Here is a 144179-nt window from a genome sequence, read left to right as displayed (position 1 = left end):
CTGCTCCATTTTCTGTGGGGTTTGTTTTGACTCAGTTATCTAATTGGCTTAAGAACTGAAATTTAAAGTTAGAACCTTTTTATTTGCTGTTGCTGGATTATCCAAATAGAAATGTGGCTTAGCAATTGAGCCAGATCTTATCATACAGTTTTGGATGGTGCATTCCCTCACGTCCAAGTGGAATTTGCTCATTGAGTCAAAAGGAAACTTTGTTTCCCCTTTGTTTTTCATCTCCAGAATTGACTGAATGAACTACAGGGACGATTTTAAGTTCCTGAAGAAATGGCACTGTTAAGCATTGCATCTAATTGTATTTTCATCTAGACCTGTCAGTCACAAGAGTGATTTACACAGTCTTGGACAAAAATACAAAAAGACAGCAATTGTCACAGATTCACCCTGTTAACCCTCATCTTCATCACCGTCACTCATGAAGGACACTATTTAACCTGCATTCACACTCACACTCATAGTCTGGGCTTGCTTTCGTATGCAGTCATCGTCAGACTCTCTACTCACCTGTTTGGATTTACCAGATTGGACTTCGATCATTGTTCTCTTCATTGTATGAGTACTCTTTGTGTTCTCTCCATGCTACCTGTGACCACAGACTGCTAGTTATTCCACACACATACCATCACTGTTTATTTATCATTGACGCATCAGTTCTCACCATTCTTCTGTTATGATCACCATTTGTGTTGAATAAACCCTGTATTTGAGTTCACCACCTGTCTTCCTGAGTTCATCAGTTACAGTGATATTCTGAGTGAGGTGTTATTACAATATAATATAGCTGTGTTCTGTTTTAATGCTTTTTAAATGTAATTTATTTCTGTATTGGCAAAGCTACATTTTCAGCAGCCATTACTCCAATCTTCAGTGCTCAAAAAATAGCTGTGCTGCTAAATATCTTTTTGGAAACCATGCTACATTTTTCTTTTCCAGGACTCTTTGATGAATAGAAAATTTAAAAGATAGCATTTATTTTGAAATATATACATATTTTCTAATATCATTAATGCCATTACTGTCACTTTTGATTAATTTAATGTATTCATCCTGAATAAACATATAGATTTCTCTTCCAAAAAAGAGAAATCTATTTCCTTGTATACTCTATTATACTGTATACTGTATTTATATATCAAGCCCAAAATGATTGATTTGATTATATGAATATGTGAACCTGAGAGTCAGTTTTGCTTCATATATCTAACTATTTCAACACCAAAATTTGGCTCTGTATGTGTTAATGTGCAATGTAGAGCTCAAAAACACCCTCTCAGTTTTGACAATCAAATGAAAACTTTAGATCTAAGCCAAGATGTGCTTGCTACATTCTATGCTTTCCAGTAATATCAAGTCCTGTGAGTGTTGACCGTAACCTGCATATGGCATTGAGAAACATGACATATTGCACAGATAATTTAGATTTGAAATTGTGTTCATTGAGTAGTTTGCTAATTTCTGCACGTTGCACAGTATGAATGGACATATTGCTCAGATCAGGATATTCATAAGGTAAACATACACATTTCATCATGTCCTGCAGAGTGATTTCTCATGAAAGTAGCTTAAAAATCAAGAACTCACTAGTGATGTCACAATAGAGAGATGGGTCTGTCACATTGTTAGAATGCATACTACTCTAGTAAGATCCGGCATTGTGGTTGAATTTGGAAGATTGCACAATTGGAGTAATTACGGCTTTTCAGTAAGTGGATGAGAAGTGGGCAGTGTTTTGAACTTGTGTACCATTGGGTGTGGATGAAGGTGGCTTTTCTACATCAGCACTGATGAAAGCTGAGGGAAGTTCCCTATTAACAGACAAAATGTTTCTGTAATTTCCTGAAAATTAATAAATGATCACATATTTGTCAGATACGTTAAGCGAAGTCACCTTTATTTTTATAGCACTTATATGTGCCACAGTATTTAACAAGAAAGTAACAGAATCAGTGACACAAACTTCAAAGATGAGAAAGATCCAAGTTCCGCTAGAAAGCAGCTGTGGCAAGACAAAAGTTCGAGATTCAGCTCCAGTCAGTTCAATGTATGTACAGTACAGGTGCATCTCAATAAATTTGAATGTTGTGGAAATGTTCATTTCAGTAATTCAACTCAAATTGTGAAACTCGTGTAGGCTATTAAATAAATTCAGTGCACACAGAATGAAGTAGTTTAAGTCTTTGGTTATTTTAATTGTGATGATTTTGGCTCACAGTTAACAAAAAAAAAAAAAACACCAATTCACCATCTCAACAAATTAGAATTCTTCATAAGACCAATAAGAAGCCTTCTGTAAAGTATGTTCATTTACTGTACATGTACTCAATACTTGGTAGGGGCTCCTTCTGCTTTAATTACTGCCTCAGTTCAGCGTGGCATGGAGGTGATCAGTTTGTGTCACTGCTGAGGTGGCCTGGAAGCCCAGGTTTCTTTGACAGTGACCTTCAGCTCATCTGCATTGTTTGGTCTCTTGTTTCTCAGTGTCCTCTTGACAACAGCCCATAGATTCTCTACAGGGTTCAGGAGTCTGCTGGCCAGTTAAGCACACCAACAACACCATCATTTAACCAATTTTTGGTGCTTTTGGCAGTGTGGGCAGGTGCCAAAACCTGCCGGAAAATGAAATCAGCATCTTCAAAAAGCTGTCAGCAGAAGGAAGCATGAAGCACTTCAGTCTGTGTGCATTGAATTTATTTAATACACGAGTTTCGCAATTTGAGTTGAATTACTAAATAAATTAACTTTTCCAAGACTTTCTTATTTATTAAGATGCACCTGTATGTTCTTGATGACAGTAAATGTGCACTGAAAAAATTATTCATCATTAAATTTACTTTTTTTATGGTAAGTGGTTACAATCAATTTATTTTAGCTACATTTAAATAAACAATTTTTGCTGAATGTTAATCAACTAAATTAGTTTATTTAAATATAGCTAAAATAAATTGATTGCAGCCAATCACCATAAAAATATTTAGTAAATTCAATGAATAATTGTATATGATTGTGTATTTGCTATATTACATATTTAGTAGGACAAAGCTCTTCACAGACTCTTAAATGAAGTCAGCGGTACATGTGTTTTTGTATATCTGTTTAGGTAACCAGACTATGCAGATGCCATCTACCGCTGAGGGTCTGTGGTCTCTGTTACCTTGTCATCACACCACATGCACACAGACACAAACAGTCACACACACACACACACACACACACACACACACACACACACGCACACACACACACACACGCACAAATAAAATACTCAGCTTCCCGGCAGTCTCACCCCTCTCTTCCCTTCTTCTGGTAAGTTTCCTCTTTCTCCCCCCTTTCATGTTCTTTGTATAGCACTGTCCATCTGTAGAGAGGAAGGACAGCACGTTTCTGAAATGCTTTATCAGTCGCACACATACGGATCTGACATCACTAAAAGGAGACCTGCTTGTACTATGTGTTCTGGAGAAAACAGGATTTCACTGATGTCTTTCGAAATCCTTAAAACTAAGACTGAAATGAGGAAGACCTCTTATGTGAGCAAGTGTAGCTTGATGAGCAGTAATGATAGTGTATGCTCTAATAACTGCACTTCGGAAATATTACCACATATATATTGCCATTTATTAATTTGTGAAAATCTGAAACTGGAAGCTTGATGTTACTGATGTTACAAAATGGTTATTTGATAATTGAATATTATTCAGTTTTAGTAAAATAACTGCAAAAAGTTATTAATGTACAAATATAATAAAATAAGTAACTAAATTCTTAAAATTTAAATAACGTTGTTCATTCGGGTAACAATATATTTTTATTGTCTAATTAATTACATGATGTGGTGATTAATTAATATAATTAATCGCACATCATATTTAGAGAAATTACTCTGAAAAGATAATTTATTGTCATTGTTTTCAAGGCATCAAACAGAGATTACAAAAGTAGGTTCAGCAAGAAATATTTAGTTTGATAAAATTGATTAGCTACAATCAGAGTTAATGATGACAGAATTGTCAATTTTGGTTGGGTGAACTATAACTTTAGGATTTTTTTTTCTTAATTTTATTAGGCTATTATTACTATGAAAATATTAAATTATTTCTTTAATGAAATGATACTCTAAAGAATAAACTAAAACTGCCAGTAAGTGCTGGTAAAAGTCTTAAAGGGGGGGGTGAAATGCTCGTTTTCACTCAATATCCTGTTAATCTTGAGTACTTATAGAGTAGTACTGCATCCTAAATAAATCCAAAAAGTCTTTAGTTTTATTATATTCATAAGAGAAAGATAGTCTGTACCGATTTTTCCCCGAAAAACACGACCGGCTGGAGGCGTGACGTGTGGGCGGAGCTAAAGAATCACGAGCGCCAGTAGGCTTTTGCGTTGAGAGCATGTGGAAGCTGTGACATTACCGTGAGGGAAAAACCATCATCCAAAACAAACCATGGCTTACAGTCAGATTCAGCCGTTTATGTATGATCCAGAATGAGATCCCGAGGCTGAAACTGAATGAAAGCAGCAGCAGCAACGACTCGCTCCGAGCGGGGCTCGAACCCGGGTCTCTGGCATGGGAGGGGAGGCACTAACAAGGAGGCAGAGATATTTGAAGCAGTTTTACTCACCGCATGCGGTTCCAACACATGATCGTGACACTTTTTCCTTGGGATTGCATCATCCTTAAGAAATAAACGATACGCAAATCCGTCGTCCAACTGGGCCTTGTGAACAAGCATCTTCGAAATGCAGGGAACAAACAAAAACACTTGCACAACTCCGTTGATGCTCTGTAAAAATAAATTCCATCCACTGGTCCCTTAATGCTGTTTTTTTTTTTGGTAATCTGTGCAGGGTTGTCTTGCCCTGGCAACCAAAAACACACTTCTTTTGTGACTTTTCGCGACTCTCTCGCTCTGATCAGTGAATCGCTCTGATCAGTGAAATGTCTGTGCTGCTCAGCCTCGCTATACGGGAGCGCGCGCTCTTCCGGCAGAAGTGCCTTAGGACCCATATAAGGAAATTCCGCTCCATCTAACGTCACACAGAGCCATACTCGAAAAAAACTTTCTGAAACTTGTGACAAACCGGAAGGAGTATTTTGGGAACAAAAATACTCCTTCAAACGTACAACTTTATTTTTTTAACTTTGTCCATGTTTAGCATGGGAATCCAACTCTTTAAAAGTGTAAAAAACTCAGTATGCATGAAATAGCATTTCACCCCCCCTTTAATGATTAAGTTATCGAGTCATTTAATCATTCATTTGATTGGTTCAAATGGCTGATTCATTCAGGAGTGAAGTAGATGGTTCTTTATGAATGGTTCATTAAATCATTAGACTTGTTCCACTTGAAGCGGATCATCACCATCAGACCGATCAGTGTGTGAAATCAAAAGAACTGCAAGAGCTTTAAAGAGATGACGACTCCTTGTGCTTCTGAATCGCTCTTGCAGTACTCTGATGTCAAACACCGATCAGTCTGTGCAGCACCACTTCAAAGCCAACGTGATTACGACCAATGGTTCAACGCGCCTAATGGTTCACCCAGTTCTCAAAATGTGGATTAAGAAATGAAATGGGTTGCTCGGATATTATGTGCCCATGTGGAACACCAATTAGTCCTGCCACTTTAAGAAGATACTGCTAATGTCAGCTCGTTAGATGTACTGTATAAGACACATGTCCATCCAATCTGTATTTTCCATTTCAATCTCTCCCACCACCATGGGCGAGACCAAAGAGCTGTCAAAGGATGTCAGAGCCAAGATTGTAGATCTGCACAAGGCTTGAATGGGCTACAAGACTGTCAGCAAGAAGCTTGGTAAGAAGGAGACAACTGTTGGTGCGATTATTCTAATGGAAGAAATATAAAACAACAATGATTCAGTCTGGTGCTAAAGACGATCATGAGAAATGAGAAGGATCAGCCTCAAACTACATGGGAGGAGCTTGTTGATGATCTTAAGGCAGTTGGGACCACAGTGACCATGCAAACCATTGGTAACACACTACTCGATAATGCACTGAAATCCTGTATCGCTCACAATGTCCCCTGCTCAAGAAGGCACATGTACAAGCCCGTTTAAAGTTTGCCAATGAACATCTAAGTGATTCAGAGAAGGCTTGGGAGAAAGTGCTGTGGTCAGATGAGACCAAAATTTAGCTCTATGGCACTAACTCAACTCTGTGTTTGAAGGGAGAGAAATACTGAAGATGACCCCAAGAACACCATCCCTACAGTCAAGCGCAGAGGTGGAAACATTATGCTTTGGGGCTTTTTTTCTGCTAAGGGTACAGGATCACTTCACTGCATTGAGGGGCAAATGGATGGGGGCAGGTACTGTAAAAAATCTTGGACAAGAACCTCATTGCCTCAGCCAGAATACTGAAGATGGGTCATAAGCACTATTCGGACGGGACTAGTTTTCTAAACTACGTTTGAGTTTCGATTCTTACCACCTGACGTCTGTGATTTTCTTGTACCAATTCGGATGGGACTAACATCTCCGTGTTTCTGGCAGAGGTGGGAGGGTCTGATTTGTGCATCTGGGCGTCACAGAGATCACGCGCTCTGTATGCGTGCATTGAATTCATTCAGAATGATTGCCATTAGAATTATTACACAATAAATACTAAATGGCTAGTATAGCAAAACCATGTTAATGTGTGGTTCCTTTAGTTTAACTTGTTTTCCTTTTTTTATTTTATTAAATTTAATTAAAACATTATGTAACTGAGTACATAAATGAACGTGAGTAATCTTACCTGATGCTGATATTAAAATAGCCGGTATTAACAGTTTATGCGATCTTGCTTTTGATTTTATTATTTGTAGTATTTTTTTATTATTATTTATTTGCCGCTAAGCAAATATATCAAACATATATAAAGGTTGTGAGTTCGAGTCCCGGGCCGGCAGGAATTGTAGATGGGGGGAGTGCATGTACAGTTCTCTCTCCACCTTCAATACCACGACTTAGGTGCCCTTGAGCAAGGCATCGAACCCCCAACTGCTCCCAGGGCGCCGCAGCATAAATGGCTGCCCACTGCTCCGGGTGTGTGCTCACAGTGTGTGTGTGTGTGTGTTCACTGCTCTGTGTGTGTGCACTTCGGATGGGTTAAATGCAGAGCACAAATTCTGAGTATGGGTCACCATACTTGGCTGAATGTCACGTCACTTAAATATCACCGGCAATCATAGACATTCGCATTCGGACGGGATTAGTTTTCTCAGAGGATCACTGAGTTTGCTCTGGAATTATCACAGAGGTTGTGTGAGAAAAACACAGACGTGGCAGATTCGGACGGGATTAAAATCACCAAGTACGTCTGTGAAACACAGATTTCTCTAACAACCCCCTGTAAAACTAGTCCCGTCCGAATAGGGCTATAGATAGGTCTTCCACCATTACACTGACCCGAAACATACTGCCAAGAGAGTAGCTCAAGAAGAAGCACATTAAGGTCATGGAGTAGCCTAGCCAGTCTCCAGAACTCTTAAAGAAAATCTGTGGAGGGAGCTGAAACTCTGAGTCGCCAAATGACAGCCAAGAAACCTTGAAGAGAGGAGTGGACCAAAATCCCTCTCCCAACAAGGCAAAGGTTTCTGCACCAAGAATCAAGTCATGTTTTGCATGGGGATCAAATACTTATTTCACTCACTGAAATGCAAATCAATTTCTAACCTTTATATAAGTTATTTTTTTTATCTCTGGATTATTTGGTTAGTATTCTGTCTCTATACGTTAAAATAAAACAACCATAAAAATGACGGACCCTTCATTTGTATATATATATATATATATATATATATATATATATATATATATATATATATATATATATATATATATATATATATATATATATATATATATTTGCTGAATCTTAATCCAGGATTATTATATATCAATAGCTATCTGTCACAGAAATGGTGAAAAGTGTCCCACCAATTTACACATATTTAAAAGTGTGTGTTTGTAATCTCTCTCTTACCTGCACACACAAAGACTGATTCTTTTATCAGACTTAAACTTGTTTCAGTTGTTATGCTATAATTAGGCTACCCTCTTGGTCTTTTCTTCTTTGAAAATCCTCTGTTTATTTGCTGCCACTTTTGTATAGATAAAATGATTACAAAGCTTTGTATTTGTACAAATATTGGTATTAAAGTTAATAATTTCTTTAAAAATTCCATTTCTACTGTTCTAAAATTGTATAATTAAGAACACAGCATTAAAACTAGAGGATTACACTACACAGCTGGAAAACCTTCTGCCAGTAGTTACCTTTAGACTATCTTTATATTTACAGAAATAGGTGATTTTCAATAGCAATATCAGGGTTACTGAATAAATCACCAGACAATGCATGCACTAACAAAATGTATAATTGAATGTACTGTTAATTACTTTTGATAAAAATACTGCATTAATGCATAAATGTAGATGTGAATTCATATATCCACTCAACATATTCTGTATCCACGTACATGCTAGTGCAAGTTAGAACATAGTAGTAGAACAATTAATTTTTGGAGAGGAGACGGTCAGTTGTCCATCTGTGATGAGTCAGAGCAGATTTGCAGCCGCGCCTGCAGTGCAGAGCCCAGTGCTGCCTCTCCCTTCAGGCAGAAAAGGGAAGCGAAAAGGGCTGACGGCTGCTGCAGGCCTCTTTTCAGTCTTCCTGTTGGGTTTAATTTAAGGACAAGAGAGAGAACTCCTGTCCATTTCTCCTCATCTCCAATCTCTCCATCCATCCACATATATCACATGGTCCTAACGCCTCAACAACACCGTGACCAACTTCTGTTTTTTTCTGACAGTGTGAATGCGTGCAAATGGGTTTCATTCTGTGTGCACGCAAACATAGGGGTTTAGCTTCTATTAATTCAGCCTCTCAAGCACTAGTTTTATGGTGCAGTTTGTCACTGATTAGAGAAAAAATATGAAAATCATTTGTGTCTGTTTTCAAAGAAGTCAATTTAAAGCTGAAATTAAAAATGGTCCTGCATTATTGCAGTTTATATAGCTATTGCTAATTTTTTCTTCACAAGAGTCATTTTTTATTTTAACGCAGAACATCTTTACAAACAGATCAAACCAGAGACGTTTCAGCGCCATGCACAAGTCACACGATTGCAGGAACGGTAACATCCTTTCATATTAAAGCGTGGAATAAACTATGTGCATGCATTATCGTAGTTATGTCATCAGTAATGTTATGAAGTAACCAAAAAGGCAATTAAAGCTGCCTTAAAACTGTACGTTTATGTATTTAGTATATAAGTCACATTTAAGAACATGTTTCTGAAATGCAGTGGTTTTCCAAACTGTCCTGGAGAAGCCCCAGTGGCGTAGCATCAGGGCATGCAGGGTATGCAGGTGCTTATGGGCCCTTGGCAGTCTGGGGGCCCGCCGAGCTGGAGGGAACTTTTAATTGAAACAAGGGAATGAATTGAGCCCTGATGGGCCCGGCCCTTGTCCAACAGCTTATGCAAATTCTCAGCCTGAGTCCAACTGGAAACCGTGTCTTTTTTCTCTCTCTTCCCCATTACACAGCTATTAAAATAGTTACATTTTGTTTGTTTGATTGTTTGGTCATATTTCTTTTTGTTTCTTTATTAACTTAATTCAGAAATATGTTTGGAACGTCATGTTTGTAAAATATTTTGCCTAAAATAAACAGACATAAAATACTTCATGCATTTCACAGTATTAATAAAAATAAAAATCCTAGATAAATAAGCACTGTTAGGTGCATATCCAACCATTTGTGAAGAGTGGATGCTAAAGCGCGGTGTACATCATGACATGGAGGCGTCAGCGTGATCACTTGCATTTTTTTACAGTTCTGCGGGCAATCAGATTTGTGTGTTTAGACGTAGTTTGGATGTCCAGATATCGGATATGTAACCGATTTAAAACCACATTTGGAAACGGTTGAGATCAGATGTGAAAAAAAATGGTCTCTTGTGGATTTTTGTGTTTATACCAAGCATCAATTTTATAACTTAAATGGATGAGATATTAAAAAATTCACCCCCCAAAATTAACTATAAAGACCAAAATCATTTTTTTAACCAGGTTGTGAACATGTTTTGTTCTGCTGTAAAGTTGGGCATTTTAACATGGGGAGTCTATGGGATTGACTCCCTTTTCCAGCCATTCTTTAGCGGCCAGTTGACGAATTATAGTTTAAGTCACTTCCGTATGGGCTTCACGAGAGAGCGGGAGGTTGCTGCTTGGTTTAATCACAAAAATCCACACGAGGTCACATTTTTTGGCATCCGATCTGAACCGTTTCCAAATGTGGTTTTAAATCGGATACATATCCGATATCTGGACATCCAAACTACGTCTAAACACACAAATCTGATCGACCACAGAATTGCCAATGCGAGGGTGACACGTTTGCCCATAGCGTTGTAATGGGGTGTGCTTTGTGCATTGCCATTTTATTGGGATGGAAACTTTGCACATTCAGGAGCTGGTTTTCAACCTCTGCTCCGTGAATTTTATAAATACATCAGCTACGCTACTGAAAGCTACATTGTATTTCTTAGCAATGAGGTGAAACCTTTCACTTATTTGCAAGCTTCACACTCGCGTGGTCTCTCTCTCTCATTAATTCATTTGAATTCATTTAATAAATAAAATATTGGCGCTATTTTATTTCACTAAAGAATTCTACCTCTAACGAGCTGTATAAAATAGCATACTAAATGAAAATGACTGTTATTTTCTGTCATTTATCCGATCAGTGAGATTTCGAGCTGCAAAACATTCATGACAGCCATTGTCCATGCTGGCAAATAATAATCAAATGGCCACTCAACGTGAATTATATAAATATTTTTAATAGCACGGCCATACAAAACCTAAGGATCTACCATGTGTGATTACTCACAATCATTTTGGGTGGGAATTATGTAAACACAGGTATCGGATACCAGTCGTGTCTATTGAATGTAAACAGATGGGGCAAAAAAAACGGATATGGTCAAAAGATCGGATCTGTGCATTAAAACAGGCAGTGTAAATGCACTGGTTTTATCTGTTGTTTGTCTTTTACGGGCGTTTTCGCGATCGGCACTCCAGTCAATCTACTCCACAGCCAATCAGGGGTCTCCTCCCTGCTTGTGCCCTGGTGCTTCAGCCCCGCCTCGCCCTATTGTTAACCCGGCCCTGCCCAGCAGATATAAAAAGCTGTTAGAGTTGATAGGAGAATTGTTTATTTTTTGTTTTTTCATGTTTGCTATTTTTGCTTCCCACAGAGAAATGTGCTTCCAAGTGTAAAGCTCAGGAAGGATTTAGCTGACATGCACCTTATGTTAAGTTTGTCAAAAAAAAATATTGGCTCACATTCTGAAGTCTTAAGGCCTCTCTCCCTGTGGGAGTTTGAGTTTGTGTGGATGCATGTTTGCAACAGTAACATACGTTTTGATGAACATTTCTCTTGCAAAATGTCTTGCACATGTTGAATCCAGGTCAACATAAACCTCTCGCAGGACTCATAAGCAATTTTACTGATTGTTTTGGTATTCCTGGTGATGATGAAAGTCATGTCAAAACTTTCTTTCAGTGTTTCGTAAGCAAAGTTGTGTAGAAACTGAAACATAGCTTGTGTTTATATGATATTACTTTTGCTTTCTGTTAGTGTTACAGTAGCCTGAGGAGTCAACTGAACTGAATCTCTGTGAAGTTAAACGTCTGAAACTGTTTCACAATTCAAAATCTCAGCTGAGTCAAAGACTGTGTTCAAACCCAGTTCTCGGCAAGCTTCAATGCATTCTCTACAGCATCCGCCAAGAACCGTTGTTTTAAAAAGTGTTTGTTTCAAAAAACCTTTTAAGATCTATTGTAAGATTTGGTGGGCTGATATTTTAGTTAATGGTATAAAACAGTCCAGGGAACTGCAGAGAGGTAGATGAATAGTTTACAATAGAATAGTTCATATTAAAGAAAAATAAATTAGAGATATGCATAAGAACAAAGTATGTGTTACTGTATATGTGTAATAAGTTATATGTGAATCTCTATTGGAATTAAAATACAGTGATGGGGGATTCAACTGGGACTGCAGTAGTATGAATATACATATCGCTTGTGAAAAAATTCAAAAGACTTCATAATGCTTTTGAATATTTTAGAAATATTTCACCAGCATCGTTTTATTTAGCCTCCTGTTCATAAAAAGGGGATGTACTACGACCCAGACAATAATACTTTACTGCAGAAATGTTGGTACATGATGTATATTTGTGCTCGTGTGAAAGCTTGAGGAGAAGGTTAGTGACCGCAGAGTTATGTTGGATATGTAGCTGCTTCACATATGGACTCTCTCTGCCTTTAAGATGTTCTCCTGTCTCATAAACAGTAACATATTCCAGTGTATTCACACACAACATTACTACAGATAAACTAGGCCTTTGAGAACCTGAGGAAGAACAAACATAGACAGAATCATGAATTAAACATGAAAGTGTGAACACAGATCTGGCTATTGTGGGCCTCATCCATCTATATTGGTGACTTTTCACCTTTAGAGGCTCCTTGTGCAAACTTCAGGGAAAATGCCCTCTCTTTACAACCCTCTTCACAATGAACCTTGGACTGGGTGAGTACTGCAGGGCAGGAGCTGTGTGCTTATGAGTGAGTGTGTGTGTGTGTGTGTGTGTGTGTGTGTGTGTGTGTGTGTGTGTGTGTGTGTGTGCGTGTGTGTGTGTGCGTGTGCGCGTGTGACTATACTTGTGAGATCCAAAAAATGTTCTTACTAATGTAATGCAACCTGTTGAAGACCAGATAGTTAAATTTGAGTTAAAAGTCTTATAAATCAGCCAAATCATATTTCTATTTAAATCTAGTATTTTGATTGTTATGTTTAGGTTTATCAAACAGCAGGATGAAAATGTATATTTTTTTTTATATTTAATAATAATAATATTATGAATTATATTTATGAAACACCAAACATGAAGTATCGAAATCTGAATATATAAATGTAAATCAGAATATATATATTTAGAAATCTGAATATATAAATGTAAATCCAAATATAGTTATAATCTGACTATATAAATGTAAATCAGAATATGTAGTTGTAAGTCTGAATGTATAAATACAAATTGTAATATAAAAACATAAATCATGAATAAATAGAAGTAAGTCTGAATATATAGTTTCAACTCTGAAACTAAATTTAAATCATGAATATGTACTTATAATTCTGAATATATGCGTGAAAGTTGCGATATATAGATATAAATCTGAATATGGAGTATAAAAATTATTTTATAAATGAAAATCATGAATTTGTGTATAGAAGTTAATCTAAATAAAATTAAATCTGAAAATATAGCTGTAAGTTTGAATATATAAAAATAAAATTTCAATATATAGTTATTATTCTGACTATATGATTGTAAATTAGAAGGTATATTTATTGAGAATATAAATGCAAATCTGAACATATAAGTCCAGATTTATTAGGCATGTCAACAGAGGCAGATGGCCTTATTAGTTTTTTAATGATAATATTATGCCTATGTATCCGGTAGGTGAGCATTATTTCACCAAGTACAACATGTTCCTGTTGATCCTGGAACAACTTTCCAATCAACCAATCAGAATTGAGGGATAACTTTTCAGGAAATGTCAGTATCTGGCTTACAATCAGGGTTAGGTTCTTCTACACTCTTGTTAATCAACTATCATTTCCCACTGATTTTAGGAATAAATTATGGGTAGGGTTAGGTTTGGGTTAAATCTATATTTTTGGTTAATAATGTTGATCCAGGATCATCAAAAGATGTTGATCCAGGAACATATCTTACTTGGCAAAATCACGACGACAGTATCCGGTACTTTTGGTACTCACCCTTTTTTAAAGTAGAGGGAATACACCTTTTGGTTTAGATTGTGTGTGTGTGTGTGTGTGTGTGTGTGTGTGTGAGAGAGAGAGAGAGAGAGAGAGAGAGAGAGAGAGAGAGAGAGAGAGAGAGAGAGAGAGAGAGAGAGAGAGAGAGAGAGAGAGAGAGAGAGAGAGAGAGAGAGAGAGAGAGAGAGAGAGAGAGAGAGGTTGAGCTCATTTTATGATTTGGAAAATTCCATAACAATTATTAACCTGTGTTGGTGATGTCCTTGTGTTTGTGTGAGTCACTGTGTGTGATTGTGCGTGTGCTGACTATAAACACACACATGCATTAAGTCAGTGTGTGTGAGTGTGTATCTTTATGTGTGTATTGCAAATCTGTCATGCTGCAGTTCAAATATAATGGTTTATGAAAAATATCTTAAGTAAATCAATTGTAATTGTAAAGTTGCTAGAAATAACTTTACACACTATTCAGTCTCGGTGGAGTGAAATCAGCTCATATGGATTTGTGTGCTTTCCTACATGACAAATATAACGTAGGGTTCAGCATGTTTATTTAAGAAATATTTACTGGAACATTTTCTTCGAAAAAACTGAAATCATAATTGTTTACAGTGACCCAATGATACCATTTTCATAGTTTCATTTTACCGTAAGAGTATATTTTGAGCATATTGATCAATGCTTTGATTTCATTTAACTGTATAAATAAAGTACTGCCGTTTCTGTAAATATTCATGTCGGCAATAAATATTTTTTGCTCATGACAGCAGTGGAGGTTTTGATGATAGTATGAACCTAAATAAATGTAAGTAAATAAGGATCAAATATATAATAATAAAAGAATACAAACAAACAGAAATCTTTAATTACTTCTAAACTGTCTGGGAAGTTGAGGCTCAATGGTGACCCAGCTCAGTTAAGATTTTATGGTTAGCTTAATTAAGAAAATGTGTGTAATTATGTAGGTATTATTTTTCTCTGTGTCAGGTTTGTGTCATGTGACTTTAGCAGCAGGCCCAGTTAGACCTAACCTAGTGCTCAGCCACTCTCTCACAGAGCTTTCTCTAGCCAGAAGTTCCCACTTTCAGACTGATGACAGAACAGAGCAGAACACAAATGACACAGTAACACAGTATTAAATTGCTCAAGAAATGAATACCTTCAAAGCTCTTCTTCATTTAGAAAAAAAAAAAAAAGTAGAAGAAGAAGAAAAAAGAACTCAATGTTCAGGTTGGTTGAATTATGGCTTCGTGTTCACTAATGATTTACAGAACTCACCAGGTTCACCCTGTTGACTAAAAGAAAAAAAATGCAAAATATGAGTCTTAACCTTTCTGTTGAGGTCACTTCACTAGCGCAGGAGCAAAGGTTAAACTCTGGATAGCACAAATGAGCCACAGGTCTTATTGTGAGTTTAAAAGCTGACGGATATGACAGGACAGATTACAGAGAGAGAACTAGAGAAGGGTGGGATGTGAGAGTGTGAGTAGACAAAGAAAAGGGGAAAGAGAGATGTGTGTATTATCACTCATTTAGTGTTTAGCAAAGATCTCAGAATTACTCTGCATGACTGACAAGTTAGAGAAAATTACTTGGATTTCCAAGAGCAAATATCTCTTATTATTTGGAATGTGACAGTATGCTAAAAAACTTGAAACACTGACTACAAGACAGGTCTTATTATAACCAATTGAATATTTCACATTGCAGTGTGCTCACTTTTTTATATACACCCCCTCAGAAAACATTCAGTTTGCATCATATCTGTTTTGCGCTGTAATGTAACACATGTTGTTCTATATACTGATTCTGAATATGTATAAAAAGTACATAACATGTTGTTAGATATTAGGACCTGTTATTTGTTATTGTGTTGAGTGGGATTGTTCACATACTGTGTTTCTGTAGGTTTGGGAGTGCTCTGCTATCTCATGCTCGGTCATGTCTGTGTGAAAGCTTCTTTACCTCAGAGATCTGATAGATTAAACTCGTCATTGCTGCAGGCTGCAGTCTTCTGGCTTGACTTTCACTCTCATTAAATCTGAAGAGAGATTCTGGCATTAAATGTGCCTTTAGTTTACATTTTGAACACATCAATTATCTCACATTAGTGAGAACTGAGTCAGTTTGTATAATCTAGAATGTGAAATATTTTTTCAGTATATGTTATCTTCTGTTTAATGATGATGATGCCTAAAATACCCCCCCCCCCATAAAGTCTTGTTACAAGTGGTTAAAATATAAGACTATATGAACTATGTTATCCTATTTGTTTGTTTGTTTCTTTTCAAAATTTCAATTTTAGTTTGATTTTAATTAGTGACAATGGAATACTACACGTTTCAACTTGGTAATTATTTCAGTATTTATTTATATTCCTCAAAGGATATTTCACCCCAAAATGAAAAATTGTCATCATTATGCCCATGTTGTTCAAAAACTTTCTTACTGTGGATATTTTAAATCTTTAAATACACTGACTTTCACTGTGTGTGTGTATATATATATATATATATATATATATATATATATATATATATATATATATATATATATATATATATATATATATATATATATATATATATATATATATATATACACATAAACCGAAAATCTCCTTTTGTGTTCCACATACTGTGACACAGGTTTTTGATCAACATGAACCATAAATCATGAGAGATTTTATATTTTGGGTGAATAGTGCCTTTAATTTTTCTGGGTCAAAATGTTTATGTACATTGATTATATGTGATATTACATGTTGATTATAAGTTTTTAAACAGTCAAGCCTCAATAATTATTCAGGCCTTTCTTTGTTACCGGTGTGTACTGATATAGTGATATTTCAGTACTAGCTAAATAGTTCAAAAGCTAACCTTATGTATCAGGGATGTTAATTATTGAAGTCTGTCTGTGTATGTGTATGTGTGTGTGTGTGTGTGTGTGTGTGTGTTTATGTGACCTTCCCAATCAATATGGGTCTTTATGTGTATGACCCGACTTATCAAAGTGTGTGTGTGCTCTGGGCTTATCAAAAGTCCCTCTGTCTGCCAAGTAGTATCTCATCTGCGTGTTAAGAGCAGGTCTTATCTTACTCAGCTCTACCTTTGCACCTAGTGTTACTGTGTCCTGTCTGCTCATATCTGCCTTCACAGTCATCTCTCTCTCTCTCTCCCCACACACAAACACATTCACTATCTCTCTCTGTCTGTCTGGATTCTGGATTCAAGTGATACCGTCTGCTTGCTATTGATCAGGAGCTTGTTTTTTAATTGACTAAATGGACTGAGAATTGGTCACTGCAGATGGAAGTAAAAAACAAAAAACAAAAAAACTTGAGACTGGCTGGTTTATATTTTTACATAATTGGTAAAGGATCACAGATGTATGAATGGCCACCTTGTTGCATTGTTTTGTGCTTACTGCTGTGAATTTATCCAGCGTCATTATTAATTCACATCAAACTCTTTAACAGTGCAGACTTTAAAGGCACAAACAGAGCCATTGAGGTGTGCCAGTGTTGTGCTTTAGGGGGAGCAAAAGGTCCAAAGTGTGGATGTCCGGAACAAGGCGCTTTCTTTCTAAAAACAACATTTCCGTTTGGTGTTAGTATGGGTATGACATAAACACGCTGGTGGGAAATTAAAAGCATTTATGAAAAAGTAACTGAAAAAAAGCATGGTAGAGAGGATAAAGTTGAGATCAAGGGCCTCAGCAAAGTGTGTTAGCCAAAAAAAATTAAAATAAAACCTTGAGATATTTTGAATGAGAGACTTTTCATGCATTGACTCCTTTTTAATTCAAAATCACTCAATTTAAACAACACAATTAGCTGATATTTGAATGAATACTATATGGCTGGATCACATCTGCTCAAAATGAACATTTATGAGTTCATGATTTGTAAATATGTGTGAGTCCAAGACAGTGGGCTTTTCCAGCAGTCTCGGTTCCTCTAACAGTTCTTCTTTATCTACTTTAACATCTTCAAGTTTGTCCTCGCTACTTTCACATGGAAGAAAAATGGGGTTGTAAAGGTTTTTTTTTTTTTTTTTTCTGGTTTAGCTCTCTGGGACCAATATGATTTGAAAAGTTCTATTCAAAATAAAATGTATTTGAAATTTGCTTGGGACTGGACAATCCAAACGGTTTAAATATGACTCATATTCCATTCATTTAAAATAATGTCAAAGTTCTAAACAAGATATTGCACAAATCTGTTTACATTGTAAATGCATATTCTGTGTTTAGCAATAGAGTCAGACACAGAATTATTAAACTTCTCTACAAGAGGGAATGTTATGTATTGTTCTTTTTTCCTGTACAAAAGACAGAGAGATGTTCAGTACACTGCATCCTGCCAACACTAATATTTCATCTCTCTCCCCTGACTTTACCTGTCAGCACAGATCTTTCAGATCTATCTTTAATTTTACACACACACTGTATTATATCAGTTAAATGTCTAATTTACGTGTAGTATAGCCAGCTGAGCCAACAATCTTCTCCAGGTTTTGTTCTGTTTCCCCCTGTGGAGACATGCTCAGAATTTAGGACTATATATTTTTATCCTTTGGCTGGAGCACAGAATGTACTCTTTGATTTTAGTCATTGTATACTTTGGCAGAAGTCCATTACAAATATTGAAGTATTGGATAAATAAGCATGACTCCTTAAAATGGTAGTTTTATCACTGTGAAAAAAGAACAGGCCTATACATAACATACCATCAATAGTTTAAGAGGGTAGTAGATATATTTAAATATATATATTTATATATATATATATATATAGTGTATGTGTGAACATAGGTTGTATGTATACATATCTATTTAGGTGGTTTTGGTCCAAAAAACTTTCAACTGTAACCATTTGCCTTTTTTTTTTTAAGCACTTTCCCCTGTTTATTCTTGTGGTAAATGAGTGCAACAGCGATTCCAAGACTAATGTTGCTTGAAAAATTTAATGGATAATATTACAAAAGACGCAAAACTTTTTTTAAATGATATGAAAAAATAGTATTATTATTACTTTTAATATTTTTAGAAGGATTTATAGAATTCTGATGGTTAAACTGAATGAAATGTAGAACAGCAGAGTCAGATGATGGATTGAAGTCTGTGATCAGTGTATGTAAACTCCCGTGGATGAGTGTGTGGTCTCGTCTGGGAAATGTTTGTCAACCGTGAGTAGAGAGGGTTCAGTGGAACGCTAAACTATAGTGCATGGATGGATTGTACTAGAGAGGCTAGTGATGTAACAGGACAAACAAGTCAGAGCACAGTAAGAGAGAAACATTTATTCATTTTTTAAAGACAGAATGATGAAATAAGAGCCATTATTCTCCTCATTGTTATTCTCCCACCGAAGTGATGACATGAAAACAGAACACCTTCATACACCCCGAACATCTGCCAATCTCCTACATCAATTCATGCTCTTTCCTTTCTTTACCAGTCTTACAGGTCTAAAATGAAATTAACTCTTGCAGAAAGACATACAGACCCTCCTTTCAGCACACAAACACTATATTAATAAAAAACATCTAAGAATCAAAGACATCTTTGTACCAACTTTATCTAAAGTACAGTTACATGCATAAACCTGATGAGAAATATTTTCATTTCAATTCAGTTCTTTCTATTTTTCACTGCTTTTCACTATAAATGTTTTAGTTGTACATGCGTGTATGTATGATTTGATTGATTGATTGATTATGTATGGTGGCCGAGAGAGATCAACATGCTGCAACTAAAGAAAACACTTGCAAACTGAAAAAACACCAGCAAATAAAAAAAAAACCATCTTCATCAATTTGACAACACAAGTGTTGCAAATCATCAAAACACATGCATCAACACAACACATGCATATAACGAAACGTGCTGCTAAATTATCACAACACATGTATATAACGAAACGCACTGCAAAATCTCACAACACATGTATATAACGAAACGCGCTGCAAATCATCACAACACATGCATATAACAAAACGTGCTGCAAATCATCACAACACATGTATATAACGAAACGTGCTGCTAAATTATCACAACACATGTATATAACGAAACGCAATGCAAAATCTCACAACACATGTATATAACGAAACGCGCTGCAAATCCTTCACAACACATGCATATAACAAAACGTGCTGCAAATCATCACAACACATGTATATAACGAAACGTGCTGCTAAATTATCACAACACATGTATATAACGAAACGCGCTGCAAATCATCACAACACATGCATATAACAAAACGTGCTGCAAATCATCACAACACATGCATATAACGAAACGTGCTGCTAAATTATCACAACACATGTATATAACGAAACGCAATGCAAAATCTCACAACACATGTATATAACGAAACGCGCTGCAAATCCTTCACAACACATGCATATAACAAAACGTGCTGCAAATCATCACAACACATGTATATAACGAAACGCTCTGCAAATCATCACAACACATGCATATGACGAAACGTGCTGCTAAATTATCACAACATGTATATAATGAAACGCACTGCAAAATCTCACAACGCATGCATATAACGAAACGCACTGCAAATCATCACAACACATGCATATAATGAAACGCGCTGCAAATCCTTCACAACACATGCATATGACGAAACGTGCTGCTAAATCATCACAACACATGCATATGACGAAACGTGCTGCTAAATCATCACAACACATGCATATGACGAAACGTGCTGCTAAATCATCACAACACATGCATATGACGAAACGTGCTGCTAAATCATCACAACACATGCATATGACGAAACGTGCTGCTAAATCATCACACCACATGCATATAACGAAACGCACTGCAAAATCTCACAACACATGCATATAATGAAACGCGCTGCAAAATCTCACAACACATGCATATAACGAAATGCGCTTCAAATCCTTCGCAACACATGCATACAACGAAACACACTGCAAAATCTCACAACACATGCATATAACGAAACGCTCTGCAAATCCTTCACAACACATGCATATAACGAAACACGCTGCAAATCATCACAACACATGCATATAATGAAATACGCTGCAAATCCTTCACAACACATGCATATAACGAAACGCGCTGCAAAATCTCACAACACATGCATATAACGAAACACGCTACAAAATCATCACAACACATGCATATAACGAAACGCGCTGCAAATCCTTCACAACACATGCATATAACAAAACGCGCTGCAAAACTCACAACACATGCATATAACAAAACGAGCTGCAAATCCTTCACAACACATGCATATAACGAAACGAGCTGCAAATCATCACAATATATACATGTGTTATATACATGTGTTGAGGGTTTGCTGTGCATTTCGTTATATGCATGTGTTGCGATGATTTGCAGTGCATTTCGTTATATGCATGTGTTGTGATGATTTGCAGCGCGTTTGATATATGCATGTGTTGTAATGATTTGCAACACTTGTGTTGTCAAACTAATGAAGATGTTTTCTTCATTTGCTGGTGTTTTTTCATGTTGCATGTGTTTTCTTAAGTTGCAGCGTGTTGAGCTCTCTCAGCCACCATAATTATGGCAGTGGATAATGGCTATATTTAATACATTAACATATCTCTACTCAATATTTGAAACTAAAATGACATACTTAACAATATGAGCAGGAGTTTCTAGAAGTCAGTAGCACATGTGGCAGTGACCCCTTAGTCCACTGAGCATTTGTTAGCACAGCTTGCAACTCAAATGTGCAAATTTTAAAGGTACAGAAGCCAAAAAAGCAATGTGTTTAATTATAATGGTGTGAACGTTATTAAAACATAATAATATAAATAAAAATAAAAACAAATCATAAATTAGAGGAGCTCAGGGGAAAATAATAATAATAAAGTTTAAGAAACCTCAAGGTTAACTGTGCTTTAGTCTCCATAACTGCAAACTCAGAACTTTTAATATTTAATCCAACTTATTCCCAGTGATGGGAATAACGGCGTTATAAATAACGGCGTTACTAACGGCATTACTTTTTCCAGTAACGAGTAATCTAATTGATTACTCTTCTCATCTTAATAACGCCGTTACCGTTACTGCCAAAAAATGCGGCGCGTTACTATAACTGATGATGAAGCTGTTTTTTTTTTCATCAGACCAACTAGATCTCTGAGCGAGAGGCAAATACTTTTTTTTACTGTTCTTCCTTGGTTAGTGGGCAGAGCACGAGACAAGCGCATAAATGCTGACGATTGGCTGAGGTAGAGTAAAATTTCATTGTAAGCCAATCAGAGGTAGAGTTGGGCGGGTTTTCGAAAGCACGCATAGTAGTGATGGGAATTCGGCTCTTTTGACTCAGCTCACTGAAAAGAGCCGGCTCTTTGGCTCACAAACGGCTCTTTAAATGACTTTGACTATAATATTTCAATTTTTATTACATAATTATTTAATTTCTATAGGCTAAATTTGAAAAAATAGAGTTGGCTCTTCAGATATGCGAGCCAGCTCCCGAAGTTCAACTAAAAAAGCCGGCTCTTAGAGTCGGCTCATTCGCGAATCGCGAACGACTCATCAAAAGCTCATTCGCGAACGAGTCGATCCATCATCACTAACGCTCATTCGCGAACGACCCATCATCGGACAGGACAGGACACACAACGAACAACACATGCCAGTCAGTCAACGAGAGACAGGTATGGCGACGAGCCCAAATAATCCAAAAGTAGCCTTCTCTAAATAGAAGTAGGTATATACATTACTTTTTCCTTCAAGAAATTAAAGAAACAATAAAAGGAAATATCAAAAGTTCCCAAAAATCTATCGTGTTATTTGCATTGATCCACTATATAAACATAATATCTACATACATGCCATTTGATTGGAGGCTAGTCTCACTTTGTCCCACAGCAACTTTTTTTTTTTAGATGTGTGTACAATGTTTCATGTTTCTGTTAATAATGTATTGTATTAAGTGTCCATTTCATTATAATATTCAGATTTATCATAAATAATTGAACATGCACATGTATTTTAAGTTCCTTTAAAGAGGGGTAGAGGTGGGGTCACGTTTGAGCATTTAAAATTTAATTTTACTTGAAAGTAACGCAATAGTTACTTTCTTAAGTAACTAGTTACTTTAAAAATTTGTAACTGAGTTACTAATTTAGTTACTTTTTGGAAGAAGTAACTAGTAACTGTAACTAATTACTTTTTAAAAGTAACTTGCCCAACACTGCTTATTCCAGCCTACACCTTATCCATAACTGTAGCTTATTCAATTTGTCCAAATTTGCACCTCAGTTTTGATGAGACCTGTCTGTTTTTCATAATAGTATTTAGTATGCAGTATTCCACATATAGTGGAGATCTCAACAAATTTTGCTTTGTAATCCCTAAATAAATATGCACAGTCGACAGTCCCTTATGAAAGCTAAACGTATGTATGTGCTCACACACACACACACACACACACACACACACATAAATAAATGAGTCCAATGTTACACTGAACTCATTCAATAATTCTTCTGAAATAGTCCAGAAAGAAAAGAAAGAACTTTTTGCACTATACATCATTGACAGCTGTGAAATCTCTTAATGGGTTACACTAATTTGATTGCTACCAGCACATTCCCCAGAGATGCAGGGGGAACAGGAATGATTTGTTGCTTTTCTGCATTCTGGAGCTCAGATAATAATTCTGTCCGAAAACCATAACTCAAACTATAAGTGGGGTGGGGGCAGAAAGAGGTAAAGAGAAAGAGAGAGAGAAAAAGACTAAAATTAAGTGAAAAATATGTACATAGAAAGAAACGGAAGTGGGGATGTGGAGGAGTATGTTAACCGAAGGGAGTTTTCTTTCAACACTGTTTCTTAATGTTGAGTTTTGAACCTTGAGAGAATAAACAATGAACCTCATCCATCCCCCAGCACTTCCCTACCAGCACATCTTTCTTTCTTTCTTTCTTTCTTTCGCTCTTTTTTCTTTTTGTTGCTTTGTCTTCTAGAAAGCAATAAAAGTGAATTAATTATAATTAGGAAGAAGGTAAAGTCCATAAATGTCCATAAATGTTCATAGATTAGAACCATGAGCACTTGTACATTAAAAATTACAGTGAGAGCACTGCAAATGGTCAAAAAATTAAAACAAACATGCAAATAGAAAAAAACAGCAGCAAAAAACATCTTTATCAGTTTGACAACACATGCGTTGCAAATACTTATAACACAACCAAATACAGAAACACGCTGCAAATACAGAAATGCACTGCAAAAACTCACAACACAACAAAAATATAGAAACACACTCCAAAGATTTAAATCACAACAAAAATACAGAAACACACTGCGAAGACTCACAACACAACAAAAAAACAGAAACACACTGCAAATACAGAATCACACTGCAAAGAATCACAGTACAACCAAATACAGAAACACACTGCAGACTCACAATACAACAAAATGCAGAAACACACTGCAAAGACTGAAACACACTACAAAGACTCACAGTACAACAAAATACAGAAACACCCTGCAAATACAGAATCACACTGCAAAGAGTCACAACACAAACAAATACAGAAACACATTGCAAATACAGAATCAAACTGCAAAGACTCACAGTACAACCAAATACAGAAACACAATGCAAATACAGAAATACTGCAAAGACATCAAAACACAACCAAATACAGAAATGGGCTGCAAAGACTCACAATACAATCCAATACAGAAAGCGCTGCAAAGAATCACAACACAACCAAATACAGAAACTTGCTTCAAAGTCTCACAACACAACAAAATAGGGAAAGTGCTGCAAAAACTCAAAACACAACCAAATACAGAAATGCGCTGCAATGCAGAAAAACACGGCAAAGGCTCACAACACAAACAAATTGAGAAAGTCACTTCAAATACAGAAAGCACTGCAAAGACTCACAACACAACCAAATACAGAAATGGGCTGCAAAGACTCACAATACAATCCAATACAGAAAGCGCTGCAAAGAATCAAAACATAACCAAATAAAGAAACTTGCTTCAAGAAATGCGCTGCAAATACTTACAACACAACCAAATTGAGAAACTCACTTCAAATACAAAAATGCGCTGCAAAGACTCACAACACAACCAAATACAGAAATGAGCTGCAAAGACTCACAATACAATACAATACAGAAAGTGCTGCAAAGAATCAAAACATAACCAAATAAAGAAACTTGCTTCAAGAAATGCGCTGCAAATACTTACAACACAACCAAATTGAGAAACTCACTTCAAATACAAAAATGCGCTGCAAAGACTCACAACACAACCAAATACAGAAATGAGCTGCAAAGACTCACAATACAATACAATACAGAAAGCGCTGCAAAGACTCACAACACAACAAAATACAGAAACTTGCTTCAAATACAGAAATGCGCTGCAAATACTTACAACACAACCAAATACAGAAACGTACTGCAAATACTGAAATGCACTACAAAGACTCACAACAAAACCAAATACAGAAATGCGCTGCAAAAAATTGCGACAAAACCAAATAGAGAAACGTGTTGCAAAGACTGACGACACAACCAAATACAGAAACACGCTGCAAATACAGAAACGTGCTGCAAAAACTCACAACACAATTAAATACAGAAACTAGCTACAGATAGGGAACAAGTTACAAAACTGTCTGGGACACGCTTCATTGTCTTTTCTGAAAGGTGTGATTGTTGTTTTTACATCCTGATCATGTGATTCCTTATATATATATATATATATATATATATATATATATATATATATATATATATATATATATATATATATATATATATATATATATATATATATATATATTATTAGCCTAAATTAAATGCTCAATTACTGTAACTGATAAACATTATGTAAGCTGGCTAACTTACTTTTACAACTTCCCCTTTCGCATTGTGAGTATTTGCAGCAACTGATGAAGATGTTTTCTTAATTAGCTTGTGCTTTTTTCTATTTGTATGTGTTTTCTTAAGTTGCAGCACATTGAGTTCTCTCGGCCACCATAAAAAAATTGACTGTTTAAATTAGCATGGCAGATAAAGCAACCTGACATGATCAATGTCACAAAGACAGACATCAATCCAACATTTTAACAATGTTAACTCGTACACAAATGCCATTATATATATATATATAAAAAAACTTACCTCAAAGAGTTTTAAATGTGTATGGCTTGTGTTAAATTGTTATATAATTATTTGATTATAGCCGCTTTGTCATTTTGATTTGCCATGTTGTAGTTTTAGTTGTCAAGCCTGTAGTGTGAAACATATTTTAATCAGATTTAATGCAGAATTAATGAAGATCTTGTTGAAATAGAATGGAAGTGTTCATAGCAGTTTCACAATCTTCGATGTTTATGCCATCATGAAGGGATTTCGATCAGAACTGATTATTTGTGCTGCAATTTGTATTACAACAGCAGATTTTACCGTACTTCTTCTTTATGCAATTAAGTCTGTCAATAGCAGCACCTGTCAACTGGCATTTTGGAATCAAGGCTATGACTGCAGGTTCATCATATTGCTCCATGAATAATTACACTTTTGGAATGACAACATAATTCAAGCATCTAAGCAAGGGGTGCCCAAACTCAGTCCTGGAGGGCCGGTGTCCTGCAGAGTTTATCTCCAGCTTGCCTCAACTCATCTGCTGGGATGTTTCTAGCATGATAAGTAAGAGCTTGATTAGCTGGTTCAGGTGTGTTTGATTAGGTCTGGAGCTAAACTCTGCAGGACTCTGGCCCTCCAGGACCCAGTTTAGGCTCCCCTGATCTAAGCGATCTAGGATGGCACAAAGTTAGCACATTTGACTCTGGGTGTTCAGTTTTCATCTGGCGTACAAGAATGTTTATTTAAATAAGCTAAACTGTGTTCGCACTGAAACAAAGAGTTTCATTTCATGAAGCTGTACTTGCAACACAATTTCAATTTTTGTTGTATTGAGAAACATGGGGTTTGGCACCTGCGACTCCCACATGGTTTTTAGTCACTGAATTGCCAAACTTAGTTTAAAGATTTATAGATTTGACCATCTCCCAGACCTGTGTCTAAACTTCATTTTATATTGGTCTTTCAAAAGGAGTAATTAAATAATGCAATATATGTCGTGCTGCAGCACAGTACGATTCAAACAAATATACTTAGAAATGCTGTTAAAAGGGTGTCACATTTTTTATTTACTTGATTTTTTTTTTCTCTCTCAGGATTCAGTCATAATGTTAGCAAAATAATTACAATTAAAATAATGATTTTGACATCATATCATTTGCCACATGACCTCATCATATTGCATGTTTTATTCAATTAACATTTTCTGATTACTATCGTGTTCATAGCCCGTATTTTCAGATGAAAAAGAACAGTTTTCTGTTTAGTAGAGACATTATCTGTATTATGTTATTTTTAAAAATTGGTTGTACTGGGAATTTAAAGGTAGTTTTCAGAATTTGTATGTGTCGTTCATACTTTCTCTTAAAGTAATGAGAAATAATTTCCTGTTCTGCAGAAAAGCATCTATTCTGATCATGTTTACACTAATTTGGGGTAAACTAGGTATTTTTTGAATCAATTAAGTATTAATTCCCCTATTAAAGTATTTATTAATTTGTATATTGGGCAGCCTGTAGCACATTATCTGAGCAAGAAGGAGTGCTCATCATTTAAAGTTTTATAATAGTTACAATGTGCTGACATCATTGATTTTCAGAGCCGTAACAGTGCATTATAGAGTGACTCGCCCAGCTGATTTTTTATTGTGTGCAATTTAATTTTTATAAACATATTGTCTCATAATCATGTGTGAGGGTGTATGAGAGTAAGCAGTGTGTTCTGCTCTATGTTTGAGACGTGACTCTCTGTGTGCTCTGATGCCTGGTGTGAGCATGCATAGGCTTTATGTGTTGGGCAATGTTTGTGTATTTGATGCCAAAGGCTAGGAGTATTTGTAGATTTCCAGGAAAAGATGAAATGCTGATATCATTGGCAGATATTACAGGGTGACAGTGAAATGCTGTGAGTGAGATTGACATTAAGTATAAAAGCTGTCCATTGTGGTTGTGCATTTGTTGCATGTGACAGCTGATGATGTTAATTTGTTAATTTGCCACAGATAAATACTCTTTATACTCTGGTCTGAACCTTGGAACATTTTTCATATTGAAAAATAACATTGGTCCCACGTTATTTTGTATCCCTAATACCTGTGTACTTACATAGTAACCACAGTGTTAGTACACATTGGTACATAGTATCTACAGCTGTAATATTTCTGTAACTACACACGTAACAAACCTCAGGATGGTTTGTGTAAGTACAAATGTGTAATAAGACATTGGTAACAACACTTTTTTTACTTCACTAAGTACTTGTGTAACAGGAATCATATAATCATATAACAGGAATTTGTAACAACAATATGTATAAGAGTAATTTGATCCAAGTGGTGGAGATGGGTAGGTTTAGGGGTTGGAAATGGGATCCGGAGGAATGATATAATCATATAACTGGAATTTGTAACAACAATATGTGGAGATGGGTAGGTTTAGGGGTTGGAAATGGGATCCGGAGGAAAGATATAATCATATAACTGGAATTTGTAACAACAATATGTGGAGATGGGTAGGTTTAGGGATATGTAAAGTGGTAGGAGTTGGATGTTGGTGCACCAATGTAATATACTTAATACTGTCCACTTAATATAAAATCTAACATTCTGGAAACCAACCACCATATATATGTAAAGCCGAACTTGCTGGCCGCTGCTGTGTAACATTAAATGATAAAGCTAATATAAAGTGTAACACTTTCTTTACCAAAAAGTGCTGTTAGTCACATTTGTGCTTTCATTAGCAAAAAGTGTTGTTACCAATGTCCTGTTACACATTTGTACTTACTAGACAAACCATTCAGTGGGTTGTTACACATGTGTAGTTACACAAACATTAGAGCTGTAGATACTATGTACCAATGTATGTACTTACACTGTGGTTACATACTATGTACAAATCTAATTACTATGCAAGTACACAGGTATTAGGGTCACAATATAAACTGGGATCATTGAGACAGTTTGTAAGAATGTTTAGCGTCCATGGTATGAGAATAACCACTGCTTGAGTTGTGAGGTCACGGGCGCAGCCTCCATGTTGCCAGATTCAGTAATTATTAGCATCTTTGGACTTGTCTTTTCCACTTAATTTGACACTTTAGAAAGTTAATAATAAATAATAAAGTGGGAAGTTACCGTTTGGGATTAGTAATATATATATTTTATCTTCTTTTTTTTTTTTAAAGATCTGAACTAACATCGATTAATTTATTATTATTATTATTATTATTGTATGTTTTCATAGTAATATCTAGCAACACTGCATCATCGTCACTTAAACTGACAGTAATAAAAAAAGCCCATGGACAGGTTATTGCTGCCATTCAGCAAAGGAAAATGCAAAACATATCATGATATTATCTGTGAGAAACATTATCAATGCTATCAGTAGCATTTAACACTAGTACACGGATCTTTAGAACAAGTAGGCCTAGGTTACAGAATGAAGTGAAATATGCAAACGCTAGCCAAGTAGAAGTATATGCTAATATTTCATTCATTATAGGCTAGTAGTTACATTTTCACAAAGTTCTGGTAAAAAAAAAATAAAATAAAATAATCCAACTACAACAGTAATATGTATTGTTGCATGTATAATAAACAACTAATCAAAATTATCCACCTCTAATCTATGGTAAAGTATTAACAAATTTTGATACAATAAATTTGGTATAATTTAAAAAATAGTCATCCCTTCAAAACAGAGAAAACATTTTTTTTTTACAAACATCTACATGTATATTTCTTTTAAAGTGTTTGGTGTATGTAATGAGTTGCATTTATAGGTTTTTTTCTAGAACAATTCTCAACCCCACATTCATTTTTAAACTCTGGTTATGGCCATGCACACGTGCTCACAAAATCACACACACACACACACACACACACACACACACACACACACACACACACACACACACACACACACACACACACACAAATAGTCAATAAGAACCCACACTAAAGCCTATTTGACTTTAATCACACCAGCTGTATTTCCAAAATGGCCATTTTCTCTGAGGAGCCTATGGAACAATTGGATGGAAAAATGATCAACAGTACAAAATACTGCAAAACAAATATTCTGAAATATGAGGTTCTAGGCAAACCACTAAATTTTTCTGAATGAACATTGTTCAGCTGTGGATAGAGGTTCAGAAGGGCGCAGTGTTTTTTTTTTTTCCTTGTATACAATCTCATTATGTTTTCACTGAGCTCCTAAATTGTGGAGAAATCGTAAGGGAAAAGTCAACCTAGCACTTTACAGATGATGCTGTGGAAATCAATTACAGAGTTAAAACTCACCAACTCAAAACTATGCTTGTTGTTAGTTTAAGTGGGTCCTTTAACTCAGGAACTGTGTAAACATCAAATACAGCAGGAATTTACTCTAGACAAAAAAAAAAAAAATATATATATATATATATAAAGCCAATGAGTGCATTTAGCTTCCTCATTTCAGAAGACCACTACACACCCCTGTTTCATCTGCATGCTGTAAACCTAAGGACTGAAGAACAACTGTCCCAGCATCTTGTGGAGACCATTTACAGTCCAATCACAGCTCATCAAGTGCAGTTAGCTTCTAGTCTGGAGTCCTGAGTGAGTTTGAGACTCGAGTGAGAACATGCTGTGTCACAATGGAAACAAACTGTTATGATCAAACACCATATGGGTGATAGGAAGTCATCTGATACCAAAATATCCTCTGACACAGATGCTCATGTATTCATCACGCAAACTCTTCTTTACAGTTTGTCGGAGATAACAGGGTGAATATGTCGATTCTTAATGATTTGAACCTTTCAAATATACAGAAACAAGCTGAAGACAAAAGTCTAAATTCAGTAATGAATCTCTCTTCAATTACAGGCACATTTGGCCCAGTAAACTTTTAGAAAGTAACACTCTTCACACGTTCACTGGTTCTCCACAAACAGTGTCCAACTGTGTATATGCATCCATCACCGACAAATTTCACTATGTATTGTTTAATTGGATTCTAATGGGAAATGACATGTAAACATTGTTGGGTAAAAATGACTGACACATTTGTGTAGCATTTTATTGTATAGCTAGCATTTTAAGTATCCTACATACACATAATTAAACAATATTTTCATATACAGTAATTCGAGACTGATTGAACATGGCACTGTAAACAGAAAGTGTTCTGTTCACTGGTAATGAGTGTCTTAATTAATTTATTAATTTCTTTACACATCACACATCTCATTACTAAGCTCACATTTTAAGTGTGGCAGAATTTAGGTCAAAACTAAGTAATAATTATAAAGTAATTATTAAAATGAGATTTGTTTATTTTGAATTTTTGTTTAGATAATCATAGTTTTGAAAACTAAGGAGCAATAAAAATAATAATAATAATACACTTCTGTGTTTCTTTTCTCTCTTTTAATGACAAAAAAGCTTTATAAATCTTTCTTTTTTTCTTCAGCCTGTGTTTGTTTGTTTGATAAAACTTCTGCTTTTCTAAACAAATGGGTGTTACATACAGTACGTGTTAAGGCTTCATTCAAATAAGAAAGCTTGATTTATTTTGTGTATTCTTGTAGCCTAAAGATTAGGTTCAGCATTGGATCAGCTCATAACAGATATGATGCCCCCGCAGTATCATACTCAGATATTGAGCTTCAGTGTATAAACAGTAGACCTTGTGTCATCAGATGTCATCAGGACAGAATGTGTCATGGTCATGAGGCTGTCATCAACAGCAGAGTGTGTTTTATAGCTGCTTGACTGTTGCTTATTTTACAAAATAACTGTATCTCTAATCACATAATCACATCAGAGTGAACAAACCTAATCCCAATCCTTCTGCCTCCTAATTTATACATCTTATCTTTTTTTTCTGTTTGATGAATGTTGCTGGTTAAGACATAGATATCTATAAACTCCTCCCTTATGGTTCTGGACTTCATCTTCCATGAAAACATAGCTATGAAAAGAGAGATATTTACAATTCCTATTAGATAAGGTACAGAGAAATGCTGAAACATTTTCAAACACAAAACCATATATATATTTGGCAGATAATTACTTAGGAGAAACAGGAGTTCATCGACAGTCATGATTGTGTTGACCTGTGAGACACCTAAGAAAGAAATCTCTGCGTGAGATATGCAGTCTTGCACTGAATCAGAACAACAGTATTAATTTAACAGTATTAATGAATTCAGATTAATGTTAATTTATAAACACATGTCTGCTTTTGTGTTTCACATAAAAAAGAAAGGCTTATAGGTTTGAAACACAAGTAAGCATATTTTTAATATATGTGTGTGTGAACTATCTCTTTAAGGCATGAGTTATTGACCCCTCTGGGAACTGCACTAAGAAGTATGCACTGTGTTTTGGTGTTTTCAGCATTTCTGGTGCACTGCTCTATAATCAAGAGCTTGTTTGCACAGATGCCACAGCTTTCTAATAACAAAAAAGTCAGAGCTGAAGTGTTTCCTCTAGATATGCTGGTTTAATACATGTTTGTGTGTGTGTGTGTGCTCATTATGTGATTCACTTTCTTTCAATTGAAGAGTTAATCAAAGTTAAGCAAATGCATGTTAACAGTCTGCCTTAATCAGTTCTGCATTACTGCACACACACACACACACAAACACACACTCATGATTGTTTTTGTGAAAAGTGGGGACATCCCATAGGTGTAATGGTTTTTATACTGTACAAACTATATTCTATGGCCCTACACCAACCCTACACCTAACCCTAACCCTCACAGGAATCTTTGTGCATTTTTACTTTCTCAAAAAAACTGATTCTGTATGATTTATAAGCGTTTTGAAAAATGGGGACATGGGTTATGTCCTCATAAGTCACTCTCTCCTTGTAATACCTGTGTCATACCCATGTCATTATACAGAGTTGAGTCCTGATATGTCACAAAAACAACAGCACACACACACACACACACACACACACACACACACACACACTAGTGGATATATGACTACTATAAAAATTAATGGCAGCCTTTGCTGCCAAGTTTATCATTGTATCAGTCTGTCAGAACGCGTCTGTTTTTCCTCATGTCATTTATCCTCAAGGAAAGCTTGTGTACTTCATTTGCATGACAGAGGCTTTTGATCACTGCAAACAATCGGATTTGGATTGGACTGGATTTTTCCATTGGTTGACAAGAAGGGGAGGGGAAAGGCAAAGTTCTTTCTTCGATTGCGCCTCGACCCGCTTACAGTATGTGCTGACCCGATCTGGTGCCAGGCCTTTCTGTGCCTGCACATGGCACATAGTCAGTGTTGTACAGTGGGTACGCACAGATGCTAACAGTCTCATGTGCTTGGTGATGGAGATTTAAAGGGCACCTCGATGCACTACACAGTGACATAACTAAACCTAGTTTACTGGATTGTTTAATAGACCACAATTTCCCATTTGTTCAGGGTTTGTAGTGTGCTGCTGTTAGCAGAGAAGTTCTTTGAGATATCTTTTTAAACAGTTTCAACATGGAAAAAGGCAGATGTTAAAATAAAAATCTAAATAAAAATAATAGTCTAATTATATTAAAATATAAAAGCATTTCTCATTTTCCTTTAGTTTACTTTAACTAACTGAAATGAGAAATCATTTAAAAAAAGATATACTCATATTTGAAAACCTAACAAAATTGACAAAAACACAACAAAATTGCTTAAACTTAAAAATTAAAATTAAAACATAAATTATAAAAACTAATTCAAAAATATTGATAAAACCTACAGTATTTTAATGATAGTACATTAAAGCTGTTTCCTGCTGATGTCTGTTTATGATTTCTGTAAATTATAAGGGCCCTAACATCAAGTATTGATAATCCATTGGCAGTTTCTACACTTTCAAAATCACCTTACACAGGCTGAGTGACAACATGCCAATGTTTCAAAACCCAAGTCAGTTGTATATGTCCCTGGACTGAATGTTGCAAGGCATTATTGCTTCGGTTTGGCAGTAAACCAAGACAATCACTAACATATATTACATACATTTATCACTTAAGAAGTGACTGCATTTTAACTGAATGAAAAAGTGAAATAAATTATAACGTAAGGCCAAAAAAAAAAAAAAAAAGTTTAGAAAACCATTAGAATGCAGTTACAAATAAAAGAAGATTACTATAATGTCACCATATTGTAATCCACTATCAATCATTTTTAATTGGAAAGCATGTGATGCACCTGTTTGTTTTTGTTTTGTTTTTTTGACTGTGGGATCTGTTAAAAAAACACAAGCATTTGACAACATGCCTAGTGACGCCACAGTTTGTGTAAGCAGGGTTTGCTGTCGTAGAAATGATGCATAAACTTTGATACCATGGTTTGAGTGCTCAAACCAAGCTTTTAATTAATATAGCAAAGCATCACTAACTGCCATTCATCTTTATGTCTTGACAGCAGAATAAGAGGAAATGACCTTTGTGTCTACCATCAGTGTGCTTCTGGTTTCATTATAAGTATGGTGGATCATACACTATGCTGTGTTTTTATTAATTACGTCACTCCAAAAGAGATTAAACATTTTGATTTGAGCACTGAGGCGTACTCTGGGGTTATTTGTTTTCAAACAGACTCAAATGGATAATTATGGTTCAACCCAAGTATTTCTGTTATGCACATCATGTAAACCAAGAGATTATTACAAACCAAACCACAGATCTGTAATGTGATGGTTTATCCGACATGTAGCAGTAGGAAAACACGTTAGTTATGATGTGTGAAAAAGAGATGGCACATGAACATTTGAGTTAGTGACAGCCTTCATTTACGTTTCAAAGCAAAGCCTTTAACAGATTTGGGTGGCTGTAATTGTTGTCAAAGAGTTGCAGCAACAGCTCTGGACACAAGCATATGCTTCAAGTTGCGAGCGGTTTGGGGATTTTACTGTATTTCATGTCAGTCTCATAGCAGGAATGAAGTGAAGTACAGCTCTGGACCTCATCAGGGCCAAGTTGGCGAAACGGTTCTCTAAGCTTTTAAACTCATGGGAATACACACTGCCATCCATTAAACTTCTTATCAAAGGTTGAAAACCACAGGCTTCTATGTGATATGCTATAAGATTTCCCACAGGGTTTTGCAATGTTGTAAATAACTTCTTTAGCTCTTTTATACCTTGTTGAAAAGTAACTCAAGAATTAGTTTGTAATTTTAGATGTATAAACAAAACACTAGAAGCATGAGCTGTACTGTCAAATTGAATAATTACCACACTGTTAGCATCACCAAACAAGCTTTCAAACAAGTTTTCAGAAGATTATCTCCCTCTGGCATTGGTTAGCAAAATTGTTAGTCCCGCCCCCAGACTCAACTCACTGGTTGAGCCAGTGTAGCTCTGTTTGGATGATCGGGATGTTCGGTAAAATAAATGACTTTCCTGTTTTCAGAAGTAAAACAGACACGTGAAGTATATGTCTGAAAACTGAACTCGGTATCCATTTACTGTTGGCGACATCTGCCTCTTTACCTAAACTCACCACAAAATAAAAATTCACGCTATCTTTTTTCGAAAGGTCTGTTGTAGGTTTTATTCTAAACTTCAATAAACCCGGCCCCTGCAAGCTCACGCTCATCTGCCTCCACTTTTGAGTGCAATGCTCACATTTCAACATCCAATCAACAACCGATACATAGAAACAAGTCCCTGTCCCACATTTGATTATTTTTTTAATAATCTGGATATAATTCGATTATATCATATTCTATATTCTATATTATATTATATAATTCCAATAACATTTATTTGATGTGCTTTCTGGGAAACTATAAGGATAACTGTCCAGTCAAATCAAATGAACATTATACTTCAGGGAATACAATTATACTAGATCTTATTTGATGGGAACAGTGGGGTGCTGGGGTGCTGCCCATAAAAATGTAAGAACCACTACTGTTGTTCACTAACATTTCTGTTCACAGTGGTTGTTTAAATAAATGCTTTCTGTTTTTTGTATTTGAATAATTAAGACGTTTCGTCACAGTTTGTGGATGGAAAATTTTTGGTTTCTTAGTGGACTCGTGAATCAGCACAACCCTGCATGCTACACCGGGAAGTGGTCTCTGCACTTCCTCTTTCAGTCAGAGAAAGACAGGAGAGAAAGAGAGAGACAGACAGCATGGATAGTCTCATGATTTGGGGGTGGAGGGGTTGTTTGTAGGGAGACTGTCTTCATATTGTCCAGACGCATACAAAAAAAGACTTATTGCTTGTGTGCTAGTGTTTATTTGTCTCTACAGGAAGTAAATCCTCTTACGGAGCATGTGCTTCTGCATCATCACTTCGTTGTGTGCAACATTTGATGCTGATCTTATTTCAGTCACAGTTCTATAAACCCTCAGAGAACAGCTCCATATAATCACTTCTTCAGTCTCAGTGTGGCATTTCTGCTGATTCTGTCTGAAGTGCATGGGGCAGCTGCTCGTCAGGGTGAAAGGTGACATGAGAAACATTGAGAATGCTGTGCAAAAGTTAGCTTACTCATATTTATGACCGTAGACCTGATTCGAAATAGATTTGAATGGCTTTCAGTTCTCTGAGAGAAAGTAATCCTTACTGCATTTTACAGCTGGTTCAAGATAATTAAAACACTTTACAGTTAATACATGGAAGTGCTCAGATATTCACAGGCCTGTTTCCATTAAGATTTATTGAAATATCAATTTTACATTATAACTTCTTAATGGAAACACCAATGTGCAAATCAAATTTCTAAAATGCACATATAAAAAAACTTTACTATCTTAAAAAATAAGGCGGGAAATATAACTTATTTAATTATTTGATTATATAAACTTAAATTAATGTAAATGTAAACTACATGTAATTACAGGAATAAGACACCATTTAAAAAAAATACAAAAATAATTACTATTATAAAAATGTATTCAAATAAATTGTTTATGTTCATATAAAATTACAACTTTGATTACAAATTCATCCCATTCCCTAACATGCAGTTGTATCCGCTGTTACTACGACAGCAGTGAAGGGAGGATACTGTATCCCTAACACCCCTCACCGTCCTACATTGGAGAAGTGATAAGATCCATTAGGGACTTATGATGGGATCCTCCTACAACAGCAAACTCTGTGTGGGACGTGCAGTATGGCCTTATGAACCAGAGCATGTGAGAACCAGGCTCAGTTTTTGGCAGGGGACGTTAACACAGAGCGCTGATTCAGCAAACATGCCATACACTCAAGCTCATTACACATATCTGCACTCATTCATTGATAATAAGCACATTCTGGACTGGATCTTTACTGATCTATAGGAATTTCCGTTCTACTTGATTTAAAGCAATTGAGTATGTTCAATGGTCAGCTCTGTTAGAAAAAAACAACAAACAAAAAACCTGACCTGTGTACTTTTTATGATTACAGCTTTGGAATGGCGATGGAATTGGTTTGTTTATCCCCTCAGAATACCAAAAACAGAGCCTGAACTGTTTTGTATATGTTCAGTGTTTTTCTCAATAAAAAAAAAGAGGAGAAAATAATTATTTGAGGAAAGTTCTTCAAACGTCTCTGATCATGATGTTGGTTTTATCTCCTAAACACATGTCCAAAATAGCCATTGGGGCCAGTACGGGTCATCTGGCTTTGCTCATGTCAATATTTATCCTTTGAAGTTCAATGAAGGATCAGTCCAAAGAACATTAGTAATTATTGAGATGGATTCCCCACATCCCAACTTTGATTAATAAAAAGACAAATGGAAACAGTCTGTATTCGATACAGAAAAAAAATGAAGTTTTTGAATTAATTCTTGAAAATATTAAATGAAGACCAATCAATGTTTGATAACAATGTGTGCACAAGACTTTTTCATTTAATGTTAGCGCCAATGCCAGTCACCTGATTTTGCCCTTTAGAAGATGTGAAGATTTTTTGCCTTAATTCAGCAGAGGTCAGTGAACTCTCATGTTTTTTTTGTTTTTTTTTGCTGCAGTGAGATGAAATAAATCAGTGTCATCTGCAGAGTGATTTTGGAAAGCAGTGTTTGGAATATTCCTCTAACAACCCCAACTAGCTCTCAGAAAACAAAGGGACTGTAAAAATGTCTCCCTCTGAATTACTGCATGTTTTAGAGAATGAAGCATTGAGGGTTTAGGCATCCTAATAAAAATCATTAGGACCATAATGCATATAGATGCGGACTTTTATAAGTGATAATATTTAGAATGATGCTTTGAATACTGCCAACAGCTTAAACTGTAAGAAGCTGGACCGGGTCAGAGAGAGCTTTAATGAATATATGACGGAATGTAATTCAGATCAGATCTGGCTCACAGCTCAGATACATATGGTCCGAAGTACTGTACTGTGGAGGCACAGCTGAGGAAAAATGTGCTTCATGTGGTAACATTTAAATCAATTGATTTTAATCTAATCCAAAATATTGTATTAGCATCACTGAATCAACCTAAGTACACTGTTCCCAAACAATAGTACATTTAAAGGTTACATCAGGTAGACATAGCGTCTTAGGGTTTCATTTACAGTACATTTATTCATATCCAACCAAAGATTTACATTACAAGGACAAACAGCTATAACATTGTGTCCAGATCTAAAGAAGTCTTGTGCACCAACTCTGAGTGTATAAAGTCCTGCTGAGCTTCTGCCAGAGAATGTCGAGCTCACGCCCTCCAGGCCAAACACTGGATAACCGCCTGGAGAGATCACACGATAGGCTCGCTGACTGTGGCCCTTCCAGCCAATGATTACGCTTGTGAAGCTGACACCCCTCCCTCTCTTAACCCTCAACTCACTGGGCACCTGGGGAGAGATCAGGAGGTCTCTGGGTAGCAGGGTCTAACATAGTCTTTTGCTGTGGCATTTGACGCTCACTCTGACACATCAATTGTTATATTTAATAATTATTAATTATTAATTATTATAATTAATATAGTATGCAAGTCAAAGATCCATCATTTGGGAGTTAAAAATTAAAACAAAACTTTTCGCCCCGGTGAGATTTTTCCATTATATTACAGCCTTTCACCCAAGCAATTTCAACTTATGCTCTTTATGCACAATAAATTAAATGCGTGTGACATCTGAGTCCAATCAGTTAAATGTTTGAATAGTATGCTTTCATTTAGGCCTATACTCCTAAACCCAAAAAGTACAGAGACCAAGATGCAGTTTTTCACAGACTTGTGCAAATGCAGTATCTTGGATGTGACATCAAAGGCACAGTGTGGGTGACTTATGGTGTATGAATATTCACCACAGGGTACCACTGTCTGAAATTCGATACATTGATTTGATCCAGTTATTCATGTTTCAGCCATGTGACTTTTCCGCTTGTCCTTTATATTTATGACCATCTTCAGGGCAAAGTAATGGGTGGTCAATACAAAAACACATCATCCGTAAGCAACATGCCGGTTTCCGTGTGAAGTGATTGGAGGGGAAGCATTTGTTGTCGTAGTTCAAGCTACCAGAACACAAGAACAATACGAACAAGACTTTCTCAGGTGTAGGTTCACCAGGTTCATCACGTGGTACAAGAACAATTTTTTTTTTTTTTGCCTTTTTTTTCATACATATGCAATATGCATAACGGAATTGCATATTGTTATGTAGTGCTTGACATAATATTAAGCATAAGCAATGAAAAGCCCAGCAGCACAACTGTCACTATAGAGGTATTAGCACTTCCTAGAGATTCTTATTCCACTGACTGATCCAAAGATATGGTACAAAGCCAACATTATGTGTCTGTCATCACAGTGTTACTGTTGGAAGAGTATGCAAGTGTTTCATATCTCATGCTCACTGAAGCATCATACTCTCAGACCGTGACTCATGACACCTCTAACTGCTAGTTATATTAAAGATTTGCTTTGTTTCTAAAGCTGCAAGTATGCAAATACATTTTAGATGCTGTCAGGTCCATGTTGTAAGTTTCAGCTGCCAATAATATTAGAAAATATATACTGCATATTTGAATACATAATGAGATGTGCTTTTAATCTGTTACAGTGCTTGTGTGGGCACGATGGTGTAGATGTTGCTCAGACCCAAAAACAGTTCAAAGTTTTGGATGTTCAGGTATAGAGAAATATGGTTGCATAAAATCAGCTGAACTATTTCTAGCCGGCTGAAATTTGTAAACTGGACTCAGAATAGACGTCAGGATTAGCTAACAAGAATGGGAGTTCAATGTTCACTTGATTCAATGACTAACAATTTTTTCATTGACACAAACAAATGTAAAATTACTGTCACCAAACTTCCTTTTCTCAGACACACACTGCATTGCATGCTCTTGTATATCTTTGTAAACTATTGTTTATTCACCCACTAAATGACTTCTGAGTGTGGGTCAAAAATGTAACAGATTTTCGGAGGTTAAGGCATACTACACATACAAACACAAATTCACTGTGAATTTGCATAATGCCATGGTTTGGGGCTTATCATGCTCTCCACATGCTAACACCTTCGGCACATTTAAGACTTTAGTTGTAAGTAGTCATAGGTAATGTGTAAGTTGTAGTTGTAGGTGTAATTTGTAGATTTTTTTTTAATCACCTTACAATGAAAAACACATGCTAATGCATGCTAATCTGGTTGAAAGTGTTGCTATCATATGGCCAGAGTCAGAAATCCCCTCAATTGTGCACTGAAGGGTTCACTACTGTCTTCTGACAGAGACACAGAGAGACAATGCCATCCCTTTCAAGTGTTTCGGTGGAACCACATTAATGCTACCATGGTATTTTCATAAATAGTGGTATTTACTTACTGCTACAAGGCACTTAAAAAAAACCTGACATCTGAACTTTTTACTCATAAAAGTGAAAATTAGAAATGTACTTTAAATGTAATGGTCATGTTAAGGGTCATGGTGCAGCCTCTGCAAGCAAAGACACTTCTTAAGGATCCTTTTCACTGATGTGTAGATAAATCACAATGCTGTATGTGTTTCGCTGATGGCTGGAGTCCAGTTGAATAACAATGCGTTTACCCTAAAGCACTTAAATGTGTGTGTTTAACTGAGAACTGAGTGTTTATGTCAGAGCAAAGTACCTTACAATTGAGAAATGTTGTTATTACACTATCAAGGAAATATTGTTTCCTTCTAGCAATACTCTACTCTACAATTAATCAATTCATCCTTTTAGGTATTATTTTTCTCTGGAAAGCCACTCTTATGAATCAAGGCAGTTTTTTTTTCCGTAAACCACGAGTTAACCTGTCTGATCAGGCTGTTCTTGCATGAGTGATCCACATTTTTAGCATGACGTCACAGTTCCCTCCTACACTGAGGGCCATGATCAGGCCGGATTCAGAGAGAAGCGAGGTGAAGAAAAGCATTTGGACCCGCTCGCTCTGTCCAGATTTGCGCTGTATTTATTCTTCCCTCATTGTTTCTGCAGCTGGAGTGTGTGTGTTTTTTGCTTTGCTCAAGAGGTCAAGATTGAAGCCTGCAGGCCAACAGCTGATGGATAAAGATCACACGAAACATAAGAACAATTATACCTCATCTGCTCATTTGGCCGCTCTTTCTCCCTCTCTTGGAAAATAAATACAATGATTCTCTTTTATACTTTTAATTTGTCTGTAGTAAGAAAATTGTCATTGTTCTTGTTGTTTCTCAGTCTTGGGGTGGTGGTGGTGGTGGTGGTGGGGGGTGTTATGTCCATATACTGTAATTAACATTTCATTATGTGGTTTCTCTGACATCAGAGATAAACATCACCCACTTATTTTGACCTAAAGAGCTTCCCTTCTCCCTTTTTTATAGCATCAGTCGTTTTATTCCTTCTTCTGCCTTTCTCATTCTCTATCTTGGATGGAAATGCTCTATTGTAGCATTTTACGGCAGCATGGGACTAAGTCTGTGTTCTGACTCTATTATAGTGCTTAGGTGGGTGAAGATGATGTTTTAGTATAAGAGGTTACTGTCTCGTAAGGCAGTGAACTGATGAGCTTGTCATGAAGTAATCACACAGCCATGTCCTCTATGAGTATTCACCGAAATGTTTCTCTCAATTCAAAACTCAGAACAGGAGCATTGAAGATAGATACATATTTAAATGAAATATTAATAAATAATAATAAAAAGTGAAACTTGGGCATAAAATATGTTGTTGTTGTTTTGCATTAGATGTATACAGAATAGAATGATTATATATTGAACTGAACTACTATATACGGAACTTGAACATTTAGTAGTGAAATCAGTTGAAATGGACTCCTTGAGCAGACGGGTAAACAAGAACTCACACGTAGTCAATAGTTTTTGTAGGGTTCCTCTCTTCATTTTGCTCGGAGAGATAGTGAACATGCGTTAGAAAAAGCAGAAATAATCTTCTGCTGTCTTGTGCTTACTGTTCTCACATGGGGAGGATTTGGAGATACCATCTAACACACAACAAACAAATCTCTGCAAGAGATCCAAATGTCTTCTGGAATTTAGATTCTAACATTCAAATAAATATAAAAAAAGTCCAAGAATCTTCAGCAACATGTAAATCTACATTAACTTTGTGTTGAAATGGCTTGTGTTTTAATGTTGGGTGAACAATGGTAAGCCATATAACTAAATGTGCTTGCTGGAGGAATGTGTGTTATTTTAGTTTTTTTTTCTCTAAAGAAAAACTATGCACATAGATCATTCCCCTCAAAATGGCCAAATGGCCAATGCCTATCCGACAGAACAGCCTCTCACAACGGTCCAGCTTTCATTTGGCTCAGGCGCTGAAGGATATTTCACCCAGCAGATGTGTTTCGTCATTATGCTGCACTGTTTATCCACACAAACTCGATCTGGCAAAAAAAAGAGAGAGATTTTTGACGAGGCTGTTTGAGAAACATAGACCAACACTGCCATCTAGTGGCGGGATGGACGAGTTTGCGTTCATCTTCATGTTCTTTGAGGGGCTCTTGAGGTTCTTCAGTATGTATGGTGTTTACGTAATCTTTGACTTGGGTGAATAAAATAAACATATTTAAGAACATATAAACTTTAAGACAGAGGTGTCAAACTCAGTTCCTGGAGGGTCGGAGCCCTGCAGAGTTTTGTTCCAACCCTGCTCCAACACCAACACACAAACCAGTTTTCAAATAAGCCTGAAGGACTTGATTAGCTGGACCAGGTGTTACATCCAAACTCTGCAGGGCTCTGGCCCTCCAGGAATTGAGTTTGACACCCCTGCTTTAGGATGTGTAGGTGTGTATGTTAGATAAAGAGTTTATGTGTTTATGGGTTCCTCTGTCCTTTGTAGATAGAGAGCCATTATCAGTGAAATAATGCAAGGACAGCAGACGCTGTGCCTAGAGGAAACCTGTTGGAACAGGAACTAACCTTTACACACTCAATTATTCTTTTCTTTTTCAGTTTATTCGATGTAGACAGAAAGACAGAGATAAATGTGTGCATTTTTTTTTTTTTTTTACTCAAATTGTTTCAGACACATAATGTTGAAATCCTCTCTGATCTGCTGGCTGTATATGTGATTTTGAAACATGCTGAATTGGGATTAATCATGGGTCCTCTCAGGACAGTTGCTGGGGAGGGTTGCCACGCGCTGACATGCAGTAGGGGATTTGGAAAGGAAGACCCAGGGTCTCTAGCCCTCATTCAACACACTGCACAGGGTTAGGACAGGTCAAACAAGCTCTACAGCCAAAACATACTCTATTGAGAAAGAAAGAATGAAAGAAAGGAAGAAAGGAAGAAACTGAAATTAAAATAAAACTGTTAAAACTGAGACCGTCGGAAGGCTTTTAAAATGTCTGTGGGAGATTTAGATGATATTTTTCTTTATCTAAGCTAAACTACTTGATTGCTTACAGTAGCCGACCGTTGAAAAGTATTGGGTCATTGGATGTCTATTTCTTTCTAAGGACTTAATTCTTTTATTTAGCAGGGATGCATTAAAGACAGTAAATACATTTCAAATAAATGCCATTCTTTTGAACTTTCTATCATTAAAGAATCCTGAGAGAGAATCACGATTTCCATGAAAATGAATAATAGTACGAAATGTTTATTTCTTAAGTCTGGATGGATGTCCTGTACACAGCACATAGGGCCTTTTTAGAGATATCAAATGCTTGGAAGTTTGATCATAAACACTCCCTCTCCTTTCTCTTTAAATATGACTGAAATTGACTGAATGATCCAATTTAGCAATCTTAGGGAAATGTGATAATGTTTTGCAATTATCATTTAAATCTGACTCATTTTCATATTGTCTGTCGTACATAACAATCTCAGAAAAATGTCAGGAATATGATTTTTAGTTACAAAATGGCATAATTTTTATACATGTCTTCTGTAGAGGACACAAGGACAAACATCGTGTTAATCAGGAACTTTGGGGGGAGACAAAAAGTCAAAAGGATTATAGAGCAATATTCCTATGAAATATGATATATTCTCATCAAAATCTTGCCAAGTTATTATTCCCATTATTACTCTTCTTTTTATATTATGGTTTGCCCCAAGAACACATTAATATGCAAATTAGTTGCAATGTATAGATAGTAATAACTTAGTCCTGGTATCCTCAAACAACATACAATAAAATATTAATATAATATATATATATATATTTTAAAAAAAAAAATCTACATTTCTTCACTTGTTACTTATGCTGTAACCAGGGGCGCTGCACAAGTTCCGGGCCCTGTGCATAGGCAGTCCTAATGGGTCCCCCTCCCCTTGAAAATATATATTCCAGACTTAAGGGCCCTCTCTTCCTTTGGGGCCCTGGTAATCCATACTGGTTTTATCCCAAGTCCAACGCCCCTGGGTACCACATAAAAAATTAAATAAATAAATAAATAAATAAAAACTCCTTAAACTCTTCATTCTGGTTTTCAGGTTTTCATCCAATATATCTCACGCGGATTAATACGATTTCTATTACACCCGTGTCCAAATGTGCAGTGCCTTGTTGGGCCCACAGTGTGGCGCTCCCATTTTTTCGACAACACTTTTCTTACGACTGTCTCTAACGATTTACGGCAGCGGCTAATGTCCACATGGTCGCTCGTGTTGTGAGCTTGCCGGAGTCGTAAAACAGATTGAAATCGATATTTAACTTCAATTTTAGTCCAAACACATTAACACCATGGGAAAGACTAAAAACAACAAATTCAAACGGCCGTCGTTTTCTCCCGATGGTCTTCCAGCAGCTGCTGTTAAACAGACTGTTGAAGAATCAGAAGACGAAGACTCTCCGGCGGCGGAGCTGCTCCAGAAAGTAGGCTTACACTGCTGTGACAACTCGTCAGACTTGCTCCGATACTATGTTTTATTAATCTGAATATTGTACTTGCTGAGATAAAAAAAAAAAAAAAAAAATCAATATTAGCGTAGCAGCTAAATATGCAGTGTGTACTGACTGGCTGTGTGAGGTCTTTGACTGATGGGATGTTGGCATGATGAAGAAATGAAGCGAGTCAGCAAACCTTGACGGCTGAACGGACTGATGCAGCTGTCAAGCAAAGCGATATCTTCAACCTTAACATCCAGTCTTTCTTAAATTCCTAAGGGAGGTTCAAATAGGGCAGTGTCAGTGTGTGTTGAGCTGAGCCTTTTTGTTTTTCGTTCAGTGTGTTTAAAGGGAGCACATGACAGTAATGGGTCCAACATAAATATGTACATGCATTTCATTGGTGCATCATTGGAAATAATCACATTGAATCTAAAATAAACTGCTTTCCAAAAAAAAAAAAAAAAAGTGGATATATATGGAGGTCATTTACTACGTACGCTGAAGTAAACCTTCTCTTTAAAAGTAGAGAAATTCAATAAAAAAGACTTCATGATATCTATGTGTGAGCCTTGTGATGGACTGGCCATCCATCCATGGTTTTTCTCTACCTGTGGTTTAAGACGCTGGGTTAGATTCCAGCTCCCCACAACCCTCATGAGGACAAAAAGGTTTGGATAATAGAATGGATGGAAGGATGACTCCTGAAAATTTGTAATTAAACATAATAAAGATTATTATTTACAAATTTCCGGACGAAATAAAGTTCAAATTGAAGAAAGAAAGAAAAAAAATGACTTAAGTGGACCTTACAGAACTGGGCGAATAGTACTCTATATCCCACTTATAAATGTTGCAGGGAAATAAAATTTCATAAACGTTCAATGGCCAATTTTCATAAACAAGGCCTATATATATCAAAATCAAGTTGAAAACAAAGAACATAACCAAAAATGTTTGGTCTAAAATGAGTCAGCTATCATGTAGAATTACAGTAAAATCATACTTAATAATCATAGGAAGGGGTGAGCCACTGGCTCAACTTAACCCAGGGCTGTTGATTCAAATTACACCCCTTGGCCCATTTTAACAAACTTCTGTCATCCAGCAGTTTAGAGCTAACCTTATAGACTCATATTATAACGTCTTATAGCCCAAACACATTTGCGGTGTGTTTTCAGATTTGTTTGTAATTGTTCAGACACAAGAAGCATGAGTCCTTGAACATCGGTAACACTTTAGAATAAGGTTCCATTAGTTAATGTTAGTTAACTACTTTCGTTAACATGAACTAAGCAAGAACAATCCTTCTACAGCATTTATAAGTCTTAGTTCATGTTAATTTCAACATTTACTAATGCATTATTTAAATCAAAAGTTGTGCTTGTTAACATTAGTTAATGCACTGTGAATTACCATGAGCTAACAATGAATAACTGTATTTTCATTAACTAACATTAACGAAGATGAATAAATACAGTAATAAATGTATTATTCATTGTTTGTTCATGTTAATTAATACATTAACTAACATTAACTAATGGAACCTTATTCTAAAGTGTTACCCAAAAATCACTTTGAACAGTAAGAAAAAAAAAAAAAAAAGTTTTTGGAGTAAAATGGTTAACTCTTCAAATATGTGTGGTCATATCACCAATTTTGTTTAAGGTTGTGTAGATCTAAGTGGTGGCTCAACTTCCCCACGGGGTCAAATCACCCTGCTCTCCCACCTATATGTCTATTTGCAGGTGACTCTCCTTGTCTATGTGTGTGTTTAGCTGCAGAGTCCATCAGCTGATGTGCGCGACTATGCGTGTGCCAGTATCTCTCGTGTTGTACAGCAGAGTCAGATGATCCCAGGATTCCTGCAGAGAGATGCAGTCAGGAAAATCGGACCTTTACTGTTGGATCGCAGCCTGGCGGTCAGAGAGACTGCTGCTGGAGCGCTCAGGTACACACACACACACACTTACTCACTCACTTTAGGTGACAGTAGCCGTGTTTCCACTATCGAGCTAGGACCGGGCGTGCTAGTGCGTGCCAGGGCCAGTCGGGTTTCCACTGTCACTTCCGGGGCTTGATCGTGCCTCGCCGGGGCTTCCTTGGGGCCAGCGGCCAGGTTTTTTCGGCCCGACGAAATCCTTGGGCCAAAGCGGGCCAGCTGGGGCTAGAGGAGGGGTTACGAACAAAGGCGGAGTTTCTCCGTGTCTGAAGAGCGTCAGCGCGGATCATTTCAGAAAGAAAACAACTTTAACACCAGCATTAAAGACTTTTTAAAATCAGTTGAGCTCAAAACTCAGTCTTAGTCAGCAGCGAGTGTTTGAAATAACATGATCCGCTGTGGATTACAATCACTAAACAAGGCAGAAATATTTATAAGCGATGTAAAAGACTATGCACGATAAACATTAACATTACCAATGGTAAATATGACCGCTTGGAGAAATCAGACGTCAGCATCTTATTCTCTATCACAATTGTGTATTTATTAAGTAACATTTTATCTGTCGTCTTGTTTCGTGAGTTTAGCTCCACGTTGCATATCATCAAAATATAATAATGATTTTTGTTCGGGAGCTTTTATAAAAATAGAGAGTCTGCGCTGTGGATCATTTCAGAAAGATAGCCGCTATAACGCCAGCATTAAACGCTTTATTTAAATAAGTCAAGCTCAAAACTCTCTTTCAGTCAGCAGCGAGTGTTTGAAACAACTTGATCCAATGTGGATTATAATCACCATACAGGGCAGAAATATTTATAAGCGATGTAAAAGACTATGCACGCTGGGCATTAACATTAAACATGGAAAATATGACCGCTTGAAGAAATCAGACGTCAGCTTCTTATTCTCTATCACAATCGTGTATTTACTAACTTATATTATCTATCACAAGCCTCGTCTCGAGAGTTTAGCTCATGTTGCCTATTATAAAAATATAATAATGTTTTTGTTCGGGATCCTTTCTAAAAATAAAGATATCATTCATTCTTAATGTGACGTATAGGCCACTGTGACTACAAATAAACAGAAACAGACTCTACTGAATAAGCAGGCTATTTTCATAAGCGTTAAAAATAAATAAATAAAATATAAAGTGTATTTATGTGCGATTAATTTTGAGTCTTGATAAATTAAATCATTATGATCAATGTATCACTTATTCTATAGTTAAAACATCCATGCTTTTGAATTTGAATAACAAAGCATGCAAACAAACGGCCGCTTTTATCATGTTCGTTTTGTGATCGCGCATGTTCCAGTGACTTATTTCTTAGTTTTCTGATAACTTCTCTTTGTTAGTGAAATAATGAGGTTGCATGACGTTGTACTGAGAGGCGTTTAAAGGGCGTGTTTTAGTGACGAGCAGCGGAGCTTCAAGCTCCCCTGTGGAAACCCTGCGCTACTCTGGCCTCGGTGCTACTGGCCCGAGGCTATAAGCCCCGCCCGGCCCGCTTTAAGCCCTGGCTCGCACTGGCCCGACAGTGGAAATGCGGCTACTGACATACTTAACTTAAACTGTGGACTGTAGTACACATCCAGCCACCAATGCAGACTGTGCATTTATTGCATAGAAATGCTAAGCGGCAGTTATAAAATGTGAATTATTATTTCCCTCCACTGTAGTTTGTCTAATGAACAGCTTGGTGTATTACATGCTTGCTCTCATTATTACACCTGCTACAAGACTGCTCAGCTTCAGGGGTTTATTTTCCTCTGTGTCTGTGCTACAGGAATCTTAGTGCCTGCGGAGGCCCTGAAGTGTGTGAGGACATGGTGAGACAGGATGTGCTGACCCCTCTGTCTGCTCTCCTGAGGGAGGTACGAATGCTGGATCAGTTCAATTTAAAGAGCTTTTTGTCATGATATTCTTTAACTTAAAACAGAAAAACATAAGTTCAACACGTAATAATTAATTGATAATTAAATTCAGAACGTACAAATATATAATCCACTTTCCTGTAATGCAGCCAGCCTGTAGCTTTAAAGTTTGTTTTTTTTCTATCTCAGCTGAGAGCTAAATTGATAGAAATGTGAAATGTGAAACTTTTTCGTGCGAGCTTGCGTTTCCGGACTCCAGCATTTGTATGCATATGCATGGAAGTCAAAAGTGTGACCATCCCTTAAAACATTATTATTCTTTTATTACTACTATTATTCTATCATGAAGGATATTTTCGTCAGTCCACTTAATTCATTAACCATGTAGAGATATTTTGTTATTTATTTTTTTATTTTATTTGTTACTTTGCAAGGCTATATTTTTTTCGATAATGAAATTAGCATGGCCGTACTTCTTATTCACTTGCACAATAGTCTTAAAAATGAACATGAAAAAGATTTTGGATGTTGATCCTGGCTAAATAAAATGAATAAATTATATGATATGATAATTTTGCCATATGGCCCACTCCTAGAGAGAAGAGAGAAAAAGCTCTTTTTGACAGTCTCTCTTGTGTGTGTTTGTTGATCAGTGCTGTACTGGCTTTGACATGAGCTCGTCTCCTACCATGAAAGGACAGAAACACACGGCGGAAGACATCGCCAATGAGGCTGTAAATTTACTTTGGAACCTCTGGTAAGAGAGACCCAATCACCAGTGAGCAGTCAAGACAGATTGACATTTACATTTAACAAGTGTATTAACAAATGTTACAAATGCCCACTTGACAGCACCATTTAGTTAAACCATTTAGTGATGGTATTTTTAAAAACAACCTGGCATATACATACAATAAATACATGTATATGCCTGGTGGTTTTTAAAATGCCATCACTAAATGGTTTACGTAATGACGGTCAAAACAGTCAAAATAACATCATAATGCCAATAATATTCAATAAGATGACATGGTTGGAGTCTTGTATAATCTGTGTGTTTCTTCTTTTGTGGACGTCTAGTGAGAGCAGTAGCACAGCTGTTTCAGTGTTTAACAAGGCTGGACTTCTGGATGTTCTTCTACATTGTCTACAGAGACACCCTCAGAATATGGAGCTGGCAGTATCAGCAGGTGACTACAGTTATAGACAAACAACACGTATATACACTACCAAGCAAAAGTTAGGGATCAGTAAGTGTTAAAGACATTTGTAATGTTGCAAAGGATTTCAGTTTCAAGTAAATATTGTTCTTTTGAACTTTCTATGAATCAAAGATTCCTTAAATTATGTCATGGTTTCCACAAAAATCATACTAGAATGATTTCTGAAGGATCATGTGACACTGAAGACTGGAGTAATGATGCTGAAAATTCAGCTTTACCCTCACTGGAGTAAACTACTTCATTTTACAGGCTTTCAAATAGAAAACAGTTCTTTTCGATTTTGTATGATATTTTGCGGCATGACATTTTTTGTATTTTGTATTTTTAATCCAATAAATGCAGCCTTGGTGAGTAAAAGAGACTTCTTTCAAATACATTCTTACTATCCCCATGCTTTTAAACAGTATTGTATATACCCCAAACTCAAATAGTTGTTGTGTGTGTGTGTTTTGTGTAGCCTACTGCTTGCACACAGTAACAGAAGAGAACGAAGAGCTGGTGCGCAGTGTGAATGCAGCGATGTTTGGAGTGTTGGAAAACATTCTGTCCTCCGCACACACGAGTATGGAATACACTCTCCTGCGAACGCTGGCTGCAGGTAAAAGTACACATGACACTGGATGTGATATTTATTTACTACATCAACAATATGCAACATGCTACTAGCTATATATATATCTAATTGAGCCCTGTTGTAATATTTCGACAGAGTTGATATAGTGCTAATAACCAGCAAGTTAATTTATAATTATTACAGTGATGTTGCTTTGTGAATGTGTGGAAGTTGTTGAATGAATAGTTGAAGTAAAGCTGAAGACTGTTTCGCGTGGTTAATAGTTGTTCATCTTTTTCAGGCTCCTTACTGAATCTGAAGAGCGGTTTGTCTTCAGCACAGCAGTCTCAGACTCTGACTGCGCTGGCCACCACTCTCTCACACAGCCTCAGTCTGGACGCAGGAGAACTCATCCCAGAGCTGTGGCGGGCTGAAGCTGTCCGTCTGGCCACAGAGTCAGATCATTCAGATGCACGGCCCGCAGGTCACGAGGCCGAAGAGATGGAGGAGGACATGAAAGATGAGAAGATGAATGGAAGAAAGCCTAATGATCGAATGTCAAAAACAAACGATGACGTCTCAGATCTGTTGCCAGTATGTTTGCACATTTTGGAACATTTCAGATTTGTCAATGTTTATGTTAAAAGCATAGTTCATCAAAAAATGAAAATGTGTGACTTACTCACTCTTATGTCCTTCCAGAAGAAAGTCTGGTTTGGAGCAACATGAGGGTGATTGAATGATAACAGTTTATTCTGGAGTGAATTATCTATAAACATTAACTACAAAATATGAACCACTTATATTATTATGATAGGTTAGTGTGCCTATGGATCTCCTCTATGTTCCTTGGTATGAAGGCTATAGCATACCTCTTGCACTCTCTCTTTCCCCTTCACACCATGTGAACCCAAATGATGGCCCATCTGTCCCTCAGAGCCAGATGGTTCTGACTCTCTCTAAACAGAGTGACTTTCCCCACTTACACTTGAGTGTGCAGGGCTGCTGTTACCACTCCAGCTCCTGTCTAACCTACCCATAGGGTGTCTTGATTGTCTTCCTCTTTAAAAGTTTAGAGAGAGATTTGAGCCTCATAGTTGTAGCCCAGTTTACATTATGAAGCAATGCAAACCATGTTTAAAATCTCCATGTTGTGAATGCTCTTAATGTTTTAATTCTCTATTTCAGCTTTATCAAATCGGTTATCAGTATTCATTCAAGCTATCTCTATACAGTATGTGTATAAATAACCCAAACAATTACTTGGCTGGTTTTGTTGTATGTGTCTGTGTGTTTTTCAGAGAGACAGACTGGAGTTGCGAGAAGCCAAAGCACTGCTGTCAGCACAGCAGACGTCACTGGAAATCATCGGCAACATGTGCTGCTCCGATGGTGAGTGTGTGTTTATATGCGAGCAGGGAAGACAAGATTATTATAGGCAATCCTCAGGATTTTTCTGCTAATGTGCGGAATGAATAGAGGAATGAGTTCTATGTTTGTGTCAGAGAAGACGAGACAGATAATATGATGGGATATTGACTGTGTTTGTGTGTGTTTGTCTGTAGAGCCCTCAGATGATGAGTGGGAGGAGATGTCCAGCAGCGATGAGAGCGAGATGTGTGCTGGTGGGATGTCAGACACTAATTCCAGCTTGTTCTCTCCTCTCTGTCTGTCTGCTGAACTACACACAATCCTGCTCAACCACAGCATACCTCAACAGGTAACACACATTATTCCACTGTCAGCAATACTTACAATGCCACCGTTTTTATTTTATTCGGATGTCACTGACCCTTCTGGCTCAGTGAGATCACAGCTCTCACATACTGTACTCCAGGCCACTTTGGGATATTAAAACCTCCTAAAATGGTAAAACCATCTAAAAATGGGAGTGTGATGGGCATATTCTGGCATCTAAATGAGGACACTGGTTAGGCGTTGTGAAGGATTTGTCTTGTGTTTGCAGGCACAGAGAAGGGAAATTAATGTAGTCCATGATAAAAATGTGCTTGTTGGTAAAATAATCATGAATTTGTAGATTATTGTTCAGAAATCTGGATCAAAGTTTTGATTTTTCTGGGGGGGGTGTACAAGAACATGCTCTCTTGCTTAGTGGTTTGAAAAATGCATATTTTTTCACATAATTAACATGATTAAAATACCTTTCTCCCCAGCCTGGCACAAACGGCTCGATTAGTTCCAGGTTTGATGATGACCCACCTTCCAAAAAATGAAATGTGATGTGATTGGTTAGCTGTCCCATTGTGTTGTGATTGGTGAACAGTTTCAGATTAGAATTAGCATTTTGTTAATTTCTGTACCGAGAGGTCACTTTGTGACTTTTTTGATCTTCTACTGGACTCACGGTTTCACGTGACCTGAATTCCCAGGTCAGAGTAAAGGCAAACGTGAACTTTGCTACAAAGTGAAATGTGGAATATCTTCGCATGGGCGTGCGTTTCCGCTCTGACACATTCGCATGAGTATGATTGGAAGTCTATGGAACAAAGGTGTTGTGTGACCGCGGCTCCTATAGAACTGAAAGACCTGGCTCCCACAGACACCAGATTAAATTTAGGGGTGACTAACAATCCCGCTCTAGAAGATGTGTTAAAGGCATTCTTTTTGCCTAATATACTCAATACATACTCACATATTGTTCGTATAAAAATGCTGGGCAGTATACCGGTTCATGCTGAATACCAGTGTTTATTTTTCTTATGAAATGAATTTTCAAAATACCGCAATGCCTGTGTCATTTTAATAATGTTTGGAACGCATTTGAGAAGGGTCTCTTTTCACTGATGCACTGAGGCGAGTACACAGCTGTATGTGTCACTAAGTGTGAAAGTTCAGACACTGATGCTGTAGAATGTGATGACACAGAAGATCTCGTCCACAATATCCCCTGACCACCACACACATCCACTGTCTGCTGCCATCAGCTCCCGCACCTCTCACACACGAGTGTGACTTCAGCGCTAGATTTAGCAACCCTCAGACGCTTTGAGCAGCTTTTTTCTATAGAATATATATACTGACAAACCTAGCAACTTTTTTAGATAAACCTTAGCTATGATTCAGTTAGATGTCGCCAGTGCTGCCCCGCGAGCGTGAGGTCCAGCTCTCTGTGTCGGTTCTGCGCAGTGAGCGGCAGAGAAATATTATGCACTTTTTGTTTGTTGTTTTTTGTTTGTTTGTTACTCAGACGGAGGCAGTGCGCTGCATGAGACAAAAAATAATATAGCCAAAACCACCACATAGCCGCCCAAGATGCATCTACTTTACATGCATGTTCATTTTATCAGACGATGTCGTGATTATAAATGAGAGTGACTCCTGCTTAACATGTATATAATGGGTCGTGTTTCGTCACTATTTAGAGTAGAATTTTTCTACAATATTCACTCTTGACAGTAAAATAGGGCATTCTAAGTAAATATACAGCAGTAGCCTATTTCCTCTCTCAATCAGTAGACAATTTGGCTTACATCCGATCACGCGTGGAAAAAAGAAACGGTATAATTTTGAAAAATACTGTGATATAAATTTTTGGTCATACCACCCACCACTGTCGTATAACATACTGAACATACTGTACCTGTGTCATAAGGGGCCAGTTCTAGGATTAGCCAGCAGGGTGGTTCCTAGAGAGCCAGCTTCTCTCAGAGTTCCTTGAACTGAAACCGTTCCTAGTTTCTGCGATGCAAACACACCAAAAAGCGGGTATTTCCACCAGTACTTCTAGGAACTATGAAAGGTTCCTCAGGTGCGAAAGCCCCTTTTGTGAAGTGTGTGTACTATTTCACTTCCCTGATTGATTTCTTTCAGGTCCTGAAGAAGGCTGAGTTCCCCAGTGCTGCTGCCCTTGAGCTCTGTAGCAAGTACCCTACTTGGAAATGCCTCTTGAAAAAGTAAAAAAGCATATTCATGTGGTTTGTAGTGTTCATACCAGTCTGTGAAAACCCAATTCTTATACTCTCTGTTTCTCCTAGGATGCACCGGGTGCAGTGTCGGGCACTCACATGTCTCCATAATATCCTTTCTTCTGTGGATACAGAGTCTCTTGGAGGTGCTTCAGGGTTACAGGTTGTGGCTCAGCACCTCTCCTCTTTGGTTTTCAGCTCAGCAGGTAGACGTCTCACTATTACAATTTAATATATTTTTTTCCCCCTAATTTGGGCTTCCAGCAATTGTGAACACAAGATAATCGAGATACAATGCTTCCTGTGCCTCATTCCTTTTTGCAGTGATGCTTCCATTTGTCTTGTGTTATAAACCCAGCACACTTTTTTCACTTACATCGGCAGGCTGTATTTATGTATGTAAAAATATACATAAAAAATATTGAATTAAAAATTATACAAATAATTTATACCAAAGTAAGCTGAATCATATATTTTGTAGTGCACTATGGAAGAACAATGCAACATAATTGATCTAAATTATCCTAAATTTTAATTGATAGTTTTTATTTTATGTGTGTGTGTGTATATGTATATATATTTTCACCAAAAAAAAAAACCTTTTAAAACCTTTTAAATCAGTTATTTCTATATTTTGCTTTAGTTAGTCGGTAGGAAATATCAGTTTACTTTACCAAACACTCCTTTTGCCATTAATTGTAATAATCCAGTGAGATTTTTGTATCCACAGGGAGTCTCTCCACACAAAGATCTGATCTCACAATCATCCAGTCCGTCTGGGATTACATGAAGAAACAGAACAAACTGAGACAGACTAAAGAACTGGGGCAACGTCTCCAAGACACTTAAAAACTTTCGTGCAATGCTACCTGAAAAACTATGCGCAAGTGTACTAAGGACAAAAGCTGTTTTAAATGCAAAGGGTGGTCAGACCAGATATTACATTTAATTAGTTAATAAGCTAATTGCTAACTATAATCATTCTTTTTTTTACAATTTACAGGATATTTACACAAGTGCCTAAAGTATTGTGCCTAAGTACTTTTCACAGTATTGTAGTTTTCTTGAAGTGTCTTGGAGTCGTTGCCACAGTTCTTACAGATTTAGTCTGTCTCAGTTTGTTCCGTTTCTTCATGTAATCCCAGACGGACTGGATGATGGTGAGATTAGATCTTTGTGTGTAGAGACTCGTTGTACATGCAAAAATCTCACTGGAATATTACAATTAATGGCAAAAGGAGTGTTTGGTGATGTAAACTGATATTTCCTACTGACACACCACAGCAAAAGACAGAAATAACTGATTTAAACCATTTTTTATTGGTGAATTTTTTTTCATAATTGAGCAACCATACTTTGTGAGATTTTACTGAATCTGTCAGGCTTCAGTATAAGTACTTTTAATTGTTCTGTTTTTTTTTTGTTTTTTTTTGCTGTTCTTTTTCACTGTTTATTGATTGGACATATAGGAGATCTTGTATTTATTGATATGTGGTTTTTCTACTTTAGGTGCACTTTTATAATATTCTCTTCTACGATTATACATTAATTTCCAGAGTCTTTAAAGGATGAGGAGTTCCTGGAGGCTGTGACTAGTGCTCTTCGCTCTCTACTACAGATCATGGCTACCAAAAACATCCCTCAGGTGAGAACCACATTCTTTTATCATTTTATGCTTTAGCGATTCATAATTTTTTTCAGTATTTTTAACTGTATGTGTTTTATATGTTGTACCCTGTAGTGTATGACTCCTCACCAGCTAATGAGTTTTTGTGAGGCTGCCACCAGCTGTGAGCTGGTCAGCGTGAGAGTTAATGCGCTGGCCATTCTCGGGATCACAGGAAGCTCTCTTTCCAAAGAGAAAAACACAGCAGACACTCTACAGGTAAAACAGACTGCGGTAGAAATATTAGAATCATATTAGCCATATTTATAGTGCCATTATTATGCCTACAAGAAATATCCACCTTATTTTTCAACATGGAAGCTAGATGTTTTCTGTGAATGTAAAATGCTCACGGTTCATTAACCGCTGTAGTGAAATAGCAAGAAGATTTACTGTAAATGGTAAAACTGTTTACACTACAAACCACTGTGTTCATAATTAAGAGAATACATGAAAATAACAAGGCACGGCAAACCAGTTTGCAATATCAAGCAGCAAAATGCGCTGTTTTGTTCTGCTAATAATAACAGGAAGTGAATGACACTGGAAACCTTGCACATAAAATTTACAAATGGGCCACTCTTACGGGAACAATAAGGTGGAGAACATTCAGAAATTGTTACCCTATTTTACATGATAGAGAATGGACAAATATTAATATATTTATAATTATAATCATATAATCAAAATATAATCATTTTATAATGTTAGACCTAATTAAACCTTTTAATTGTTTAATTAATTTGTAATTCTTTGTTTTTGCATTTATTATTAGATTATTTTTCGATTTTTATTAAAGCTTTTCTTGTGTTCAAAATGTAAAAAAAAAATCTGTAATAAAAGAGTACACCATGAAATTATTTTACAAAAAGTGTTTTTGGCTTGTCCTGAATCACTGCGGTATAAGTATTTATATTCTGACTATTTAGACTGTGGACTAGCCCAGTACCTGATGATTCACCATAGACATAAACCGCTCCGGCTACAATGTTCTTCCACAATATATATATATATGGGGATAAGGGATGTTGTTTTAGTGTTTATTTCAACCGTTAAAGACACAGTTATGATGAAGTAGTATGTAACAAATCTTGCCTATTAGTCTGCTACATACTCAAAGGTATGTACTTATTCTTCACAAAAAGAGTACATACTTTTAGGGCATAGTATAAGTGGGCAAATTGGGACACAGCCATCAAATGGTTGACAACTGCCGGGTGTGGCCAACTGACCCAGTGAATTGTGATTGGCCAAACACCAAATATATATATATATATATATATATATATATATATATATATATATATATATATATATATATATATATATATATATATATATATATATATATTAGGCTAGATGATGACTAGATGAAGCTCGCGATTATGGAAATATATGAAAGTGACGTGACATTCAGCCAAGTATGGTGACCCATACTCAGAATTTGCACTCCATCCGAAGTGCACACACACAGAGCAGTGAACACACACACACACACTGTGAACACACACCCGGAGCAGTGGGCAGCCATTTATGCTGCAGCGAGCGGGGAGCAGTTTGGGGGTTTGATGCCTTGCTCAAGGGCACCTCAGTCATGGTATTGAAGTTGGAGAGAGAACTGTACATGCACTCCCCCCACCTACAATTCCTGCCAGCCCGGGACTCCAACTCACAACCTTTCGATAGCCAGTCCGACTCTCTAACCATTAGGCCACGACTTCCCCTTGATATATATCATATATAAACCACCTTCTACACACACAAACACACTGAAATGCAGTGACAGTCAGATTTTTACGAAATTACAAGTGGCTACATTTATATAAATTTCTGTAGTAGTATTATACTTATGTATTTACAAAATAATTGTATAGTAAAATCGGTCTGTCTTTTATAATGTTAATAACTGAGCATTGTTTTTGCAGTATATTTGTCATTAGTTTAGCTGAACAACTGACCAATGCTATGCAATCTCTTTTTACAGTTGATTGGAAACGCATTACTGAATATTGCAATGAAGGACTCAAACTTGGTTGTGTGCGGGGAAGCGCTGGATGCCCTCTTTGATGTGTTTGCGGATGGTGATGAAGCAGAGAAAGCTGGAAAAAACATTAACCTGCTTTCCTCTCTCAAAGCCTTTCAGCCAGGGTTTAGGGCTAAGGTTTGTTAAAAAAAAAACCTCTCCACAGATACAAACAATCTCATTTATCAAATTCACACACCCAAACAATAATATTAAATCAGACACTAAAATGCCAAATCTCACTCCTCCAAATGCATGTTCAGGCTTGAGCTCAAGGCTCAAGTTTGTCTTCTCTGACATTAGCCGCGTTTCCACTGTTGGGCCAAAAGCGGGTGTGCTAGTGTGTGCCAGGGCCAGTCGCGTTTCCACTGTCACTTCTGGGGTTTGATCGTTCCCTGTCGGGGCTTCCTCAGGGCAAACGGCCAGGGTTTTTTGCCCCAATGAAAACCTTGGGCCAAAGTGGGCCATCTGCGGCCAGAGGAGTGGTCATGAACAAAGGCTGATCATTTCAGAAAGATAACGGCTATAACACCAGCATTAAAGACTTTCTAAAATAAGTTGAGCTAAAAAAATCACTCTTAGTCAGCAGCAAGTGTTTTAAATAACTTGATCTGATGTGGATTATAGTCACTAAACAAGGCAGAAATATTTATAAGCGATGTAAAAGACGCTAAACATTAACGTTACCATAGTAAACATGATAAATGCAACCACTTGGAGAATTCAGACCTCAGCTTCTTAATCTCCATCACAATCGTGTATTCATTTAGTAACTTATATTATCTGTCATAAGCCTCGTCTGGATAGTTTATCTCCATGTAGCATATGTCATAAAAATATTATGTTTATTGTTCTGGAGCTTTTATATAAGAGAGAAATGATCATTCTTTCTAAATGTGACTACAAATAAACAGAAACAGACTTGACTGAATAAGCACGCTTCAAATTAAAAATTTGCTTAAGAATTATAAATAAATAAATAAAATAGAAATACATTTATTTTTGTGTGACTTATTTTGAGTCCTGATAAATTAATTAATTATGATCAATGTATCACTTATTCTATAGTAAAACATCGATGCTTTTGAATTTGAATATGTCACAAAGCATACAAACAAACGGCCGCTTTTATCATGTTTGTTTTGTTATCGCGCTATTTCTAGTGACTTATTTCTTAGTTTTCTGATAACTTCTGTTGGTTGGTGAAATGAAGGGGTTGGATGACGTTGTTCCTGAGGGGAATGTAAAGGGCGTGTTTTAGTGACGCACCGCGTAGCTTCCGGCTCGACAGTGGAAACACAGTGCTATTTTGGCCTCGGTGGTACTGGCCCAAGGCCATTAGCCATGCCCGGCCCGTTTTAAGCCCTGGCCCGACAGTGGAAAAGTGGCTACTGAGATCTGTTGCATAAGCACCGTCTCAGCCTCATAATGACTGTCCAGAGAAAGGGGCTTTGGTTGCTGATCTAAAATGTTCCACTTTAAAATTTTAAAGTGCTTTTTCAATTGCTTTTATCCATTCACAGTGCAGCCACTGCTAGATCTCTGTATTCTAGTGTGTTCGTAGGCCTTTAGATGGCAGGCTTTTCACAGTTTGGTGTTTTGTTCCCTCGCAGCTGCGAAAAGAAGGCAGAGGAAAATACAGCCCTGATCAGCTTTGTGTTCTGGATAACATAAGGATCAACCTGAAGAGATTCATCAGCTACTTGGAGAACCTGCAGAGAAAATGAGATTTCAAAGATCAGTAGTACAAATTCTCTGTAAACATCTCACCTTGTTTTATTTAACATTTTCTGCCAATACTCTTCTCTGGGTTTCCTTTGGTTTTATTGTAATGTGAGATTGTTTATGTGAGGAAATTAAGTTAAAAAATAATGTTTGTAAAACCAAACATATGTAAGTGCTTTAATTAAAGCATAAAATATCAGAATGGTATTTTGTCGTTAGTATTATGAGGATGAATCAGTAGTGTCTGTGTTTTAGATTTTTAACATATACTCCATTGGCCATCAGATTTCAACATTTAAATTAAACTGCAAAGTTCAACAATGTCATCCAGTCTCATAACAGATTCCCCTTTAACCCCCTTAATATTCTGGCTTTTGGGCTTCTGGTAAGACTTGTCCTTGTCCTCATGAGATCATCTGTAAAATGATGAAGGATCAGTGCTCAGGGGTTATTTTATAAACACTGCAATGCTTTCCCTCTCACCCGGTCCATAGTAATGCGACAAGAACAAAACCCTTTTATGTAGCATTTTATGGCCCACAACAACAGTAGATTATCAGATGTTTATGAGTTGTATTAGATCCCTTAGAAACACATTTTTGGAGAAGGAAACATCTTGTAGGTGTTGCGTCATCTTAAAATAACTTCTCACCAAAAAATAATTCAAATCAGTCTTGAATGACCAATCCTCATATTGTTCCGACCTGAACCACTGACTTTATTGTGTGGAACACTAAAGGACACTGTTTGTTTGACAATCTCAGTCACCTTTCACTTACATTGTAAAAAAAAAAAAAAAATTGTATATATGTATATATATATATGTATGTATATATATGTATATATATATATATATATATATGTATATATATATGTATGTGTGTGTATATACACACACACACACACACACACACATATATTAGGTGTTTGTTCCTAGGATCTTTTGACATTCACTGAAGAAAGAAGATTAGGAACGGCACGAAATATGACTTATGTTTTATATGTCTTTTAAATAGTAGAAAAGAAACACTGGTCATAACAATAATATTGTTTTTCATATTCTATTCGCGGACTCCTGTTCCCAGTAATCTTATTTATGTCACTGCATTACAAAATAATCCAATTAGAAGATAAAACTGAGGCCCCGTGAATTAGATAAACGAAGAAATGGTACGTCTGTTTTATAAAGTCTGTGGTCTGAACATGACAAACGAGAGAGGTTCATATATTACTACAAAGTATCAAACCCACTGTTGTTATGTTACGCAACAGACACTGTAACGTGCTCTCTTGCGTAACTCTCCAGTATAGGTCTCTCTGCAGGAAAGTAATGGGAGTTACCAGATCAGGGTGTTTTTACATGATACCTGGTTGGTTGACGTCATAGTGACGTTAGGTTTAGGGGTGGGGTTGGGCAAGGGGGATCATTTAGATTGGATGATTTAGAAACACCCAGCAGTTGGAAAACACCCACATGGTGATAAACGCCCACTTTTGCTCTGCAGAGACCTAAGTCTCGTAACTCTCGTAGACCACGCGCTCCTCCGGTGCTCGCTCGCGTCTGGCCGCGCATGCGCATTCGCGCTGTAGTCTATCCGCCATTGAAATACACGATCTCCGATGGAAACGAGTCAGACAGTGACACAGACGACACTCACGATTCTCCATTCCTCGTGCTCTGAAGTGTGACGATTACCGTTTTTTTTTTAACAACGTCTTTTTACAGTCCGTTTACACTGGTGCATTTTTTCCTTTTTCTTTTTTTTCTTGTCCCGAGATACGTTGATGGACTCGCACAGGATATTTTAGTAGCTGTCCAGGTCGAACGTGTTCCCGTTAGTGGGTTAAGCGAACCGAGCCAGGCTCTGCTCTGGGGGTAAGCACGCCTGCAGCAGCTCAGCGTTTGATGGATCCTAGAATCGCCTGGTTTCAGCCAGAACAGCGCGGACCTGCCAACAACCTGTGGATGCACATCTGGGAAACGACGCAGACGTTGGGAAACCTCTACTTCAACAACCACTGCAACACAGCCAGCGCCAAACTGACGAGCAGCAGCAACGCGGCCGACAGCAGCGGCAAGCCCAAGGATCATCGGGGGATGTCTAGATCCAAACCCGACAGTGAGGTCTCCGATCAACAAGATTTTATCCCTCTGGAAGCCAATAGCACAAGCAGGGGTGTCCGCGGAGGGGGGCAAGTGGTTGCCAGTAGGTTTGCGGTCGTGGGAACTGAGTTGCCAAGCAAGAGGAAAAGAGACAACAAGGCGAGCACCTTTGGTTTTAACAGAAATCTGCTGCTGACAGATGGAGTGGAGGACATTTACACGGGCATGCCGTGGAAGAGCAGAAACTACACGGAAGGCATTGTGGGGTGAGTGCAGAAACGAACTTTATATGCGTGGGTGTATATGATGATGACCTCGGCGCAGGGCCCAGTTTGTGTGCTCGGATTCAGGAGCTGGCCTAACTCTTACGCGTTTGACACTACACTGAGGGTTGTTCAATCAGTACATGTTTAACATGTCATTACCTGAATACGAAGCCTTACAACAGCACGGTGTTGGTCCTGCGACCGTCCGTTCCCTTAAATATCTAGGCTATAAGGTTCTCTTAGGTCTACCAGTGGTTTGACATTCGAGCCGTTTCTTCACCATATTTGGCATGTCTAGAGTATCCTTGCAATCCTTCCTTTTAAATGTCCTGCGCTGTCTGGCCCGTCAGCTGCTCCCCTGACGTCTCTGGTGACAATCACAAGTAGCACGAGCTCTCTGTCAAAGTCCACTTATAGTCTCAAAAGGGATAATTCACCTAAAAACTAAATGTCGTCATTATTTACTCACCCTCTGTGTAACGTTCTTTCTTCTGTGGAACATAGAAGATATTTGGAAGAATGTTGGTTACTTTGACTTTGTATGGACACAAATAACACTCAGATTATTTATTTATTTATTATTATTTTTTTATGTTCTGTAAAAGAAAGCCATACAGGTTGGGGGTGACATGACATTTGGGGGAAGCTATTACTTAATCTGCTGCTTGTCACGAGCCATATAATGTACGGTTTCTGTCGTTATGCCATAGTTACTACAGTGGTCAGAACTACAAGAAAAATGTGGTTACTTTGTCTCAGCTTTTCACACAGTTCAAAGGAAAGCCCATGTTAATTTATGTATTACTGTAGTAAGTTTTTCTATTATTAATCTTTGGGGAAATACTAGTAGAAGACTTCAAAATGCTTAATTTAAAATCTAGATGTTGAAGGTTTATAAATTTGCCATCATGGATGATTACATATCTCTGTGGATCTTTTCTTTTGTGTGCATGAATTTATTTAATGAGACCAATCCCAGATATCTCTATAGTTACTGCCTCTATGAATCATTATCTTCTCCCAGTCACAATCTTGTCAGTCAATAATCTACACCTTGCACTTCAAACTCCGGTTACTTAGTGATCAAAAGTCATAATTACATAGACTTCTTTCTTTACTTCTTGTTTTATTGCTGTCATTACTACAATTGCTCAATATTTTTTTCCTGATATGAATAAAATGAATTTTTTTTTTTCAATTTACATCATTTACTTAGCCCGAGGTTGTTCCAAACTCATAAGACTAATGCAAAATATCTTCAACAAAAGTAAATGCCAGAATTTTCATTATGGAGTGATCTCTTTAAATGTGAAATGTGTGAAATGAAAACAAAGCAGCAGCATACTCTCAAAACCACTATTTGGGAGAGGTTCACTTAGGTTTTAGTGGCCATACTTTAAGGGTGTGCTGGAGAGGTGGATTGTCAAACTGTATGAGGTGCCGTTTTGAATGAAGCATGATGAAGTAGTGCTGGATTATAGATTGAGTAGTGGTATGATGTTAGAATGAGGTCTAAAGGGTGTGGTGGTGGTTTGGTAGGTTTTTGAAAGTTCAGATTGTCCTGTTTAGTGATATGTGCAGCAACTCGTGGAGCCCAGAGCAAAGTACAGCCACAAGCCTTATCCTCATTCATAGTAATGTTAGCCGAGTGTTTGCAACTTTGCATAAGAGTGTTCTTCAATGTTATTCTTGTTTCTCAAATGAATGACTCCCGTCAGCTCTGTTTTATAGACGTGGGGCAAAATGTACAGATTAAGACCAGATTGGCTCATGCTATAGCATTGTATTCAGAGAGCGTGTCTGAAATGCTTTAAAGATTTAAATCTTGTTCTGGGATCGTTTGTTTTGGATTTTATTATTTTCCATCTCTGCTTGTCTCCAGGATGTGGAATGTGCTTCCTTCCTACATCCCAAAGTATTTCCAACCTACATGATATAAATTTTTGTGGATGTGTTGGAGGCTAAATTCACAATCATTTTTGCTGTTCTGTTCTGAGGCGTGAGAAAACAGACATATGGTTTTATGGGAGTGTGTGTGTGTGGAGAGATTTTTTATGTTGTTATTCTCTGTATGTTGGACAAGTTCCTTCCTTGCTCTACCAAAAACAAAGGCTCCCCCTTCCAGCTGACACACAATCCCCCGTCTCTGTGATGTCATGGTGCTTCTAGCCAATCAGAATGTGTCAAGATCCTTTCATCTGCCTGACAGCTGTGCTGCAATGAGAGAAGAGGGAACATCCTCTCTCCACGCTTAGTTGAGCTGCTGCTGAATTTTTTATGTTGGGTCTTCTCAATGTTTTTTTTTTTTTTTTTAAAGTATGGGAAGAGTTCAGTGCACTGGTCTCTTTATAAAGAGCACTGAATGGATGCGAAGGATATATTTTTGCACACTAACATTCATTTGTATTCAGAAAGCATTGCTGAACATATGGTGTCCTGAGTCTTTGAATAGTATTTGGTCATGCTGAAACTTTAAAGAATTGTAAATTAGTTCATCTTTGCATTAACATGATCACTGCATGCAGTTCTAATTTTAGTAATTATAGTAGTTTTTTGTGTTATTCATTACAAAACATTAAATGATTAGTTCACTCCAGAATTCAAATTTTCCAATAATTTGCTCACCTATGTGTCATCCAAGATGTTCATGTCCTTGTACCTTTTGTGGTCCGTTTACACCAGATGAAGAATATAGGAGCAAAATATGAGGGGAACAGAGCTGTTCTAACATATCAAATGACTACTGAATGATTTTAGCTTGTGTGATGGAGTTTAGTTTGAATGTGGTTTGGTGTGATCTGTTGAGTACTGAGGCCACAAAGCAGCAGACCGACTTCACATGCTCAGTGCCTATGGAATGGACATGCTTATGCTTTGCCCCATTTGATTTACCAGGGAGATTTTGAGACTTGAGTCAGAGTTGGGTGGGAGCACTTTGAACTTATGTAATAGCTTGAATGTAAGGTGATTCACCACAGAACATTGTCGAATGTACATTTAGATGAGTTCAACATGGACCTTCAATCAAGAAGGCAATGTTTTGGCATCTGCACCATCAGAATTCAGAAAACCCATTTACAACCTTTAAGTTTCACACAGAAGTTAGCGATGTTGGTTTTGCTCTTAAATCGAAATTTTATATAATTTTATAAACAAGCTATATTAATATTGCTGCCTCCAATGCAAACTGTGCTGAAGACAAGTGTCATCAAAGTCAGGCAACTTAAACCTGTTTCATGATTTAAAACAATATCACTCAATAGAACATGCAGTAACTAAAAAAAGTTTTAAACTAAATGTAATTTTAAGATTTGATAATTATCATAATTATTGATATAGACTGATTTGATTTCATGCCATCTGTAAACAGATGCATGTGGATCAGCCGATGACGTTTGAATTAAAAACAACACAGTGGTCATTTAGTGCTTTGCTATATTTCATCTCATGAGTGTAAATCAGGATGATTGTGTGTTTATCAGTATCTAGGCTAACTATGTGTGTGTGTGTGATGTGAGTCAGTGGATCCACAGCAGTAACAGCTAAACTTGTGTTGGCCCTCCCAGTGAAGAGTTTCTTAGTGACAGAGTCTGCTCTCTTATTGGCTGACACTGGGAGTAAACTGCACGCCCCTTGTACTTGATTGGAAGACACAATAGGCTGCTCTGGAGAATTGAAACTGATCTGAACCGTTTATTCATTGAAACGAAACTCAGACTATGTTTTTCTTATCAGTTTTTCACAGCAATGCTTGATGACACTGAGGGCAAATGTGCTCTTTAAACTGTGAGACAGTCTGCTGGGATTTATTTAGCTCCAGTTAAATTAAGTACTTTCAGTTTTTTTTTCAATTTTCATCTTGTTTTAGATTTGATCAGTTTGCTTCTGGTCTTTCTTGTCCAGTTTGTGAGAGTGCTGTTAAAGCAGATATGGTGAGATCAGGAGGCCATTCAGTCCATGTGATGATTCCACTTTTGCTTCTCTCAGTTCCATTTCTTAGACTGATATTTTTTTTTTTTTTTTTTTTTTTTTAGTTTGCCAGGACTGAAACACACTTCTGTCTAGTCTTGATGAAACAACACACGCTTTGCAAAATGAAAATATTAGCAGAGATGCTCTATAAATGTATGTTCTGTTTAGTTTGCATAGTAACTCTGTGATGTAATGGGCTTTTTTGTTTGTATGTATGATGATTCTCGTCTTGGTAACATGAACCACCCTTGGTCCCAAAACACTAATCCAAGGGCCTGATCTGTGGAGTCGTGAGTGTGCGCCTGCTGAAGGTGTGTTCATGTTGCAGGCTGGCTGGCTCTGATGAATGCTGTCAGACTGCACCTGCAGAGCTTCATGCCCAGGGCAGAACTTTATCATGCAGTTTAGTTTTACCAGCATGGATAGACAAATGTGCTTAGACACTGATCAGAGCCCCAGAAGAAACTTGTGTGTGTGTCTTTGTATTGGTGTTTATGCTCAAAGCTTTGCATGACTTGTTTGTTTGTGGACCTTGTGACCGAAGGTACTAAGAACTTCCTTGAGATAAACCTTGAGTTTGCAGCAAGGCGCTATTAAAAAAAAAAAAAAAAAACGTATTATTATTATTTTGTATTATTATTATTATTATTATTATTATTGACAATGTAATGTATCCATTCAGAGTTTCCACTCAGATAAGCGAATGCCAGTGTAGCACAGATTTACCTTCATGTAAACTGTTCTGTTTTCAGCATTTTAAAGTAATAAGATGCATAAAATTCCCAGAGTGCAAAATGTTCTTCAGGGCATGATTGTTTCTCACCTGAAGACCTGAACACCTTTTTCTGGACAATTAAAGATGTAACAACTGTAAAAAATGTGGCCCGTCAACCTTCACTTGCTGTCAGATGTGGAGGAGGGATCAGATTATGTAAGAACTAGTGTTGTCACGGTACCAAAATTTCAGTAGTCGGTACCGATACCAGTGAAAATCCACGGTTCTCAGTACCAATTTCGGTACCAGAGCAAAACAAACACAAAAAGATTCAAAACAAAACAAAAAAACAATACAATTCTTTATACTTATTTAAAATTATGTTTAAAGTTTTCCTACAAGTAATATAATTATGTAAAACAGTAAACAAGTTTCACCCAAATTTAATTTGTCTTTTAATTAATGAAATGTAAACATTTAAATTTTAAACAAAAAAACATGTGATTTATTTCTTTAAAAAATAAAGTTTTATTATTTTTTTCCACAGTAGTAGCAGTATCACATACATTATACTAAATAATAGTAATATCTATAGCACAATGCCTTTATGTAAAATAACTTTTATTTTGACACTGGTTTTACTCAGAAGAGACGGAAAAATGCTTGTGAAGTGACTCAGAACAGTTCTGGTGATGTAGTTTATGTATTTATGTCCTCATGTAATACGTATGTAACTAGTCAAAGTCATGTGATACAAATACAAATAATACAAAATACACATTTTTCAAAAACATAACCATTCTTAACATAAGGAAAAAATATTACAAAATTATTAATGTTTTTATGGCTCTAACACTGTGTATCGTCGATCTCACGGGCTGACGATTTGAAAAATGACCATATCGCCCAACACTACTCTCCACCGACTTTTTAATGCTATTAAACAGATGTGAACTATGTATGATTTTTTTTTTTCCCCTCTTATTTTCTTTTATGCTTTTGGCACACTTTTATGTCAAGCAGCTTTGAGTTTCAATGTTCACACACATAATATTCATTGTGTATGTTATATCAGTTCATGCATTCTTTTTAAATCAAACCCATGACCATGGCATTGTTAGCTTCATGTTTGAGCTACAGGAAGTCTAACGATTATTTTGAAAATCGATTTGTTGGTGATTATCTATTTCGATTACTCCGATAACCCCCCCACAATTTTCTTTATTTTAATTTTATTGACAAAAACACACCTGCAACTGGCTGAAGTTGTACGTGCACTGTTGGCAGACCCAAATAATCGATAATGAGAATTGTTGTCGATGATTTTTATTATCGATGATTAGGTGTTGCAAACCCCTTGCAGCAGCAGCTACATGTTCATAAATAAGGATGGTGACCAGTTTGGCAGGCATATGTGGATTCAACCCTAGTCATGGGATTGCCACCTGGCACCAGAAGACCAGTGTTAGTAAAAGCTGGAACAGAATGAGAGGTCATAGCAGGTGCCTTGGCGCAGTCATCTACTGAACATACTGAACTTGTGTGGCACCAAGAGATTATTTCAGTGAATTAATTCTGCTTCTCTAAGCAGCTTGCATTTTTAGTATTTCTACAGGTGTGTACCATGCAGTGTTAGATGCTGCTACCATTGCTTGAATTTAAAGTTCAGGTTGGAATAAACTTGGACTGCTGTGTCAGGTTGAGTTGAGTCGAGGTAATGGTACGCTGCTTTCTAGGGTCGAATTATTAGAGATGAGTAATAATGAGGAGTCACCTAGCTACACTCTCCCTTTCCTGACTGAAGCCTCACTAACTGTAGTAACCTGCCTTTGAAAGTTTACTTAAGTGTAACTAGGGTGTGAATTTGTTCTTTTCTAACCCTGAGTCATGTTAACCAATGTTCACTTCACATGACTGCATACAATATCATTCAAAAGTTTTGGTGTCAGTAAGCTAAAAAAAAAAAAAAAAAGAACTGTGTATATATATTTTTTGATCAAATAAATGCAGTCTTAGTGAGCATAAGAGACTTCTGCCAAAAGCAGTTAGATTAGGTTTTTGGTGTACTAGGAAAACAAACACATTTGTATGCCTTACTATTGGCTGTTATTTCTTGTTCTACCTTTATTGATATTGATTTACGCTCACAACAGTTCAGGTCACCTCATCTCTCTAATGTAGTATTGGGAGTTAAACATTAAAGAGCTTTATTGCTAATAATGCACTAACTTTTTGATTATGTAACATTTAATTTCTATCTCTTTCCAGGCTGCATGAGGAGATAAAGGACTTTTATAAGTATATTTCTCCTCGTCCAGAGGAGGACCACATGAGGCAAGAGGTGGTTGAGAGGATCCAGAGAGTCATCAAGGACTTGTGGCCCAATGCTGAGGTAAGTTTTACTCATATGATTGTCTTCTTGGGGTTTACATCATATTTTTTCTTGAAAATTTGGATGATGTGGAACAATCAATACTACAATTCTTCTTGACCTTTTAAATATCAAAGCCCATACGTGAATTTGCTCTTGCAGTAGTTCACCATTACACATCGGTGTCACGGACATGCAGAAGTCTAAATATAGAGCCTTGAGGGACTCCATTTCTAAGTTGTCTCTGGAACAGTTGTCAGAAATACAATAAATATTCCTCTCAGTTTACCTGTATATCTAAAAGGACATGTTTATTGACTTAACAATGAATTTGCTATATATACATTTTTTACAGTTTGCATTGTTCAGTCCAGCTATTTTGAATTGGTTAGTAATAATCATCTTATTTATATTCCAGCTGTAGTTTATGGATGTTTTCTAACATAGAAAAAAAAATATATATGCCCAATGGATGTACAAAGTGAAATAATAAAGACATGTGATGTGGAAATTCAAACTGCACAGAATCTGCTAAGAGAAAATCGCACAGCTAACTCGGCAGTGAAACCTTTTGTGGATGCTTAAAGTGGCAGGACCTTCTGTTGCTAAAATGTAGTTCTAAATGCATGGATAATGAGCTGAAAAATAATTCAAAGTGTGTCAACACCCTTATTTGACCTTTTGTGTTGTGAAAAAAAAAAAAAGTCTGGTTTTCCTTCTGGTTGTAACTGTGTTTATATTTAGCTCAGAGTGCAGGATAATGTTCCAAGGAAGCATAGGCTAAATAGTGCAACAGAGGATTGTGTTTCATTTTACATTTTAAGTTTAATTTACAGCTTTCACCAAAAATATTTGTCTCTTTCTTGCCACACATCTTTCTTGCCATTTTCAACCCTAGTTTGTTTCTGCAATTTTATTGCGAAACACTATATGCTCTGTGTTAAATATGAACACAGGCTGGCTGTTGGGACTAATATTTCCATGGGTAGATTCTGTAAGGGCATATTTAATCTATTTTTCTATTTTCTGATTCAGGTTCAAGTGTTTGGCAGCTTCAGCACAGGCTTGTATTTACCTACAAGGTAATGTTATGATTTTTTACTCTTGATACATTTTTTACACTCAGCTCAATATCCATATGATCATAAATGTTAGTGTACATAAACCTGATTTGTGGTGTGAGTTAAAGCTGCGGTAGGTAACTTTTGACGCTCTAGCGGTTAATAAACAGAACTGCTTGCGTCTTGCGGAAGAACATCGTAGCCGGAACTACTTCTCTCTGTTTATGTCTATGAAGAATCACAAAGGTACTGGTTTACTCCGCCGCGGTACCCCCGAAGCAATCGAAAATAATCCGAATATAAACACTTATTATAGGTGTACCCTAGTGTTTCAGGACAAGCTAAAAACACGGTTTGGAAAATGGATTCATGGTGTACTCGCTTATTATATAAATTTTTCTACATTTTGAACACAAACAAAGTTACGGACCGCAGCTCTGATTGGTTGTTTCTTACCGGGAGCGGATTAATTTCTGCAAATGGCAATAGGAGCACTGGGAGGAGCCAGAGGAGCATCATTTTTTCACAGATTATCTGTCTCATATTCTACTGTCAGGACATAATGACAGGTTTAATAAATATGTAAAAAAAATATATTTTTACAAAAGTTACCTACTGCAGCTTTAAATGAAAGTCAAATTTTTGTAATTGGGTAAATTATTGTATTATGACTTGCCGTTGTGTGTGTGACTCTGTACTTTTTGTGTTGTGAGGTTTTTTTTATTTATTTATTTGTAATTTTTTTTGTGGCAATCTCACATCACTCAGACCATACTGCATTTATCCACCTGGATTACTAAACTGTGGTTGAGTGGAATAAATCTTTCTGTGCCAATGCACAAGTATGCTAGTTGCTTAAACAGTTGAGTTTAGTATTCAGTTTTTATTCAGTGTCCGTAAATTCATTTATAACATACTTGGGTGCCCTTACCTACGTTTGTTTTTAATTTATTTAAAGGTGTTCATAATGTTATCAAGATTTTAACATTAAAAAAAACTATAATTTAGAAGTAATAGGCTATGATCTGTTCTGTTTTGACCCTCTCATCAGAACGCTCTGTTTGAATAGGTGTGGTGGATTGTAGACTCAGAACAGTTGTGTATGTTTGACATCCTACATAGATGGACATGGCTGTGATTTAGGTTAAAAATGCATAAATACTCACTACATATCAAACGATCTGTAATAACAGACAAAGCAAAAGTGACCATGTAATTAAAAGAGTTTCTCACACTTGTGTGGTGCGACATTACTATCAGATCCAATATAGAAAACTCGGCACTGCATCGTCTTTTAGTTTCAGTCTTTCTGAAAATCCTGCGTTGAATTGTGCCTTGTTTGTAAAAGAATCCTCTGTGAAATTAGGTGAACAAAGGACCAAATTCTAACTGATGCAGTCTTGATGTTTATTAAAAATAAACTCCATCCTCTCTTTCCTAATGTTAGGTTTAGAAGAAAGGCAATGCAAAGACTTTGCACTGCACAGTGTCTTGTTGTCTTCGAAGCCAACTTTATACTTTGGTTTCTGCGTAGACCTGCGTTTGCCTCTCAAAACTTGTTCCAAAACAACATTGTTCATTCATTAAGAAGGAAAATCATTTTTGTTTGCTTATATTTAACACTTTCTCTTCTCCCTCTTTATACCAGTGATATAGACTTGGTGGTTTTTGGTCACTGGGAGACTTTACCTCTCTGGACTCTGGAAGAGGCGCTACGCAAGAGAAAAATTGCAGATGAGAACTCGGTCAAAGTCCTGGACAAAGCAACGGTACGCGCAGTGCTTTGTGTCATACACGTATGTAGGCTGATTTTGATGTCTGTCAGACATCCCTGCTTGTGTTTAATGCTCTGTGTATGTTTGTAGGTTCCCATCATTAAACTGACAGACCTGCACACAGAGGTAAAAGTGGACATCAGCTTTAATGTACAGAACGGTGTTAAAGCTGCAAACCTCATCAAGGAGTTCAAACAGGTGAGTGTGGAGTCCTCTTTCAACTCGAGCCATAAATCGGGGGAAACCGAAAAGATGACCGTTTTAGGAACTCACTCGAGCTGGATCTCCTAAAGTCAAGTGCATACTACAAGACTCAAGTCCGATTACTACCTGACATGAAGTCCTAGATCGTATTATGTGCGTGATGTTGATTCTCCTCGAGACTGTGTGTGTGTGCTTGTGAGACACGCTTCTACTAGTTCCAGATCCAGTCTAAGGATGCTCCAAAATTTGGCCACTGGAAATGATCAGCCAAAATTTATATTTTCGGTTTTGGGCCAAAAGAGCTGAAAATATGTTCCGCAAATATATGGGGCGCCGCACGCCCCAACAGTGTCCAGCGCACAGGTTTCACTCTCCCTCTAGCCTCTATTGACTGACGGGCGCATATTACCATATCCTCCGCCCTCAGTGTGTTGTCCCATGTCAGTTATTTTGTCTGCGTGCGATTGGCTGTGTCGCATCCAGCGTTATAAATCAGCTGTGAAAAACTATACAAGTACATAAATTATTCACACTGTCATTCGGAGACATTCTGGTATATTCATATTATTGTTTCTTCTGCTGTAGTCTCTCCTTGTACTGGGTCTGAGTCCGGTTCGTACATGTACAGCTGAATACCGGTCCTCTTGCTCATGTTGCTTCTCCTCTCTGTTTATTGCCATACGCAAATCAGAGTCGTCTAGGCTCCGCCCCCTTCAGGAGTCGGGCGGGAAGTTGCAGCTCATTTTCATGTAAGGGAACACACCCCTGAAACAGCACTTTTTAGACCCGCCCCAAAAATGACACACATCAACACGTTATAATAAACGATCTGTATGGTATTTTGAGCTGAAACTTCACAGGCATATTCAGGAGAACCATAAGATTAATATTACATCTTGTACAGAGGGGCACAATAGGTGTCCTTTAAATGTGAGGTGGTCTTCAGTCTTGTAGTTGCAGTCTTTATACAGATTATTTTTTTTTTTTACTTGTTTTTGTGTGTGTGTGTGTTTTAGCAATTTCCTGTATTACCGTACCTGGTGCTGGTTTTGAAGCAGTTTTTGCTGCAAAGAGAGCTGAATGAGGTTTTTACGGGAGGCATCGGATCATACAGTCTCTTCCTCATGGTTGTCAGCTTCTTACAGGTAACACACTTCTACACATTCAGATAAACACACTCTCTCACTAGTACCCGAAAATAGATAATACTAACAAACGTGTGTACTGAAAACGGTTATTTGTAATATTTCACAATATTACTGTTTTTACTATATTTAAGACTTAAAGCTATGACAGTATTGCACATTAGAATACAGCTTTAAATGTACAAGATTCAAAACCCATGGTGAATATCAGCTTGCTAACGCTTGTTTTTGTTATCCGAGGTTTATGCATCGTCAGATTTGCCTCCAAAGTGAAAATCACCTACTTAAAGAAAAGTGACCCTAGGCTTTCATTATAATGAACTGCTGTTTTATTTCTCAGCTGCACTACAGAGAGGATGCATGTAGTTCAAACCCAAACCTGGGTGTCCTGCTGATTGAGTTTTTTGAGCTGTACGGACGCCATTTTAACTACCTAAAGACAGGGATCAGGATAAGAGATGGTGGCTCTTACGTGGCCAAGGATGAAGTGCAGAAAGGCATGCTGGATGGGTACAGACCCTCTATGCTTTACATTGAGGATCCTTTGCAGCCAGGTACAAACACACACACCCTCACGCACACATGCACATTTCAAACTTAGATGTCATCAAAGATTGGATGGAAGATGTTCTGATCCTTATCATTTGTTCATGTGTGTCCGTGTCATAGGAAATGATGTTGGGCGAAGTTCGTATGGGGCGATGCAGGTGAAAGAGGCTTTTGATTACGCTTACGTTGTCTTAAATCATGCTGTGTCCCCGATTGCCAAGTACTACCCCAACAACAAGTCAGAGAGGTGAGACAAGGAGAACCGTGTAAAAGATGTGTGTGTGTTTAACTTTCGTAGTTGTAAGGGCTGGGCAGAACATTAAATGTGTTTGGTATTATTTCATGAATTCGAAGAAAGAGTTTCTTTATTGACTATGACAGCAGTATTCAAGCTCTCTTGGTTTAAGACATATGCACTCCCTTATCATACGTAGGTATATTCACTTATATTTACGAGTGTTATTTGTCTTTATGCACACAGGAGAACTTTTCAAGATTTCTGCATAGTCTACAACACGTGTATATGCATGTGAATTTGTTCTTAACCTTGTTTTAATCTTAATGTATTTGGAGTATTCTAAACACCCATAATTAGTAAAGTGCATAAAACAGTAAAAAACAACTGCAAACTGACATGAAAACTAATATTAATAGTCTTAGGGGAAAAAATCAGGATCTACTCGGGATGGGATTCATGATTGGTGTTGTCTTTCCCCCGCAGTATTCTAGGTCGAATAATCCGTGTCACACAGGAAGTAGCGGAGTACCGTGACTGGATCAGTGCTCAGTGGGGCCAGCGGAGCAACAATGAGCCGGTCCTCAACTGTAATGGTGAGACATTATCCCTGAGTTTATTTCGCTCTGTCTTTCACTTTAGAAAGCTGAATATCGTTTTTTTGTTTCTCCATAGAAAATGATGTGACGCTGCTCGTGGAGTCTGAGGAGCTTGATGAGTGTAATAATAATAATAACGTTTCAGAAGATAGTGCGGTGCTTCCTACTGTTCCCCGGAGCAAAGTGTCCTCAAACTCCTCCTCTCCTTCCCTCTCTCTCCCTTCATCACCATCATCATCATCGCCTTCTTCAACAGCCTCTAGCTCGAGTGATGCGGTCAGTTCAATATATGGATCCGTGCAAATGCACATTTCCTCTTTGGCCACACTTAAAATGTTGTATTGATTTTCTTTCTATATGTAAATGATCATGTTTGTCTGTTTCTTACTTCGTGTTAAATACGGAATTATTATAACATCCACTTATTTATTTTGATTGGTCTGTTTTTACATTTATTTTATCATGAACCTTTTCTTACCCTAGAACTAGCTGTTTTAGCATAAAACCTAATACATTTTAGACACCGATTTGGTCAAGTATTATTTCAAAACAGAAAGAAAATGAATTTTTGTATTTGTATACATGTATTTTTTTCGTTCTGCAGGACTCTGACGGAACACCCTATAAAACTTTGAAAGCTTTGGGTGGCCGGGGCTCTAACTCTTACAGTGAGAATACAGTAAGGAATCTGTCCAATCACAGATCACAAAATCATTCAGCAACAATGCCCACCCCCACTTATAAGGGCAATAAGGTAAGAACTTGATGGAAGTGATTATGATTCAATTTATAATTGAGACACATTGGTACAGTATCCCAACAACGTAGCATGTTAGTTTCATTGTTAGAGTTTTAACCTTAATGTGTCATCTTTTTTTTCTTTTTCAGAGTCGGCAGCTTGCTAAAAGTGCTCAAGGGCAACACAACAACCCCAACAAGATCCAGCAAAACAAGTCCCAAAAAACCACAATGAAGAAGAGGAAACCTCAGCGTGAGGTAGCGCGTGAGGACCTGTGTAGATAGGAGGAGCTGTTCTGTCAGACTTACACATGCTTTTAATGTCTCTGACCACAGAAGGGTGCTGCTGCTGTCATTTATCGCTCCTGTCCCACTGTTTAAGGGATGTGTGTGACTTTGTTGATGGAAAAGGAAAAAACAAAAAGAAAGAATAATTCAAGTGTGGCATTGGCCATGGGACTGGAATCATGTGGGAGAGTCTAGGTCTGATTTCCACTGGCTTCTGCTCAGCTTCTGCTCACGGCCCATGTGGGAGCTGCACTGCTCTGCTGGACATGTGAAGGACCAGAGAATGTAGGAGAGAGAATTCAACTTGAGCAATACCTGGAGCCCTGGATTTTGCCTCACTGAGGACAACTATAAAAAAAAAAAAAAAAAAAAAAAAATTATATTGAAAGTGCAAAGATTTTTAATTGTCTAAAGAAACAGAAACAGAAAAGAAAATGTAATTTGTACAAGAGGAATTATGCATGTTTTTTTTTTCTTCTTTGAAGAGTGGTTCTTTTTTTCTCAAAGCAGATTATAAAAATATTCTATATCAAAAAAAATAATAAAAAAAGCACCACAAAATAACCCAAAAATATCAAACATGGAAATGGTTTCATACTTATTTCATAGTATTTTTCCATGCTATAGATGTACACACATTAAGTGTAAAACAGCTCCTCACAGCTATGTGTGAGTTTGGGTTCAATTGCCAACACTTCTCATCAGCCTCTTCTGCTGTTCTGTGGTTTGTGTAATGATGTGGTTGGGCAGTGTAAGAGAAGTGTTCGTAGTTGGCAACAACTCTGTGCACACACTGTATGAATGTGTGTGAGTGGTCTGTCAGAGAGTGAAGTTGATCTGGAAATTTGAAGAACACTACCACTGTGGTTTTCAGGTGATCTGCCCATCACAAAATGAGTTGTATTTGTTAATTTATTTATTTTTATCAAAGACGGTGGATTTCTATATGCTGACCGCAGAGGCCAGACATGTTTTGTGTTCTGTTTTATGGCAAAACATGATTCTTGCTCGTCATGTTGTGTTACACATTTTTTTCTGAATGTCAACTACCCTTTTTCAGGTAACAACTGAGTGACCAAGTTTATAGAGATGAAAAGATGGTATAAACATTTTAATTTGTGGCTGGTCTACTTAAAGGGAGATGAGGTGAATTATTAAGCGCGATTTTTAGTTTTGGTTCATTTTCTTATTTTATTTTTATTTTTCATTCCACTGGATCTTGATGTACTGTATGTATAAGAATGCCTGTTCTCTTTAAATTAATATTATTGCGATTCTTCAGATTACCAGAAGGTGGAGGTGTAACCTAAGGTTATTTCATATGCAATAATTCCCGTTAAAGTTTTTTTTTAATTGTTTTTTTTAAATAAGATTTGCCTACTATTTTTCACAGGTCTCTGGTGCAAGTTTGAGAGATGATGGCTTTTGATGAGATAATATAAGCTACTCCACCTGTATTGAGTATATTTGATGCTAAAATGGAGTATCAAAGCCAGTAATCTGTCCTAAAACCAGATGGATGCCACTGAAATCGAGTGAGAGAGGCAGAGATAGAACAGTTGGAGGATCATTAGTGCCACAGCCAGTGCTCTAGGCAGGTTTAGTCCACATGTTTCCATGATCATCCATGCAATAAACATTACAGCACAGCTATAAAACACCAAGCTATAAAATTTCTATTCAACACTTTTATTTTAGTTGCTATACATTTTGTACTCTCATACTGTTAAGTGTACTAAATGTTTGGACAATTTGTTATATTGTCTTGGTATAGGACATTTAACATGCCAGTAACTGAGCCAAGCAAATGAACTTCATAATTAAACCTGATATTATGTTCTCTATCCAAGACCCAGTCACACTTTGATAAAGACTAAAAGTCTCAATTCCAACAATAGTCATTTTTTTGCTTGACTTCGTAGCTTTGTTCTGGTTGAGGAAATTGCATTTTGTGCACTACAGAACATCTGATTTGTCACAAATTTGCACGTGCACCAGGTTTAATGACACTGAGAGTGTTGAACATAAATGTGTTCAAATCCCACCTTTAATGGTGCTATGACTCTGGGAGATGACTCTTTGCCCAGACAGACTCAGACATTTACCTTATCCTCATCTCTATTTTCTTTGGCATGCCAATATATATATATATATGTATATGTATATGTATATATGTATATTTAAAGATAATATGGCAGTGGGAACAATTGTTGCTGCTTGAGCAGTCGTATCACACTTTCCAAAATCAGTCACCAAAAATAATAATAAACATTGGGCATAGATACCGTTTAATTCAACTTTTTGTATTTCCTATTTGTGAAGTGTAGGCTTTTCTAGCTTGCTCACTGATATGCACAAAGCACAGAACTGCAGCTTTCACAATGTTTCTATTGATTTCTCAGTAGTATGGTCAAAACTGGTAATCCCAAAAATAAGCAAATATTGATATGCATTAACATTTCTATATTTTATTATTTTTTAATATAATATTTCATGGTTGATCATTATTTTTGGACAAAAAAAAAAGTTGTTTTTGAGGCTGTGTCACTCATATTATTAGCTACTATTAAGACATCGCTATGTTTTGTATATTTTTGTGAAAATGAAAAGGGAATAAAGCTCAATTTTGGATTCAATCATAAGGAAGATCTGTATTCTACAATAATAAAATGCACTTTTAAAATCAGCAGTGTAGCTGTGTCATATGTAGCCTACAATTTACATTCAGAATAACCATGCTTTTATATGTGTGTGATGTTCAGTACATTAATCACCAAAAATGGACACTTACATTGTTTGGACACGGCCACTAAAAAAAAAAAAAAAAAAAGGAAAATCTATTTTAAAGTAGAAGTACATGAAATCGTCAATTCTCATAGTTAAGACCCCACAGAAACATTAGAAAGATCCCAACTCATGATTTTGCTGCACGCGGGGAGGCGCGCTCAAAGTGGACACGGTATAGTTTCCGCAGCGCGTGCACAGTTTGTGATCGAGCCGCTTGAACTAGAGCCTCTGAGAGAGAAACAGTTAGAGAAGAATTTGCACACACAGTCAAACACGGAACTGAGTGAGGGCCAAAACCGAATGTATCTTACCGCTGTGGGCTCGGCAGTAAACAGCAGTGCAACGTGCGACGACAGCAGTCAGGTGAGTGAAGTTTCTCACTAGGCTACAGCATATTTATTACGAACAGAGATCTTCTCTGTTTTTTTCCTTTCTTTCCTTTTTTTTTCTTTTACATAGTAATATCAATTAAGTTATCCACATTTTCGGTTAAATGTGTGCTTTTTTCTTTTGTCTGGGTTCATCTCTTTCCTGTAGCGCATCAGTTCGGCTCAAAGAGAGAGAGAGTAAACATTCCTAAATTAAAATCTGCTAATTGTTGTATTATGGATACATATATGGAAGCATTGTGCACAATATATTTGTCTCGTTTGTTTGAAGTGTCATATAGCTCATCTTCATTAGCCCTGTCCTGCGAAACTGGGGATGCATGTATGTTTAACAGCGTTACTGAGTTGTCATTTGGGTCCCAAATCTTTATGAACACAGATAATATGGTGTACAGTTAGCCTGATAATTGTTTGTTTCAAATACAACTTGACGCGGCAATCTTCGAGCAGTGTCTGCTAGATAGTGGAAGTAACTGGTTTTCTTCTTGACAGTGGTCTCTGTACAGGAAATGAATATGTTATCTAAGTGTACTGAGGCTTATCATATGCAGTGTGCTCTGAGCAAACAAAACCATTGGGCTCACCATCTGAAAGTGAGAGAAGGACGGGGTAAAACAGATGCCCTCAAGGCAATCAATTCAACTCAAGTGGATAAAAAAAAAAAAAAAAAAGGAGTAGATTTCATTAGGTTCGGTGGAGCATTTTACCAGGACTGCAGAGGTGAGTGAGACCTGTAGAAGCTCATTGCAGACACGTCTGGATCTGTGACTTTTGGCTCTTTACCGTTGCTGCTCTGCTTTTCTCATGGTGATGTTGAACTTAAGTTACTCTGTCTTCCAAGAAATGCTTACTAGTTACAAACGTTTGACGGATGTCTGCTGGATAATGGGGTGCTTTGTTTTGTAATATTGGTTTATTTGATTTCAAGAGTACAGTATATATACGTAAGAAGCAGGTTTCCCCTGAGCGTGGAAGACATGGATTTAACAGGGAATTCTAAACTTTGTTTTCCCTGGAAAAAATGATAGAAATCATTGTAGTGAATAACAATGTTTCTGCTTATGCTCTGCAATTGCATTTAGAAAGCGAATCCTCCGAGAGCCCAAATATCTTTATTTGTTTGTTTAGAGACTTTTGTACATTTGTGGAGATCTACGCCAGCGATCTTTAAGACTTGTTAAAAATAAATAAAGAAGAAGAAGAAGAAAACCTTAAGCATGAATAACTGGAAAAGTCATGGTCATATGGGAACCCTTAAAAAAGCCATGACTAAAGAAGAAACTTTAAGAAGTGTCTCTAATTTTCTGTTATTTGTTGCAAATACGTGTAAAAAATAATATAATATCTAAGTATAAATGTAATTAAATATTATTGTTTTCAGTAGTTTCCAAGTTGTCACTGTTATAGTTCATATAAAATTGTTAAAGGGGGGGTGAAATGCTATTTCATGCATACTGAGTTTTTTACACTGTTAAAGAGTTGGATTCCCATGCTAAACATGGACAAAGTTTCAAAAATTAAGTTGTACGTTTGAAGGAGTATTTTTGTTCCAAAAAACCTCTTCCGGTTTGTCACAAGTTTGGGAAAGTTTTTTTCGAGTATGGCTCTGTGTGACGTTAGATGGAGCGGAATTTCCTTATATGGGTCCTGAGGGCACTTCTGCAGGAAGAGTGCGCGCTCCCGTATAGCAGAGCACTGAGAGGCTGAGCACAGCCTGATCAGAGCAAGAGTGTCGCGAAAAGTCACAAAGAAGTGTGTTTTTGGTTGCCAGGGCAAGACAACCCTGCACAGATTACCAAAAGAGAAACAGCATTAAGGGACCAGTGGATGGAGTTTATTTTTACAGAGCATCAACGGAGTTGTGCAAGTGTTTTTGTTTGTTCCCTGCATTTCGGATTGCACATCGTTTATTTCTTAAGGATAATGCAGTCCCAACGGAAAAGGGTCACGATTGTGTGTTGGAACCACATGCGGTGAGTAAAACTGCTTCAAATATCTCTGTGTTGTTAACTTAGCTATCAGCGTGTAAGCACATCAAGTAAACAACATGCGATGTTGTCATCAAACTGCACTTTCCACATGTACAGCTTAAAAAAAAAAAAAAAAGACGACATAAAGTGGAACTTAGTCATTTTCCAAAACCGCTAAGCATATATATACAGTTTCAGTACATACCACATAGCATACCGGCTTTGCTGATGCTGCTCTTGTTAAATTTCAGCCTCTGGATCTGTGTCACAGCTTCCACATGCTCTCAACTCAAAATCCTACTGGCGCTCGTGATTCTTTAGCTCCGCCCACACGTCACGCCTCTAGGCGCTCGTGTTTTTCCGGGAAAAATCGGTACAGACTATCTTTCTCTTATAAATATAATAAAAATAAAGACTTTTTGGAGTTATGAAGGATGCAGTAATACTCTATAGGTACTCAAGATTAACAGGATATTGAGTGAAAACGAGCACTCCCCCCCCCCTTTGAAAGGACTGCATTGCTGTCATGTCAGAGCTGCAGTTTAGCTCTGTCTTTCATTTTGGTAAGTTTGAAGCAGAAGTGGCATTTTTATGGTCTGGCTGCAGGGTTTCACTGTCTACTTTACAAATAGTAAGTGGTTCGTATGAAAGTAGGGGTTCAATAATATTGACATTAACTCAATCATTGCTTCATTTATTCAGAAACAGATAATGTTGTCAACTAAACATTTAGTATCTTAAGTTGACATTGACTGATGTTTAATTGGTCACACATCTGAACTTACCATAGCACAGTCATTGTGGCTTGGCTGCCATAGTCAGCACTGTAAAGATGAACTCTTCCACTCAAAAAAGGTCGTGGGCGATGAAAGGATTGAGTCAGCAGGAAGTGATTCTGAAAATGTTCTATGACAGAAATCTTTTTCATAGCTCTTTTGATCTTTGGTCTCCTGAGCAGTCAGCTACTGAAAGGGGACATTAATGTTGTCAACCGTTTACCAGTATTTAAAAATAATATTTTTTTTTACATTGGAACAAGAGAAAGGGATTGTTTATTTCCTTGGTTTTGGTTGTTAATCCATATTGACATTCTTAGAACTACTATAAAACTATAATACTATATAAACTATATAAACTACTATATGAAGTGTTTTATATGTGTGATGTTCTGTCAGCACTTCTAATGTCTGTCAAATTGAGTTTTTGGACTTCTTTCTAGTCACTTTTGAGAAATGCAGGCTTTGAGCCTTAAATGTATATACAGTGCACATACTGAATGTAGCATGTACATGATGCAAATAGATTGGTACACCATCCAAATGGGCATTGTTGTGTTGGGTTTTCTGCAGGAGTTGTTTGTTCTGGGCATCTGTGCAGTGTTGAACAGAGAGTGTATTGAGTTCACTGAGAGCATTATGCTGATGCATTATGGTCAGACTATTGGTAATGTTTACACGCATGAGTTAAAATGTATGTGTAAACATTAGTGAGCTTTTCCAAATTGGACCTTACACGGTCTTAGAATGTTGCCATTCAATTTAATTGATTATTGAATGATAATTTTTGATTTTTTTAATTGCATAAAAGACTCTTTGTTCACTGACTGCCTATTTCCTCTGAAATCTTAGTACTATGGAAGCTTCTGGTATAGTATTGTCTGATAGCAATTTGTAGTAGTAAACTCTTTCTGTCATATTTTAAAAAATGTTGATTTGATTGAGCTATTGATTTTATGATTAAAAGTGACATCAAATGCAAAATTCTCTTTTACATGGTGTTTGCTTATAAATGTGCCTTAGCAGTGTGTGGACACAACCTGCCTACATGATAAAAATCCATTCACTTTTGTTTTTTTTTAACCCCCATAAAACCTAAAGAGTCTCAGTTATCAAGCCGTTTTGATTTTCCGAGAAATATGACATCATATTGCTCAAGTCCCGCCCACAGCCACTGATGGACTGTCTCGTATTAGCATATTTCCACCAGCAGTTGTACACTGTTTGCCGTTTTCTCTGCACTCGAGCAGCTGTAGCAGCAATGTCTCATAAGCAGTGCAGGTGTTTTATAGTTGGATATAGAAGAACATAAAAGTCTTAATTTTCTCCCGACATCAGACCCACTGAGGACGCACTGAATTAGTTTTGTCTGTGATGGTAATGGGCCACCAAATACACCTAAATTTGTTTATTTAAGTGAAAATCATTTTACTCAAGACTGCTTTCTTTCTTATCAGGTAGACAGCAGGTTAAGAAAAAAAAAATATGCAAAATAGCACATTTATGGAGCAAAATGCTCCTCTTTATTTATTTTTTCCTAGCTGACTAATGAGCTTGTGGATGCCAAATGGTTATTCTGAGGTAAACGTATTGTTTCTTATTCTAAACGACACACACAGTTGCTCCCCAAGACAATGGAGAACTGCTAGATTACTTATCTTTAATTTGAGAAGCACATGGATGGACCCCCTCTGACCTTTGTGCTCTCCACCCTTCTCTCTCGCTATTGCTTGAGGTCTATTAAAGGTAGAGAGTTTAAACATTCAAGTGTGTGTGTGTGTGTATGTGTGTGTCTAGGATGTGCTACACTGATGTCTCCTGAGTTTTTCCCACCCCTGCCCCGTGTGTTGCACACTCCCTTCCTCCTGTGGAGATTTAATGGAGTTAACCATCCATGGTGCACTTCCAGGAAGTGACTTCCTCAGCTTAGTTTGGCTTATTTTCTTTTCTTCTTCTCACCCTCAAGCCATCCTAGGTGTATATGACTTTCTTCTTTCAGACGAATACAATCGGAGTTATGTTAAAAATGTCCTGGCTCTTCCAAGCTTTAGAAAGGCAGTGAATGGGGGTCAATGGTCCAATAGAAGTCCAATAAAGTGCATTCATCCATTAATAAAAAGTGCTCCACATGGCTCCAGTTGGTTAAAAAAGGCCTCCTGGAGCGAACTGATGCATTTTTGTAAGAAAAATATCTATATTTTAAAACTTTATAAACGGTAATCTCTAGCATTCGCTAACAGTCAGTATGCACACATGTACTTTATGTAGTCCTGACTCCTGCATAGTGTGTGTTAAACGTTTACAGTTCTATTTTCAAATAGTCTTCCTTAGCTTAGCTTATTTAATATACTTTAATTATGCCGAGTTTAGTTCTTTACAGTCCTGTGTTCTGTGTTTTTTTTGTCTATGTAGCACCCTGGTCCAGGACAAACGCTGTCTCGTTTCACTGTATACTAACTGTATAGAGCTGGAATGACAATAAAGCTACTCTGACTCTCTGACTCTGACTCTGTCGTACACGTGTTCACGAGAGAGTGGCGTTCAGGCGGATAAATAAAGTTCTATTCCAAGTGCACCACACATGAAGTGGACAACATTGGGTAAAAGTAAAACAAATTCACTTGTTGAAGATCTTTGCAGAAAAGTTGAAATATGGAGGCAAATATTGTACATACTTGTCTTAAACACATCATATATGTTCAGCAATAATATAAGGAAAATGCTAAATATGCTCTAGCACTACAAGAGGTTCAGTGCTGGACAGAACTACAGTCCCTCATATGAAGATGCTTTGTACATTATGAGTTGATGACTGTTGAATCCCTTCTTCTCATTCATGTTTTTAATTTATATGGCCAATAACTCAAAATCAATCTGTCCAGTAATGTAATAATCAAGCCAATAACAGACGGAGTGGTGCCAAGCTGCTCTTTAGAGGCTTTAGTGAGGTATTTGATATGGCAGATCATTATTATAGTTCAGTTTCAAGTGCTGTGGTCTGCCGTGCTGTTTGACTGACAGACTGGTCCATGTGCAGCAATCTAAGCTCACCACACATGACAAACACAGAGCATTTAGAGAGGGAGAGGGAGCGAGACCAGTCGATTGAGGTTTAGTGACTGCATCATAGACATCTGTCGTATTAAATCTTAAGAAAAACAGTTCATGTAATTTGATCAAATCTACCACAAAAGGTTACTCAAACCTGCTCCCGCTCAGTGCAGTGTGTTGCTGTTCCAGCTTTGTGGGCAGTGAAGCATGTGCTGAATGATCTATTTTAGATTTGGTCTATTAAAGTTGCTTAACAGCTCTGTGTTAAAACTAGATCTCACACTTGTGTGTTCAAAATGTGTGTAGGAGTTGAAGAGTTAGCAGTCATCTCTTGAAAAGGCATTCAGCTTAGCAGGAGTCAAATTTTAAACACTTCAGTGTCATCAGGTGATTGATAGGGTTTCCTGTGTGTGTGTGTGTGTGTTGTCTCTTGGAAGTTTTGGTCAATGTTGTGGACACATTTTTACACTATACGTATAAATAAAATTAATGATTAAAAATCATTAATTGTTATACAGTTGTATTTTTCATAGTAAAAATAAAAATAAAAACAATATATATATATATATATATATATATATATAGAGAGAGAGAGAGAGAGAGTTATTGGCTATATAAAACATTTATTTTTTATTTTTTAAATCTATTATTTTTAGGGTTTGTTTTAGATGTCGTGATAGCTTAGTACACATGTATACTGCCGTTCAAAAGGTTGTGGCCGGTATGATTTTTTGGTAACACTTTACAATAAGGATCCATTCGTTAATGTTTTTTATGTATTATCTAACATGAACAAACAATGAACAATGCATCTATTACAATGAAAATACTGTCGTTAATTGTTAGTTCATGTTAATTCACTGTGCATTAACTAATATTAACGAGCACATCTTTTGATTCTAATAATGCATTAATAAATGTTGAAATTAACATTACGTAGGATTAATGAATGCTGTAGAAGTGTTTATGCTTAGTTCATATTAACTAATGAACCTTATTGTAAAGTGTTACAGATTTTTTTTTAAGTTTTTGAAAGACTCTTAATGCAAAAAAGCTGTATTAATATATATTTTTACAATTTATAATAATTGTTTACTATTTGAATATATATATTTTTTTTTATTTTTTTATATATATTTTTTTGTGTCTCTGCAAAATGGATATAAATCCGATCTTAAATTCCTATGTGAATTCACATAAACAAAAGCAATAGATATGTGCAGCTAAAGATCAAAGACCAGAACAAGAGAGAGAGCAGCTTTAGCACTGGAAAGACAAGCTAGTCTCACTACTTTTAGTTTAATGAAGATGATTGTGTTTTGAACAGCAACTTTCTTTCAGTTTGCACATTGGCTTCAGTCATATCTGACTCTTACATTTCATATAGCCTACAGTGGGTATAGATAAGAATCACCCCCTTTAAAACAATCACATTTTGTTGCTTACACAGCCTGAAATGAAGACAGACACCGTTTTTGTTTTATCCAGCTGTATTTACTCAGTGCAACTTATAACATCCAAGTGAAAGATAAAACACCAACATGTCAGAAAAAACACACACAAAAAACAGAATCCCTGAGCTGAAAAGGATCACCCCCCTGCGTCAGTATTTTGTTGAACCACCTTTTGCTTTAATTACAGACTTTATTCTGTTGGGATTTGTCTCTGTCTCTAACTTTGCACATCTAGACTTTCTTTGCAGAACTGCTCAAGGTCAGTTCAGGTTGATGGTGAGTGTTTGTGGACTGCAGTCTTCAGGTCATTCCACAGATATTAAGATGGGGTTAAGTCTGGGTTCTGATCAGGTCATGCAAGGACATTCACCTTTTTTTCCTTCAACCACTGTGTGCTCAGTTTTGCTGTGTGTTTAGGGTCATTGTCATGTTGGAAGGTAAACCTTCTTCCCATTGACAACTTTCTGGCAGATGGCAGCAGATTTTCCTCAAGAAGTTAATGATATTTTGCTCCATCCATTTTTCCTTTTACCCTGACACGTTCTCCAGTCCCTGCTTCAAAGAAACACTCTCATAACAGGACATTATCACCTCCATGCTTTACTGGAGGAACGCTGTTATTTGGATGGTGAGCTGTATTGGATTACTGCCAGATATGTAGTTTTGTGTTGAGGCCAAATATTGAGGCCTTTCTTGAGGAGGGGCTTTTTTCTTGCAACCCTCTCATATACAAGCCACATCTGTAGAGAATTTGTGATATTGTTGTCACATGCACACAATGATCACTGTTTGTCATAAATTCCTGCAGCTGTTTCAGAGTTGCTGTAGGCCTCTTGGTCACCTCTTGGTCACCTCTTGGTCACCTCAAGAGGACTGGATTCCAGTAAGACTGGACAGAAGAGAAAGGGCTGGATCATGTACTGATCTCCCATTTGTTATCTGTACTCCAAACAAGAGTTCTGCACTAGATTTACCATAACAGATGTGTTATTGTGCAGTTCATGTTGTGGTAAACTTTCTCTAGAAAAGAATATGCAAAATATTTTGCATACTAGTATATTTTCTCTGAGGTAATGTCCCTTGCTAGTGTCCTTTTGTTTGTTTTTAGGAGCTTGAAATTCTCTGTAGCAGTAGCATTTATGTACTACTATCCTCTTGAAAATCTGAGGTCATGATACACCATGTAGGAGACTTTAATATGAAGCTCAATACTTCAAAGAGTTCACCAGGTTTCGAGATCAGATCTTTCTCCTGTGAGAAATGGAGAGGTGATTTCATTTGCCACGTCTTACCATCTGATCCTCTCATATGAAGCACACTTGAGCTGATAGAAAAAAAACATATCTGTTGTCTTTGTTATGGTGTCTTTCCTATAATCCCTCTCTTATTTTCTCATTTTGTTCCCAGTCTGTTTAATTGTTGCATATCCTCTGCCCCATCCCCTCTCACGCACAACCCCCCCAAAAGCCCTCTTTTTCTCCCATAGGCACAAAGGCTTGCATATAAACAAACAGTAGACCATGATGTCAAGAATATTATGATTATAGTATATAGTGGAGGATTGGAATCTGTGTGTCACAATCATTCAGAACATTCTTTCGCAGCGTGTGTTTGCTCGTGGCACTGATGTCATGTTTTGTCTAGTCTTGTCTTCTCAGTTTTTCACCGTCTCTCCTTCACATGCGCTCTCATCCTGAGACTCAGAGGTGTGGACGTTATCCCTGTGCCGTGTGCACTGTGTGGAGGTTCTCCTGCTCTTGACCCTTTTGACGCTCTTGTTTCATTGTCCTAAACGTGGATGTGGCACTTGAAGCGATCTCTGAAGATCAGTTGCTGTTGAAGAGGTATTTCAGTTGCTGATGTGAAGCGTTGTTTAGAGGGTGTGTCACCGTATTGCGTGTTTTACGCCAGTTGTTGCATGCTTTTTTTTTATTACGCTTATGTGGAATTGGGCTCGCCAGGTGGGTTTGTAACGGTGACAATTTGTGGTTGGGTTTTGCTGTGGAGGTCTCTCTCCTGAATGGTGTGGATTATGAAGAGACATTGAAAAAAACCTTTCCTGTTGTCCACAATGCATTTAGAAATGAAAATCCTGTGATCATTTACTCACTTCTTGTTATGGACCCCTTTGACTTGCATTGCATGGACAGAATTGTTAAAACATTCTTTAAATATCTTCTCTTGAGCTCCACAGAAGAAAGCAAATTCGTTACTTTTGGTAACAAAATGAGGTTGTGTAAAATGAAACACTTGATAAATGGCTCCAACAAATTGACTTTATTCAGGTCCGTGCCATATTTACTGTTTGTCAGGAATGAAAACGAGGCTGTGAGGGTAGAAATGGAATGCACTGTTGTTTAACAACATACTGATTGTTGGGCTGACGAAACATCTTGCCAAAAACTTTCATTTGACAAAAACTACATAAAACAGTTATTTGATCCAGTCCCTTTATACAGTATGTAATACTCCCTCAAAGCCTTGTTTTTATCTATATAAAAGTCGGTATGGACTAAGGTCCATTTTTTAATTTTGGTGATTTATCCCTTTAAATCACCCTTCTCTCAGGTTTAGCGTGTTTGCTGTTGATGTTTTTCTCTCTAGAATTACATTTCTTAAATAGTGAGGAGCCTGTTTATGTCTGAATGCACCTGAAGGTCAGAATCGAGTCTGTGTGTTTGTGCTCTCCGCTCTTTTGTCACATGACCCGTCCGGGACACACTTATCTCTGTACTGCGACGTGTGAATTGCAGAGCTGGAGAAACGACAGTCCTCCTCCATTGAAATCCCTCAGAAAAGGTTCATTGTTGTTTGAAGCGATGTACCTCACTGCTCTGCTGCCTGTATTGCACTGTCTTCAGCCCTGTAGTTAGGGAAATGAGTCACGGTTGCTAAGGAAATTGGTTGGTGTGTGGTTAGATCGAGTAGACTTCGAAGGCTGTCCTCGATGAGAGTTGCTCTGCTCAGAAAATGGTGGATTCTGTCTTCTGCATTTGTGTGTGCTGTGTATTTCATCGACGTATTATTCTAGTGCCCACTCACTCCGACCGCCTTTATCACCACAACAATACAAAAATCAGCTCTATGATAACACGCCGTCTTTCACATCATCACCTACCGCGCATGTGTGTAGCTTGAGGTTAAAATGATGAAGTGTGTTTCTTTGCGAAAGTGTATGATCTGAACATGTTCAGTGAGTTTTTTGTAACGTGAGCTTGGGAGATGATGTCATGCTGTCGCTTCTCTGCTGTTTTAAAGCAATTCTTGTGAAAGGTTCTTCCTTCTACTTTAAGGGAAGAAATTGTCATTTTAAGTTTTTTTTTTTTTTTTTACTATGTATTGATGCATTTACCTGTGTGTGTGGGAATTAGAGAGTGACCAGAACAAGGGTGTTAAAGAAGGTGATTAATGTACAAGATTGCCATTTCCATTTAGCTAATAATCACGTTTTCAGCTTCCTTCACACACACACACACACACACACACACTGATGCAGTATAAACTACATATTCCTGGTTACAATCTGACTTTTGTGTGTGTTCCAGTCTCTATCCATAACAGAAAAAGGGAGTGAATCCTGATATCGTGCAGGGAAACGCACAGACATATACTTTCTGCATGAATGTTCCTGCATAGCTCCACACAGACACACACACACCTGCAAAAACAATGTTGATTCTGCACGCACACATGCACATTTAGTTGAAACAGTGTAATGTAACACCGGGGCACCACTTTCTGACACAACGCCTGCTTTCATTGACTGGAAGAAAAACAGGAGGGCAGCACACCGCTACATATACACCAATATGGATGTCTTTGGCCTTATGTTGTGCCTCACATTGTTTTTTTAAAGTGTGTTAAGTTAAAAGAGTCCAACTTGAGTTGAGTCTTTATAATTAAAATGATAAAATGAGTATTGAGACCCCTGAAATTGACTGTTTTACTTTGCATTCTAGAAATAATGTATTTTAATCCAACTAAATTATATTAAAAGTCTAGTGATTTTTAAAAGAATATATATTTTTGCACATCCCTTGTATTCGGAAGCCTGTTAATCTAGAAAAACATTAGACTTAGACCTTGAGAAACTAGCTGGGGATTTTCAGGAGGCAGAAATGAAAATCAGTGCACGTGCAGAAAGACAGACAGTCGGATGAGTCAGCCGTTTAGTCCTGATGGTGGCTCCTAATGAAAGACAAAGACCAGATTGCCGGTAGTAATATTATATATAATTACACGAGCAGTAATCGGATATCGGAGGTGTGGAATGGTTGGATGCCCTGATTCTTACCTCAGATGGAGGATAATAATGCCCTCCTGCGCAATGCTACACATCACATCGTCCCAGCTAATGATATTCTGCAGGGAGTGTGAATGTTTATTTGTAATTTACTAGTCTGATCTGGTTGGGTGTGCAGATACTTTCAGCCATCTGTCATAATGGCACCTTTCAAGTGCACCTGGGAAACATGTTCCTTCAGGCATTCGTTGAGTGTTCATTATCACAACATGTCATGTATTCAGAGTCTGAGACATAAACAAAAGAAAATAATTATATTCTGAACAGCAAACCCAAATAAATACAGCTAAATTTAAAATGATAATAAATTTGTATTTCTATCACCTATTTATACATGGTATCACAACTAAATGTGATGCAAACTTCACGTCCGCTACAGACTTGCTTTCCGCTCTCTGATCTCTGTAAAGATTATAGATGATATGATATGAACTGTATTTTAGATCAGTGTTTCCACCATGTTTCACACTGACACACACCCTTCCAATGGACAACTTGTGTTTTAAATACATATATTGTGTATTATTCCCCACTCATAAATATGACTTAAGATGCCATTCATTTGTTATATCCACCTGGAAAACTTGTATTTAAGATAATTATGACAGTATGACTTTAGAATGAAGGGGCTTGATTTTTGCTCCTTTGGTTAAGAATTTTTAGAATTTGTAACTTTTATTTTTTTGATTGGTTGATGGGAGCACAAAGATGCAAGGATCTGAAAGGACAGTCCTGAGCCCTTCACTGGTGACTATACTGAGCTATGACATCACAAACAGCTCACTCTGAAATATTTCCACATTTTCCACAAGTGATGCAGTAAATATTTTACTCTTATGCCTGATAACTGATAGATGGCTAATATTAAAATGCTGTACGGTTTTTGTAAATAAAAATGTAAATGCTTAAACTCAATCATTTTAAATGCTACAAGTAAATGTAGGCATTACTACATTATAATGTGCAGTTTGAAAAAAGTATACATGTGGGTCAAAGACGTTAAGATGTCCGCATCAAAAGAAATGTAAAAAAGTGATTTTGTGTCCATAGAAAGCACATTAAATGTAAGTAAAATGTCTACTTTTAAGGTTTCAAGTAAGTTTTTGGAGAATAAAATGTGAAAATTTGTTTGAAATAATGTTACATTGTCCTTCAGTGTAACACAATATTTATGCAAAAATTCAAGCAACATATTAATACATATTAATATAGAAAGAATAAAGAATAATGGAGCATACTAAATTTTATTGTGTTTTAAATTAGTACAAAATTCTTACTGACAAATGGGCGGCAAAACCTAGGATAGTGGCAAAAGTAAAACATTTAAAATTACAACTCATTAGTTTTTGGGGTTAAAGTAATTTAATAGTCTTTTAATATGTCAGAAATTGATTTTTGTTGCAAATATGCCTGACAAGCTTGTTACACTGAATGACATTTTACTGGGTGTCTTCTGTAAATCAGGGCAAAATTTATGATATTTATTTTTTGCTCAGAAAAACAAAATTGGTATTAAATAAAACATAAAACCTTTTTTTTGGGAGGGGGACTACAACAGTTTAAGCAGTATTACACTTTTTTATGCTTAAACACTTTTCGTCTTTGACCCATGTATCATTGTATATGTTCAAGTAACAAAGATGTACCTTTTAGTTTTTCTACCTTAGGATACTGCCCCAGTGACAGTTTTGAATCTTTTTTTTCTGATAACATTAATGTAGAAACAGGGAAAATGATTTGTGTGAACCCTATATCACAGCGCTTCTCAATTCCAGTCCAGTTTTGTATGTTTCTCTTATCGCTTCAGACGTTTGTTCTATTCGAATGTAAGTGTCCTGCGAAGTGGACATCACTGGATATCCCGCCATGATTCCAGATCGAAGCAAACATATATGTTCCATTTGAAGTGCATTGAAGTGTGCAAGACGTGAATTTAAAATCTGTTTATGTACAGAGGTATATGATCATGCCACACTTGTCTGTGTGTGAGGATATTGCACAGCGCAAATCGTTAAATGAATGTTCGGAAGTGAAGTAAACTTCAACAGATTTGCCCTGCTCAGGGAGTAAGGAGCAATGAACACTGTGTAGGGAACAAAGTTAATGAACGGAGCTCACTTCTAACGAGCTGATTATCTGAATCAGGTGTAACAAAGAGAGACATGCAAAATATACAGGACTGGAGGACTGGAACTGAGAACCGCTGCTAGAGCAGAATGAAAAGATCTGCTTGAGGAGGCTGTTTAGGGTGGAGCCACATGAGGTCATTATAATCGTTACCGTCTGTTTCCCTTTTATGTTCAATTTCATATGTTTCTATGGTTGTAGTGTTTATGGCTGCTCTACTGTGTCTGTATTGCAAAACTAATTTAACTCATGGCATGAAATGTGATGGTGTGAACAGATCCGCAACACGTAATGTGAGTGTTATAACACTCCATCCTGATAAGGCAATATGCTGAAATCGACTATGTGTCACCTTCTGCAAAATCAAACATTTCATCCTTGTGTGCTACCAGCAAATGCAGTCTGGAGAATGAATCATTGAAAATAGTAAGTTTATTGAGACTTGTACAGATTTGTAGGCTGTAGCACTGGACGTGGGTTAGGTACAAATTCAAGTCTAAAACAAGCTGGGACTAATTTGTAATACTATAACAGTATTGTGGCGACTTCATCATACTGTATGTGAAAGGAAAGGTGCGGTCATATTCAAACACACTACATCTCCATCCAGAGCAATACTACAGGATTCTTTTGTAGCTTGACCTTGCCCTCACACAGCAGGACTGCTATTGTCTGTGTTTCCGAAGGATAACAGTTATGTCTCTTTATGACAGTGATGCTGGAATATGTTTCCTTCAAAGAGACCGTTTCTGTCTGCATGGAGCCATTAACCAGACCGCATCTGTGATTCATCAGAGAGAGAGAGAGAGTATGCAAAGACAGATGAGGCAGAGTTGATCTCTTGATAAAAAAATAGTCTACGTTCTGTAAAGTCACTATAAATGATGGAGGCCCCAGCTGCTCATTGTGTGGTTCATGTGACACACATTTGTTATTGTGTAAACAGTAATAAAGGAACCTGCAGTTCCACAGACAGTTTATGTTTTTATAATGTTTATGTGTCAGACCAGTGCATTTATGTGAGTTAGGACTGTCATAAGATGAATATTGCTTGGCTTTTGTGATGTTATAGACAAACACAGTCTGCTGAAACAAATAACATAAACATTGATACGTTTTCATGTCTTTATTGAACACACTGTTTAAACATTCACATTGCAGGGTGGAAAAAGTGTGTGTTGACTATTGAATTGAATAACTAACTGACTCTTATATAACCCACAGCAGAAATTCACTTTGATTGCAGATCAGACCTGCATGGCAGGAAGAATTTTGGCGTTAGTTTTTACCGTCATGGCCCAGTCTCGTGTTCAGAGTAGCTTGGATCTTGCATTGCTCATGCAGAAGCTCACTTTGTGTTATCCATTATTTGAATTTTTTTAGATATGTTTGCAGCATCATAATATATCAGTGTTCACTAGGGTTGTAACTAGGGCTGCACGATCTGTCGTTTAAGCATCGATATCACGATATACGAATCCACGATAGTCACATCGCAGGATGTGCAATGTAGGCTGTCGTAGTTGATCCGTTATTCATTAACTGTATGGGCCAGCTGCTCCCCGGCCCTTGACGAATGTGATTCGTGGAGAGCGCGAGAGAAAGAGCGTGCGAGAGAGAGAGAGAGAGAGAGAGAGAGAGCGCTTCAAACAACACGAGCGCTGTATTGCTCTCTCTCTCTCTCGCGCATATTAATCAATTGACACGATGGTGTCGATGTTTAAATCATTTAAAATGAGAATGTAAATCTGCTCACCCCATTTTTGTTTGTAAGAAAAAATTAGATTAGATTTCATATCGCAATATATATCGTAGAAAAAAAAAATATTGCAATGTAATTTTTTCCCAATATCGTGCAGCCCTAGTTGTAACGGTAAATGTATTTGGTACGGGTATTTCCGTTCAGTACACATGGGTTGGTTTAACCGCTGCATGAACGTAACTTCATTGGAAACTTCCACTTTTATATATTGTTATTTTGATAAGAAACAAAGTCTAATCTTTCAAATCATTTCAGTTTTTTTTTTCATGTAATTCGAACTATAGAAATGCCGTTGACACTTGATGTGGCGTGACAGATCACTGTATAAACGCTTCAGTTCAAACGGCAGCGCGATCCCAGTTAACACAGAACGTTCCCCTAACGTTCCCGTTTGGTTATTTTTTGGGGGAACCAAATAAGAACGTTCTGGGAACGTTCTCTATTGGTTGTTTTTTAGTACCCTAAAGAGAACGTTCTGGGAACGTTCCCTTCAGGTTATTTATTGGCATTTTTTTATAACCTAAAGAGAACGTTCTGGGAACGTTCCCTCAAGGTTATTTATTGGCAATTTTTTATAACCTAAAGAGAACGTTCCCAGAACGTTCCCTGCAGGTTATTTATTGGCATTTTTTTATAACCTAAAGAGAACGTTCCCAGAACGTTCCCTGCAGGTTATTTATTGGCATTTTTTATAACCTAAAGAGAACGTTCTGGGAACGTTCCCTCAAGGTTATTTATTGGCAATTTTTTATAACCTAAAGAGAACGTTCCCAGAACGTTCCCTGCAGGTTATTTATTGGCATTTTTTTATAACCTAAAGAGAACGTTCCCAGAACGTTCCCTGCAGGTTATTTTTTTTTGGCTTTTTTTATAACCTAAAGAGAACGTTTCTAGAACGTTCCCTGCAGGTTATTTTTGGTTAACTGAGTTGCTGCAGAAATTCATAAGACATACAATGTAAGCGATTTGAAATTACAATAAACTGATAAAACACGCTAAAAATGTAACCTTTCATAGCAGCTGAAAACAAACCAAATTTGAAAGTGAAGTGACATTCAGCCAAGTGTGACCCATACTCAGAATTTGTGCTCTGCATTTAACCCATCCGAAATGCACACACGCAGTGAACACACACACACACACTGTGAGCACACAGCCGATTTTGTAATGAGGGGATTGAGTGTTACTGTAAATTCTGCGTGTTTTAATGAGCGCGCGCTGAACATTGGAGCGCGTTCATTCAGATTCAAACACTGGAGCGGAGGGAGTTGGCATGGAAACGGGCGGTCGACAACACTGGCAACCTGCACGCTCCGTGTCTCGCTGCTGTTTTCACTGATTTCGGTAAGTTTAGTAAATTAAAATTGCACAAATATCATATGCCACTGTTCCTGACATCTCTTTTGCTTGTATTTGACCAGCATCTGTTGAATTTACTTCATAGAAATGTTTAAGTGTTTTCGAACAAGTCCGTGAGCATCTGAACCTTTATCAGAGGAGGTAATGTATGCTAACTCCATAGACTAAGCTTTTATGAAGAGTTTGGGATTTTAATAACACATGTATGTGTAGATGAGAGGCATTGACAGTTCTGTAAAATATTTTCTGGTCATTTTTCAATGGATGATTGAAAATAGGCTTTTTTTTTATTTAACCTAAATATACACTAACGTTACCGTTAATCAGTGACGTCATTACATCAGAGTCACAGTTCAAACGCATTTTGATCTAGTCTAATGATAAACAAGTATTGATAAAAACTGTTCAGGATATTTATTAAATACATATTCTTTCTATTTTCTACATTTCTAGTTGCTTGGTTTATTTAGATAAAACTGTCGTTGTATACTGAATATTGTTGGCTCTGTGACAGATTGCTTGTTATATTTCTAGATTCTTCTAGTGCTTGATGATCTTCTGCATCCCATGATGAGCAAACCTCCTGTCCAACAACATCTCCAAGGCACACTGATCCATATGACTAGCAGGTTTACCCCAAACATACACTAATGCTATCCTTACCAATTTCTGAAATAATATTACAATTTAAAATAGCAGTTTTTGGTGAAATGTAACTTATTCCTGTGATGTGCAGCTGTATTTTCAGCATCATTCCTCCAGTCTTCAGTGTCACATGATCTTCAGAAATCATTTTAATATGATGATTTACTGCTCAAGAAACATTTATGATTATTATCAATGTTGAAAACAGTTGTGCTGCTCAATATATATATATATATATATATATATATATATATATATGAGAGAGAGAGAGAGAGAGAGAATTCTTTGCTAATAGAAAATTCTTCTTGACACTAACTTTTGATTAATTTAATGTGTCCTTGCTGAATAAAAATATGAATTTATTTTTAAAAATGTAGTCTACATTACCATTTAGAAGTCTGGGGTCTATATAACAATCAAGCTTTAAAATAAATAAATAAACTCTATGCTGTTATAAACGGTTTACACAAATATAAAACAGCGCTGTTTTTTTAACATTCATATTTATCAGAAGTGTTTATTTGGCAAAGAGCAGCATATTATAATGATTTCTGGAGGATCATATGACACTTAAGACTGAAGTAATGATGCTGAAAAATCAGCTTTGATCATAGCAATCAACTGACCCTTCGCAAAACAAGCGTCCCTCCTTAAATACTGTAGCTATGTCTGACAAGCCATGCTGCTCTCACAGTACACACCTTGTTCTCACACAGCGAAATATTAGGGATGCACGATAATATCGGCACAACATCGGTATCGGCCGATAAAAGCTTAAAATTACCATTATCGGTATCGGCCGATATGAATATTTCTGCCGATGAGCCAAACCGATATTCTCCAAGTGAAATAATTGACCTGTTTTTCAGATGTGAATGTCTGTCTACATTTGTAAAATAATAAATTTATGGTAGAATCAGTACAGAAGAGATACATGGATTTCTCTTCAGTAAAATTAAAGTTTAAATTTATCAGTATATATTTGTATATATATCGATATCGGTATCGGCATCGGCCAAAATTATTTAGAAAATATCGGCATATCGAATATCGGCCAAAATTCAATATCGTGCATCCCTACGAAATATACATTGTGGACCAAAGAGGAAACTGACAACACACAGACAGAAGAAGACAGAGAAGGTCACTTCTGGTATGAAACAAGTGTTCAGCTTTTAAATTTGGCCCCCCTTTTTTCTTTTTTTCTTTTTTAAGAAATTCAAACAATAAATAGTGTTTTGTGCTGATTTAATGTGTTACAGATCGCTGTAGTGCCTCAGTTCAAGCAGCACACATGAACCGATTGATTCATATTTAATTGAAGCGCAAAATAAAAGATGTCACACGTCTTTTTACAACATTTTTCAAATTTTAAGTCCACCGAAGTTAATCTACTCTCCTGTCTACCGTATTTTCTGCACCATAAGTTGCACTGGATTATAAGGCACAGTCTCAAAACAGTGAGTTTAGTTGAACTTTATTCTACTATTTAACAATACACTCACATTATTTTTTAATCAATCTTCTCCCACAGATCCATCAAAGTCCTCATCTTCTGTGTCTGAGTTGAACAGCTGGGCAACAGCTTTTGAACAGCTTTCTTCATCAAACATGCCGGGTTCCCTCTCATCATGGTTGATCGCTGCCAGCATACGTAGTGTACGTATTATGTCCCTGTGTCAGCGGGAAATGGTCCGACAGTCAGGTAAACGACCTTGTTGCAAAAACCCTTTTAGCATAAATAATCAATTGCTATTTGCAGTTAACGTAGCCTACTTTGTGTAAATGGCATCTATCGCTAATTTTTATCTCGCTGCTCGCTGACATCTATATTTTACAACAAACGCCCCTTTGAATACCCTCTTCAACAGTGACATCTAGCGGTAAACTGTTATTACGTTATAATTGAGGTACTAGGCAATGGCAATGACTGAATGAAACAAGAATATCACTTTTATTTGTTATAATATTACTATTCTTTGTTATATTTACAGATGACTGTTGTGAAGATGGAAGAGTGCAGGATCTACAATTACACTAATAATAACATTTTTGAAGTAGTTTGATTTTGTTTCGCTTTCTGCCATGTTTTGAATGTGATGCTCAGCCTACAACCCAATGATTGTGTTTGTATTATTATTTTTTTAATCAACAATTAAAAAATGACAAAACAATGGACTGTAAGCTTATTATTTCTATACAGTCGTATGTTATTAAAGTAAATTAAATTGTTAGTTGAATGCTAGAAATAACGTTCTGGGATTAATAAAACTCCTGGCAAACCAAAAACAAACCATAAAAAATAACGTTCTGGGAACCAAAAACTAACGTTCTGAGAACGTTAAGAAAACTTTCCTGGCAAACTAAAAACAAACCATAAAAACTAACGTTCTGGGAACGTTCTGGGAACCAAACACTAACATTCAGAAAACTTTCTGGGAACCAAAAACTAACGTTCTGAGAACGTTCTGGGAACCAAAAACTAACGTTCTGAGAACATTCTGGGAACCAAAAACTAACGTTCTGAGAACGTTAAGAAAACTTTCCTGGCAAACTAAAAACAAACCATAAAAACTAACGTTCTGGGAACGTTCTGGGAACCAAACACTAACATTCGGAAAACTTTCTGGGAACCAAAAACTAACGTTCTGGGAACCAAAAACTAACGTTCTGAGAACGTTCTGGGAACCAAAAACTAACGTTCTGAGAACGTTAAGAAAACTTTCCTGGCTAACCAAAAACAAACCATAAAAAATAACGTTCTGGGAACCAAAAACTAACGTTCTGAGAACGTTCTGGGAACCAAAAACTAACGTTCTGGGAACCAAAAATTGTTAGCTGGGATCATCCCTTCCTATTTACTAGTTTTAACACAAAATAAATATGAATGAACATCTCGTGCCTCATGTAATCCCCCAGTCAGTGTCTCAACCGTGGAAACACGTCAATAAATACTTTGTGAACAAAATGTCATGCAGCAATTCATTTACCTCAGGCAAGGCATCAGTATCCACAGCGCGCTAGTTTGCTACAGAGAAATGAAGGGCAGAGAAGAGCATTCACAGAATATCCGACTATATACTCACGATATTTCACTTTACTTTACAGTGATGTCTCAATTATTTAATGTGTTTAAATAAATATGTTGTGAAACATGTTATGACAGCCATTGTACATAAGCCACTGTATATAAGGTACATACAGAGCCGTCATGTTTGTGTACTGTTACAACACTAATGTTTAGCTATTTGAAAATATGTCAATGAATGTACCTTATAAAGTTGTTATACTGCTCATCCCCTCTTTGTTTCAGAAGACTGGACTTTCATAGTGTAAGATGAGGAATTTCAACAACAGATTAAGACAAAATTAATTTACAGTGCCAAAGTTGGGCATGTGTCTTTGACATTCTCCGCTTCCTGTGTGCACTGCAAACAGCAGTGATTAGCCAAACTAGCCTCGGATAGCATCTGACTAATCTAATCAACCCAGCTGCTAAAACATTTATCATGTGTAAACATGGCAGATAATAATCTATGAAGTATAAATAATATGCAGTAAACATTTAATCAGTCAGTTGCAATAGACATAGTGTACGATTCCTCACAACAAAACTAGACTGTTCAGATTGTACTAGTGCTGTGTAACTTTGTTGATCATTATAATACGAGTGATAGAGCCAGCATTCTATGATTACTCTTCTTTTTATACACATGGATATATGTACAAAATTCAGCTTTGGCATCACAGGAGTAAAATATCTTCAAATAGAAAGCAAATATTTTGTAACAATATTTCAGGAAACATATATGTACGTGTATAAATTAATTTAGACACATTTGTGCACTCATCAGTTGTGCATATTTCAAGGATCCCTATATTCATGATTATACTGAACATGCTTTAACATATGACATGTGACCATGTGTCTCTCTTACTGTGTAAACATCACTCCAGTTATTCAAAGTGAACATCATTTCTTTTATTTAAATGACTTTGTATTTTCCAGAATCAATGGAAATCGAATGGAAATCTAAACAGGGACCTTGTCTTGCTTGCTTGCTTGCTTATCTTATGCGTATGATGTCATTAGTGCACACACCCTACCGGAAGATAATCACATGCCTAGTCTTTGCTCTCTGTGTTTTCATTAACTTTACAGATGAATGCATTAAAAACATATCACAATATTGCAACCCTAAAATTTAAACAATAATTCAGCATTTAAAAAAATTGATTAGATGGTGCAGGTCAATGTTATGTAATGGACAACAAAAGGGAGAAGAAAGCAGAGTAGATAACAAGTGTAAATAGTTCATTTTCTGATGAATTAAAGCAGAGAATGGGGCTTTTATATGTTGAAAGGCAGCTGTCTTGACCAATGACAATACCAGCTCTCACATCATGAGCTCTTGAAAAGAGATTTTCACATTTAGATTGCTGAGACTTCCTTTCAGCCCATTGACTTTTATTACACAGACACACAGACAAAAACTTTATTCAATATATATATATATATAATGCCACATTTGAGTAAAAATATAGGCATTTATATTGCATTTAGAGGTATCGTTGCTTAACCATCATGGGTAGGTGATATGGGTGTAACGATTCACTGGTTTTCTTGATGCATCGATTACAAATCCTGACGATTCATATGCATCGATTTTGAAACATGATTTTTGAATTGTGAATCGCCGATCTCGGTCAGAAATCGATTCAGAAGCGATAAGAATCGAATGAATCACAATTTCTATAGCGAGTCAATACTTTCACAATATATACACATATATACACAATATATTTCACAATTACTACACGCACAAATTAATGGAGACCTTGAACAGTGTTAGTGCCTCCATCTATCCTTCACGCGCTCCACTATTAACACCTGTGACTGTCACTGGATTGCACTCGTGCTCCGTTCATCTCTGAAGCAGCTAATGTCTCTCCTAAGAACTCGTGGCCAGTAATACCATAGTGAAGTAGTTTTACTTTTTTGTAGTTTTCAATGGCTCTCTGCATCTTACTGACGCCTTTACCTGTGCAGTCGAAAGCTAATTTCTTTTTGTTCGTTTTTTTTTTTTTTCTCTAACCTATGGTCATAAAGGCTGGTGTAATTTGCCCCCTGACTAAGCATTTAAATAATTTAGGGGAAGCATTTAAATAATCCTGTGAATGCACTTAAAGAGTGTAGAATTTAATCGTTATAATCGAATCGAATCAAATTTCATTGTGAATCGAATCGTCCTAAATTTGCAAAAATCTTTCGAATTGAAAACCTTTGAATCGTGAATTGAATCGAATCGCTGCCTACTCAAAGATTCACAGCTCTAGCAGGTGATGTTATTGTTCCCTTGGGAAATAAATTCCTTTATTGATAGTGTGCTGTGCTGTTCATGTGCAGCTACATAGGGTTTGACTCTGAGGAGGCGGCCTGATCATAGTGCTGTGCTTGTGTCATGTTAAGATCATTGAGATCATTGTGAAGGTTCAGAGCTTTACCGCTCTTGTGCCATGCACTTCCAGGAAATACAACAGCAGTCAGGAGGATTTGACCTCTCGGTTTCCACATGGAGAGACTATTCACTCTCATTCCTTCTCTCTCTCCCACCCGTTTCTCTTTCTTTCCTTCTGTTATTGCACTGTTGGATTGTTCCTTCGCCATGGCAACTTTAGTTTTGGAATATAAAGGCCACTTGTTGGCTTGGGTGCATTGGTTTGGGAGAGTGAGAGAGTGACACGGTGCTGTCTTTCAGTCTTAAATGACCCTAAACAAAAGAGAAAATCTCAGAACATCCCAGTTCCCTATCACTCTCCGTCTCTCTCTCTCTCTCTCTCTCTCTCTGTCCTGTTTTCTTTAACTTCTTTTCAGGGGCACTTCAATTAAGTTTTGGAGGTTTTTTTTCTCTGCTGTAGTTTGCAGTCCTTCACTTTTTTAAGCTTTTGCAATAGTATTAGAGGATCTTTGAATTCTTATATGGTAATCCAATGATTTTACAGGAAATGAGAACACAAAAATATTGTATTATAATATTTGCTTTTGAGTTTGAGTCATGTTTTCAGCAATGCGTCAGCATAGGCATAGCCAAGTTTAGTATCACTTGAAACACTCTGGATGGTGACTCATAGGTGTGTTTCATGGTGTGTGCATTCAGATGTGAAGCCGTTGCTTACGCTTCTATGATCATCTGGTTGCGCTCCTCAAACATTAATAACCTCCGTTGAGAAATCATGACCTTTGGACGAAGCTTATTTACAGAGTCTCCTCTGCTCTTTTTCCTCTGTGGACTGTTTCCTCCACCCGAGGATGAGGATGCACGGAATGCACTAATGCATTTAGATCATGGATGGGTCATGATGATTATAATGATGGTGAACTAATCACCTAGTTGAAAAAAGAGATTAGATTTAGTTTTTTATGTTCACTAAATCTGACAAAACAGAATATTGTGGAATAATATTACAAACAGCTGAATTTTCAGCAGCCATTATTTTTTTATGCTGATCTGAAGCTCAAGAAACCTTTCTGATTGTTACAATGTTGAAAATAGGGCAGAATGCATCTTTACCTGGATCCTTTGATGATTAGAAAGTTCAAAGTAACAGCATTCATTTGAAATAGAAATCTTTTGTAACACCATAAAGGTATTTACTGTAACTTCTGCTTAAATTGAATGCATCCTTGCTGAATAGAAGAATTCATTTCTTAAAAAACATTTTTAACTGTTGTCCTTTCCTGTATAGTCTGCATGTTTGCAGTGTGACCACATCAAGCACAGTGAGACCATTAACCACTCGCTGCACCGAGGTCTCTGTGTGTCCAGCAGGTTACTCTGTGTCCAGTGTTCACTCAGGTTTCTCTTTGGAGAACTCTGCTCGCCTCAGTGTGAGTTGTAGCTGAGGTTTGGCTGAGGATGCCATGGACAGCAGCCATCAGTATTAGGCTCTGTAATGAACAGAGGACTGAATCCACACAAATGTTGAACTCTACCCAAAAGCCTTTTTACAGACACAGAGAGCTTCCAGTGTGGGAATGACTGAACAGAGCAGTGCTTATAAAGATCTAAGGAGTTGACCTGAAAATATACTCGCTAAATTTAAATGATTCATCAGCTTTTGAAACAAACCGAATTATTTTCTAAACAAAAGCTCCTAATTTGAGTTTTTTTGTGTTATTGAGTGGGTCAGATTGACTATAGGAGGTGTCATATTATTAAATTCATTTTAGCACATCTAATAAATGACTCTCTCTATTTTTTGTGTGTGTGACAGGAATTCTTGGACTGCGGAAGAATCTAATTGCATTGCATTCCCTCTCAACGTACACACTGTGGGGTATCCTGAAGCCCTCTCTAACAGGACCAGGAAGCACCAGAGTGATGTCAAAAGTGCTGAAAGAGTGAATACAGAACAAAGAAGGATCACAAAGGACATGCACAGAACGGTGCCCTGGAGGGGAGAGCAGAAGTTTTCTTCCCTGGAATGACCTCCCACACACTCTCACGTGGTTTCTATGGGGATTTCAGCATAGCCGCACTCTGTTGGATGGGAGGTGGTGTATTTCTGGGGCCTCTGATTGCTCTGCTCTGATTGGCCAGTACTATTCAGTCGCCACACTGCCGTTGGTCAGAATGCCACCAAGCAGGAAGTACATGCTGAACGAGCAGCAGATGAGACAGAAAGCACTGTACAGGAAATTTTCTGGCATTAGCCAATACCAGCCTTTCGTTCTGTTGCTGGGACTGAGCATGCTCACCTGTGTCACACTGCTAGTGCTCTTCTTCAGCCTGAAACTGGTGAGATGCCACGTTCGTGCAAATGCACTCATACAATATGCATGCTTACAGACGCCCACAATCAGAGGTCTAACATCAACCCACGCAAGTCACTTAAAATTAGGAAATACATTAACTGTCTCGATTTTTTTTTACAAGTGCCTGATCCGTTTTGTTTTTGCTGTTCAGATGGTTTCTAAAGATTGAAGCAGCCTCTCTTAAATAGTCCTGCAGTTAATAAGGTGCTGATCCTCTGTAGTTGCGTAATTTGAAGTCGATGATTACAATTCTGATGTGAACTGCCATTATCGATGTCAGGGAATTGAGTTTCTTACATGTAATAATTGGCAGTTCAAGCCAGGTCCACCAAAATGTTTTTTTTTTTTCTTTTGGAATATGTAGCACATCTCTCTTGCTATCTCTCTTTGGTTTCTCTGATACTTTCTCACATAAACTCGCACATAAACGTTCTCTGGAGTCAGCTGGATGTGAAGAGAGCCGTGAACGCTCCTTCAATGCCACTGTTGTTCATCTCTTTAGCCGTTAAGTATTATACCATCTGTATAAAGTTCTGTAACCTTCTCTCTCAACACCAACCGGCTGTGGGAAGAACAGAATTACAACCAATGTGGCTCTCTGTGTGTGGGCATGAATGTGTGTGTGTTGTGTTTTACTATTTCTTTGAACTTATAGGATGATGGGAGTGTGTGTAGGCGTGTGTGTGTTTCTTGTGTGTGACTGTGGACTGAGGTATGCAGTTCTGATATGTTTGAAGGTTGTAGCTCAGTGGTAATTCGGAGTGGTTGACTTAACTGGGTGAACATGAATGGAGGACTCGACCCACTGCAGTGAGGATGTACATTGGTGTGTGGGTGAGTGGTGGGGTCGAACTAGTGCTGTGATTTGCCCACTTAGGTAGGAACTTTTTGTCTGATAGTGTCATTTAATTTGATCAAAATATTAGGGGTCATATGATGCTTCCATCCAAAGGGAAAGGAAACACTGAAATTGCATCATATGAACCCTTTAATATAGGACTTTAATAGAATTCTCCATCATACAAGTAGTTCCGAATGAAACCACAGCACAATAGACCATGGCACCTCTCCGAGCAAACACACTTTAGTGTTTTAGAAGTTGATTCGATGACTCACTCATAAGTCACTTTTTTCGTTCCTGAGTGAATTGGTGTGTTTGAATGTGATGTGCATCCCACAAATCTCCATCAATGGCAAGAAGCTATCCTATCAATATGGGCCAACATTTCTAAAGAATGCTTTCAGCACCTTGTTGAATCAATGTCACGTAGAATTAAGGCAGTTCTGAAGGCAAAAGGGGGTCAAACACAGTATTAGTATGGTGTTCCTAATAATCCTTTAGGTGAGTGTGTGTGTGTGTGTGTGTATATATATATATATATATATATATATATGCCCGTCAGACTTTTTTAGGTATATATTTCCCTTGTTGTAACTTTGTGTTGCAACTATTAATGCTTACTCAGATGGGTGCCAATAGCCTCATTGGCAGTGCGCCAACATATAGCGCAGTTGTGCTTTGGGTGTACTGAGTTTGAGTCTCAGCTTGCGAACCTTTCCTGATCCTGTTCTCTATCCCTCTTCCACTTTGCTTCCTGTCATCACACTATCCTATCATAATAAAGGCAAAAATACCAAAAAGTAAATCTCAGAGAAAAAAAAGCTAACTCAGATGATGTCTGGTTTTAAATTACAGTAGTGTTAGCTTTGTGACAGATGGCATGAAGTGATCTCTAGAGCTTTTTAAGGTTTTTTGGCTTCTGTGCTTTTATGTTTGAGGTTTTCTGCCTTCAGGGGAAAAAGTTATGTCCCAATTGTTCCCTTAAAGAAATAGTTTACCTAAAAAAGGAAATTTGATGTTTATCTGCTTACCCCCAGGGCATCCAAGATGTAGGTGATTTTGTTTCTTCAGTAGAACACAAATTGATATTTTTAACACAAATCGTTGCAGTCTATCAGTCTTATAATTGATGTGAATGGGAATCATGGCTAAAACATACAAAAAAATTAAACCCTGTGGCTTGTGATGATTTTTATAGTCTTTTACCTCTGATTCACGCAATGTCTGAACTGTTAGAACTCTCCTTAGCATGTCCTCCTATTCACGTTCTCAAGCAGGTGCGTGAGGAGGTTTCTTCTTCTTCTTGCTTTATGGCAGATCGCAGACTTATAATTGCATTACTGCCACCTTTTTTATCCCCATAAATAATAAGCAGTGTCTCAGAACAATCTATGACAGATTCTGTACAATATAACGTCATGTTTACCATGTTTATCATCAAGCTAAAGCATGTGTAAAGACACAAAACGATCAGTCTGTTTAAAGGGGGTGTGAAATGCTATTTCATGCATACTGAGTTTTTTACACTGTTAAAGAGTTGGATTCCCATGCTAAACATGGACAAAGTTTCAAAAATTAAGTTGCACATTTGAAGGTGTATTTTTGTTCCAAAAATACTCCTTCCGGTTTGTCACAAGTTTCGGAAAGTTTTTTTTTTTGAGTATGGGTCTGTGTGACGTTAGATGGACCGGAATTTCCTTATATGGATCCTAAGGGCACTTCTCCAAGAAGAGTGCGTGCTCCCGTATAGCAGAGCAATTCACTGATCAGAGCGAGAGAGTTTTTGGTTGCCAGGGCAAGACAACCCTGCACAGATTACCAAAAAAAAAAAAAAAAAAAAACAGCATGAAGGGTACAGTGGATGGAGTTTATTTTTACAGAGCATCGACGGAGTTGTGCAAGTGTTTTTGTTTGTTCCCTGCATTTCGAAGATGCTTGTTTTACAAACAAGGCCCAGTTTGACGCCGGATTTTCATATCGTTTATTTCTTAAGGATAATGCAGTCCCAACGAAAAAGGGTCACAATCGTGTGTTGGAACCGCAGGCGGTGAGTAAAACTGCTTCAAATATCTGTGTTGTTAACTTAGCTATCGGCGCGTAAGTACATCAAGTAAACAACATGCGATGTTGGCATCAAATTGCACTTCCCACATGTATACCTTTAAAGAAAAAAAAAAAAAGACCACATAAAGTTGAACTTTTTTTCCAAAACCGCTAAGCAAATATAAACAGTTTCAATACAAACCACATAGAGACGTCCTGCTGTAGTCGTTGCTGATGCTGCTCTTGTTCAATTTCAGCCTCTGGATCTGATTTTGGATCATAAATATACGGCTGAATCTGACTGTTAGCCATGGTTTGTTTTGGATGATGGTTTTTTCCTCACGGTAATGTCACATCTTACAGACACTCTAAACGAAAAAGCCTACTGGAGCTCGTGATTATTTAGCTCCGCCCACACGTCACGCCTCCAGCCGCTCGTGTTTTTCTGAAAAAAAAAAACGTTACAGACTATCTTTCTCTTATAAATATAATAAAGTTATGAGTTATGAAGGATGCAGTACTACTCTATAGGTACTCAAGATTAACAGGAGATTGAGTGAAAATTAGCATTTCACCCCCCCCTTTAAATTTAACTGATAATACAGTAATACTGTTTAAACTGAACAATATTTATATAGTCTTTTACCTCTGATTCACTCAATGTCCAAACTGTTAGAAGTCTCCTGAGCAGTAATGCACTCATTCGTATGCAAAGAAAAAGAAGAAGAAGACGCCTCACATGCCTGCTGCTGAGAATGTGCTCAGGAGAGTTCTAACATATAAACGACATAAACACTCTTCAGTTTCTTGCACAGACCGATCATTTTGTTTTTTAATTTATTGTATGTTTTAGCCTTTATTCCCATTGACCTCCATTATAAGACTGAAAGTCTGCCACCGTTTGTGTTAAAAATCTCAGTTTGTGTTCTACTGAAGAAACAAAGTCACCTACATCTCGGATGCCCTGGGGGTAAGCAGATAAAATCACATTTTCATGTTTGGGTGAAATATGCCTTTAATGGCTCCATTAAACTAAAGTACAAAACTAATGTTTCCAAGATAGACTGCAAATGCAAACATGTAAATGCACACACATTCACAAAGTTTTTCTAAATAAAGCATTGACAAATTTCTTTTTAACAGTGCTCTTTATTTTTTCAAAGCTTCACGTACACCCACTTCCACACACACACACACACACACACACACACATACTGCTTTTTCCAAACCCCTTGAATGAGCTGCCTTATATGATATGTATGTTTGCCCCTAACACCTTTCTCTCTCCATGTGTGTGTGTGTGTGTGTGTGTCTTTCAGGATGCAAATGTCCATGGTGTATTTGTGGGAGTTGTGGGAGGAGCGTTGTGCTTGTTCCTGGCTGTATTTATATTAGTTTGTACAGATACCCTCTCTCAGAGTTGGAGAACTTTACTTGGCCTCGCCGTGTGGGCCACACACCTCACAATGGGCTTCACCTTTATTTTCAGCCCAACACAAAATATACAACCATGGGACCAGGTAACACACCTAGCTTTAATATTTTATTTTAGATTTTACATGACAAGAGTAGTTTTTGAAGGGCACCTATTATGCAAAATTCATTTTTAAATGTTGTTTGGACATAAATGTTTGTTGTCAGTGTGTGAACACAACCAAACAATAATGATAAAAATCCACCCACTCCTTTTTTTCAATCCCCATAAATCATAAGCAGTGTCTCAGAACAAGCTGTTCGCAGAATCTGTACAATGTTATGCCATGTTTACCATGTTTATCATCAAGCTAGAGCATTTAAAAACAGCATTCAAGTAATAAATTTCAACTTATTAAAGCTATAGAAATTATTGGCTCCAAAGTGATTTTCTGTTTTTATATTATTGTTTGGGTCATATAAACAGCACAGACAGCAGTAGGTTCTGCATATTATGCTGCTGTCACAGGTCTTACTTTGAAATTACTTTCCCAGCTGTTAACCTTGACAGACATAACCAACTGTGTTTATATAATGTGTGTTTTTGACATAACCTTGTGTGTATTTGAAAGTTAAAATGCAATTAGACATTACTTTTATTAGAAGGAGAAATTAGTTTACTCTGATGTGACTTTAAAACACGTGATTTCAGCACGATATACATGATAATCAAAACTAAACAGATGTTTTGTTTTGGCAGAGTATCTGAGGTGTGAACTGTAAAGGCACAGCCCTTTTCTGGAAAAGTGGGCGGGGAGCAGCAGCTCATTTGCATTTAAAGATACATGCATTAAACAGTGTTTCTGCTTCCAATTAAAATTGACATTTTCAAAATGATATTATAAAAGATCTGTGGGCTATTTTAAGCTGAAACTTCACAGACACATTCTGGGGCCATATGAGAATTATATTACTTGTTGCAAAAAGGGGCATAATAGGTGCCCTTTAAAGAAGGAGCATTCTTATGTGTTCTCTGTCATGCATTGAAACATTCAATATTGGCAGTAACCTGGTAATTGATACTGGTCAGTCTTAAATAAATGTTAATGTTGCACTCTTCATCTTATTCTCTCCAGGTGCCCTTCTTTCTCTTCATCGTCATTACAGTCTACACAATGCTGCCGTTCCAGATGAGCTATGCTGTAGCCCTGAGTATCATCTCCTCTCTTTCTCACATCATTGTTCTTTCGGTCACAGTGTTCAAGTTACCCCCCAGATGTCCAAAAAATCCGGTTCATGATTGGTTAAAAGAAAAGCAGGTTTACAGCTTTAGCAAACCTATATGAAAAGATTCTGAAAAGCATGTAACATCTCAATGTTAAAAGTCAGTTTCCCTCTCCCTCTTTAGTTGCTGTCAAATGCTATGGTGTTTCTTTGTGGAAATGTGGTTGGTGCATTTCATAAAGTTCTGATGGAGAAAGCTCTGAAGCAGACATTTCAGGATACTCTTCGCTGCCTTGGCATTCGCATGATACTGGAAACTGAGAAGAGACAGCAGGTGCTCACACAACTTCACTCAAACAAATCACAGACACAGCCAAAGCAAACATATAGGAGAAACAAATGCAAATAATGCTCTGTGCAAATATACATGCTTATGTCTGTTATGCAAGAGTATCAAATTTTATAGAATTTTTGTGACTTCAAATTTGTTATTGTACAAACATGGGTTTGCGAACACTTGGTGTATGTGTACAGCCAAAAACATATTCTTTTAAAGTATCCTCCAATTAAGAGTGTACACGAACACAGTTGGTCACAGACAGAACATACAGAACTAGACTAGAACAGACTAGAAATAGATAGAATAGCACTAGAAAGTTTAAACTTTCAAACGTTCAGTGTCTGCGCTATTTCTCTCCAGAAGTCATGACTGATTCCGTTGTACTTATTTAAACTAGAGTGGCTCGTTAACGTATATTTGTTGTCATGTTTGTTTTTCTGTCTCATGTTTCTTTTTCAACTGTGAAACCATGTCCAGGGCCAGTGTTGTCACCTTTTGGACAAACTAATTATTGCAAAAATATTAAAAGCGCATACGTGAGCTGAACATACAGGATTCACGTGGTTAGAAAAATCGTTACTCATGTAAAATATGCACTATGCACTAATTAAAATTTGCACCATGCATATTATATGATTACTGTTATATTAGACATTGGAAAGGGAATCAAGGAGGTTTCTACTGAAATAGGCTCAACTACTTGTATCCTTTTTAAGCTTGTTTTTGTTTCTTGGTTTGTTGTGAGTGTTGTCAAGGAAGTGACATCTTGTAAGGGAAACAGTGAAAAGCAGTTTAATGACTGGCTGTTAACCTCCCTGACGGTATATGTTCAGAATAATAAATCTCAGAAACAATGGTGGATCCTTAAAACAAACATTCATACACACGGGACACTAGTGTCCTTACAAGACACAGTGAAATGACCTTCTGAATGAAACCGTATGATCTGTTAGTTTCCCATTACCCTCTCTTACTACTCCAGATCTCTGTTGACACTTAAGCTGTTACAATCAAACAATAGTTGAAACTGACAAAGAATAGGACACCCAAGATTAGACAGAAATCGTATTTAATTTAAAGAAAAGAACACGTTTAATTCACAGACAGACTTTAACAGCAAACTGGATGTATGATTTCACGGGTATTATCTTTAAATGTGTGTATTTGTTTGTTGTGCTGTAGGAAAACCTCTTACAGTCAGTGCTTCCTGTGTACATATCCATGAAGATGAAGTTGGCCATAATGGAGCGCTGCAAGTGTAAAGATAGAGAGGAACAGCAGCGTATGGTTTGTGACAACAACTTCCACAGTCTTTACGTGAAGAGACATGAGAACGTCAGGTAACACGTTATGTGCTCACACACACATATACACCCTCATTCATATCTAGTTGTTTGTGTGTTGTTCCACGTTTCCATGCTCTAATTTGGCCCTTCCTCATTAATCAGGTCATGAGAGGGAATGAATGGTCAGTCTGTTAGCCCTGACTCTCAGAGTGCTCATCATGAGGCCACTCATTTGATTAGTTTTATTTCCCATCAACCCCAAGAGTGAAGATGGGGGATGGGGTGCATCTATTATTATTCTTTGTCCCATGCCCACAATGCTTGGTTCTCAGGCAGCTGTTTATATTTAGATAGACGGCTTGTTTGTCTCTCATTACAGATGCTCAGATAGAACACAGATTCACTCACCTGTGTATGTGAGCAAACAATAGAGAGCTGCTCACCCGCCGAAATTCATGGGGTCTGCTCTCTTTTTGAACTTGTTCATTAGGAGTGTGATGACATGGATTGTGTGTATGTGTGTGTGTTTGGTCCTGTAGTCCACATTGAGAACAGCTGGGTCTTCAAGGTTAATTTCCATGAGCCATGTTTATGAAGTTTTTATACTTCTCTGGGCGTTCAGGCAGCTGACACTGAGCTGCTTCTGTTCTCCTCATTAAAAAATACTCAGCACAATCATATCAACTTCTAAGTGCCTCTTCTTCAAACTAGCAAGCATGTTCTTCCCCTTTGTTTCAGTTCCAGAATTACAAAAACACAGTGTCTCTTTTTGTCTGCTTTCTACTAGCATCCTGTATGCTGACATTGTGGGTTTCACCCGTCTGGCCAGTGACTGTTCTCCTAAGGAGCTTGTGATCATGCTGAATGAACTTTTTGGGAAATTTGACCAGATTGCAAAAGTAAGTATCACGATATAGGACTAAATGTATATAATACAATTTAATTATGCTCTTATGCGCAACATTTATTTGGTTAAAAAATACAGTAAAAAAAGTTATAGTGACAAATAATATTACAATTTAAAAGAACTTATTTACATTAATATGTTTTAAAATATGATTTATTACTATTATGGCAAAGCTGAATTTTCAACAGCCATTATTCCAGTCTTCAGTGTCACATGACCCTTCAGAAATAATATGCCTTATGGTGCTCAAGAAACATTTTATTATCAATGATGAAAACAGTTGTGCTGCTTAATGTGCTGCTTATGTCTGTGGAAACATGAGCATCTAAAAATAACAGCATTTATTTCAAATAGAATTCTTTTGTAACGTTATAATTGTCTTCACTCTAACTTTGGATCAATTCAGTGTATCCTAACTGAATAACGTTATTTTAAACTGACCCCGAGCTTTTTCAATGGCGCTGGATGTAATTTAATGATTATTATGTTATTAAATGTATTAAAATCCAATCTTATTATCAGTCAGTTTGGTTCCTAAACAAAAATACCATTGATGATTTAGTAAATTAGATACTTGTGCTCTGAATTTAACATATTAGCTGTCCTTGAAGATGACTAGTATCTGCTTGTGTGTGTTCCCCTGTAGGAGAATGAGTGTATGCGGATAAAAATTCTTGGTGACTGTTATTACTGTGTGTCTGGCCTCCCTGTTTCCCTGCCAAATCATGCCAAAAACTGTGTTAAAATGGGCCTGGACATGTGTGAAGCCATCAAGTAAGTCTGTAATCATTATTAGCACAGCATTTCTCCTTATAGTGTTTCTCCTAGCACTGGCCAATGTTCCTTGTGTGTGTATGTGGCAGATAACAGCCTGAATATTTTTCTAATCATCACTTGCAGGCAGGTGCGTGAGGCAACAGGTGTGGATATAAACATGCGTGTAGGTGTGCACTCAGGAAACGTCCTCTGTGGTGTGATTGGCTTACGGAAATGGCAGTTTGATGTGTGGTCACATGATGTCACCTTAGCCAATCATATGGAGTCAGGTGGATTACCAGGGTATGAACAATAAAATCGCTTATCAAACAAGAACATTTTAAGCTGCATACAGTATCATTAATGCCATTTCATCTCCATAAGATTCTACATCTGTGTTTCCTCCATTAGCCGAGTTCACATCACAGAGGCAACTCTGAAGCACTTGAACAAAGCGTATGAGGTGGAGGAGGGGAATGGTCACCTGAGAGACTCCTACCTTAAAGAGCTTAACATCAAGACGTTCCTGGTCATAGACCCGCGGGTAGGAACTCTAAAACATATATTAGTAGTGTGTGCCTGTCACATATATGTCAGTGTGTGTGAATCTCAACATGTTGATGTGGTGTCCATGTTTAGTCAAAAGACTCATCACTGATGGCTCCCAGTGTCACTAAGCCTCGTGTGAGTGATGGTTTGAAGATGCGAGCATCTGTGCGTATGACACGCTTCCTGGAGTCGTGGGGGGCTGTTAAACCTTTTGCCCATCTGCAGAGCCGAGAGGAATTCAGCACAGATGCTATGGTCAATGGGAAGGGTCGCTGCAAGGTCAGAAACACATGTTAAACGAGTGAATGCTCAACAATGAGAATGGACCTCATGACAGACAAATGACAGACAGCCCAAATAATAGCCAATCAAATCACTGTGCTGACAAGCCTCGATGATGCCATCTATTTTGACCATCAAACTGTGTGTGATACTGCTCCTTTTAGGCAAATTCCCAACATTAAAAAGAAAAAAGGGTTGCATACAGTGGAAAAAATGCAAGACCTCATTAACAATTAAACGGTGAAGTTTTAAAATGAGAAAAGTTGTTGAACAAAAGGACAGTTGATATATTTTATAAAGGGATTTTCTTTCATTTTATACTTATTTTGCCCATTTATTACTACTTACATGCCGCCAACATATGTTTGCATCTGCAGAAAGAATACCATTATATTCTACCATTATATTGTTTCATCATAACATCCTGTGTGTACTTTTATGTTTTTTTAGTTTTTTTTGCATTTGAAGTACGGTAATTTATTCATCAGGTCTATGACAGACATACAGTAGATAGAGTACCCATGCTTCTAAAGTGGTGACAGTGTTTAAATGATGCTGTCATAAGGGTAATATCTTCATTATTATATTTACTCGATTGATGATGATGTTGATGATGAAAGCAACTCTCTATGAACGATGCTTAAGTTTGTCTCTCTCTTTAGGACATCCCTCTTAGATCAGTACATAACAAAATTGTAGAGAGGTGAGTTGTGTTTGTGTCATCTGTGTGTCTGTTAGTGTTTTGTGTGTGTCTATTGCCCGGTCTTGCTGAATGAAGCAGCGATGTTGAAGTTATCTTTCTCACTGTTGCTCTCTGACAGCTTTGATGAGTCTCTTGAGGAGTCCTTCTCTTTACCTGTCCCTCCCTTGAGCACATATAAGTGAGTGAGTGGAGCCAGCTCTATGGGGCCCGTAGTTTAACACTAACAATGCAAACGCTCAGTGAGCCACTGCTAACTAGTCATACGGTTAGCGCTCCCGAAAGCATGTGTGTTTTCTGCTTGCAAAGAGAGAGAGAGAGAAAGGAAACAGAATTTTCTTTCCTGAGCCGTGTTGAGGTATATTGCAAGGGGACACTTGCAATCTCTTTTAGGCGTTTAAATGAACTCACGGGATCCTGTCTCACACTTATTATCACAGACACAAATAAAAACACCACCTCAATTCTCAACAAAATTAAATTAGAACTTTTCTTTCTTATGTCTATTTGACTACACAAAGCATTAACTGCAAAACTTGTCAAGTCAAGCCACTTCTAGCTACAGACTTCACACATATTCACCCAAGCTTCCCCTGAACTGGCTGCAGTCAAATATAACTCAATAACAGCATGACAACAGCTATGAACATTTTTCCTGTCCCACATATAGACATGTGCATTGTGTGTGTGTGTGTGTGTGTGTGTGTGTTACTTCATGGTTACAAAGTGTGTTACTGTCTCTATGATCTGTGTATGCTGTTTTTGTAGGAATAAATCACAGAAGACTAAATTTGATGAAGATCTTTACGACAGGATGACCACCACCATCAATGATTTGAGCTCCAGCAAGTTAGTCTTGAACAAGCACATCAAATCATTTTGGACTGAATTAAGTCTGGTCTGGTTAATGTTGTGCAGTTAGTATATGCATGAAAACGAGTGAAAAGTTTTGTGTGTGTGTGTGTGTGTGTGTGTGTGCAGGCAGTGGATGAAGTCTGAAGAAAACTCTGGCCTCACACTGTGGTTTACTAAAAGAGATCTGGAAAAGCAGGTAGCTATTTTACTGTGGGTTTAACTTAAATGTCCTAAAACTTCATTCAGGTTTCATAGACTGTGTTTTTTTTTTTTTTTTGAAAATAACAAATAACACAAATAAATGAGTATTAAAATATGTGTGTGTTGTTCCCTCAGTACAGGACTATAGAGATGCCAAGCTTTAAATACTACATTGGTTGTGCCACCTTCATCTTTTTATGCATCTTCATCATCCAAATGCTTGTTACAAATCAGTAAGTGTCATGAATACAAGCTAAGCAACACAGGCAGACTCAATTGAACACTTTGGTGCTGAACGTGTCTTCATATGTTACAACCATTTGCCCTGACAGAGTATGACTCTTTCTTTGTCTCTCTCTCTCTAAGTCGTAAAGAGCTGGGGCTGGCCTTTGCGGTGTTGGCGTGTGTTCTGCTTTTGATTCTCTGCATCTGTTTTGCAAGTCATATACAGGTTAGACTGCCACTACCTTTGCCTTAGCACAGACATGCACTTAGTCTGATGGGTTCTGTGTTCTGTTTGTGTGTCTAGCACAGTAAAGGTATAATGGTTTTTAAAGATGCTGTGGCATGGAGATTGTCATATGCTGTGTCCACTGTTGGCACTGACTTATGTGTGAATGTGAAATAACTAAAAACAGACTGACATTTTGCTACAGTGTCACAAACATAAATACATAAACACACCATGACACGAGAGTCGCCCATGCATACAGTGTTCCTCCCAGTGTCCTCTCTGCCCCATTTAAATACACCGTAGCATTTTCCAACACATTCTGACGTCCGTTACTTCCGTCAAATCCAGCTCTGTCTTTTTTTAAACAGCTGTTTTTTCCCTTTCTTTTCCCTTTTTATTTCTCAGAGGATGTTTCCGGAGAAGTTAAAGTCATGTACGTGGCTCTCGGCGCTTTCAGAAGCAGTGGTTAAGAAACCTTTTCTGCGCCTCCCATTGGCAACCGTGGCCACCGCAGTCATAGTCATCATCGCCATGTTCAACTTTGTAATGCTTTTTTAATAATAAGACAGTATTGTTGGTGTATGTTTGTTTGTTTTTTTGAAGCACTACAAAAGTAGGTCCACTTCTAAACTTTGTTGCTCATCAAACTTTTTCAATCCACAGTATTTTAAAATTGAAAATAACAGCACCATCCATCCATGTTTAGTAAATGAACTTCGATATTTGCCTGTGAGTAGCAAGCACACACACACACACACACACACACACACGCACAAGCACACACACACACACACACACACACACACACACAAGATTACACGGATAGCTACATGGAGACATTCTCTAAACTTCTGGTTGTTTTTAAATGCAGTTTATCATGAATACTCTAAATCCAGATTGTTACCCTAACAAATTATTTGCATTATTATTTATTACATTATTTAGGATGTTACTGTACAAATATGATTTTTTATTTTTGTTTGTTTCTGTATGATTTTGTCTTTCCAGTACTCCGTATATAATTGTATATTGGCATTGATCGCCTGTGGCGTGTTTTTGAGGGTGAGTTTGGAGCTGAAGATGGCCTTCCTCCTCATCGTCTCTAGCGTTTCCTACATCATCATCTTCTATGCATCATCTCAGGAAAATCTCTTCAACAGCTACAACTGCAGCTGCCTGCTCGGCACCAACCACAACAGGTACACTCTCACAAACACACATGCATTTAACTGTCAAATCATTTTTTATTAAATTGTAGATGCTTATATCCCCCATTTCCCCTTCCCCTCCATTTATATTAGCTTTGCCATCTTTTCACACTCAACGTTAATAACACTGTTAACATTGCTAAATAACTCTGATGGCGATCTACAGCACATTTCAAAAAAATTTCAACGATGGACTTATGAAGGACCCACAACTCATGAGCTGCATCTACATCACACTCTTCCTCTTCACCATGCTGCTCATATCCCACCAGGTACCCACCTCACACCACACACAACCCAAACACGCCATACTGGCAGGGCAGAGAGTTACGCCCATCTTTGCTCTGTCCTCTCTCGCTCTTCCTCTCAGAATGAGTACTGCTGTCGTCAGGACTTCCTGTTGAAGAACAAGAACATGGCCGATAGGGAAGAAGTTGAGCTGTGCGAAAACCTGAACCGTCTTCTTTTGGAGAATGTTCTCCCTGCGCACGTGGCCGCTCTCTTCGTGGGCGAGAACAAAAAGAATGAGGTGGGGCTGCTGTCCACTATTTCTTTACTAAACAGGAAATACAAGGTAGGAACCGGCTTGGAATGGGTGGGATGAGCCTGTATATCACCCCCTCATGTCTCCCATTCAAGACCAGACATATACCAGTGATTCCCAATCAGGGGTTCCTAAGCCGGTTCCCAAGGACACTTGGAAAGATTTTGACTTAGCTTTGTTGAATATTTAAAACAGAAACAAATGTTAATTCATTCAAATTACTCACTTTGAATAATTGAATGGTTTTGCAGATCTTTTTAAGGAAACAAAATAATGTGTGAAAGATGAATGTTTGTAAGAGCCTTATAGATTGGGCTGTGGCAGAACTTAAGATGAAAAAAGGTTGGGAAACACTTCCATATACCACACAAGATAATAATATCATGCAATACTCCACCATACCATTCCAATATCATACTCTAAGAGCATCCAACTCTCAATCTTATAGTAACCTCTCAATCATTTTCTACCACAGTTTATAATATACCATACCATAATTAAGAACTTAGGTCTGAAAATAGGCCTGAAATAATTATTGTGACTTATGAGTATTTTTATTATCAATGGTTTCTCGTCTTTATGACAAGAAATGTAAGCGTATTATTACAGTTATCTAAAAGTTTTGTCTTATTTCCTTTTTCTCACTGTCCAGAAATAATTTTATGTTAATTTAACACACTACTGGTCCCTTTAGATCTGTAAGATTTTTTTCAATGTTTTTGGAAGAAGTCTTCAGTGTCACAGAATCCTTCAGAAATCATTTTTATATGCAGATTTGGTGCCCCCCCCCCCCTCCCAAAAAAACAAACAAAACAAAAAACATTTATGATAAATAGAACGTTCAAAAGAACATCTATATATTTTTAGCATTTTTTTTTCCTTTTGGACCGTTTTAAGTCTTCAGGGTCACCTTCGATCAATTGAATGTCCTTCCTGAATAGAACATTTAGTCATGTGCCTCTCTGATTTTGGAGTGCATTTAGAGAAAATGTTCTTTCTGTTACTCAAAACACCCAACATCATATATCATGAACCAATCATGCATATTTACATTAGTCTGTGAATGTCCCGTCATAAAACAGATTTTGTTGTTGTTTTTTGTCTGTGGTACCATGTGAATGATTGCGAGATTTGCTGCATGTGTCTCTCTGATCCTCTTCTCCAGGACCTGTACTATAAGTCATATGACTGTGTATGTGTGATGTTTGCCTCGGTGCCGGACTTCAAAGAGTTCTACACTGAGTGTGACATAAATAAAGAAGGACTGGAGTGTTTGAGGCTCCTCAATGAGATCATCGCCGACTTTGATGAGGTCAGAGTGATGTCATGTCTCAAAGCATATGCATTTGATCTCCTTATTCCACTCTTTCTTCTCCTGTCATTCCCTGAACGAATGAAAGAATGAATGGATGAATCATTGAGTATGAATAGCGCTCTGCCAACATCCGAAATGCTTTCAGTTCTAAGGACTTCACCTCAGCTATCACTTTGGTAATTTAACGAAACGAGGCAGCCGTTGTGTAAATGGACAGTCATATCTCTTCAACTGCTTACTTATGTAAGCTGCATTTGGATTGAGGAGTCAGCAAGGAAAGGGCCAGGACTCGTTGGTGATCACCATCACAACAAAGCCCTGTGTTGACTGACCACACAAATGTTTAGGCCAACAGTTCTGGCAGCAATTTGCTTCACCCAGAGGGATCTAAATACAGGCTTCACATATTGATAGTGCTGAGTTTCACTGTGGTATGGCTGCTGTTCCTCTCATTCTCTCTCTGTCATTTAATGTGAGATAACATCATGGCATGGATTTCTGCTGCTCTGAAACACTGATATCCACTTGGCCCTTCCCTCCTCTCTTTACCTGCAGTTGCTGTCTAAGCCCAAGTTCAGTGGTGTGGAGAAGATTAAAACCATCGGCAGCACGTACATGTCTGCTGCGGGACTGAGCGGGCCTCCAGAACAGAGCAGCCAGGTACTGCACTACCCCATACCCCTACACAAACATCTAGAGCAAAGGGAATTCAGAGACATAAGACTCAATAAATGCATTCTTAAAGTCTTTACCTCTCCGATGTCTTGTGTATATTATATTTAAGAAAAAAGTGAAGGAGCATGCTCTCTCTAATGCTAATTGTAGGTTTAGAAACTATTTAATTTTGTGTAAAAGAGGTCATATGATACTATTTTAATATCATTATTTTGTGTATTTGGTGTAACAGAATATGTCGACATGTTCAAATGTTCAAAAAAACACATTCTTTTTCAAATACTCGTACTCTCCTAGGTTCACAAAACTGTCGTCCATTAAATGTGTTGCACAAATTCGAACATTTAGATAGTGCTGTTCTGTTTTGAATAAATCTTAACTAATCATTCCTCTCCTCATTGCATCTACTTCCGAAGGCCAAATAAAGTGCTTTTGCTTTTGCACAGAAACACGCTGTGTCTCCCTGACATGGCTGCATCAACACTACATGAACATTTGGGTGGCATTTCGCAAATGTTTCCATATCGTGATGTAAAATCCTTTTGTGGGAGACTTTGAGCTTTGCGTCTTTGCAGATCGTATACATGCACAAATAGCTACATAACACACTAAAGAAATGGAAATATGACCCCTTTAAATTGTCAGCTTTTGCCGTCATACTTTTGACATTTGGTAGCTACTAAATTGAAAGCCAGTCAGTCATGGCGTCATTTTCATATCCTGAGGGTTAGCTTCAGGATTACTAAAACGGAAATTGAGCTGAATTGATCAATTGAATTGATCAATTCGCACATTAAATGTAACGTTTCAAATGAAACTTCACATCTATTTTCTACATGCATGTTATTGATCTTATTGTAAGTATTCATCGATGCTCATGTGAAGCATGCTGGAAATCATTTATCATTTATTCAGCTTAAACCCTGCCCCTGCAAGCTCACAATCAGATCTGCCTCCATCATAGTTTACAACGATGGATAGAACCCAGTCCCTGTCCTTCATTTTACCCCCCAATAATCACAATATAGAAGAAAACATCTATTTCTATTACACTGAAACTTAAAGTTTGTTTTACACACCTCTTTTTCTGAGTGTAGACAGGGTGTTAAACATTTTTGTGAATTACAGTTAAGTGGTTGATTAGTATGATTACTTACTAATTCTAATCAAAAGATTAATTAAGTTAGTTCAGGATACGCACCGCATCGCACCAAGCCATTTGCATATTTAAACCTCAAAATGGGTTTTTATAAAATGGCAAAAAAAAAAGACAGCGAATTTCAAAAGCTTGATAGAAACAGATCTACCAAAATCTAACGCAACATGGACTGATACATTTCTGATATCAAGCTAAGGCTGATGATACATGAGGCAACTGTTTTTGAGCAGTGTTGCTTTAGCACTTTCCCATCGAGGAAATGGGTAAGAAATGTCGATCTGAATACTTTAGATACTCTTACAATCCCATGTCAAATTATAGTGAATTTCTTTTCTTGAATATCATTTACATATGAGATTTGCTCGAGAAGTGAACATTCCTGAGAAGGGAACATGCTGAAATAATTGATGAATTTTAATTCAACACATTAGTGCTTTAAGATTTCAATTCACCTTAACTGTATTGTTATGAAAAATGAAAAGGCTGACCAGCACTTGTGACTGAGGAGCACTTGATGAATAAGCTGATAAAAATAGGAGGCAGCACATATAAAAACCAACTGAAAGAGAAGTTTCTTCTTTGCAGTTCATTTTATTCCAGCATTTTCCAAAAGTGTCCTTCAAGCTACATAATGTAGGTGTCCCTGGTTGACTGAGCTCTGTTGTGTGTGCCCTCAGGACCGTGAGAGGCAGAATGCTCAGATAGGAAACATGGTGGAGTTCGCCATCGCTCTGATCGGCAAGCTGGACGGCATCAACAGACACTCCTTCAACTCGTTCAGGCTTCGGGTCGGTGAGTATGATTACAGAAACCTCAATTCTACACTGTTGTTAATTACTCAGTTATTGCTTGGAGTCAGAATTAATACTTGCATTTATTCAGACTCGGGTTGAAAAACACTTTACGTCCAGGCATTGCATAGATATTTCTTTTTAAACTTTTACTTCTGCATCAAGGGTTAAAAATGTAGCTGAAAATCTCACTGAAAACAGAGGCAGCAGCTCTTCAGCAGCTCAGGGTAACAGATGCACTTGGGAACTGGCGTGAAATGCTTCATAAATGCTTCATTAAAGAGTCTGAGTACATACTGCTCATCTGTGGCAGAGATCTGTTTTATATATAATCTATTAATTGTCAATTTTTTTTTTAATTGAAATTTATACATCATCTGAAAGCTTTAAGTTGTGAAGTCTGTGATTGCTTTGAAATAAATCTATGCACTGCCGCTGTCTCTTTTAGAGTGAATCGTGGCACTGTGTTGTTTTACATTCAAGCAGCTCCTGATCTGGTGTTTTCAGAGCAGCAATATTGTGCATTCATCTTCCAAAAATGATTAGTGCTTATAAACTGGCTGTTGTCAGTTTTTGGAAATGTAAACAGATGTTTCCTACTTATACTCTACAGAAAAAGATAGAAATAACTGGCTTGATACCATTTTTTTCTCTTTTTTTTGTGAAAATATTAATGGCCTAAGACCACACATACATACATATATATATATATATATATGTGTGTGTGTGTGTGTGTGTGTGTGTGTGTGTGTGTGTGTGCGTGCGTGCAGAAATCATGTAAATGTCATATTTGCAGAGTTTGTTTAGTGATCTGTGCATGATTGTTTGTGCAGGTATAAACCATGGCCCAGTGATTGCTGGGGTGATTGGAGCCAGGAAACCGCAGTATGATATCTGGGGAAACACTGTGAATGTGGCCAGCCGGATGGAAAGCACTGGAGAGCTGGGTAAAATACAGGTATGCACTGAATCTCTCTTATAGTACAGTACTTCAGCTCTCTTTATCCACTATGATCACGTTTCTCTTCTCAGTTTTGGTTTTTCAAAGTACCCAAGTCATTAAAAAAATAAACATTAAATGACCATCAATTGGTTTTTGCTATGACACGTTTTGTGCTGCAGGTGACAGAGGAGACATCAGATGTCCTGCAGAAGCTGGGCTATTCATGTGAGTGTCGTGGCCTGATCAATGTGAAAGGCAAAGGAGAGCTCAAAACCTTCTTTGTGTGCACAGATTCCAGCAAACAGCAGGGCATCGGTCTGAGCTGAGATTGAAGCCTCTGCCGCTGCCAGCCTCATACACATACACACACACACACACACACACACACACACACACAGACTCCGGGTCTATAGGTGATCTATTTTTTTTTCTTTTTTCATTTAAGAATGTTTTATTGCTACTGGATTTCTTTCCTTAGAGCATGTCTGAAGAACTGTTTTGGCAGCATTTGGAGATCTGAAACTTTCAGACATAAAGCTACATAAATTCACGCATCTCACACAAACACAAGCAGAACTTTGCGATCCAGCGAGTAACGGAGTTCAGTGAAGGAAAATACTGCTCTCAGACTTTCTGTGTGCTGCTGTCATAGTGGCCTTGATCCTGTTGGATATAGACTAATTTGGGATGACTGAGCTGCTCGGCCGGACCCACACAAACCCATCGTGACAGATGAGCAGACGTTTAAATATCTAGAATGTGTTCAGTCATTTCAAATAGCATGTATCTTAGTAGAAACCATTCTGTCAACATTTGGACCAACAAAATGGTGGATGCCTATTGTTGCTCGAATATACACTGCTAGGGATGTTTTTTTGGCATTTACTGCCAAATATCGATATTGATTTGCTATTGCCTTTGAATTGAGATTGTGGATGTTGGAGATGAGCCTTTCTTAGCTTCATAATATGCTACAGATGAAAACTAGGAATGTTTACAAATGCTGGGGAAAAAATGTCAATGACTGAAATTCAGTTAACGTCAAGTCAACGTGTACTTTCATCACTTGCTTTCTTTCATCGCTTGTACTTCTTAGATGGATCTATCTTAGATGTTGACCAAATGGCTCTGTGGCTTCTGCCATCTGAAGTTGTAAATTTGATACTGGATGTATTCATGCATCTCCTTTGTGCCTGATGAAGCCATTGGTAGAAATGTTCAATTCAGACTGAAAATCCTATGCATCTCTAGAGTGTGACAGCGACTGAATTCACATGGTTTGAGATTCTGCGCTGCCTTTCTGTACCGCAGTGTTTGTGAGGAATGCCTGCTGTCTCCTCGGTTTTGTATGCATTGTTACAGAATAAATCATTTGACACTTTATATGCTTCCTGTCTAGAATTTTGCCAAATTGATGAGAGAAACTGTATGTCCTGTATGTCAGAGGTCACACTGGACTTTTGGACTATTGTTCAAATAGCTAGTTCATTGCCTTAAAACGGTAGCAAATCTCAACAGGTCATTATGAAACCTGAATCATCAGTATTTCCCAGTGCTGAAAGGTTTACACATAATTCTTCCAAAGCATGAAAGGATTTGTGCAATCTAGCAGATAGATAGCAGAGATTATAGCTGTTCTCATGTTAACCGTTTTAGAAACCGTTTAGTATTTTATTCAGACCTTTACAAATGCTACTCTCTGACTGTCATTTACTCACCCTCATAACAAAGCCAGAAGTCCAACACCCATCTTCAAAAAACTGAGTATAAACATTGATAAACACACATACATAGAGCACATCAGATAATGGTAAAAGGAAACGAAACATGTTTGATGCACGAGACCCAATGAGGTTTGTTCTGACATGTCACAAGCATATTTCAGCTTCCATTTACTACCTGAAAAGCTTTATGTATGTGCTTCGATCTGATTAAAATCCTGAATTAAATGTGCTCTTCAGAAGACTTGAGTGAACCGCTCTATTCATAGATTCTTAACTTCAACAGCATCTTTTTTCCAAGTATTAACGTTTTGGCTGGGTGGACTAAAGACAAAAACGATGAGAAAATATATTTATTTGTGTGCCGCCGAAAATTAGGGATGAGTAAATTATCTAAATGTTTCATTTTGATTGAACTATCCCTTTAAACGAACAGTTTATTTCTGTATTACTTACTTTCTAATATTAATTTTCTTCAATTTAAGAATGGAAACACAAAATGCTTAAAAAAAAAAGATGTTTATTTAATGAAACACAAGTCAATTAGAAACAGCACCATTTGGGATGAGATGGGAAAAGCAGAAGTGATGGACTGCAGTGATGGAGGATCTCAACACACTCCCTCCATGGGTTCAGTTATATCTCCCACTGAAACACACAAAACACATTTACACTCCTTATCCTGTCCATTTATGACAAGATACGTTTTATATGCACTGCCGTTTAAAGTTATTTCGCAAACAAAACTTGTGAAACACTAAGCCGAAGGTGTTCGATATTTCTTGTGTTTAATGTTACCTGTGGTCAGACGTATGAAGGAATCCTGTGCTGTGTGGTTAGGTAGCGAGATCCCCATGGCCTTTCTGATACCGTACACACTGCACACGTCACCAGGAGTCACCTGACTGGTCAGCTGGGTCAGGTTCCCCGTAACTTTCTCCGCTGCGAGAAGGAAGGTGGGGGTTAGAAGTAATCTAAACTGTTCAAAACATATCTGCTTTTGAAAGGTCCGTTAATGTGCAATAATACTGACTAAAACTTCTTGAGTAAGAAAAAATCAAATGCTCATAAGGCAGAAAAAAAACCATCCCTTCTAGTGTTTGTCTAGCATGTGGAAAAGTGAGAGCAGTAAACCGGTGTGTGTGTGTGTGTGTGTGTGTGTGTGTACCAAGCTGCAGCTCTTTAGCAGTAGGGGCCAGTAGGCAGATGATGTTTGGCGGCTGTTTAGCGCTCAGTCTCTCTTTCTGAACCCTCTGCAGCTCCTTCAGCAACACTGTCGTCTCATCCAGCTTCTGCTGGAAATGCTCTGCTTCTAATGGAGGAAGAGATTAATCAGTCTGTTTAATAGGTGGAAAAGGGCTCACATGTGTTTTTGATGTGATGCTTTCCATTCCACTGCTGAGGGAGGAGGATCATTATGAATTCATTCAGCATAACAGACATGAAAGATGTGTCTCTAGAAAACGGTTCATTAATAAACTTTAGAAGAAAAAAAACACGTGGGGCCTTGATTTCCATAGGGTTTGATCATATGTAAAATGACTAAGAGAGATTTATGATCCATATTTCAAACGAAACATATTAATAATGGGATTTCTTTTACCTTCTGAGTCAAAGCTCTCAGGAAGCAGGTCAGGATTGAAACCCAAAGCACCAAGAGCCGTCACACTATCAGCGCTGCTGGGCTCTGACACAACAACCTGCATGGCCAAAACAGAAATGTGTTCAAAACACATTGAAGGGTAGTGTATCTGTGTGTTTACTGTCAGATAAAGAAGTGCATGGAAGGTGCTTATATTATTGTGAGTTATATTACAGTGAATTTGCATTGCATTTGCATTCAGTTCCACACAAAATATATTATTATGTTCATATGGCAAATAAAATACATGGCTTTATTTAAAATTAGTTATTGTAATTGTACTGCCTGACTATTATTTTCATAGAATTTCTCTTTCAGGTTTTCCAAAGCAGGACATCTGGTTGAGGATCCCTAGATAAAATGCTTGTTGTTCTCCTTCAACCAAACAGACTTCGCTAGTGGATGATACATAGTTATAACCTATGCTATAGGTGAAATCTGGACTGCTAAACACAGTGTTGAACAGTAGCAGCACCCTGCCCAAGTATGCTAGAAGAACCACAGTCAAAGACTAATGTATGTTCATAGACTACTCGTGCTTCCCTTTCCCTCTACGTCATCAGCACCCTCACACAGATTATTGTGAGTGAAGGAGGAAGTCAAAAACTCCAAGGGTAAGGGGAGGGGGCGGTATTTGTGTGTGTCTGGGCAAATACTCTTTCCATTAGTGTGCTTGGTGTTGTTGACACAGCTGCTGCAGAGCAGAGAGCTTGCAGTCCTTACGCTGCCTTTAAATAGCAGGTTTTTGTCTTCGCTTCCACTCAAGTGAGCTATACACACTAGTATGCACTTATAGGCATTTAAAAAAAAATCTCTTTTTGAGGACATAAGAGCATTTTACCTCAGCATCATCAGTTGTGTCTGCTTTCTCCGCAGGCTCCTCCATGGTTAGACTATTCTGAGAAGAACAAAAACGATCAAAGAGTAAGCTGCCCAGTTGAAAGGAAATTCAAAATTGATATTATACAGTATATCATTTTAGTGGTTTATCATCATGCATTTATTCTGGCATGGAATCACTGGTATTTGATGAATGAGTGTAGCGAGGTTTCTTACGGTTTCGGTCTCTTTCAGTTGTCTTGAGTGCTCTCCACTGGTCAAAGCATCCAAGACATTATCTGCCAACCTGCTCATGTATTCCTTGGATTTAGCCAGGTAATCTGCAATGCTGCACAGAAACACATCCAGATTACATTTGTGGAACCCAAGGGGAACAGTGGAAGGGTGTGAATCAGGGCTTTATTGTTTGAGAGGTTCACAAGGCCGCACAAATGCGTGTGGCTTAGTGCAAAAACCACTTAGTCATCTAAAACTGATCAATGGATTTATTTCATCGTATGTCTGATTCTATGCACGCACCTTTCAGATTCTGGTTGACTGTTGTCCTCTCCATAGAAGGAGTAAATGAGATCAGAGTCCTCTTTGCTGATATTGGCAAAACTGGAGTCATATGTAGGTGCATATGAGCTGAATGGGCCATAATTCATATAAGCAACTGCAAAGAGAGAGCGGGGCATGAGAAGACTTTCAAAGATCCAATGAACTTCAGACTGAAATAGTACTTATATTTTTAAGAACATTTCTGTCAAGTCACTTCCAAAGCAAGTAGTTAGACTGAGAGGAAGGAATGAACACGGTCTAAAAATCTTGACTTCAAGCCCGCCTAAAGTCCACACGAGGCTCCTTAGCCCTAGTTTTGTTTCTAAAACGTGTTTTAATTTTATGGGCACTCTTAGTTAAAATAATTCGAATTAAAATTATGAAACTGAAATGCATAAGTTCAAACGTTTTAGGAGTGGAATGTTCTTCAGGGTTCCCACTCTTCTTTATAACGGTTCACAATGTACTGGATAAGGACTAAAGATTAAAAAAAAAGATTTTCTACCTGATAAAATAATTTAAAAATTATTATTTTTTTTAAATATCTATTTTTTTTTAATGGCTTAAGATTTTTTTTAATTAAATTTCCTCGTCTCAAAATCCCAGTTCCCGCTTTAAGAACTATAAGAGAAGTAGTAAAGTAGTGTCAAGCTAATACGCTGCCCACTCCACTACTGAAGCTGCATTGTACAATTCTTTAACAAGACTCAAACCTTCGTTTTTTATCATTTTGTTTTTTTCAAAGAACAAGAGTTTTACATTTTGAGAATGTGAAAGAATGTGAGAAATGGAAACCTCAGCAGGATGCTCTAAAAGGTTACCAGAGCAATGCAGTTTTTGACTAGTCCCCCAAAAATGAAGCCCACCTCAAATCTAAATGTTCTTACTCCTTAAATGAAAGGCTGTGATATTTGTCTGCCTATTACTTAATGTTTTGAGGTATTATTCGTATCAGTAGCATGGTCTGAACAAATTGGCACACAGAAGACTAATAATCAGAGTAAAAATATGAAAAATAAGAAGCACCACTGACAGATGATAAAAAAGGATTCTGCTTTTATGGGTGATTGTATGACAAAATATAACAATATTCTTCTGCTAGGTGATTTTAATATTCATGTGTGCTGTCAGTCTAAACCTCTGGAACTGGAGATTCTCAGTATTATTGATTCTTTCACGGACATACTTTGGACTTGGTTCTTTCTTACCGTTTTTCTATTACTGATACTCAGGTTCTTGATACTTTGCTCTCAGATCATAAGCCTGTATTATTTTTGATGCCTTTTCCTCGGCTAAGGTTATGAGTTCAGGAGTCGTAGTTCCTCTGATTTATTTGCTAGGGAGCAGAGATTCACCGGATGAATGCTCGGCGGCGCCGTCCTAACTCCACACTGTCTGAATTGAACGCTTCCCTCGCTTGCGTCACCTGGAGAGCTTGTATAGGAACGCAGATCCTCTGACTAAATGTCCAGTAAAACATCTGATTGCTCAAATGTTGGCAGAAAATTATTTGGTGTGCTATTTCTGATGTCCAGTAGTTCGTTCCTAGTAAAGCTGATCAAAAAAATATTGCTTAAGACAGGTTAAACAATCCAAAAGGGTATAAGTAGCAAGGTACAACAAACCATGGCCGCCATCTGAACCGAAAATTTTATAAATAAAGATTTATTCACACCTGTCTTTTTTGGTTAGACTGAAATTAACTCTGGTTTGTTTCCCCCTTTGGTGCGGATCTTTTTGGCAGGTGTGAATACAGCATTCGCACTCTGGCGTATACCAAACAACCGAACCGAGACCCAGATGAAGAGGTGGAATTCTGGTATGGTTCTTTAAAGGTTTGAATATGACCCGACCTCGATCCGACTCAACTGCAGAAAGCACTGCCACCTTTTGAGTTAACAGTCTGGAGAAGACACATAAAAATGCAAGTTCAGCGAAAGGATGAAGGAGAAGGGATTTGAGCGATCTCACACATATCACGTTGAGCGAGATTAGGGGGGTGGGGTGTTTGCAGGCGATCACACAGTTAGCTGACACTTGCGAAAGCCTGCGATCGCTTTCCTGTGTGCGCTGTTTCACTTTCTCTTTCTATATACCTGAAATAAACATGCTGCTCTGGAATCTCTTTTTGCATGCCTGGATGAAGTGAATACCTGGTTCTCTCAAAAAAAAAAAAAAAAAAAATTCTATATGAATCAAATCTGAGGTTACAGTCTTTGGCCCTAGTGAATATTCAGGGAGCAGAAGTATTGACCTGGGCTTCCTTGCTACTTTTACTTCTTCCTGTATAAGAACCTAGGTGTCTTCTGGGATCAGAGTATTAAATTTGATAAACAAATAAAAATGGTTATTAGTCAGCTACGCCTTCTCTCCAAAATTAAATCTTTTCTCTCTGTGAAAACTTTATAGATTGCTATTCATGCGCTCATACATATCGCTTGGACTACTGCAACTCTCTTTATCTTGGCATTTCTAAATCCTCCATCGCTCTTCTCCAATTAGTACAAAACAGCATCAATTGGATCACGTTACTCCAATTTTGAAATCATTGCATTGGTAACCTGTGCATCTGAGAATGGAGTTCAAAACTCTTCTCTATGTTTTTGAAATCTGGCACCGAGCGATCTATCTGATCAACTTATCCATACAATCCTACACAAATTCTGAGGTCTGGTGATCAAAGACTACTCTCTGTCCCCAGATCATGGTTAAAGCATAGAGGTGATAGAGACTTTGTGGTTGTTGGCCCCAAGCTGTGGAACAGCCTTCACAGCCTATATCAGATTGGTAAAGTCTTTAAATGTTTTAAATCATCTCTTAAAACCTATTTCTATTCTTTGGCTTTTCATTTATTCTGAGTTTATGATATGAATCATGTGTTCTATGTCTTAGTTTGTTCAGCACTTTGCTCAGCTGTGCTTGCTGCTTTTAAATGTGCTATATAAATAAAACAAACTTGAAACTGACAGATAAAAGATACAGAGAAGTAGAAACTAAAGTCCACTGATTCAGCAGTGATTTTGACCTATCCTATTTCTATTTTCCTTGGAACAACTGGATAATATTACATTCCTCTGGCAGTTGAACACTGGGTATTCAAACAGAGATAGTATCGCACCCTTCCCATGATCTTGTCCACATGAATGAAGGTAAGGCCACAGAAGAGAGAGACAGTTTTTGCATGAGGTTGCTTTTCCAGGAAAACGAATATGAGTACTGGTTTTAATCATAGACTGTAAAAAAAAATATGGACGTAGTGTCCGTGACGTCACCCATAGACTCCTCAATAGCGGTTTTGAACATAGACAGTAAAAGAAATGGACACAGCGACCCCATTGGAACTCAACTGAGACAATTGAAGCCCATTTTTAACGTTTTTTAGCACTTCCGTTTCTGACGCGCAGACTCAAACGAAGCTTGACGACGTCAGCAACCTGTCTGACAGATGTAAATCTTCTAGTAGCTGTGCGTGAAAACTGCCATCGTTAATCTTGAAGAGACGGCGAGCTTGAGCGGGGAGTTCTTTGGCGTGAATGAGCAGGAGTAAGTATTCTGATTAATTATTTTGTATAGTATTTTTAAATGTAACGCCAGTACACCATATTAAGTTAATTGCCTTTATACATTGTCGTGTATCTTTAGAAATAAATAATGGACAAACGGAGTATTTAAACGCCTCAGATGTAAAGTTATTCGCTGTCAAAGTGACGCCAAAATGAATGGGAGTCAATGGGATTGCTAACGCAAGTGAAGTTCTGCTACAAGATGGCAGCACGCAGCCGACTTCAACTTCCGGTCGACTTCCTTGCCGCCTGGTTTTGAAGCGCAAAGTGTTTAGAGCGGGCCATCGCCATCTTGGCAGCGCGTCAATGCACGAATCTCCCGGATAATCGAAAATGGGCAAAAAGGCAAGAGCTGATTGCTGAAGCCACGCCCACCTAGCGCGACGGCATTGTCAGCAGCGGCAATCCACCTGTCACCCACGCCCTTAATTATGCAGAACTTTAAGTCTTAATATAATTTAAATGGATGAGTTTAAAAAAAATTCACCCCCCTAACAGTTGTCATGAAGGGCAAAATTAGCAATATAGACCAAAATAATTTTTTTAACCAGGCTGTAAAGATGTTTTTTTTCTGCTGTAAAGTTGGGCGTTTTAACATGGGGAGTCTATGGGACTGACTCCCTTTTGTAGCCAGCCTCAAGCGGCCAGTCGATGAATTGCAGTTTTTGTCACTTCCTTATTGGCTTCATGAGAGAGAGCGCGAGGTTGCCGCACGGTTTTAATAGAACGGTTGAGACTGATACACAGAAGTGAGATTCAACTGGTTGGAAAACGAATGGAGAGTTTTTATATATATACACGCATATACACACACACACACTATACCTGGAGTGACCATGTTTCTCTTGTCCTCTTTGAAACCCTGAAGGGTGTTGATTCCAGTCTGCAGTCTACCTCCCATCATGCCCAATTTGACTGGACAGTATCCTGGGTCTAACATGGAAATATGATGAACTGTACACATGTACTGTACAACATCCATTTGTTTGTTTTCTTCAATTCCCATCGTCACAAACCTCCAGCGCTCAAGTCAGCGGGGTTCAGAATGCCCAGAGTAGTTGAACCATCAGACTTCCTTCTCTCAAACTCCAGCTGCTCATAAAAAATAAATAAAAAAAGTGTCCCTTCATCAACTGTTCTCTGCCATCCTCAGTGAATGAGCTCTCATTTGAGGGATGTTAAAGAACACGATTCACCCTATCTGGTCTTGTACACTTACCTCACACTGCAGGCTTCTGTCTGAGAGTTTCCCTCCAGACTCCTCAACGATCTTCTTGATCTCCTCCAGGTCCTTCTCTGCTTGGCTCTTCTGAGCATCATCCTTACTGTCCCTTCTACACAAACATTGCATACTATCTATGATGCAATTCTGGATATATTCATGTCATCAGTTCTACCCCCTTCAAAGTGATTAAATCCCCCACATATGAGCCACATCATTTCTGAAATGATTCCAGGCCTAATAAACTCTAAAGTCAGAGCAGTGATTGGATAAATGATAAATAATGTGATAATAGGTCAATGTGTGGTCCTTAAGGGCCTGTTCTCAAGCCTCTCTGAATCAAGATGATTCATCCTCCCTGAAAAGCTACAAAGTGTGTGTGTTTAAAGAGTGTGTAGCTTGTGCGCTACAGATGGCCTACAAGTAACAACATGTTTAAGAATTCCAAGACTCTTGGTCACAGCAACAGCCAAGCTCATTTACGTAGGCATTAGGCAAGCAACAAAAACAGAGAGTAAAGCGAGAAAGCCCATGAACACCCCGGCAACATCCTCCAATGTCTCACTGGCTCGAGTACAGCAGAAGAAGCCATGAATGCAACTAACTTTAAAGGCGGACAATTAATATCTATGATTAGGGACTTAATTTTTTTTTTTTAAAGAACTTTCTATTTTTCACCCCTACAGCATTTAATTGATTAAAAATAAAAAAGGAATTATTATAAATGTCTTCAATAGTTTATTCCTGTGAAAGAGCTGAATTTTCAGCATCTATTACTCCAGTCTTCAGTGTCACATGATCCTTAAGAAATCGTTCTAATATGATGATTTTTTTTTCTTCATTTGTGACAAACAAACGCTGTTTCTTGCAGCATCAGATACTGATCCAGTCTCCTCTGCACACATCAAAACATAAAACATTTGTTTCAGTGTCCTAATGCAGGGACTGTTTCAGAAATGTGTTTCCACATTGAGTTCTGGAGAAAAAGAAAATGTACTCTTGGAATGTTTTCTTGAGAATGTGTACATTTTCCTCTGAAGTAAACGGTGACGTAAGACATGTGTTTTTACATGTTACTCACGTCACTTACATCAACAGCAGAATTTGAATTTGATTATGTTGAAGTTACACAAGTAACAACTGGCCATTTTATTCACATTAGGCAATTGGCAAGTGTTTTTTATCCTGCCTGTGATTAATAGAAACTATTATTTAGGGAAATCTTCCTCAGAAAATATACAAATAAATAAATAATGGAATGGTTCAGTTTTCAAAGCAACCTCAGAATCAGTCTAAATGGAAGTTAATTTCTAAACCCTGAACTCAAATTACCTTTAATAAGTGATTCACACCGAGAACATTGAATAAAAAAATAATTAGCAGTTTATTTGACAGGGTTTAGCTCCAACACACATCTGCCTGGAAGTTTCTAGTGAGTCTGAAGCTCTTGATTAGCTGGTCCAGGTGTGTTCAATTAGACTTGGAGTTAAACTCTGCAGGTTAGGCCATGTTCACACGTATACAGGTATTTTTAATAAACAGAGTTTTTCCTTCTTCCACTTTTAAATAAATCTCCATCCACATGAAAACACAAATGCACGCTATGATGTAGTGTCAAGTGCATGCCTTAGAGGCCCTCCATAAACATGTTTGGTCACCCCTGTTCTAGACAAACTAGTCCTAGATAATAAGTAAAATACAGACACATACGATTCATACCTTGGTGTATCTTTGCTGCCTACACGGGGTGATTGGGAGTTGTCACTTGTGTCCATAACAGAGGAGTTCTCTTTGGCAGGGTCTGCCGTCCCGCCCTCATCCTCTCCGTCCTCTGCTGAATGACCGCTGGACGTCTGCAGGCCAGCCATAAACTCGATGCTCTGTTTTAAACTCTCCAGTCTCTCCTAAGAGCACACACATAGTCATCTTCCAGTTGATAGATCTGAATGTGTATAACCCACATCATATCACACACAGCACACCAGTGCCCTCTGGTGTTAAAACAAGTTTAGTTTCACAAACCATACCTACAGACACTTTCTAAATGAAATACAAGTTCCAACTCACCTTGCTCAAGATCTTCATGCCAGAGTGAAGGAGTTTCCTTGCGGCTTTGTAGTAAATCGACTCTGGTTTGTTGTAGATCATAGCATTCTCACACATCACTTTGAAATCCAGCTGTTGGGAGAACAGTACAGCAGTGTCATCCATTTGTCAAAAATGAAAAATGTATTTTCATCTAAATTACCTTCATCAATATTCAAATGTTCTATGACTAATTCAAATGTTCTAAGGCAAATTAAGGCAGCTGGCATATTCAATCATTCAGCGACTGTCCGTGTCCTGTTAACAGTTGTGATGATTATATTACCTTGAGCTCCTCGAGTGACTGGTATTGCTCCTTCTTCACTTTCTCCTTCATAGTGCTGAAGTCCATGGGTCTCTTTATAATGAGAGAGTATCCTGGAGCGATCAGGTCAGTCACAGGAAATGAGAAGAACGCACTTGGGTCCTTCCTGTAATACACAGCAGCCAGCAGCGTTCGACTTTCATTCACAGAAATTATAGACAGGATTGTGATCATACATACACTACAGGAATATGACCCCCACAACACAGGTCCAATAAGATGCACATATAAAAACAACTGATCCAGAATCAGAGGTGTTGTGGAAATTGTGCAAGAGAGAACGGTTTTACAATTATACACTAACATTCAAAAGTTTAGGGACAATTGATTTTTAATTTTTTAAAGAAATTAATGCTTCTTTTCACCAAGGATGCAATAAATTGATCAAAAAGTAATGATACAAATGATTTATAGTTATAAAGCTATGAGCTATAAAATTTCTGTTCACCAAAGAATCCTCAAAAAATGTATATAATGTTCTCAGCAAAAAAAGGAGCACAAAAGTTTTCCACATTGATAATAATAATAAATGTTTCTTGAGCACCAAATCAGTATATTAGAATGATTTCTGAAGGATCTTGTGAGTTAATTTACAATGTAATATTATTTCACAATATTGCTGTTTTTACTCAGTTTTTGATCAAAGAGACTTACCAACCTTAAAACCATTGAATGTAAGTGCACATTAGTTATGTATAAATCCACAATTTGTCTAAACACAAACTGTTCACCGGTCAGCAATGTTTACTCGTACCTCTGGAGTTGTCGGATGAGCTGACTCAGAGCTTCCTGTAGAGGCGTCTGCTCTTTTTCTGAGTTACAAAAGCCATAAACGACGAATAATCAGCACTCAATCCCTCAAAACAATATCATTAAAACAGATCAGTTCTAAACCATGAAAGGGTGTGCAGCTCTACCTTCCATTTTGGCAAGTGAGGGAGTGAGGGGCTTGTCCTGGGACACACTGGAGCGAGCAGGAGTTCTGCTCTGCTCGTCCCAGTCTGGATCCACAGAGTCTGGGCCCTTCCTTTTTTTGGTCATCTGTAGGACACACATAACATTGATTAGGATGTAGCCGGCAAGTAAACATCAAAAGTAAATCACAAAAACACCGTATTCATATCCCACCTTTTTCTTTTTGTCAACTGGTGACACTGGAGGACTGGCTCTGTCCTTCTCGTCCTTCTTTTTCTTCTTCTTTTTCTTGTCTTTGTGTTTGTCGTAATCTACAGGGTCATTGTAAACACTCTGGAGGCTAGGGCTGCCCGTGGTGACTTCATTCCCAGCCACTTTCAACACCAGCTTCAGTGGACGCTCTGAAAGGCCAAACACAACATTGTAATTTAGGACAAGAATATAATATAATATTGAAATACCGTCCCATTCATTACCATGACTATACACTGGATCTGGTTTGTACACATAGTATCCCGTTTCTTTTTGTCTTGCTTTTCAAACTAGGAGAACATTTATATATTATTTTTGTCATCGTTTTTAGACCTAACAAATACTTCCCTCATTTGAGAGGATCCACTCTTCTCATACACTACTGCATGTGTCAGATTCTGAAACATCCTCTCTTAAAAACCCACAGAACATTTACATTAACATTTACATTAACATTAACATTAACATTTACATTTAGGCGTTTAGCAGACGCTTTTATCCAAAGCGACTTGACAAAATGACTTTTTTATTAATATTATTAATTTATAACAACTGGTGATGCACTTTAATCTGCATTTAGACTTAAGCAATTTGCGGAAATTATGGATGTTTTATGCAACAGCTGCTAGTTTTCCGGAGCAAAACAGCTGCTAGCAAGCGAATGATAAAACACATAACTTAAGCCTATTATTCAATATAAACCAGAACATTTTCTGTATTAACATCACGTTGTGCATGTAATATCTGACAGCATTAGAGTCTTAGTGCTGCTTCATAGCTCAACTGAGTCCAAGACGTAACTTAACGCAGGATTTCAGTCTATAGTGAAATATTCTCCAGCATAGGGATAAGTCGTGAGTGACCTACCGTTGTGTGTGTGCTTCTCCGATTTGTGTTTCTTGTGCTTTTTGCCCATAATGTATAGTAAAGCGGATGGTTCAGTCAGCTCAGTGCTTGACCAGTCCGCTCTTTGTTTTGTGTCGGTAAAGTCTTCAGAGCGACTCTCGTGAAGCCGCAGGATTCAAACAGCGGCGCCTGATGCTCGGCGGGAGAATTACAGTTAATGTGTCATGACACACGCACACACACACGCCAGAGCCATATAGAGAGAGAGTTGCGACAACGGAAGTTCGAAATGTTTGGTTGTCACGTGATTCGTGTAGACTTCAAATAGTTCCAGGAAGTGCGTTGGCGGCCATTCAAACTGATAAGAGTAGAGTGACAGAACTGCGATTTCTGGTAATAAGGAGTCAATAAATGCATTTATTTTATATGTTTATACAACACACTGACATATGTATGTAGCATGAGTATGTAGTTACAGCGATGTTGCTTTTAAAATATCAAATCGGGTAATATTTGAGGATTAGTGTTCAATTACCGTTATTTTAAAAACGTATTTCAGGCTAACGTTAAGTTTTATAAACACGGGTTACTGTTGCCTTTTTACGTTACATATTGTCCATTTTTTCACTGATCTAATGTTAACTCATGTCATATTGATGACTTTCAGGTAGTACAGAGACAGGCTGGTGACAGGTGATTTTCAGCTGGGACCGCACTATGGGTCAATTAACTGTTACCAGCAGTAATTAGCATGTTAAATAAATGTAAAATGAAGCTTACTGTTTATAATTCTTACAATTACATATAGTAATATAATTATGTATTATAAATAATATACCTATTATATCTAGTATAATTATTACAATACTTATTCATGTATACAATATATTCAGGTTTAAAACAACTTAAGCATACTCGTATATAAACATGTACACTGCCATTCAAAAGTAATGATGCTGAAAATTCAGGTTGGCATCACAGGAGTATATTCCATTTTAAAACAGAAAACAGTTATTTTAAGTTGTAATTATACAATTAACTATTTACAGCAATTCATGAATACATTTCTATTAAATTTAATAGCATGACAAGCATTTTGTATGTGTCCTTTCTTTAATGTTGTCCTTGCATAGTCTCCACCATGGTTTACTGTGCTGCATGGGGATGCTCCACTCAGTCAGAGAAAGGTGTGCGAATGTATGGCTTCCCCGCTGACATAGAGAGGAGAAAATAATGGTTGGCTATAGTCAGCAGGAGCAATCTAAATACAAATAAAAATTACAACAACAAAAAATTGTTAGGTAATTATACTTACATTTATTTGCACTTTTTTACATTGACAATGTTTTACTAGAAATAAGGAACAAGCAAAGCCTTGCAAAACCCAGGGAGCTGAGACTCATGGTGAGACATTGCAGGGAGTCATCAGTGTTACCTATAACTGTGCATTTAACCACCATGTGATATGTACTGTATGTGGGTAGACAAAAAAAAAGGTGTGTGTGGAAACTAAACTGAAGTCAGTATGCAGACAAATTGCGGCAAAGCAATTTGTCATGACCAAAAAATTCAAGAGTAGGCTGAGACCAGATGCTATTCCCACAATCTTTGTACATCGTCCTGTGGTCAAAAAGAGGAGGGCCCTGCTCCACGATGCACCCCTAGACCTGTGAACATACAAGAAATGGCTACTGATTACAGCTATGTTATTTCAGGTGATTCATATATAATAAGTACAAACTCGTACTAGTTGAAGTAAAGTGATGTGATATTTTCAATATTTAAAATTAGCAAAACCATGTATTCTACCTCTATCAGTTTCAAAGGTTGAGGAAAAAAGAACGAGGACACTCAGAGAAGGTAAAGTGAGAGTGAAGAAAAAGGACATGGCTAGAGAGGAGAGACAGGGACAGGTGACACTGCCCAGTCAACCAGCAGCCAGTCAGCATTCCTGTGAACCATCAGCCAGTTACCTGGGTCTATTAAAAAAATTTAAGAGACAAGAAAAAAAAAGAAAGATCAAGCAATGCAAAGGCAGCACTAAGAAAAATAATGAAAATTCAGCTATCAAAAAAAAAAAGGTCCCCTCAGCTCTCCTGACCTGCATCCTCACTGATGCTCCATCACAGAACAGTGCAGTGGCACCACTAATCCTCCACCCACCAGAACCCACAGAATGTTACAGTATGTTACTTTTATACACTAACAAGTTTAAGTATATAATACAGTATTATTATATAATATAGACAGGTAATAGTAAATGAATCACAATGACTAAAAACACTCCACCCATGTTTTTGCAAACTCAATTCACTCTAAATGTATATCAATAGGGTGCATTTTATTATTAAGTGATTTAATACGTGTAATAAGGAACAAACTTTATAACCTCATTTTTACCACTTCCACTCACCGCTGTCACACGTTATATTGAACTAACGTAATAGGCTATGTAACGTTAGCTAACTTTCCCCACCCTGCAAAAAAATGTTTATACTCCTTTTTTTCTAATTGCAAACACGATGGATGAAACTGAATTATGAGAACAGATTTTACAATTATTAGGGTGTTCGTTACTAACTTTATTCAGCTCCAGTCCTAGCCTAATCTGTTAGTTATCTGATAACAAACCTTAAATCTACTCATTTAATGAGTGATTATCTGCTAGAAGGTTTTAATTTGCAATTTATTGTTATTAAGATGTACTGATAATATTCAATCTTATTATTTAAACGTCTTACCTGGTAAAAGTGCGTCGCAAACGGTTTGTTCTGCTGCATCTCTACGGCGCGGCATAGGTTTGCTGCTACTTCCGGGAACTATTGAGAGGCTCCACGAGCCGCCATTGCTGTAAAAAAAGCGTTCCATTGGAGTCAATGGAGTTGTCGCAACTCTCACTCTATATGGCTCTGACACACGCACACCACATTAAAGGCAAAATAACAAAAATAATAACAGCACAAGTAACGTTAGGGGAGCGCGGGGCACAAAGTAACGCGGGGTTAGCTGACACCAGAGCCGTTGAAAAAAAGTTACAATGTGCTATTCTTCTGTGACATTAGCGATGTAACTTACACTATTTACTTTAATGAATTTTAATGAGAAACAATTAGAAACAGGTGAATAAAGACTCACAGTCAATGTTTAGTCAGTTTAATGTTTAGAAATTATTATTTCAAGACATGTAAAGATTTGTTTAACCAATTTATATTGGTCCTCCATGCATTGATTGTAATGTGTAAATATATCAGATAATTTTTAATTCTCAAAAAACGCCATTATCTTATTTTTTTTTTTGTTTTTTTTTTTGGGGGGGGGGGGGGGTATTTTATTAATAAATAATATTTTAGTACCCTATTCCACTGAAAATATACCAAATGAAACAATCAGCACTCACTCAGATCACCGGTATTAATATATAAAGACTTACATACCTGAGACATGTTCTTTCTTCCAAAAATGTTAAAATACTTCTGGCACCGTCCGTTGGCCATGTAATTTAAAAATTCAAACAGCAGCGATCCCGCAATGCTATGTGGTTGCTGTAAAAAAAAATGCTTCTACGGTGTAGTTACAATAATATTACAGGACTGTGCGTTTTATTTCCCATCATGCATTTGCATTTACAACAAAAACATGAATACAGTGCGTTGTTGTAAAATTTATTGTAGAAATTACATCAATTGCTAACAGTGGGTGTTGAAGCTTGAATTACATTTATAGTGATAAGAAAGTAAACATAAATCCATCCAGGACAACAACAAATACCTACCATGGTCTTTGTTAAGTGGAGGTATATAATATAGTTTAGACATATATTCATCTGAACAGTGCAAAGTATTTATCAGGATTATAATGATGTCATATGATTTTTAGTTTACTTAAAGGGTTAGTTCACCCAATAATCAAAATTATGTAATTAATAACTCACCCTCATGTCGTTCCAAACCTGTGAGATTTCGGAACACAGTTCATCTTCGGAACACAGTTTAAAATATTTTAGATTTAGTCTGAGAGCTCTCAGTCCCTCCATTGAAGCTGTGTGTACGGTATACTGTCTATGTCCAGAAAGTTAAGAAAAACATCATCAAAGTAGTACATGTGACATCAGAGGGTCAGTTAGAATTTTTTGAAACATCGAAAATAAATTTTGGTCCAAAAATAGCAAAAACCACAACTTTATGCAGCATTGTCTTCTCTCCCGTGTCTGTTGTGAGAGAGAGTTCAAAACAATGCAGTTTGTGATATCTGGTTCGCGAACTAATCATTCGATGTAACCAGATCTTCTTGAACCAGTTCACCAAATCGAACTGAATCATTTTAAACGGTTCGCGTCTCCAATATGCATTAATTCACACATGACTTAAACTGTTAACTTTTTTTAACGAGTTCAAACAAACCAATATCCCGGAGTAATTCATTTACTCAAACAGTACACTGACTGAACTGCTGTGAAGAGAGAACTGAAGATGAACACAGAGCCGATAATAGCCATTTTTATTGGACATAAAAAATGAATGAAACGTTAACAGGTGTGGTGTGCGTAACTAGGCAACCACATTGTCGTTCATGTTGCATGACGTCATCGAAGTATGTCCCAGAATGTGCATACTCTTTTGCTAGACACTCAAAAGTATGTACTTTTTCCTCACAAAAAAAGAACATACTTTTAGGTCGTAGTATAAGTAGGCGAATTGGGACTCAGCGATAGGGTTTCAGCATTCGTGCCGGAGCACGCTTACGTCATTATGGTGCGGCGGTTTCGGGATAAACAGGAAGAGCGGCTTTGTGGATAATTTTGTGTTGTTTGGTCCACAGCCTGTTGTTAAACAGATGTGTCGCCTTAGTGACGCAAAAATTTTCACGTAATCGTGCTGCTCGTATGAGGATGTTTGCAAGGACTTTGCAGTTTTTAGTTTTTATGCGTTTTGCACCTCTGCCGTAGACCAAAGCGACCCTTTCCCTGCCATGTTGGTTTTGGAGCGTCGCAAAACCGTGATGCAAAGCGTCCTTTTCCGTGCTCCGGCACGGTTAGCGCTCACACTGCATGCGAACCGCGCCCGAGTCCAACTGAACCGTGCCCTGGCGGTTCTTCCAAGCGGGCCAGGGCCGGCCAATCGAGCCGCGCCCGGGCACGATTCGGAGCACTCACACTAGTCAAACGAACCGCGCTTTGGTGGTCAAACGCACTCGGGCACGGTTCAAACTGGCAGTGTGAGTACACCCTTAAATATCAGTGTGACGAAATGACTCTCTCCAACCAGTGTTGTTATTTATTAATATTTATTATTTTTTACTAACTGCAAGTTAAATATATTGAAATAAAGTTTAAATAAAATATAAATAATTAATGGAAAAAAATTTAACCTACAAAAACTAAAATGAAAATTAGAAATGTTGCCTTGCCAGTTGAAATAAAATAAGTTGAAGAACTACAATTAGTTAATAATAAAGCTCTAAATATGAAATCTAAATATGGATAGAATTATAAAATAATAAAAGCATTAAACAAAATAGTAAAATAAAATTTTCTCCTACAACATGTCCGATGATGAATTCATCCTCTCGAATGCAGTTTGTTATATAAAAATTTATATTTTTATTTATTATTTTAATCATAATGCAGGCAGTGCAGTGATACCATGGAGCCCTGCTCTCTTATGATACATTTATGGCTTAAAATCTAATTGAATCTGACCACCATATTGGCCATACTCTAAAGAGCTGGATCCAAAAGCAAAAGAGCACAATGAGGTGGGTCAGTTTCATTTACTTCAACAAGACAATGCCCTTCAATGTCTTTTGAAAACAGTTCATTGGATGCATTTCTAATCAAAGCAGCCACAAACCATTGGGGACAATCATCACATTTGTTCTGGTGATTCATTTTACCATTAATATCTAACACAGGGCTGGTCTTGATTTTCACTCAGCTCTGGACTTGAAAGGCACCCTGAAGGAGGACACGGCATGATTATGTATCATTTACACTCATGCACTAGAATATACACAATCGTCTCTCAAAAATCCCTAAACTGTGAAACCCATTTGTACTGTTTACTCAGCTGGTTCCTTAAGAACTGGTTCTGTGACTTATTTGACTTGCTTAAATATATTTGTATGGTTCAGCATTTGCTTTTTATTTTCCATGATAATAGTTTTTATTTATTTATTTGTGATCGGGGATGACACTAGAACTAATTTTGTATGTTGGACATGTTTCATAAGGGAATGGAATAAAATCTTGATTTGCTTCAGATGGATTTCTAGGATTCTTGGCCAGGTGTTCTTTGAAGTCTTGGAAGTCCAGCCTGAGGTAACTGGGGCTGGGCTTTAGATTTATAGCGATTTGTTTTAGCATGGCAGGTTAAAGCTATAGGGTCGTGGTTCTGCTTAGGACGGTAACTGTCTGTGTCTGGTACTGTCTCTGGTAGAGACAGACTCCTTCATCAGGCGCACCCATGGTGCATTATCTGTCTCTGCTGACATGAAATCTTAGAACGCTGCTCTGTGAAGTCTTTAGTTTAACTTGGCTCCCAAACATGGAATTTTGCTCCAGAAAAAGAAGCTGTCTTTAACTCGTTCCCAATCAAATGATAGTGGATTAAACTTTCAGAAAGTTTCATTACAACAACGCTACATTCCGTACCTAAACTGTGAACAAAAAAAAATGTATTTCCTCTCCTTCATCAGGCTGTCATAGTGGATCATTTTAATACAGTATTAATTTATTGTAATGCACTTGTATCCAAGCTAAATGTCTTCATATTTCCACTAAATTCCTCTTTGCAGACTTCCAGAATAGTATTCTTCCATAGCAAATCTGTTATGTTGTATTTCTAATAACTATTGATCACTTCAAATGATATTACTGTAACAATATAGTATATTATATTTGTATTATCTATAGTAGCCATGATGTTACATTACATTACATTATAGTAAAGAGAAACAGAAGGTTTGACTACCATAACCCTTATTTTTGTATACATTGTGCTGCACCATAAGCTGCAGTGGTGACAGAGGCTAAATGC

At 37.4% G+C, this 144179-nt stretch overlaps 4 protein-coding genes across 9 annotated transcripts; 3 read left to right on the top strand and 1 right to left on the bottom strand.

Moving 5' to 3' along the window:
* Positions 1–45033: 45033 nt before the first annotated feature.
* LOC113051422 (HEAT repeat-containing protein 3-like) lies at positions 45034–60573 on the top strand. Its single transcript, XM_026215170.1, has 15 exons — positions 45034–45299; positions 47090–47262; positions 49044–49131; positions 49785–49888; positions 50212–50321; positions 50812–50952; positions 51209–51501; positions 52209–52299; positions 52473–52627; positions 54739–54821; positions 54903–55039; positions 56390–56478; positions 56575–56718; positions 58484–58660; positions 60136–60573. Exons 1-15 carry the CDS (start codon positions 45168–45170, stop codon positions 60247–60249), a joined length of 2031 nt encoding a protein of 676 aa, XP_026070955.1. The 5' UTR covers positions 45034–45167; the 3' UTR covers positions 60250–60573.
* Positions 60574–61760: 1187 nt separating this feature from the next.
* LOC113051419 (non-canonical poly(A) RNA polymerase PAPD5-like) lies at positions 61761–76658 on the top strand. The gene is made up of 12 exons (XM_026215166.1): positions 61761–62617; positions 69573–69696; positions 70711–70757; positions 72385–72505; positions 72602–72709; positions 73732–73860; positions 74201–74414; positions 74530–74656; positions 75131–75240; positions 75320–75519; positions 75848–75997; positions 76132–76658. The coding sequence occupies exons 1-12, from the start codon at positions 62154–62156 to the stop codon at positions 76264–76266; spliced, it is 1929 nt and encodes a 642-aa protein (XP_026070951.1). The 5' UTR covers positions 61761–62153; the 3' UTR covers positions 76267–76658.
* Positions 76659–79076: 2418 nt separating this feature from the next.
* Positions 79077–124577, top strand: LOC113051418 (adenylate cyclase type 2-like). 4 transcript variants are annotated; one of them, XM_026215162.1, is made up of 27 exons: positions 79077–79419; positions 104168–104691; positions 108912–109112; positions 110142–110324; positions 110414–110563; positions 111752–111909; positions 112643–112754; positions 113409–113536; positions 113663–113821; positions 113930–114062; positions 114158–114346; positions 115012–115052; positions 115171–115230; positions 115818–115898; positions 116031–116100; positions 116241–116338; positions 116472–116556; positions 116965–117102; positions 117223–117288; positions 117568–117758; positions 117934–118039; positions 118138–118296; positions 119477–119623; positions 120182–120286; positions 122138–122252; positions 123085–123209; positions 123374–124577. In XM_026215162.1, the coding sequence occupies exons 2-27, from the start codon at positions 104527–104529 to the stop codon at positions 123518–123520; spliced, it is 3312 nt and encodes a 1103-aa protein (XP_026070947.1). In that variant the 5' UTR covers positions 79077–79419; positions 104168–104526; the 3' UTR covers positions 123521–124577. The 4 variants fall into 4 exon arrangements, with proteins under 4 accessions (XP_026070947.1, XP_026070950.1, XP_026070949.1 ...); XM_026215164.1 differs by lacking the exon at positions 79077–79419 and adding an exon at positions 79934–80165; XM_026215163.1 differs by lacking the exon at positions 79077–79419 and adding an exon at positions 88374–88540.
* Positions 124578–125415: 838 nt separating this feature from the next.
* LOC113051420 (bromodomain-containing protein 7-like) lies at positions 125416–137334 on the bottom strand. Of its 3 annotated transcripts, none has more exons than XM_026215167.1 (17): positions 137167–137334; positions 136261–136448; positions 136050–136173; positions 135887–135944; positions 135094–135238; positions 134790–134900; positions 134442–134626; positions 132720–132834; positions 132517–132595; positions 132326–132433; positions 127917–128052; positions 127614–127725; positions 127399–127455; positions 126519–126615; positions 126084–126227; positions 125714–125857; positions 125416–125563 (listed from the first exon to the last, which is right to left on the bottom strand). In XM_026215167.1, the coding sequence occupies exons 1-17, from the start codon at positions 137213–137215 to the stop codon at positions 125526–125528; spliced, it is 1890 nt and encodes a 629-aa protein (XP_026070952.1). In that variant the 5' UTR covers positions 137216–137334; the 3' UTR covers positions 125416–125525. The 3 variants fall into 3 exon arrangements, with proteins under 3 accessions (XP_026070952.1, XP_026070954.1, XP_026070953.1); XM_026215169.1 differs by having other exon boundaries at positions 132517–132592; positions 137167–137313; XM_026215168.1 differs by having other exon boundaries at positions 126084–126224; positions 137167–137215.
* Between the last annotated feature and the right edge of the window lie 6845 nt (positions 137335–144179).

This window comes from Carassius auratus, chromosome 32 (genome assembly GCF_003368295.1).
Source record: "Carassius auratus strain Wakin chromosome 32, ASM336829v1, whole genome shotgun sequence".
In the NCBI taxonomy this organism is placed as follows: domain Eukaryota; kingdom Metazoa; phylum Chordata; class Actinopteri; order Cypriniformes; family Cyprinidae; genus Carassius; species Carassius auratus.
This window is presented reverse-complemented; position numbering and strand designations above follow the sequence as displayed.

Bases quoted from the DNA above. Each gene is read 5' to 3' on its own strand.
- LOC113051420 (XM_026215167.1), bottom strand. From the start codon at position 137,215: ATGGGCAAAAAGCACAAGAAACACAAATCGGAGAAGCACACACACAAC. The intron at 135,239-135,886 runs GTACGAGTAAAC...TGTGTATTACAG, and splicing joins CTCATCCGACAACTCCAGAG to GAAGGACCCAAGTGCGTTCT. The intron at 127,456-127,613 runs GTAAGAAACCTC...TGTTCTTCTCAG, and splicing joins AACTGAAAGAGACCGAAACC to AATAGTCTAACCATGGAGGA.
- LOC113051418 (XM_026215162.1), top strand. From the start codon at position 104,527: ATGCCACCAAGCAGGAAGTACATGCTGAACGAGCAGCAGATGAGACAG. The intron at 110,564-111,751 runs GTGCTCACACAA...GTTGTGCTGTAG, and splicing joins AAACTGAGAAGAGACAGCAG to GAAAACCTCTTACAGTCAGT. The intron at 112,755-113,408 runs GTAAGTATCACG...GTTCCCCTGTAG, and splicing joins AATTTGACCAGATTGCAAAA to GAGAATGAGTGTATGCGGAT.
- LOC113051419 (XM_026215166.1), top strand. From the start codon at position 62,154: ATGGATCCTAGAATCGCCTGGTTTCAGCCAGAACAGCGCGGACCTGCC. The intron at 72,506-72,601 runs GTACGCGCAGTG...GTATGTTTGTAG, and splicing joins AAGTCCTGGACAAAGCAACG to GTTCCCATCATTAAACTGAC. The intron at 75,520-75,847 runs GTCAGTTCAATA...TTCGTTCTGCAG, and splicing joins CCTCTAGCTCGAGTGATGCG to GACTCTGACGGAACACCCTA.
- LOC113051422 (XM_026215170.1), top strand. From the start codon at position 45,168: ATGGGAAAGACTAAAAACAACAAATTCAAACGGCCGTCGTTTTCTCCC. The intron at 45,300-47,089 runs GTAGGCTTACAC...GTGTGTGTTTAG, and splicing joins CGGCGGAGCTGCTCCAGAAA to CTGCAGAGTCCATCAGCTGA. The intron at 52,628-54,738 runs GTAACACACATT...GATTTCTTTCAG, and splicing joins ACCACAGCATACCTCAACAG to GTCCTGAAGAAGGCTGAGTT.